The following is a 144,179-nucleotide window of genomic DNA, read 5'->3' as shown; positions in this document are numbered from 1 at the left end:
AGACTTAAACTCAAAATATCTGTATTCATATAGGTAAATAAGTACACTTATGAATCTTAAATCTAATTCTTTTTGTTTTATTGTCATTAAGCAGTAAGTTATTTACATTTAACCAGTTAACTAGACGAGAGATAGAATTGTTTACATCGTTCAGAAATACGTTTTTCCTATTCACTTTAAATAGAAGTGAAGTGTCATCAGCAAACAATACCATCTCATGAACTTCGTTGACAAAGAATGGAAGGTCGTTTATGCGTCTTAGCACATGCTAATGAATGTCAAAAAAGTTTACAAAATTCATGAAAAGCAAGATTACGCCATAACTACCAGGAGGGCTTGTTCTGAAAACAACGGACAAGAAACTCTGCCACTTTTACAGACATTTTTATGACTAGTCAGCCACGGTGTGACGTTGGCAGAAAAGTGTCAGTTTTTAAAGAAATCGTGCCCGGTACGTAAGTGAGGCATTGGCTTGAGACAGAATCACTTCGACTGTCGTCAAGTCGTGACCCACTAGATCAGCTACGACTTTGTAATAAATGGAATAACATTAGGTCACGTGACGTTGTCTGTATCTGTTTATGCCTTGGTATCTAGAAGTACTAATTTAGAATATACTATACATACAGATTATTTTAGCTATAATATATATTGGCATTAGGTATTGCATTCGTAGGGTGGGTACATTATATCAGCTAAATCTAGGAAAATTCAATGAGATCATTTTAAGAATGTATTGGGGCGAAATACGCGCGCAGGTTATGTAGTTGAGTGAAATGTTTGAAAGAGCAATGTTTATGAACATTTGGTGTCATCTTTTTTCATCAGGCGTGAAATTTTCTGTTTCGTCAAACATTTTTCTACTTGAAGATTAAACATAAAATTATTTATAATAACATACATTTTATTATAATGTAAAGAATAATTACATATAATTAGCTACTATTTGCCCAGAATAATTAGATTGAAGGGGACTATTTTAGTAAATGTAAACTTATTTATTAATTCATATTAATAAATAAATAAGTTCATAATTGCACACAAATTTTACATAAATAGCACAATGCAATCGAAAATAAAAACTAACTTACTTTCTCTGTCTATCTTTCTGAGTTGGGTAGAGTAGTTAATTAGGTAGCTAAGTAACTAAGTAGGTAGTTAGATAATAGAGGGATGTTCCGAGAAACAAATATGTATATAAGATGTACGAGTTTGAGAAGATGTATTTGTTTCTTAAGTAATGTACTTACTAACGAGATATTGTTTAAATTAAAATATTTAATTTTGTTCACGTACTATAGCGTGCAGACCACCCTCGTGGTGATGTTTACATTGAGTTCTGTGCACGTGTCCCGTACCAGGGAACAATGCGCCGGATTCCCTGTTTCGCTCGGGCCCGGAGTTAGGGAATACGGCGTGGCGTCAGTATTCAGTACTCAGTCGTGAGAGTTGCTTTGCTTCGGACGTGTGCTGCTCACTGAAGCGTAGTGGTATTCATACTTCGCTCATGTTAACTTCCATCAAGCGTGAATTTCAGAGTTTAAAATTGATGTCTCCGTGTAATTCACGAGGTTATTATGTTGCTCTAAGTGTCAACTTTACGCCATTGAATTAACATTAGTTCATAACATGTAAGGTAAGTGTTTTTAGCTAAATCATTCACCAAGTTATTTAGTCAGAAACGCTATTTAGTATATTGAACTGTTCCAATCATTAATTTAAGTACCTACAGGTAATAAAGTCACTTTTGAACGTGTTACTAGAATATCGTGTGATATGTGCTACGGAGGTTGTTTTCGTTTACTTCACACTTTTCGCACACAATTAAATATTATTTATAATTAAATATATTAACAATAAACTTCAACAAGTTGGGGCAATCGGCGGCCTTAGAGACTAAGAGATCTCTTCCAGGCAACCCTGATACTTCTTAATATATAAAGTAGCGTCCAATAACACCAGATGCCGAGCGGTGGCATTGAACTAGATTACACTGGCGGGAGGCATCAGCTCAGTCGTGGTCTCTTGCTTTCTTTACTTACATGCGTATCAGCAGTTTTAGAGCTTTAGTAGTCTATGTCTATGTCTAGTTCAGGACTGTCACACTAAGCGAGGGCCATGGCGTATTTAATTTTTTCGCATGCAGATTGTTTTTATTTGGTCATAATTCATGGGATATAATAAATATGTGTAAAAAGTAATTTATATTTGTAAAGCTATATTAAGCTAGATCGTATACTTATTGTTCTTTTACACATACACAGCCACATCGAACTTTTTTTTTCGGCAAATTCTACGGAAAAATAGGAAAAGTAGTTACGCGCTTTAACTTTGATTGCCTCGCTTCGTAACAATGACGCAAGACGTGCGGCCTGATAATACTTTACCTCCAATGATACCACCACTATGCTTGTGGTATCTTATAATTTAAGAATTTTGATATTTGGCTCACGCATGTCGAATTTTAATAATTTAAACATAATGTAGACTAGAATAAGAAGTCATTTATTTGCATACGAAACAAAACAATTACATAGCAAGGTACGAAAGTGTGGCCTAGTTTGTACCGGCGGCGCGGCGTTACTTACTTTCAATTGTCCCTACTATTTTTTTTTACATTATCATATTCTATAGCCTCTGTTAGATATAATATAGGAATGGTGAAATTTATTTAAAATCGATCTGGTAGTTTTAGCTTATACAATAGGAAACAACCAAGTTTTTTCCTCTTTATAATATTACCTAGTGCGGATTCAATTGTACATATTTTATGAACGTCATTTTAAAAATCAAATTTTGAAAGTGAAAGGCAATTCCGTATTGCCTACCTAGTGCTTGGCGAAGGAGATTTCAAAGATTTATTGCATAAACAATGTTACGAGTTTGAGAGCATGTACTTCGGTAAGTACTGTAGTCACTAAACTGAACCGTATAACGATGAAAGCTGTTGGGAAATCGTGATTTTCGTCCTAACTTTTGTCTAAATTTAGTTTATCGTTGTTATTCAATTCAAATAGAATTAAGTAAATATGTACTGAATTTAAAATTGTCAGAAGCGTAGTTATAGGATCTTGACAATATAATTGCAATTAATGAAGTTTGATTATCTTGTATTAACTTACAAATTACAGTAAGTGGGCTTTCACACATGATGAATTGTGTATGTCAAAATTCTACAAGTGGTGGTCGCCACATTATCAACACCTCGCACCACGTGACTTAATAAACATGTGGGGTCGATGCTGCTGATAACGTCGACGACTTCCCACAACTAGAGAGTATTAAATAATGTTCAAAGATAAATATACAGTTATCTTTATGACTGGACTGGTGCTGAGTTTCTGGAGGCGCATAGCCTTAATAACCAATGTAGCAAAACGTATACGGGTAATAATAGGTCTTTCCTTTGCAGGTGATCAGCTCTCCGGACTGCGATGTTGCTGTGGATAGCGCTGCTATTGGCCGCGTTGTCGCAGCCTGCCGGTTAGTGCTTTCTATTTACTTTTTTATGATTGCATACTTTCATGCTAAGAGTATCCAACTATACACGAAATATATAAGTATACTTACACGAAACAGATTTTGTAGTTAAAAGGGATTTTTATCTTTTAAAATGATCTTAATGTTAAGCGATGTTGTTTTCCTTCTCACCACCTTCCTTCTCGGGTCGGAGCCTCTATCGTAAGGTTTTAAAGATCGTAAGATATATAGGGGTATATCTTCTATTGAACTCATAGAAAAGCTACAATGATGGATGTGAGTCCCGCGGATGTCACGTGTTGCCGCTATTTATGTGCGCATGGCTAGTGGCGAGCGTCAACCTCGCGGTCCACATTACGAATAATATTATCTTGAAATCTCTATGCGTTGAAAGTTTGCAAATATTTGCTGGCGCCAGAGAAATACTGCTAATGATTTCATCATATTGTAAACGAGACTCAGGCCCAAAACGTCGGTCGAGCCCAGAGTCTGAGGTATCAGGTAGTGAAACATGCACCTTCCGCCTTCGTTCTAACTCAATTATTGACAAAGTAGAGCACTTTTCAATCGTCTTATATAAATAGGCACTGTGCGTGGAGAGAGATGCCAACAAACACTTTACAATTATATTATACTCGATACTATGAGTGCCGTCAAGCCAATTACTCGTTATAGCTATGTTAGTATAGTATTATTATAAGCACTCGATAAGCATTCCACAAAGAGATAAATCCGTTATATGTTTTTCGTATTACAACGACCAAAGACCATCGTGTGATCGTGATTTCAGCTGCAGGAAGTAAATTTGAATTTAACTTTCGTTTCAAGTTTCAATTCTTTTAATTTTGTTAAGTAAAACCGTTTTGGTTTTATGTTAATTTTGGAAAATAAAAATTTTCCTTTCATTTTCACAGAAGATGAAAGGAAAAAAAAATGATTGAATTGTATTGTTATTAGTCCCTAGTCATGTCGTATACAAAACAATACAATAACAAACTCACAATTTACTAAACATCTTCTATTTGTACTCAGTATAAACCTTTGCTAACAAATTTGGTAGCCGTCATTAGTGCATATTATGTTTCAAATTGTTCGCAAAATAGCGATAATGCCGTAACCCCCCGATCAAATCAAATCAAATCAAACTTGAACTCTATACTATTACACTCTAACTATACACTTATGAACTCAATCGATCAATTTGTCATTTCTGAATATCGTGTGCTTATATCTTAAAATAAATTTATTTTGAAGGGGCGGGTGTGACATTTTAGTGAAGAGAGTCAAAACGTACTAAACGTATCAAGAAGGTTAATTTCTATTCTGGTCGAGACACGTGCCGCTACGATCGAGTGTAAGGGTCGGGGGCGAGGGGGGACGGCATTCACGGCGAGCTTCCGTTCGATTTCATCGCAAAAATAGATATATCCGCCCAAATGAAATCATTTGGCACGCGAGTGGGGAATGTCATTATAAGTGAAGAAATATTTTTATTGCGGACCGCGAAGTGTAGTTCCTGAGCGGGTGAGTCAGCACCAGATGGTCGCTTCATCCGGCGATCCGACCGATAAATACCGCCGCCTCTTACAAGAGCTCGCCGTTTGCATCGATTTGTCACCAGTCCATCTCTTAGGCTAAAACACCGTTTAGTACCTCGTCGACTCGTCGCGGCTTTAATGCACGGCGTCAAGAGTAAACAAACGCCGCGCGGCGAATTACGATTGACGCTTTGATTGATGTGCGCTTTGTTCGCGTCTCCATCTCCACACGATGTCATCATCGCTTTTCGGTGTATGGATTGTGGATACTACAATATTCAACGAGTAACAAGCTGCATTTAATTTGCCCAAGAGTGCAACTTGCCCTAGTTGTTTTCTTTAGTGCAGTGTATATTAAGCTCGTCACGAAAGTAGATATGCACAAATATTAATCATGGGCTATAACTTTTTGCTCATAGTAAATAATCAAGTGTGCGTGCGGCGCCACGGTAGAGGGTAAACAATTTTAATGGATTCCTTTAATCTTTTTAGAGCTTCTGGAAGCAAAGTTGTTTACATCACCACAGGCCGGGCCTTTCGTAGTCTACGAACAAGTTGACGTGACCTTCACTCGTTTCATAGTTTTTTCTTAGAAGTTAACTGTTTCATTTCAGAGATTGGTTAGTTTTATTACTACATCTAATTGTGTCCCTTTTATTAGTTTACTAAGCCAATGCCGTATAATCTTACTGAATAGACCCCTAATAGTAACGACCAATCACATACTTATTCGTTTTGTTAGTTAAGATTATTTAAACGAAAGCAGCGTTTAATAAAATTTGCATAACAATAAAGTATTATGAATAATATGACGAGCACAAACAAACGAAAGGGCGAAATTCCACGCCTGACTCAACCAGTTTTGAAATTTAGGGTTTACATTTCACCAACAATTTAAAAGTTTTAGCAACCCAAGACCCGTATCAAAGCTCTTGTTACATCGGATGCTGCGGGTGGTGACTCAAGAGAGCTGCTATTGATTTACATGAACTGACGACCCACGATGTCTAACAGTTAAGACTCATGCGTACAGGCGCGTGTCGTAATTGTTAAATCTATTGCAATGTGTAAAAACATAATGAGTGGCGTTCTAGAAGAACCTACAGATCGTTTGTTAGATTTACATCCAGTAACATAGGAAAAGGTACCTATTTTCCAATTCCGTTTGACACCAGATAGTTTTGTTTTATAATGCAGGGCTTAAATTACAGACGGCGGCGCCAGATCGGGGCCGGCTTTCGACGGCACGCAGCAGACGACGGTTATCGCGCGCGCCGGTGGTAGCGTGGAACTACACTGTCGCGTACTGCGGCTCGCTGATCGCGCTGTAAGTGCGATAGTGTGTAAAAACCTGATCTAAAAGTTATATATATATAGGTATTATAAAATTCTTCAACTTTTCTTTCATATCTCTCTCATCGTTGAGGCAGCATTTGTAAAAATGATTGGGCTCGACCGTTTCTTCTCCCACTTAAAACTATATTTTTCGGATAATATGTATGTATAGTGGTTTACTTCTGGTAAAATTATTTTAAAAATCAATTCAGCGGTTCCAAATATGACCCCCTACAATCTCAAATAACAATAATTAACATGCTTACCAGTTTCCTACTTTTTTGTTATTGCTGATTTACAAAAACCTGGAACTTCTTCCTTCCTTCTCCTGCTTAGGTCGGATTTCTCACAGACAGATCTGTGTCAGTCAGTAAATTTTTGCCGCAATGGAGTAAATTATTGCCTGTAAGTGGCTCTGATTTACCTAACTTATTTTTTCAGCTTTTTCCCTTCCATCGTAGATAGTCTGGAGTGCTAAAGTAAAGTAAAGAGTTTACTTTAGCACTCCAGACTCCTTAAATAATCGTAGGTTTCGTGGGTTCGCTCGAGTGATCTACAGATCCTTACGCACGCCGGAGCCGTTTTTACGGCCGATACTCGCGTCTCCTGCGCTGCAGCCTCTCAAGAAGACCCACGCGGCACCGTCCACTCGCTACGGATAGAGGCGCTCCGAGCCAGCGATTCTGGCCGTTACGAGTGTCAAATTAACACTGAGCCTAAAATGAGTCTCTTCTTCAACCTTACTGTAATCGGTTTGTGTCACCTGCTTTTATATTATATCATTAGAGGAATCATCTGAAAGGTGAAAGTGAGACGTTCCTATGTTGCAGAGTGGGACCTGCCAGTGGTGGCCGTGTCGGTGCTGAGCGGCTCAGTGCGGCGGGCGGAGTTGGGCGGCACGGCGATACTATCGTGTGAGGCACGCTACGAGCCTTCCGCCGCACTGGCCGCGTTGCCTGCCGCCGCTCTCGCTGCCCTACCGCCGCTAACGTTGCATTGGGAGCATAACGGCGAAGCTCTCAATCCACAGGTAATGCAAACAAACAAATTGTTCCAGTGTTTTAGCTTCATTGAGTATATTTATTTTTTTATAATAATTTACCAATTGAGTGCAGAGTGCGCGAGGCGGCATCTCACTAGAGACAGAACGATGGGAGACACGCCTAGAGTCACGGCTGACTCTGGCGGCGTTAGTGGCGAAGGATGCGGGTCGCTACGAGTGCGCTGCACCCGCCGACGGCGCGACAATCTTGCTACGGCTCTATCGTCGGGAGGGGGACGATCGAGACGATGATATTATAGGTATTTTCCTTATTTATAGTATAATAATGCAGTATCATTATAATAGGACGAATGCAAACATTTGGCTAAATGTTACAGACGGTGAGATGGAGATGCAGCGAGATGAACCCGAGCCACGCCTCAGTTCCGCTCCGTCGCTCACCGCGTTTCTGAAACTCCTCACAATAGGCACATTTATTGCCTTCGGTTCATGACGAATATTTGTGATAATGTTGTTTGTAAATATTGTACATATCTACGATGGAAATAATACATGTATGAATGAAACATATTTTTCTTTTAATTGAGATGGTTGATACCATTTCTAAAACCACATAAATGAAAAAAAAACTCTCGTTGCTTAACACTGAGGTGAATCTGAAATGAACTAAAGCAGTGGTATGAAAGGTCTTTTTAACTTTATATGTGAGAGACGGCAGCTGCATTTGATCAATGTAGTGTTAAAATTGACATCAAGATTATTATGAATTATGAGAGGGTGAAGCTAAGAATCCTATCTATGGGTTTGCAAGCTGCCATAGCTCCACTATATATACCATAAATCGTTAATTTATCTATATTAGACTTTGTTACCATTGTTATTTTGTTAACGCGTGAATCGCGTCAGTTATGTCAGCGCTCGGGCAATGTTCAATAAAAGTATACTTAGAAAATACTACCGATCAGTACCTATTTTGCTCCTGAAAAGTCAGTAAAACTAGTTCATAAGATCATGCGATCTGTAAGAAAAATAATGGTATCAGCAATCCGCAATCCGCAATCCGCATTTTATTCTTCAAATAGCGAGCTCAAAATAGTAAAGGAACGCTAAAATCGGCTCAGAGCTATTCGTGGACGGACGCGTGCCTACTCCCGGTACGAACGCATACTACTAGTGAAACCATCTTAATCAATTTATATCCATAGTTTTACTTCCTCAATACTAATTTTAATTTCTGTAAAACTAATTCACATAGTATAGTACTTCTTCAATAAACATTAAAGCAGAACTTTATTTATCATTATTTTACTAATGACGTACGTACGTGATAATGACCATGAATATATGAGACTACAGAGAGTTGCACTTCAATGAATATACTTTAAATCATAAAATTAGAAACAAATTATTTTCAGAAGTGGTAAGTGGCGCGATCTCGTAAAGCTCATACAAAACAAGCAAATCACAACCGCGAAGAGGTTCGACTTTGTGTGTTTTGCTTTGCTAGTATAACCCAATAATCAGAGGTGGCGCTTATATATGAAATAAATTAGCAACGGTAATTATTCGACAACTAAATCCCGCCTGGCTGGCTGAGCGGCACCTGGCCGCGAATGCTGCCAAGACCCAGGCTTTGGCTGGCGACAGCTCCCGCCACCGCTCCAGCTACAAGGGGTCGAGGTCCAGTGGTGCCCCAAAGCAACCTTAATAGGCGTCACACTAGGCCAAGGCCTCACAATGCGCCACCACACCGCTGCAGCGACGGGCCGCGCAAAGGTGGATGCCGCCAGACTACGCCCGGTGCTGCAGTCATCGCTGCCAACAAAGCGCAAACTGGCGCTTTAAAAACTATACATCCGACCTCACCTTACGTACGTGGCGCGATACGTAAGGAATTCCACTATCTAACGAGACCTCAAACAGGAGAGCCCTGATGTCTTCATCAGCGCGCTGGCGAGACGCATGTTTGAGCGTGCGGACGCCTCCGGCTTCCAGCACCTCCAGAATCTCACCCCGCTCCACACCAGGCCTCCCGTCCACCGCCGAGCCTTCCCGCGCGAGCTAGTGCGCGCGGAGGACTCAGATACCTAAGGAAGTTGCTACTCACTCTTCACCCCCACTAACACACAACAACAAGTGCTGCGTAAGCGAAGACGCTCCACAGCACTTACAAGGCCCAGGGCCGCTCCAGGCCCGCCCCAACGACCGCCCTTGAGTTGACCGCGTTGAGCGGGGCGCGAAACTGATACCCCTCGCAAGCCCACGGGCGTAACGGGGCTCTCGGCGCCACCCACGGGTGCAGCGCGGAAGACAGCAGAGACACTCGACAACTTAAACATACTATGAACTTTCTTAAAATATCCATCCAATTCTGATATTAATCACAATACTTAATAGCTATGTTTTATTATATATAATTATTTAATAAAAAAAAAACATATATTTTAAAGTTTCATAGAAGACTTACATCTTTAAACGATTTCGTAAAATTTTTATAGAAGCTATCATAGTGTTTACAAAATTTAAATTAAATAATTATAGTTTTACAAATCGTTTCACTTATAAATAAGACGGGTTACACAAATACCTACCTAAATCGAAGTTATTTATTTCTTTATTTCAGACATACACACACAAGTTAATTCTTGATTTAAACCCCTTTGCAAAAGATATAACAAAACAACTTATAACACGAAAATAATAAGTAACTTAAATATAAAAATAAATTCCTTTACATCGTACAAATTCAGTTAACACAAGTTTTTAACTGTGGAATAAATTTATTGTGAAACGAAGAACAAATTTTCATACAACTTGAATGAACGAAATCTAAATACCGCTGAGATCACGTGGAAACATAAACGAGCAAATTTTTTCGACGTCATGGTATGGATAAGTTGTGGGTTGTCAATATGCTCACAATATAAAAATCAAACAAATAAATGGCCGACTATATTATCCATTTTCTTCTACTGGCAAAACAACCGGCTGGCGCAAACCAACATGAAATTCCTTAATTCTTTTATAGTCATTATTTTATGGTTTCTGTTATAATAACCTACGCAAAACACTGACGGACTTGGAGAAATTCATTTGAATACCTTATATTATAATAGTCCGTCGTTAACTTGTTATAGTTTGAGCGATTAGTGTGCTCTCTAATGTCGAGGTATCACCGAAACGCGTCACGTGTGCCTAATTAGCAGCTGCCTCTTTGTGGCAATAATTGAAGCAATCAGAACCTTAATACATTTCATTTGATCCTTCGAGATATGGCTAGCATAAGTCAAGCCCGGATGTTGAAGAAAACATTTCCTACAAAGATCGAGAACAATTTCATAATATTGTAAGATTCTTTTCATTTTTCTCGTATTTGCAACTGACTTTCAAGATATTGGGTGTGACCACAATATTTTCGTCTACACAGTCGTTGTGAACTTGTTTGTGGAAAGTTATTGTTAAGGTTACACCGTGACGATTGCTGTAAGCGTGCAGTGATTGTTGGGTTTCAAGAAAAGGTGCTAAAAATATTTTGAAGCATTGAGCAGCCGAAATACTTCGGACAATGTCATTTGGGTGAGGCTTATAAGTCATTTTTAATGCTTGATAATTTTAAACATAGCTTACGCATAGAAAATATAGTATTATGTATGTTGTTCGTCATTCCAATATCTAGGTAATGGGTCGAGACTATTGAGGCTTTTAATGAAATTTCTCATGACTATGATGAATGATTAACAATGCTCTTCCTAACGCAACCATCAATTATACAAGTAATTGTAGATGCACCCGATGGGCAGTCTGGTGGGCGACGTGGGCAGCGTGGGTAGCGACCCAACCCACCATGCCACCCATCGAGAAGATGCATCAACAGTGGTGGTTGAGCCAAACCACGATGTCGCCCCTCCTAGATGACGGCCAGCAAATTCCGGATCCACAGCAAGATACGCCCGATTTTCGCGCCGAAGAGCCTCTCTGGGTAGCGTATAAGCTGCATATGCGCGAGAGAAATCGTCCTTACCGTTTATCGCCGCACCGCAAGAAGGTTGGCGCACTTCCATCTTGGGTAATCTTGATGTCGACTAATGTTTAATTCTCTCTTAGTTTTCTTCTTAGTCAATAAGTAAAAGCTTTTGTTTAAGGATTATGCAGACAACATGGGTTGCACATGCTGCACAGTATACAAGCGCTTGACGCCGCTGGCCACGTGCGCCGTGATCACGACGCGCCATTTCTTGACGACGGCTTCTTCCGTGGAGCTTGTGCTTCGTGGCCACCGGGGCCAGCGTTCGCTCGAAAATGTACTAGGCGTGTGGTACGACCATAACATGTATGTTCAAAACAGCTCCTTCTACATGTCAATCGCGCGTGTTCACTACCACCCAGAGGTGAGTACACTGATGCCTTTCAAGAAATTGTAATTGTAATGACATAAATCATACCATGTAAAATTTTAACATCTAAGTCTACCATTTTTATTTTTGCCAACACATACAGTTTCAGCGTCCAGAGAATGTGAACCGGTCTCACCCGCTACCGGTGACGTTTGACCTTGCGGTGCTGGCGTCTACCTATAATGTGTACGGGTGGTACCTATGGAAGAGCAGCACGCGAATTTGCCCGCGTGCATCGTCGAGCTGGACACAGCAGGCATCACCTACACCTATTCGAGGACACCCGCGACGCGAGATTCAATACTGCGTGGGTTACCAGTTCATGTGGTCCTACAACCGCGTGCCCACTCCTTTTCACAAATACTTTGTCCGTACTGAAGAATACGGACCGTGTGCGAAAAAGGAATGGGGCTGGTTCATCTGCATCGAGGGCCACCAGTGGGCAAAGCACGGTATGGATTCCGGTAGTACGCTTTTTCGCACTCACGATGGCTATGACAAGCGTTACGACGGGCTGGTGGGCATGCTCGCAGTATCCATGCGGCTCCGAGAGCCCACCATCAACCTTTACTATACAGTACTGGACTGCCACTTCGTATTAGACTTTCTATACCTAGCCTACATGGGCCGGTTACCCTACGAGTTCCTAGACTACCGCTTCGAGGATACTCAGTGGGGCGCGCCTCGTCCGCACCCCTGGGCTTGGATACGCCATGACTATACTTTGGGGGAGCAGCACCTATACGAAATGCCCTGGTGGTGAATAGGATTTGTATCATTTAAAATTAGTTAAACTGAGACAGATTTGTACGTATTGCAGTCTTTATCTGACTATGAACCCAGGGTTGCAATGTTGCAAATGATTTAGGCAACTAAATCATTCGATATCCTTTTGATATAAGATATAATTATATTTTAATAAAAAAATATTTTGTCAAAATCACACACATTATTAATCATTTTTATTCATTCAATAAAAATGATTATGAGGATTTATTAAATGTTATTTAAATATTTTATTTTTACCATATCGAAAACGCCTTTTAAAATGGACTGTTTTCGCGTTTCATAGTCACTGAGTCATAATGGTAAAGCTACGTCTCATGTATTGTTATGAATCGAGCAAAAAACGGTCAAGATATTAATGTGACAAATCCAAACACGAAGTTTTACTACATAAGTATATATGTAATATTAGATATGAAACATGGGCTCTGTAATAAATAAATCAAGAAGAGATTAATTATTTATTTATACGTTCTAAAACAATGTGTATGCCTAAAAACAAACGACATGACATCACAAATTTAACACACATACATCAATTATATTAGAACATAAGAAACGTAATCTATCAAAGGAGAAAATTAAAACAAAGAAACAACAAAAAAATGAATAATGAAAACTAAAATTAATTATAAATAATATAAAAAAAAGATAAAACATAAAATAATAATAATAATAATAACCTAAACTAAATGAAAACTTAAACTCATTAAGAGCATGATAAACAAGGTTTTGGTAAACTGGCAGACTGTTGTTAATAAACACATCAATCTTCTTCTATTTTCTATTTTATATATATATATAATGAAAATGGTCTTCGTTTGAGGCTCAATCACGCCTAAACCACTGATCGTATCGACATGAAACTTTTTCCTAGATGGTTTATGGCTATTTATTTCTAACGTTCCTTCATTTTTTATTGCTGTTTTACTTTTATGAACATTTATCCCGCTAATTGCAAGCGTTTTCTCTTGATTCTTTTGTTTTCATGGATTTCAACGGAGTTTACTAAACTAATAATGTTCTTTTACATTCAGCTAAGAATCTACTTACAAACTTCCACGCATCCACCCACCAACTCCCACGCACCCCTGCACACCCACTCTCATTTTTTGATAAAAATAAAATGCCGTATCTATGATCGAGTATCACTTGAGAACGGCTGGACCGATTGGGTTAATTTTTTTTTATTGTCTTCAGAATTGTCAGGAGAATGTTTATATGTAAGAAAATTTTAAAAAAATCTGCTAAAACGTTAAAAATTTCGATGATAATCGAAGTATTCCAATTTCTATAGTTACTCATCACGAAATCTCGGGAACTATAGGACTTAGAAATGTTAAAGTTGGTAGGAATATTACTTTCGTTATGTAGAGGTCAACTAAAAACGGATTTTAAGAAATTCATCCCCCAAAGGGGATTGCGGGGGCGTTAACGTTTTTAAACTATAGCTCCTATAAATTCCAAATTTGGTAGGAATCTTCTGTAAGAGATGTAGAAATAGTTTATGAACGAATTTTACGGTAGCTCACCCCACAGGGGGTTGCGAGGGTGGTTTAACAATGAAAAATTTTATTTTTTAAGCCGTAGCTCCTACAGACTCCAAATTTAGCTAGAGTCGTCTATATGTGATGCAGAAATGATTTAAGAGCGGATTATACAACAAAAACCACCGCCGAAAAAGATTGCGGTAGTGGGTGTTAAAATGTGAAATTTCTATTTCCAAACTGTAACCTCTATAGACTTTAAATTTGGTAGTAATCTTTTATTTGTCATGCAGAAATCATCTCAAATAGGATTTTACGAAATTCTATTTCCAATAGGGATTGCGGGGGTGGGTGTGAGAATAATAAATTTATGTTTCCAAACTGTAACTTCTACAGACTCCAAATGATTATTTTTTTACTGTTTAAATAGAAAAGGTTAAAGTCAATTGTTTTTTATTTTTTATTAAATTAATTTCATTTCTTTTTATATAACCTAATTAATTTTATGATAAAACGTCAGTTCATAAGCGGTTGAGAAGTGAAATAAAAATGTCAGACAGAGAAAGTATTGAAAGTTTATGTTTGTGTGCTGACTATGTGTTTGGTTCTAAAAACTGGTCTCATGAGATAAATCTTATATATAAAATTCTCGTGTCGCGGTGTTTGTGGTTAAACTCCTACGAAACGGCTTTCCCGATTCTCATGAAATTTTGTGTGCATATTGGGTAGGTCTGAAAATCGAAATATTTTTCATCCCCCTAAATGTTAAGGGTTATCCACCCCGAAATTATTTTTTTCAATTTTAGATATTTTTTTATATTTTTTTATGATACAGCATTAGTAAATACATATAACCCTGAATTGTCAACCCTTTACAATCAACCCCCTATTTTAATTTGATTTCTTTGATTCTTTATTTTTGATATTTAGATAACTAGCAAGAATTGTAATTTAAAATATATTCTCTACATTAATAAATATTGATTTATTACCCTACATAGATCATTATTTTGAACACTTATAGTAGATAATTATTTTTATTGACCTAAAAAAATGTTTCTTATAAATAATATACATGGCAAAACAACGTTTGCCGGGTCAGCTAGTATTTTTATATACATAATATGATAGTAATCAAGTTGTAAAAGTCAGATAGCCGATAGGCTATCTCGCTCTTACAACTTGATTCAGTGAATACACTGGACCATTCAAAGAAGCAGAACAGACTTTTAGTTCGTGTAACTCAGAATTACAAACAGGATTACAAAGAAAGCAAACATTTGTAAGAAGATTAGTGTGAATTTTAAAGATATATATTTTATTCAAATAAACTAAATCAATGAAGTCACGTCGGAGTTAAAATGTATCATCTAACATGAAATTGTCCAAACAAGCCTCGTACGTTTGCAATACACAACGCAAGTGTAGACGATTGCAAAGCTTTCTTTTCTAAAATTAAGTGCATTTTAATGCGGTGACCAGATTACTGTAGCATACTCTAAAATACTAACCACAAGTCATTTGTAAAGAGTAAATCTACTTTGTACTTTAGTATAGGATGAAGAGGACCTTAACACAAAATCTAGCATTTTATTAGCCTTGTTGGCAACTGTTTGCCATTACTTATTGTTTTCTTTCCATCAAGAATAATCAGTACAGTATCAGTACTTATTGAACACCCCACGTATGAGTGCACCCACTATTTGTCAGTTACACTGTTTTCCTCTGGATTTTATCTCTAATAATTTGTGACTGCGTTTCAGTAATTTATTATGTTATTAAAATAAAATACGTACCAAAGTCCTAAATCGTTATTTTAAACTGAGTGTTAAATAAATAAATTTTAGGTTGTTTCACAAATAACGGACACAAACAAATTCTCCCGGCCTCGCTTTGTGCACTAAATAACAAACACTAACAGTTGATACAGGGGACGATATTTTTTCCTGATTGGGACTACACTTGGACAAGACGGGAGGCGGGAGGTTACGGCTGACGTCACTTCCTTTGTAATCTGTAAACAAAGAGAACACATTTATGATTATAATATTAATATTCAGACAGAGTAAGCTACATTTAAACGCATTTAGGTGTTAAGTAATGAGATTCTCCAGAGCAAGCTGGATGAAAGTTAATAGGCTCCTTAAAGCATTAATAGCTAATTTTTTTTAAAGAAAGGCATAGCGAACTCAGCCTTTAATGTCGCACATATCCGATAGCTACAACTGCTGACACGTTGTTATGCTGACGAGGCAATGTGGAGCCCATAAATGTCCAGATTGCTGCCCTGACTCACGCCTGACCTAGTGTAGTATGATTTGGACTGACATCCGTTGTACTCTACATACTGATTATTATCAAGACCCTTTATATAATTAGCAAAGTTGGAAAGTATCGATTACGATAATTTCCAACTTCGATAACAGTATGTCCACGACGTCAACCGCCTTTCTATAATCAAAGTATGCAGCATCTACCTGCAATCCGGCAGCCATAATAGGGGTTATAAAATTAATTGAATTGATATTTTTGTAATTGCGATTAAATACCTTCCAAGTGCAAATATTTAACGAATTGCATAATTCTAAAGTTGGGGATTGGAACTTAACCGATGACTGGCTCTCTGTAACTTTAATTAAACCAATTTCTACTGACATCCCTCTATAGATACCTTCGAAGATCAGCCTGTCCGACATCGGGCGAGGCTCGACCTCATTACTTAGACCTTACCTCGCAACGTTAACTTGGCTAGGTGTTAACTGTTGCGTCTCAAACAGATCTGAAATTGACTATAATAACACCAACTTTCACGTGAATATTGCTGCCCTCTGATTAAAGGCAAATCTGTTAGTTTATTATTATAACCTTCATAAGGTTAAAAAAAATTGTAAATACTCTATACTTGGAAATAAGTAATACCTTTATATTGAAAACAAATTTGCTGTCGTTCGTGGTTCTGGGTTGTCAATTAGCGCTTTCTCATTCAAAATAAATTGTACTTATCCGCTGGTGGATAAGTGATAAATAAGACGTTGTTAAGTGTAAGCTGTGCAGGAGATCCATATCAACGATTCGAATTATTGAGGTTAAGCGTATAAAACGAACATACATGTGTGTCGCACGGACATCTATCGGCACATTGGCTGATTTATATCGTAGATAAGCCGCGCACGGAATCTCCTTACGGCGAGAAACATATTCCATTTACACAAGACGCTGTCACAATCTTTAGACAACCCACCGCTATGCTATTTACAAGAATAAAAGTTCTTTAATACAAAACAAATACCAGGAATTACTTTTTTCTTCTAAAAATCGAAAAATTATAAAAAAATTGCTCTATTTCTATGTCTTTTAAGAATTCTATACCATTTTGAAACGTATAGAACAAGAGCCCGTGAGTGCCAGACCTTCGGATATAAATAAAAAAAAAACATTTGTGCAATTCACACATGGTAGAAGTGAAACCTTCAAAAACAAATATAAATTAATCATTTTCCACTATCTAAATGTGTGTGTTCTTTAAAAACAGTATATTTTAATTATACATTTTAATTTATAAGTTTAATATAAATCTTTAATTTGACAAAAACTAAAACAACGAAAGTTTGAAATTCGATCAAAAAAAAAGCGGCAGTAAATAGAGGCTGTATAATGCCTCCTATCTCATTTTCTCCCACGTTAAATCATATGATGAATTGATGTTTCTGTCTCTCTTTACCGCTGCATCCGGTTTGAAATCACGACGATTCGAAAGAAGTTTATCTATCTCATTTTCTCCCACGTTAAATCATATGAATTAATGTTTCTGTCTCTTTTTACTGTCGCTTTTTCGTTGCATCCGGTTTGAAATCACAACGATTCTAAAGAAGTTTCACTTCAAAAGCTGAAAATGTTTCTATGTGTGTCCCTAGTACAGGTAAGAATTATCCCCACCCATGAAGCCGAGCAGCAGTGGCTTTAACAGGTAACGGGTAACAGTATAAAGAACGATAATTTATTTTGAGGTTTCTATGTAAGTTTTGAAATTTAACTGTCATACTTGCTTCGACAGATGTTTCCATAAAAATAATACCTATATGGAAGTGAATTGAATGAAATAACTCGAAAATCATAAGTTACTATAATAATATAACGAAGAACCAGGTGACGGCTATTTTTGCAGTATTTACCTATAACACAGAATCCTTATGAAGGTTTACGTATTAATTACCTGAGTGGTTGCCTAGAAGAGATAGCTCGAAAACGAAAAAGAAGGCCGCCAGTCGCCCTTCTTTTCATGTAATTATGTTGATTTTTTATATATTGTAATGTAACGAAGTGTTAATAAATAAATTAATAATTATTCTATACTTAGGTAATACACGGAATAATCGTTGAAGAAGTCGCAAAAGAATTTGGTAAAATACAAGAGGGAGCTGGTTTAATATGAAAACATTATTAATTGAGGAATTATGACCTGCCTGATTAATAAAATGATATGAATATTAATGAAGTATTTCCGAACCAATTCGACTTAGGGCCCTTCAGGAAAAGAGCGAACAAATTCTTAAAAGGCCGGCAACGCACCCACTTAACATCAGGTGAGCCTCCTGCCCGTTTGCCCCCTGTGCTATACAAAAAAATATATATAGTTTGTGCAATTATTTGTACACTGTAACACCGAAATCTTCAAAGAATCAAAGCTGTTGATCTATAGAATGCTCTAAACTCGACATCTACAGCGAATTTATTGGCTCGTTATTTCGATGTCATGGTACGAATAAGCGATGCAGTTCAGTTGTAGGTTGTCAATAGGCTCGCAATAAGAGCTCGTAGTACTAATCACCTGCACTAATCACTAATCAAAGTGAATACATACAGGCCTTTATTTCAGAGACCTTGTGGACATTTTATTACGCTCCAGCCCAAGCCCAAGCCTTAATTAAAGTAATAATAATAAAGTAACAGAGTTATTAAATACATTTTCACTTGGTAGTAGTTTTGGCTTGTGAAAACTTGTAGTATGCATTGCCGGCCATTAAACACGTGGAACGCTATTTTCTCGGAGGCTCCGAAGTCTAATCAAGCTCAATCATTGTTATACAACGTTTGTTAACTCATTTTAACAAAAGGTTTACGGCATAGATACAATTTATATTAGCACTAAAACGTCGACTTATTAAAACTAAGCGAGAATTATTAAATATAACACACATTACACTGTATGTGTTTTGTTGGATAGTGAACATGAATTACAATAACTCCGCAGTGCTGTGGAGCTAATCGCAATCATCTCTGTGTCATAGCGAGTTGTTATAACTTATCGGAGTTTAGTACAACTCACAATGAGATTGGAAACTCCCCGTCGTGTGGTTCGAACTCGATTTCAGATCAGATCTGGGTTACACTATCCGCTATCTCAGCGCTTCACCGACGATATTAAAACCCGCTTCATGACTCAAGATCTGATTAAATACTTAAATCGTAAAACATTAATTTAATACATACGTGTATTAAAGTTTTTTCTCCTCTGATATATCGATGTTTCGCAAACGTGAATTACCAATTGCAAAAATACTATTTAGTCCAGCCATAAGTTCCGTTACAAATGAAAATGCAAATGCCATTTCATTTTTTGATATAAATTTTAATATTATTAAAGATAAAATAAATTTATATATATTTAAAGTTTATATTTATTTATAAATCTATACTAATATTATAAAGAGGAAAGGTTTGATTTTTTGTTTGTTTGTTTGTATGAATTGAATAGGCTCCGAAACTACTTGGCAGATTTGAAAAATTCTTTCACTGTTGGAAAGCTACATCATTCCTGAGTGACATAGGCTATATTTCATTTTCAAAAAAATAGACATCCTTACTAAAATTACGATAACATTAACATTTGTTTATTATTTGATACAATTCTAACAGATGGCGCTGAGTTAAAGGTAGTAGTTTGGCAAGACGACGTTTGCCAGGTCAGCTAGTTTATTATAAAATATATTCTGTTTGAAATAGTGCCTTGTGACCAGGCGCAGAATCCTGCTGGAACGTCCACGGTATATTTTGAAAAATTGTATTACTGATAGGTTTCACAACATGATCCAGGATTGTATTGTGATACACATTTCCAGAATTTTTCACTCGTTTTTCACAAAAATGTAGTTTTATGACTTTTCTTCGTGTTTTCTTGAAATGTGTAAAACCTAGGTTAATAAAAGACGATACTGTAATAAACGTGTTCAAAATATTTAAAATGTTGAAAAAAAAAAAAGTTTGTATGTAACAATATTTATGGCTAGACTAGTTATAATTGTTAATGTATGAGGCATGTCAGACCTGTTATGGACTTGACAGTACCGTAATGGCAGAAGTATGTCCACAAGCCGTAGAGAAGATAGCGCACGTTATTTAGATATGGTAATGCTATGTTCACGTTTGCCAACTCTAAGTAAGGGGTATAATACATTAATTTATTATTATTATATTATTATTATTATTATAGTATGCGTAATATCGTTGAACAAAATCAAAACATTGACTAATCAAAATTAAAAAAAAATTACAATAAAAGTAATTGATAAGAGATTTTACACGCAACGACCTAATGAACCTATATTATTTTATACGTATTGTACATTTAGTACCTTGGGAACCCTAAGAAATGCAGAAAGCAGTGAATTATTTAAGTGATTCTGTGTCGAGTGCTGAAGAGTGCTAATTTATGAAGATATTATATGAGTGCACCGTAGCCGTGTTATACGGTTCCTGTGAGTTGACAGCACAGCGCAGCTCGTAAAGGAAAAACTTACTTTGTGAATGCAATCCCATAATTTAGCGCTTTATTAACCTATACTCTACTCTAACTTTTAAAAAATCCTATCATAGAAACATGTGTAATCAGTAACGGTTTGCTTCTTATCTGGAGTCTGACTTACAGTCATATATACGAGAGCTATAACTGAGGGGCTGGAGTATTGTCGGTGCACCTGGTCTACATCATTTCATGTGTTCATGACCGTCCTAAATAAACAGCCGAATGCTGACGTAACACTTGTGGTTGTCTACACATACAGGGTTAGAAACTGAGAGTCCCATTTCTGCCGCACGAAAACAAAATTGGAAACATATCGAGATATCGAATACAATCAATCATTGCGATGGCTCTGAGACCCAAACTAAACCATATTATATCGAACCATTATGATTATTGCTATGTGTCGCTGACTTTGCATGTACTGAGAGTTATGCCTAAAATGATATGAAAGTAAGTTCATTTGTTTTATAATATATGTATATTATATTATTACTTTACATTGAAATTATTATAACACACAGCTTTTAGAACTAAATAAGAATGAAACTTAATATGAGCACAAAGCGGAGCAAAAGCTCTCGAGCTATCGAGAGTGGGCTTCGGTCAGCAAGTAGATAACCATAAAACTATGACGCGGTTCATAATATTGGGGACTGCGCGGACCGAAACGCCGTTATCGGCGTAATCGTCCGGTGTACAATCCTCGTTATACGATTGGGCAATTGCGGGACGGTCCCTCGTCGTAATTAAACGACCGCTTCCACATGTCACGTTGACTGATCACTTTTATTAATACAAAACGTCAATTTTGCAAATTAAATTTGTGCAAAGGACTCGCTATCGTGTCTCTAAATCACGGCTCCCGAATTAATTAAAATTCGGTTAATAAAAACAGTAAATTGTCGCCACATCGCGGTGGGGCCCTATTATTGGAGAACACGTTTCGTTTTAATAAAGTAATTTAGAAAAAGAGCGATTTGTATCAAACTGAGAAGGGTTGTTCGGGTATCGACGCCTTTGAATTTTCGTTTGCGCTCTCGTGAAACAATGATACTTAGATGCGTCCTTAGCTTTAATAAATTATACAAATGTCATGCAATTTTATTAGTATTTTTGATACATTTAATAGCTAATGCTAGCGAGATTTCAGCATTGAAGCATTGAAGCGGTTCCATAAATACGATTCGCTTCAGGACTAGCTTCAGGTCATTTTGGCGCGCATTCTAAATCGTCACGAGACCATCAAAACTTTTCGCCGGCCGGACCGCGCCTGTCATGATTCTAAATTCCTGAATCAAACATATTCCTTTTGTTAGGTATTCCTACTACTACTAAAATATGTAAGATAAAGGTAGTAATAGTCTTAGGAGCAGAGATAAATCAGGTAAATTTTTTAACCAAAGCACTTTTACTTTCATGTAACTGCAAACATAAATAGATTTTATGACCGTGAATATTATATCTTATTACGAATATCTGCGTCTTTGCATAAGTTTTACCTTTGATTTCCGATCACTTTCAAACTATGAAGTTAGTAGGAAACTCTCGTACATGTTAGGCAAAAAGCAATCTAACTAAGAAACTGCAAATAGTTAGATTTTAAGGACGAGATTTAACTATGGACATAATATACAGGTTTAATTCAGATAATCATAAATAACTAATTTTATTACATTTTAATTTACAATTACGTTACGGGAACGTTGCATAAGGCTGTGGTGACCGAAAGTTAAGATGTATTTTTTAATTCTCATCAATTTTCTTTATAGCCATGCCAGTGAACGCGCCATTCAGTCTACGTTATGAGTAAATTACGCTAATTCTGAGAGTTTCTAATCTAAGAAGTAATACTTAGAATTCAGACAAACAATCTTTAGCTAACTGTTAGGTGGTTTAAAAGGAAAAGTATTAAGTTTTCGTTGCACAATCCCATGGATTGTATCATATTTTTTAACTGTAAATTCACATCCGAACATTTAGCTACCATCTAAAGTCTTAGTCTATGTAGTGACGTTTTGTGTAGAAGGAGTTTGGAGACCAACAAACGTGGAGTAAAACTATTTTGTGAGTTGAGCGCAGTAGTCGCGATTTATTTTCCTCCGACTTTCTGCTTTGCAACAATTTATTGCGCACCGTAATTTAAATTTCCCCACTCAACTTGTTTTCATATTATCCAACAGAGGAATAAATTAGAGTAAGGCCTCCCCCTTCACCCCGCGCCTCGCCCTTCGCGTGAGTCGAGCCTTTGTTTTATCTCTTCATTTAGATTTTGTTGTGCGATTTTTCTTTAGATAACTTCTAGTTAATTATTCAGATTTCATTTCTTGACTTCGTTCATCTGAGTTAGTAAAACATCTAGTTTTGAAGGACAACGTTTCGTCATCTAATTAAACAGGAATAAATTTACTTGATTTAAAAGAGCATAATTTAAAATGGTCATGTTTAAATTAAAAACAATAACTTGTATTTATCCTTCACTATAATTACATTGGTTGAACGTAAATAAAAACATACTTAATACAAAATCAGAAAGTCACCTTTAACTTTTATCTAATTTCGTTTTTTTGTTTAATAATGGCGACCATTATCGAGCCAAAAATTTAGTGAAATACATCACATTAGTTTTGCCCAGAGCTGTTACTACTGCAATTTTATTAAATATTTTATATTTTACGAGTTAAACAAATTTTCCGCGAATAGATATATAGAGGCGAGAACACTACGCTTTGCATCAGCGCTCCACATAATATTCTAATTACCACGAATGAAATAAATACCAAAAGCTAAACTAAACTAGACACTATTGCATTTATATTAGTAAGAACATAAAATACGTTATTAATTACTTTAAAAAAGATTACATGAAATTAGATAAAACTAACATTGGTTAAAATATTGGTTACTAGCTGACCTGGCAAACGTCGTCTTGCCAAACTACTACCTTTAACTCAGCGCCATCTGTTAGAATTGTATCAAATAATAAACAAATGTTAATGTTATCGTAATTTTAGTAAGGATGCCTATTTTTTTGAAAATGAAATATAGCCTATGTCACTCAGGAATGATGTAGCTTTCCAACAGTGAAAGAATTTTTCAAATCTGCCAAGTAGTTTCGGAGCCTATTCAATTGATACAAACAAACAAACAAAAAATCAAACCTTTCCTCTTTATAATATTAGTATAGAAAAAAACTGATTTTTCCTTGAATATATAAAATGACTGACCATCATCAGTATCATATAAATAATGTTTAGTATTTTAATGGTTCGGTATTTACTGTTTGTAACGTAAGAATACGTCTTAGAGTCTTCGTATAAAGTTTATTGTATTGGGTTGGTTCGAGAGAACGTAGTGACTCTATGCTGAAGGTATTCGATCATTACACCTTGGCTGGCTATTATGACGAAACTGACGGTCTCTTCCATGTGCCTTGTTTTTACATTTCCCGGTTAAGAGTGAAGCCATTTTTCATCCACAGTTATGAATTATAAAAACAGAAATAGCTTTGTAGAATTCTGTCTCGTTAACTCTGCGAATCACAAAGCATGCTGGGCACCCTGCGCTTGACCTCATTAATGGAAATTCTTCCTGTTGAAGTCAGCACACTAACACGCAGCCGTAGAATTAGAACATTAGGGGCACTTTCTCCGACTATGCAGTAATGTTCTTCTGTTGATTTGCAAGCTTCGTAGTAAAATAAATTAAGCCTAGAAATTTTTTAACATCGCCGACTAAATGTTTACCATTTTTTAAGAACACGTTTCGAAACGACGCCAACAATTAATGCATTATCACGCGTTATCGCTATTTATTGGACCAGCTTCGCATGATGGACCTCTGCTGAATCACTTCGCAGTTTGAGCTGTTAAAATATCACGATATATCATTTAGCAGGAGCGATTATCTTGAAGTGTCATCAAAGTTAACATGCACACAATCAGTGCATGGCCATTACCCGAGTGCGGCGCAGGCAGATATAAGCCTTACTACCTGGAAATAAGAGTTGCGATCGCATGATACTAAAATCGTTTATCAACGACAATTTGCGCTGCTCGAGGGCCGATGATGGCGCGCTCAGGAACTGCGATGACGCGAATGAAAATGAATGGTGGTGATTTTTAATTCCTCCCGTGTTACAGACAAGCCGCACGCCATAACACCACGGTGTTATATTTACAGGCTGAACTTATATTAATAGACCTGGAAAATTTACTCTCTATGTACGAGGAAACATCCACTTTCTCATAATTTGATGCATTTGCATTTATCATTTTACATGATTTGTAAAACGTTCTTTGATATTATATAAAGTGCATAATATATTACAGTAGCTTCTAATGTAAAAGCAGATAAGCAGAGAGGCTCATAATATAGGGTTGGTTGATTTGAGTTTTCATATGAATATGCTTTCCGTCAATAGTGAGGAATTCTGAATGCGTTCATTACTTCAGCAAGCTGTTAAATAGTCAGAAACGTTTGCCGTAATGCCCCTCCGCTTACCTCTTCCATCTTTCATCCGTCTGGCTTTTATTATTGTGTACAACAGCTGCGTGAAATAACGAAAGTGCTTGAAATATATTTCGATATAGCTTTAAGCAGTGGTATTAAACATTACGGTTCGGAAATTATTCAAACTGTAAATTGATGTCGATTCCTCTGTTTCCTATGTTCCTCAAGAAAACTATTTCACTTATATTCTTGACAAGATCATATCCATCCCAACAAATAAGTTTCTTTTATAACTTAATGCTGAAGGTTCCATGAAATGAAATGTCATTTCGATAGAATCTATTTTACTCGATTATAAAATCCAGTACAGCACGATTCTAATCTTCAGGAAATCCCACATTCCGGTTTCTTCACGTTCGTGGTTCAGTGCAGGTCAGGTGAACGGTCAAGATTCCTCTCCCGGGGATTGGGGGGAGTAAAAGGGAGGCGGAGACCACATTGAGATGAGTAACGAGCGACCACTTGAAGTTTGGTATTTTTTTTGCCTCAGGCCCGCCTTCAGTGCTTTCGACTTATCAACCTATTACTGTTGAGAAGTAAAATGTATTTATTTAAACAAAAATTGGCTTAGTAAAACAATTGTCGTGAGTGTAACTCCAACTCACAGGATCTTACGCAAATCAGAACAAAAATAATATTGGACTAACATTTCCCTCGGCTGTATGCAATGTATAACCTATTATTAACCGAGTAATAAGTGTGCATTGTTTAGTGTACACAAGCAATGTACACGATGCACCGGTAATTAATTAATGAGTTGTTCTCGTAACGGCCAGTGGTACTAATCAGGACGCAGCAGGTGGTGGGGGGAGTAGAGGGCGGGGGGAGGAAGGTCAGATTGGTCTCCGATGTGATCAGCTGATAGGCGGAGTTATGGAAATGAGCGCACAATAATTGCTTCACTAAATTTACAACCTGATAGTGGACTTTAAACACAGTTAGCGTGATATTAGTTTTAGATCAATTGCTAGATAACGACTATTAAAATGAAACGTGATATACTGTTGGTACAAGTTGTGCTGGGGTAGCTATTGATAAACATCGTATGCTTAAATAGATCAGAGATTGATTATACGATATATTTAATAAGTTTTTGTATGCAGACTTTAGATAACTCTTTGATTCTCCAAAGGAATGAGAGCCTATGTATTATGGCGTTGAGTGGCTTTAGTGACAGCAAAATTACTACTCGCCGTCCTCAAGCAACATTTTATTTACATTTTATTATAAATAATTTTCAACATTTGCATGAAGATGTCTAAGAAGTCTCTCTCATATTCTCGAAATCAATACTAACTAGAGGTTTATGATGTATATTATGATAGAATAGGTTTTAAGATGAAATAGTAAACTTTGAGATGAAGTAGTATTTAGCTCTTCCGGCGGCTATTTTGTTTAGCTTATTGCTAAACTGAATAACAAAATAACTGAAAACCAATTTTACAATAATATACATGCAGAGCTGGTATATTATCATTCGACACTCGATTTAATTGTCTAAAGGATATCAGTTATTGCACCAGAGAGAGATTGAAGAAAGTGTAAGGATGGGCGTTGGAGAGAAATGAATAAATGTATCTGGTTAGTTTGATCTGTTATGTGTGTTATGTGCTTGTTGTTGAGTTGGTTTGACTGAGAAGATGATATTCATGTGAAGTGAAAAGCTGAACTCGGAGTGATCATAAATCGGTCTTATCACAATTCCTCTAAAGTATTTTTAAAAATAATAAAATACATGGGCTGTATCCTTTGAGCCCTGACATGGTCGAGCAATAACTTCCAACTGGAGCTATTTTGTACCTACTTTTTACATCCAGCCCTGCTCAACACTCGGTCATCGTTACTACTAACGTCAGTAACTCTACAACAACGTTATTTATTATTTATGCAAAAAGTGACTATTTCCTTCGATTTTATAATTCTGTTTAGTCAGGTTTTCTCTACATCTTCGTATCAGTTTGACGTAATTTAACATTACATAAAAAAGTTATTTCATTCACATGTAAATAAAGATATAAAAATGTACGTTTGAGAAATCATGTAGAATGTAATCGTATTCTATAATAATCTAACAGCAGATACGGCTGTTATATGCTCGCTACGAGCGTAGCGGACGCGTATGAGCTACAACGCGCTACGAGGACAATAATGTGTCGCGGGTTACAAAGATTTACAATAGCAAGCGGCGGGACCTGGGAAAAAAATAAACGTCCTGGGAGCGCGCAGAGGAGACACGACCTAATTTACACTCACACCTAAACTACTTCATATTTTGTTATAAACCGAGATTAAACGATAAAGATATATACAAATAATTTTACTCTCTATTATTTGCTTGGTTATTTATTAGGGTGGTTTTTGTTTAAGTTTGAAACTGTAGTCGGGTTTTGTTGAACTAAAATTATATTAGGTTTTAAATATTGTTACTATGATTTGTTTAATTGTACTGGAAATCGATAATTAAATATTTTTACGCGTCACAAGAAAAGTATCATTAAAAATTCAAAGCGTTGCTATGCCAATATTATTTATTTACAAGCTAATACAAATTTGCATAGAACTAAAGAGTGCCGAAACCCAAACGATAATAAATTGAGAAGCGACGATCTACAAAAGCAATTAAAAATAAACCCACATCACCGTTGAGGTAGGTCACCTGCCGAATGACGTAGACGGGGAGAGTCAGGGAAACGAGAAACAATTTCATCTTTTCATCAGTATTGTAAGTAATTACTACCGAAATGAATGACTGGATTTCTTTATACCAATCCTTGTTGTCACAACAAAGTTGTTTTCAGCATTCAGTAGTGGTAAGTCTCTCAATATTACGGGAATTGTATTATTGTTATCTGTGTTATTTCGACAAGATTATCGCAATAATGAAGCAGGGAGCGGGTTGGGGCCTCTTGGCGAGCGTCTCGAGCCGCAGCGGACTAATCGCGAGGATTAACTCGGTGAGCGCCTTCGAACGGGAATTTGCAAGTACTTTGCACTTTACTTGAGAATATTTAAATTCTTCAGGTGTTTGTTGGGTCCGTTCTTTGGAACTTCTTAATCCGTAATCGACTACGTCTCACTAGGATTGTTTAGTGAATATATGCAATGTATAATAATTGACAACAATACGAATCACGTATATGCGATTCATTTAATGGAGGCTTTATTGTGTCCGTTGGATCCCTCATTACCGAAGGTCGCTATAATTATCCTCGAGGCGGAAGCAGATTGCCCTTTCAACCTGTAATGAGATTAACCACCGCCTTTATACCGAGATCGACACGTGACGCGTCACAGACGCCTGCTGACCTATATTATACCTAGCGCCGGCATCTTTGCCTCTTATTACTTTTTCAATGAGCTTCTAACAAATTTAATATATCACTTGTAACGTGTGTACAAGGCGTTGTAGGTAGGTAGCGTGGCAAGTATTTATGTTTTAGGTTTTTTACCGAAGGTGGGCACACACATGTGTGTTCTCATGTCGATATTTTTTACATATAATATAGTAATATATCTATCAATAATATTACATATGAATTTAAAAAGATTATTTGCGTTGAAGAATTTTGTCATTAAGTTTAATATTTTGTTTGTATACCTACTGTATATAATTGGTTAATATTTAGTAAACCAGCACTGAAGATGCCACTAAAATGCTGTGTACAGATGTTATTGGACTTTAGGTTTTCAAATGTTGTTGAGTGTGTAATAACTGTAGGTTGTTGATAATATTGGAGTTTGATCAATCTGTTTTCTGTTTTTGTACTAAATAGTAAAAATAAAATAAAATACATAATATTTACATTTTTTGAATTTGACAAAAAAATAAATAGAAAAACAAATGTTTTTCAAATGGCATATATAATACAATTTATATATTAACCATCTGAGTATGACTGAGGACAAAAAGGTCCGAAAATCCATCCAATCTAAACGTTCTCGAAAGAGCGACGACATTATGCCGAGGCACGGCTCGCTTCCATTCTTAGTGATTTAATTTCCTCCAATATTACAAATATATTTTATTATATTTTGAAAGGAATATAATAAAATATATTTGTAGGCTATCTAAAGTCTTTAAAGGTTGTCTAAAGGCTCTTATGGCTCTCTAATCGCTCTGCCTGCCTTCAAAAATGGAGGAAATACTCGCTTTGCTTAATCGCTAAAATAATGCAAAAATTGTATATATTATTCGTGAAACGAAAGGTACATCGGTACTGCAAACGAAATCGTCTTTTCGGAATACATACTATTCTGAAACGAAAGTATTGTAATGCAGTGGTCAACAAATATAATTAATTAGCAGCTAATCGGCTTAGCATGGAGTGTTTATTCATTTTGGGTACACCTTCAACCATCCAAAATGGCACCATAATATATTTAATTTATTAATATACATATAAAAAATATTCGCTTTAGCATTGAAAAGCTGACACGACACTAAATATTCTACTGAATAAAGCTTTAGCTTTTTTAGTAGTAATTACAAATAATAGTTTCAACTTCTCGAATAGCTCATGTGTTTGTTTCATTTATTTTTAGAGCATTTTTTTGCAAACTTTAAAGTTCGTTATTGTGGGTGTTTCAAGAAATTAATATGATCTGCGTCGGTCTACCCGCATATTGGGTCACTTTTCCGACTAAGTGTCGGACACTTAACGAACGAGACGTTGATACAAACACATGCGCGATGGATAATGATGGATGGGAAATCACTTCCTTGTGATTATTTACATCTTTACGTTGCGGTCTGTTTTATACATTCAGTATATCACTCGAGTACCTACTTAAAATCGCTCACGGGAGATCAAATATTTCCCACGATTTAACTAAAACCTTTTTAACAGTTTTAAATCATGTTCATTAATAGACTTGGTTACAACCATGTAGTTACCAAGAAATAAATAAATAAATAAATAAGAAATTAGTATCTTCAATATTATGTGGAAGTTTTGAAATATTTATTCTAGGTTAGTCGAAACGCTGAAAATGGGTTTGTTTATTTTAAGAGGGTTGACATATTGAGATAAGGATTCTATTTCATGTCCGCGATGTAATTCTTTACAATGTTGGGCCTGAGTTTAATAAATATTTCAGGAATAGACTAAAAGCTTGAAAAAAAATATTTTAAAATAATAATATTTAAATATATTTTTATGTTTGTTCAATATAAATGTTTATCTTTATAGTTTAAAATCTAATTGTTAGTAAATAAGGTAGATAAAATATGACATTTCTCAGTCAAATTTTAAGCTACATTGATCTGGCGTACTTAACACATATACATGGGTCTTGAAGGAGCCAATCCACAATTTTTTTTGCTTCATGAGGTTATAAGTTTGTCCTACAATTACGGAAATAACAGAAATATGCAAAATCAAGCAAAGTGCAGGTTGCGGGTTGAGAAAGACAATTTGGCTATAACACGGGAGAGCTGGTCATCCATTATTCATATAAATCCGGTGCTTGTTTGCAAGCGATACCATACGCCACCGACTCTTCGTTTCCCAATCCTTAGTTGGACAAACATATATTGTTGCTTCGCACTGTCCTTGTCTGTTTGTTATATATACTATGATTTTTTAGTATCTTAGAAGATATAAGTTGAGTTGTGTTAACTACAATTCATTAGAAGAATAGAAAAAGAGCCTGCCCCGCTTTAAGATCTGGCCAAAAGGAATCAGCGATTACGTAACGAAGAACCGGACTCGTTGGACGGATTTTGTTTTTAAACCCGAAGAGCATTGATGAGATTTAAAGCAAATAAAAGGTCTATTTAAGAAACAGGTCGCATCGTGTACATTACTTGTGTCCTGGGACGCGGGGCAAAGAGCGCGGGGCGAGGGGGAGAGGGGGAGAGGGGGGGGGGGAGGGAAGCCAACCAATAGCGATTAAATTTCGAATCTTGCTCCGCAGCGCTTTTAAGGTAGCTTTTTAGGAAAACAAAACAAGCGTATTTTAAATAAAACTAAAAGTCTACGTTGGTGTATTTATATTATAATGATTTGAATATTAAATACAAATTTTTAATTTTAATATTAAAAAATATAACCACACCACATTAATTATAATTATTAATATATACTGCTCAAAACAATTAGCGGAACAAAACTTTAAAGTAGAACTAAACTTTTTACTTAAGGTTTTAATTATTACTGGCTACTAGATAATGTTAAGGCATTGTCGAAGCAAATAAAAAACAAAAGAGCATCGGCGTTTTGGTTAGTAGTCCTATAATAAAGTGGCAGTGTGTCTAGAAACACCTAAAAACAAAGTGACGTCTTTGAATTTTCATTACTTTCTAATCACAGAAAACACATTTTAAGTAGTTTTTTTCAATCTTTTGAGTATTAATAGAAATTGAAGTGAGCCTATTGAGTATTGTTATTCATTGAAGCGAGTGAGTTTAGGTCATAACCCCAGGTGTGACTGAATTGCATGTCTCCAGAGCTATCGCTTTGCTTGAAGAGGGTCGAACTATGCGTTATGTAGGAAATGATCTAGGAGTAGCCCCTTCTGTTTTCAGACTTTGGAAGCGATACCGTGAGACGGGAGAATACTCACGAAGGCGTGGTCAAGGTGGAAAGAGAAAAACTACACGTTTGCAAGATCGCTACATCGTCAAATGTGCTTTACGTAACCGCACCACAACTGCAAGAGATCTAAAAAATACACTAAGGACGGCTACTGGTGTAGAAATTTCCGACCAGACGGTAAGAAATAGATTGTTGGAAGCCAATTTGAGATCACGCCGACCAGTTCGGGCTGTGCCTCTAACAATTCAACATAGACAAGCTCGCCGACAGTTCGCGCAAAATCACGCTAATTGGCAACTTCGACATTGGAGGTCAGTGCTTTTTACTGACGAATCACGATTCCGTCTAACACGTTGCGATAGTCGTCTCCGTGTTTACAGACGCCCAGGCGAGCGATACAGTGCAGCAGCAGTCCAGGAATATGACAAATTTGGATGTGGCTCTGTGAGGGTTTGGGGCGGAGTTAGTTTGGACGAGCGCACAGATCTCGTCGTTGTTCCCGGGCGCTTGTGTGCTCAAACTTACATTGAAAATGTGCTCGAAGATCATGTTTGGCCCGCAGCATATGGTATGGGCCCAGATTTTCTTTTAATGCAAGATAATGCCAGGCCGCATACTGCAGCCATCACGTCAGATTATTTACGACAGCAGGAAATCCGTGTAATGGAGTGGCCTTCCATGAGCCCTGACCTAAATCCAATCGAACACATTTGGGACTTGCTTGACAGGCGCATCCGGAAGCGTCCGATTGCACCTCAAACACTGCAGCAGCTCACTGAAGCGTTGATTGAAGAATTGGAGCGAATTCCACAAGAAGATATTTGGAGGATCATACGAAGCATGCCGCGTCGTTGTCAAGCCGTGATTAGGGCTCATGGAGACCACACACGTTACTGAAAGTCACTAAAGACGATTATTCAAACGATATAAGAATATTTCTTTGATGGACCTTTTTTATCACCAATTAGTTTTTCGTCTACAATGCACATTTTAATTTTTTTTTAATAAAAAAAAATACAAATTGAATTTTTTATTAATTGTAGTAATTAACAAATTAACAAGGTAAAAAATAGCGTACTTTAAGTTAATTTAAATCTAATTTTAGTTTATGCAATAGAAAGGAGAAAAATCTTGTTCCGCTAATTGTTTTGAGCAGTATATTTAAACGTCACTAATTTTAGAGTTTAAGTGTGATATTAGCTCTTATCAAGTCTGTGATGAATTTTGAAATGTTACAAGTAATTTATCTGCAGCGGCTCAGGTTACCTGAATCCGGTACGATTCAGTTGGGTGTAGCCTCGATTCAGCTTCCCTCACTTCCTTCCGGATTTATGTCTCTCACTCAGATCTTGAAACGAGCGGTTTACCTTAGTTGTCTTTTATTGCAAACTCCTTAACAATTTACATGAACTGAGAGAACGTCTTAGTAAATTATAATTGCAATGTAAATTATACTGTTCTAAAACCAGAACAAATTATTCTGTATAGTCGAGTATCTTAGCATTTTACCACGTAGAAATAACAATATTAATTGTATTGCTCATTTGAGCATTACAGATGTCGTAAGCGAAGCGGAAACTAAATGGCGACACCTCGCAAGGGACCAAGCAGCCACTCCCTCCAATAATCGTGGATATAAGATCATAAAACGACCACCGAGCAGCTACCCCTGAACTTGCGAGGGGTTGTACCTTATAAGCCAGGCTGTTGATGTACTCAGAGGGCCGGGGAAGTTCTTTACTTTTTTGATGTAACAATTTGTCAAGGGGAAGCAACGATAACCAACAAGTTTGAACCCTTATTTTGCTTCAAGTATCGTTGTTCGTGTAAAAGGCTAGCTCGGGGAAGGTCATGCTATACTGGATAGCAGTTTCAATATTGTATCAAATATTCCGAAACGGTATCGTATTATGAGGAAGATAGAAATGCTATCGAAGATATGGCGCTAAAATGTTAATTGCTGTTATTGGGAGGTGTGCCCGTCCCGTGGCCCGTGGCCAACGTTGATGAGATAAGAAGTTAAGTAACTGCGACATTAGTTCCAGTAAGGTCTTTATTAGCGAGCTATTTATTTTAGGTATTATTGGATTAACTAATACATTTGTCAGATGCGTTAATCTCACACTACTTTCCTGTTTGTATAGAAATTAATATAAATGAAATAGGATAAAAGCGAATCGAAAGTAAGTGAGTAATAACGTGGGGAAGGCTGTGCGGTCGGTGCGGTCCCGCGGGACAGTCATCTCGTTATCAGCCGATAGTTTATTATCAGGACGCAACCCACTGATAATCTGATCATTGCCACTTAATTAGAAATATATTTTATACCTTCTCAAAACAACACACATAGTAAACAATTTCTTTATTTGTGATTTTGCAAAATGAATCGTAGGCGACAAGAAGACCAATAGTTGTGATCTCTGAACTTCAGCGATTACGTTGAAATCAGTTGCGAAAAGAGGCCTAACTCGAAATTAATGATCCAAACTCACCAACTATCCGAAATAAAAAGTGCCAGTAATGCGGGAGGCAAGAATTGTAGGTGAAACCGGCTCAGGGGCAAAGAAGAAACAACTTTCTATCTACAACTATTTATTTATTGTACCCGGCGGCTTTCCGACTTCAATCTTGAGGCGGCTATCACCTGTATTTTGAAGACAGTAGGGACGCAAATCGCTCGCATAACGCAAAACCTCAACTTGCCGACTCTCAGCTTTCCCCAAAGTTAGCTCAAAACACAAATAAACATATTTCGCCGAATAAAGGTAGCGTCGTTAACGCGCGCTGATTCTCTATAAATATTCATTGTTTAATGAAACTTTCTCCTTCTTTCCAACTCAAACGGTAACTAGTACTTGTTAAAAGTCATTCTTGAATTCTTAATCATTTATTTCGATTAGATAATTGAATACGAAAGTTGGAATGCTCAAGTTACGCCCGAGTCCAATAATAACTCAACAATCTCAGATTGAAAACAATCTAATTTTAGACCGTGACAGACGATCGATCTCCTATCTGCATCCCAATAACCAAACCCTACGGAGACAATCCATTATTGTCGACGGATAGAATGCAATCTCTTCGCTCTTTACACATATTTGATAATCAATCTAAAGCAATTCAAGTAAATAACACCATACAAATAATATTAAAATATACATGTCTATGTTTAAAAAATATCAAATAGCTTTTTAATTAAGTATTTAAAACACTGGTGTAAGTTAAAATCTTAAGATAGGATATTGGCACAGTTGAACTGTCATTTTCATATAAAGGCCTATCCACATACACCGATCCGTCGATTGGTTGGCAGATGGATCTATCAAAAATGGTTTGAGACAAATAATGAAATGCGCAAAGTAAATTTTGCAATATTCCTAGTCCAGCCATATCGTCACTTAAAAAATGAATGTGCATTTTTTAAAATGAAGTATGTAATGTAATAATATTATATTTTATACCTACACTACACATTTATTAAAGTCTCAGCAAAAATAAAAGCCTTTAATCTGTTTGGATACCAATGTATGGATTTACTAGGCACTATTTCCAAGGGAAATTTCGCCACTGCTTACTCCTAAGATTGCTTCAGAGACTCGATGTCGCCGTGTCGTTTAAAGCAGACCTTGTCCTCTAAAACTGACCATAATTTGAAGTCTGAGCTACGTTTTGTGATTTCGAGGGGGGCAGACACTTGAATTTAATTGAACCAAGCACTTAAATATCATGATTCGTAAATAATAAAGGTCCCAGTACTCCAGGTTTTGTTTTTTTTTAAAGCGGAAAGCAGCGTTTCCTACGGGGAGGTCGAGAAACGAGGAATTTTTAAATAACAACATCAACATCATTAATAAAAGACAATACTATAACATATTCTTTTAGGGTGTTACTGGAGAAGGATACTGAACTTCAGCAAATTAGGATGATTAAACATAAATTTAGAACCCACACATGAAACATTTTTCGCGAGCTATTAATTTTGCAATCAGTATTATTTTAAATATGAAACATAATATTGTATGTCTGATACGCAGTGATTAAGTATCAAAAGTGCCCACTTAAATCTTATACCTGAGAACGAAGAAATAGCGCAGAGCTGTCACAGCCAGAGGCATCGCATCGTTTGCGGGTTTTTGTGAGACGCTTCAGGTACCAAATAAATGTGTCTCTAGTTAGTATTACTTATAATAATTCACGGATTCCGAAACGAATTTTTGGTTGATATGCTCTATGGGCTGGGGCCCATTGAATGACTCAAAGTTTCAGATACAAAACAAAAGGTAAGTCTAGTTTATTTTAATAGATTTTATAACTCTTCCATTTATGTGCTGTGCTTTCAGTTACGTACACAAGTTTTAATTAATGTAGCAGAAGATGGGTTATCGACTTTTTAGCTTAAACAAAACACGGACTTAGAGCACGTGCACAATTTGACATTTGAAAACGTATTTTAATAAAGATACGATAGGTAAACAGATAGCATTGCCCCTCCCGAACAGATGGACTGTGAGCGAGAAATGGCATACACCTGGCTGTCATCAAATTCAAGTCAAACTCCGGGGCAACAAGAATTTTGTAGGTATCATAATATTTTATATTTATTGTCTGAGCACTGTTACTTTGTGATGAACCAAGCTATTTAAGTCTTAATCTTAAGTGTTTTTTATGCTTAAATAATAATTTTCATTAGCAATGTAATTAAAGATTCCAATCATTATTTATATCAATTTATAAGAAGCTTTAAACAGTTGTAATACTAAGGAGATGCAGCATTACGTGCACCTGCGGTAGACTCTGCGAGCGACGGGCAGGCCTAATGCAATCCCCCCACTACTGCAAACACCATGCATCTGAGCCACCTCGGATTGACTCTTATTTTCCTCTTTTGCCTTTCCCTGCTTCTCTTTCCGTCTCTAGGGCACCACTCTGTTACGTATTAGATATTGTATTAATATAAGTTTAAAAATACAAAATAATTTAAAAAAATAATCTCAATCAACGAAGAAATCTACTCAATTCAAGTGTTATTAATAGAAATTTAGAATAATATTAATATAATTACTCTAATGAAAATATGCATCAACGATTTGAGTAAACTAATATTTAAGACAAGAAAATGGCGCAAATAATAATATTTTTTTAATATTAGAGACCATCTTTACATATTCCTTGGTTAATATAACTGAATATAAAGTTAATAAAAGCGCGTCCGCGAAACCAATGAAGAATGGAGCCCAGCGGCGCGAGGTGCTTGGGTCTAGACAGACATAAAGTAGTTAGGTGTTCGCAACGTTACATACCGTGAGCGAAATTTCGCCACAATGCTCTAGTTACTACTAAGACACTGAATTGAATATTAAACTTGGTGCTTTTGCTCTTCTGTGCTTCGTAAGCAACCTAGGATTCTGTAATGCTTTAAATAAAGACTAAAACATTAAAAAAAAATATTGTACAATACGTTAAATAATCGTAGGATTTTGGAGTCGATTCTGGAATTTGAATGAATTTATTTATGATACTCATGTCCTCCACATCCACAGCAGTCCAATAAAAACATTATCGTAGCCACACGAACAAAGTCATTGAATTACAAAGATGTCATGTCCGAGTTTCTGAACTTCTTTAGAAGTAAGTTATTGCGAGAAGTGTCAAAGAGTCACCAAGTTTTCCACCTGCGGGATTTAGTGTTCGCCAGAGGTAGCCTCTGGCTGGTCATTGGAAGTCATTAGTGCCAGCGGTAAAGCAAAATGTTATATTTATCTGGTATGATTTATATATATATGTAAATATATACTTTAATAAAAATAATCAAAGTACACTAAAAAGTATTAAATAAAAAATACCTACAAAGAGAATGAAATGTATTAGACAATAACCTACCTTCCTTTCTTCGGGTGAATTCCTTAAAATCCCTGTGTCCTTATGTAGGTGCTATTCTCGTTGGTCTGACTGCTTGTCTTAAATTTATTTCAATAATAATAATAACAGCGTAACGTAATTTAAACGCAGCGAATGTAACTTTCTACTAGTGACAGCTAGTAAATGTAGTTATTGTAAAGTTTGCTAACAACATTTGAGAGAGCGCCGCGTCTTCTCATCAAATACATACATCATCGGAGACCGGTATCGAAATGTGTTCAAAGTCGGCGAGACATTCGTCTTACCGATGACACCTCATCTCTACTCTAGATTTATATCATCCCGCTTTTTCCAATGTGTTTTATTCTTATCTAATCTACGGATATCTTATTCGTAAAAAAAATGACAAATAATAAACACAGTATTGAGATCATAAAAAAATTCAATGTGAGGTATAACTTGCCTGTCAATTAAATTAGATTAATGAAATAGACAACCAAATAAATACAACTAATTAAAACTATCAAAATCATTGAAATTTTTTTTTAATAATATTTAAATACCTACAAAAAATCGTTTTAAGGTGGCTAAGCCAAACGAACGTTGGCATGATTGATAATGAAAAATATAAGGGTTTTTTGAATAAAATCATTTTCAAATAATTCCCAGATGTTACCTCGTAGAGTACATCCATCACTCCAATCGAAATTAAAAACTCAGTGAAGAGCGAGTAATTACCTGATTGTACTGTTTGTTGTAAGTCGACGGATCGATATCGTACTGATTCAGCAGTATAATTATCGGTGTACCTGAAATCTTCAATAATTATCTAATTATATCATTTTAAACGCGAAATCACGATGCACTGGTGTTATGACCACTGCATTTCTGGAAAATATGTTTTCTTTGACTAGATTAGATGTCGCAATAAACAAAGGTAACAAAAAGTAATAATCATTGTTAAAATGTTGAAACTGCGTAACCACAATGTTTAAAATGTTTCATATAAATATAGTATTCTATCAGTTCTGTTGGGGAAACATCTGATTTGAAAATTAATAAGATAATTAAATAAATAAATAGATTGCAATTAAATAAAGATTTTAATAAAAATAAAAGTAACAAACTTAATAAATGCATTTATTGGCGCCGTGCTCCGCAAAAGTCGTGACAATAATATAATTAACTGAAACATTTATTATTTAATAATATTATACAGATTATAGGTTTGTTTGTTGAGTTAAACTAGCTATCGAAAGAACTACCTTACGTATGGAACCTATATATAGTATGGTATTAATGTATTTTAAGGTTAAATTTTTATGTGATAATAAATTTTGTTCTAAAATAATGCATTATTTGTGATGGCCTTTTTTATAACCGAGATATTAATTTTTATCTAAATAAACGCAGGAAACAGCTAGTATTTCATTTATTTCTTAATGTAGAGTAAATTCCGATATGTTGAGTGAAAACAGCTGTGTTTTTACATTAAAATTTCTCTTAGTTCCTGTATTGGTGTGTGTCTGGGAGAAAGCTTATCATCATTATACCAGGCCTCTCGTGTTGACGAAAAATGGTTGGGTGCGAGGTTTGCACTCCTCGGATGGTGACTATGACATGTTTTTCGGAATACCGTATGGGAAAGTTAGAACAGATAATCCTTTCGGGGTAAGTCATACTTGTATAATAATACTAATACGAGTACATAATGCAATAAGTGCGTCATGCAATATTTGAATTAATACTAAATAATTTTTCGTTTAACTAATGATGTCAATTTTATCAAGACCAGTCCATCAGTATCGTGTACGAATAATAATCTGAAAATCAAATATAGAAATATATATTAATAAAATATTTTAATTATTAAATTTTAAGGTTAGTTATTAGCTATATTAGAATGAATATATGTACAATTTGTTTAAATTAATAAAATAGAATTAAATAAAACCATATGTTAAATAATGATATGTGAAGATTATGTGTTAAAAAAACATATCGATATTATATAATAAATATTATAATATACCTACAAATGTACTGCAATCGTCTGAAGTCTTGTAGAAATTTTGCTTTTTACAGGTAGCAGATCCGTATACAGTATACGATGGAATTTTTGAAGCCACTGATAATGGTAAAAATTGTCCTCAATATGACGATTTATCAAATAGTTTAGGTGGTACATTAGATTGCCTCAACCTGAATATTTATGTACCACGAGGGGGAGAAAAACTTCCAGTTATGGTTTATATCTTTGGAGGCAGGTTCATGTTCGGCTTTGCCGGGAAATTCGTCAACAACACTCTCTATGGACCGCAACATCTAGTGCGGTACGGTGTGATCTATGTAGTCTTTAATTATAGACTTGGCCCATATGGCTTTTTGTGCCCTGGGACGAGAGAAGTGCCCGGAAATACCGGGTTAAAGGATCAGACACTTGCGATTCGTTGGATAAAAGATAACATAGAATATTTTGGCGGTGACGTAAATAAGATCACGCTTTTTGGACACAGTAGTGGAGCCATATCGGTGGACCACCAAGTTCACTCTCAGCCATACGAACTATTCCAACGAGTCATATTACAGAGCGGAACATCATTATACCCATATAGTGTCTTACCTGTCAATAATACTCTACCCTCAATTATCGCTCGAAAGTTAGGATATGTAACCGATGACGTAGATGAAGCCCTCAAATTTCTAGCAAAGAAGAATCCCATAGATGTGGTTAAGGCATCAGTCAGTATTCAATATCAATATACTCCATGTCTCGAGCCCAAGTTTGAAGGAGTGGAAAACATAATTACGGATTATTCGCTGAATACAGTGCCTAAAGTTAAGAACAGACGATTTTTAATTGGACACACAAAAGATGAATATAACTTCGTTTATGCCAAATATCCTGATACCTACTTCGATGCATACGACATGTTTGAGGAGTTTTTGTCTAAAGCGTTTCATTTAAATGAAACGGAAATGGAGATTAGTGTAGCTGAAGTAAAGAGATTCTACAAAGTTGATAAAGTAAGCTCGCAACTCAGAGAAAATATTGTGAATTTCACTTCGGACATTGTTTTTAGTTACCCACTACTTAGACAAATGGAGAGATTTTTGAACTACGGTTCTGATGAGGTAATTCACTTAGTAATTACATACAATGATATAATTAATAAATGTTACCTTAAAATGAAGGAAGAAACCAAAATTTTATTTTCTAGATCTACTACTATGTTTTTACATATTATGGAGGAAGAAACTTGCACCAAATTATTAATAATCTAAACACTGGAGGCGCCATGCACGCAGACGAGGTCGGGTACATCTACCAGTCCACTGTGCTCGGAGATACCTCCTCAGACGACCAGCTTATGATTGACCGAATTACTACACTATGGACCAACTTCGCTAAGTATGGGTCAGTTCGCATTAATTTTCAACTTCTTATTTTGGCAGTCAATCCCCACTCCCCCACGTTTTTTATCCGAGTGTTTACTTACATTTCAATTCAGACTTTTCACTCGAATTTACTGTTTTAGTGATCCCACGCCTTCTGCAACTGGCCTTCTTCCTGAGAAATGGTATCCAATATCGAGGGACAGTAGACGATATCTTCAAATAGATCGACAGACCAAAATGGAGACTGAGCTAGTTTCAAGAATTAGTTTTTGGAAACGTTTCTATGAGAAATATTCAACGCGAATTAGGTATTAATTGGGAAAAATTACTCAAATATAACAATATCATTTGTGACAATTAAATTCTGAAAGAAAGTTAGGTTTTGAAGAACTAAAAAGATAATTGAATTATATGAAATAACACAATATGTAATATGGTTTAAAGTAAACGTGTACTAGGCTCGTCCCCTACGTGGCAGATAATTGTAAATTATTCAAATTGCAAGTCTGCGCTGCATTCCTACGAGTGAGTCAAGAGCCGTGAAATGAACGACAGCCCTCTACCGTGTGATAATCATTTTATTTATCCTTGGGGAAGATTACTGTACCCCATACAATCGAAAATTTAGATATTTAAATCTCAAAGTCAGCAATCGGCAAACCTAAGGATTTGCATAAACAAAGAAGTTCCAGTAAAACAAATTGGGAATAGTTCTACTCTGGTTTCAGTTAAAGACGAACGTTTAGCCTTGTTAATGAAGTATTTTAAATAAATGTGCAGAATAATAATAAAAAAAAATCAAATACAATAATAAGGAATTATTGAAAAGGTTTACACAGATAGATCGCATACAGAGCAAAAGGTTGCAGCATAATTTATGCTGTAATTAAATAACATAGCTATGTCAGCGAGGCCTCTATGTGGTGAGGTGCCAGAGGCTCCCTCGCGCCTGTCATAAATATCGATAAACGTTTGGAATGCGGCTTCGATTCCCGGTAACGTGATAAAATATTCATTAGTCGCGTGACGTCCTGCCCTCAGTTCAATTTCATGTCTCAATTTGACGGGCAGACGGACGGGATGAACGTATCTATACGTATACGTATTTTCAATGTGCATTTACGTCTGAAATGTGTCTGGACTGAAATTGTTTTACATTATCTTCTTATCTTGTATTGAGACATTAGTTTGTTCAAGGGAAATTGAAACTTAACTTTATTCGTTTATATAAAATATTATTCTAGATGCACTACTAATTCATTACACGATAAATAAAGATAAACATTATTCTCGCTGATAAATATATTGATATTATATATTGGTAACATTAGTAGTTACAAGTCTTATTAGGTAGCCTGTTATGTTCGTAGTCTAATAAGTGTTTTTTTTATTGAAACCCTCATATTCATCATTTGTCACAGTTTTTCAGAAGGTAGATTGTATGTGATTGAATTATCTAGATAATACATAGAATCTAGGTAATATTAACCAGGTAAGTCTTTCACAATGCAACAGATTTTGAAGGGTACAGTACCTTTTATGCTATACAATTGATGTAATACTGAGGATTGAGAATATATTTTAGCGAATGACGTTTTCTTGCGCAATAAATTGGGTCCCAATGGTCTCTATGAGCCATACGCAATATACTTCCCCAATTAAATACAGACTGATTTAGATTTTTAATTAAATACATTTTCTGAGACAAAGTAATTAAAATCTAAAATAATTAATTAATCAGATTCATTATTAAAAGCCAATTAAGAAAAATAAAAGTTGAAGCTATTTTAAGAATGTCGTTTCGTTCGTAGCCGAGGTTAAAGCCAGAGATTAAAACTGGGCAGGCGGAGTTGGATTATGCAGTAGTTATTAAATAACTTCGCTCAGAACAACTTTGACTATTACAACTACACGTCCCGATACTGTTTAAACTATCTTAAAACGAACCCCCTAGGCTTCATTTTGCTATTTATGTTGTATATTATTCTGTCGTAAAATGTAGAAAAAAAGACTTGTCTTAAAATATACGATATAATATTATTAACGAAATATATAAAAAAGTGCCATGTAATTTTTCAATTATGTTTAAAAATCAAACTAATTGATAAGTATTTTGTACATCTTTGAGTCAAATCAATATTTTCACTATTGTTACGACATTGCATACTATGAATGATATTATACATTCATTAAGAATTTCTGCCGTGCAATATGTAACTTTGCAGACGTGTTGGTATTGAATAAATGTTAATAAATTGCCCGTACGGCATGTGTGGTCGAGTGGCTCCTAGAGTGTGGACAGCTGCGCTTTACATGCCAGCTGCTTTAAAGCTACACAAATATTATTGACTCTGCGATTTGTCCGCATCTCCTACACATATCTATCCTAATATTGTGTAGAGGTAAAGTTTGTCAAGTTTCAGATGGAACCAATTTCGAAAATGAGAGATGTATGATCATGTTCTACATAAAAGTTTGATATTACCTACAAAAATATATTATCCTTATGTAACTTTTATAATATAAAAAAAAACCTTCGCCAGATCAATATCGTGGATAAAGCCCAATTACACCGCTATGTAGTATATTACGACTAATATAATATGCGACATCTAACAATAAAAGAGTAAATAATATAATATGTTTAAAACAGAGTCGATGACAGGTGATCGAACCTGCAACTAGTTAACATGTAACCAGTACGGGTACAAACACAAAGAGCTGTGTGAGAGGTCATCTTGTCGCCGATATTAAATAACTTTGAACCGGACCGCAGGCGCAACTTTATTTATCGCTGTTTAATTCAGGAGAAACTCCTAAAATCAGAATAATGCATTCAAGCTATTCGAGAGCTTTTCGGGGAATTAATTTGATTTACTTTTGTTAAGTGTAAAGTTTTGTTAACTTCTCTACTAACATTGGACCAGAGACGGCTGTTACATTGTTTTCTACAAAAAATATCGGATTTGAATTTTTAAAATGAACCATTAGAAGGAAAAAAATTTCGTCGGCCCTTTAGTTTGTGAATTTACTACGTTTGACAGCAGCGATGGCCACAATTACGAGTAACATAGGTGCACGACTGGAATACTAATTTTGCTGGTTGGCTGTAAAAGTTTGAAATAGGTATAGTCTAGACGAGAGAACTGTCGGCAGTGGTGAGACAAAAACTAAACGTTGCACACCTGCCCCCAAACTCCGCTCAGCGACATCTACATATTCATGTGCTGAAGTTAATAATGCACTTTATGGCAGGTGGGATTAACGAGCTCCTCCTATTCTAAGAAATTATAATATTACTCAAATCTCTGTTCTTTTATATCGATTCAAGTATTTCGTTTATTTAAACAAGTATTTCAACAGATGGTATTTAAAAATCCTTATTGGCTTTTTACATCAACTGCATTTTACGTATCGAAAGTCTAGTTTAGGTAAACAAAGTGTTGAAAAAAATCAGTAAAGCTTCTTTTCTTTCTCTTATTTAGCAATTGTGAAGTTAAAAGAGAGCACAACAAACAAGCTTTTCACTATGTTTTTCTAAATGTTTACTTACCGGACAAAATATAATTTTAATCTAAGCCAAAGTGCAGAATACATTGTAGTCAGTCAATTGCATGAGAACTTCTTGCCTCTCATCTTCATTTCATATCATCGCCACTAATAAACATTCTTGTTTTCTTTTGATTTTTAAATTAAATAATTCGAATATATTGATGGTGGGCAAAACAAGCTTGAACGTCTAATGTTAATAAAGTCTGGTTTGATGTGTAACATTTTGGCTAACTCACATTGGGTTTCAATTACAATGGATTTAAAAATAAATGGATGAATTCACTTTCAATTGAAGGCTGTATGGCGTAGTAAAAGAGAATGGCGCCGAACACGTACGGGTTGCCTTTAAACACGTCGGGTTAGACGCACTATTACGTGACACATGAACAATTTTTAGAACAGCTTATACTTGTACTGGTGTTTATTAGTAATATAGTATTATTCGACTTTTGGTCCAAATAAGAGGCAATTGTAAATATATTAATAAAAAAGCAGTAAATATAAATGAAGCATCTATGAAAAATTCTTCAAACACAGCAACATTAAATAAAGGTTTTGCTCAGATGTAAATACTAACTTCTGGGTTGCTGCTATTTTCTCACTACTACATTTCTTAGTTTTCTAATAAACATTAGTATTAAAGGAAGCAAAGGCTTTTATTTCATGTAATAGCTAATTGAGTGACTGTTAAATAAATTAGTTAACAATTGAAGTGCCTCATGCGGCTCTTGCAAATCTTGCTGAAGGATTTGGTTTAGATACCGTATCAAATGCTCTTCACATATCAAAGAATACAATTCTGATCACTCTCTAAAATAATATCTAGTTATCATGTAACTCGTACGAATGAGTCATCTCCTTAATTAATAGAACCCTAAACATTCTAATAAATGATATTCATTCCAATATTCTTGCTTTAAAATAGGTATTTCACAACGACAAAGAAGTGATTTGACAAATACTTGTATATATCAAAAGTTTAAAAAATATAAGCATTAAAATAATGACTCTTTTTTTATATTCGAGGTGGAAATGCATTTGCGCATCCTCTGCCCTAAAAAGTTGCATGGGTATGTGGGACTCGACCCACACCAAAATCTCTGCTATTCAGAGACCAAAACCCACTAAAAACAACTCGACGAATTCCTACAAAGCCGCTTTACAGAGAATCTGGGGTCGATATCGTATTTTACCGGTACCTCAACGGGATATTACACTCAAAAACCTTCGGTGCAATATACACTACATATTATAGTATGAAATGGGCATATATTCTCCTATATTTACTCCCCGTCTTCTACCCCTAGGATTCGTCCTAAAGCGCTCTCTTTCTCGTTCTGCTGACTCCTTCTGTTGTAGCATTACATGCTCACAGAAGGATACCACTGCATTCCATACCTCGTCACTGCCGAGCATTTTATGTACAACACAATGCAAAGCAAGGTTTAAACCCACCCCAGAACAAAGATTATGACCTAACTGAGACCACTGTGGACAATTCTCCAACGTATGCTCTGCAGTGTCATCATTTGCGCTACAGTCCAAGCATCTAGTTGTTTGTTCCCGCCGCACGATGTCATGCAGGTATCGCGCAAAACGTCCATGTCCTGTAAATACCTGCACAAGACGAAGGTAAGGGTACTACTTCTTCTATTTGCCCAGTCACTAAGTACTGGACGAATAACCTCCACCGTTTTACGCCCCGCTATTAGATCACCTAAGTCTTGGTACCATTTCTGCATAGTAACTGTTCGCGCTAAACGTCTCAAATTCTCGACTTCCCCAACACCAGGGTAAATACCTTCAGCCCTCAGCTCCATCCGGTAATTGTATACTATACACATATGTAAAACTAATACACAAGCAGCTGTAAAAGACACTGTTCAGTAACAACAAATAATCCTTCTTGCTACAACTCTTTTCGGCCTGCTTAGAAGGATTTTATTGCTTATTGTAAGGGAGTCTCGCCACATTGGGGCTCCGTAAAGTGCCATGCTAGAAATGACACACAGTACAGCCTCCAACACCGTTCGTCAGGTCCTCCTATATTTGGAAGCAGAGGACTCAGTGCCCCTGCTACACCAACCGTTCACGAACAAAGGGCTTTAAAATTATCCTCAAACTTCCACCTACCATCAAGAATGAGACCTAAATACTTCATGTAAAGACCCACCGACGCTCTAACTTCATTAACAATAACTGATGCCCTTGTAGGTACCTCTTGGCCCGTGAAACAAAGCGCGTAAATCTTTTTAAGAGCACCCTTAAGTCCTGGTAGGCCAATCCTATCTACTACTAAAGAAGTCCCAACTTCTACAGACGTACCACTTCCTGGAAGTCTCTGCCTTGCGCTACATTAAGGGCGCGCTGCATAGCAAACATTTTTAACTTAGGTAGCAACGTACATGCATCAAGCATCCAATCGTATCCTATGTAAGGAACCCCGCACGTAACCGGCCACCGAATCAGCTGTCCTAACTCATTTACATACAGAATCTTACGATCTTCTAAATAACTTCTAACAAGATACTGAAGATAGAGGGGCATCCTATAGAAACGGAGAGCCTCCATTATGATTGTAAACGGCAAGCTTTTAAAAGCATTGGAAATATCCAGGGAAACTGCCAAATCCTTACCTCGCCTATGGATAGCCTCCATAGCAAAATCTTTCATAGCGCCAATCGCTTCTATTGTTGACCGTCCAACTCTAAATGCATACTGAGCGTCTGATAAGTCTGGACCAACTTCAGATATATGTAGTCTTAAGCGCTATACTATTATCCTTTTTAACAGCTTACCCACCTCATTAAGTAAAACTATTGGGCGGTATGCTGATGAAATGTCTTGCGGATGCCTAGGCTTGCGCAATAAACATAGACTACCCTCCTTTCATAGTTGCGGAAATTGTGCAGTAAGAAAACAAATATTAAATGATTCCCGAATTTCACACTTTAGATATTCAACAGCAATTGCCAATACACGGCCGTGTATACCGTCTGGACATGCTTTTTTATACGATCGACTGCATCTGAGAATTCAACATCACTAACCAAGGGAATCTCTCCTTCTATTACCGGTCTCATATCAGATGTCATGCGAGGAAGAACAATGTTGGGAATAAAATAATGACCTAGCAATATGCATGCATTTTTAATGTTACAGCGAGTCTACAGGGCTTAGGTAATTTAAAATTTTTTTCAATGATAATATGTGATTAAGGTAATATATAAAATATAATTAGAAATATAGATGCCCGTTATTGAATAATTATTAACTTTTTTCTCCTTTAAATTTAAAACATCACACATTAAACGGTCCCCGATTATATTTACCTCAGTGAAACGAATAAACGTTCACAATAGACGTGACCTCCAATAAAACCTATAAAATGTATATCTCGATCCAGGAGAGAGAATACGTAATGAGCATTAGGAACAAAAGCGCGAGAGAAGGCCGATAGCCGAATAGGTGTGAATTAGAGAGGCCATGATCCATTTTAAACTTTACAACTAAACAATAACGTCCAATAGACTTCAAACGAAAGTCTTGAATGCTTCAGTAAAATAAACCTTATTGTTATTATGAGTTGTAGTAAAATATTATTTCCAGTCTACATACAGAATCTAAGATAAGCAGCTTCTACGGCGTAGCGCGACTCCGTATCCTGCTACACCATAAGACATCTACACAAGACTTGTAGTAAGAGCATCGTATAATGTCAAATTAATGAAAAATTTCGATATAGTCTTAAATTTGAAGATATGTAGTTCGAATAAGTCGGCTGATTTTGTATGTCTTATTTGTATTGATAATGTTTAATACGTACTAGAATAAAGGCGTTGCCTCTTTCATGTAGGAGTAAATAGAGTCGTGTTTAAACGGTGAAACTTGTGAAGAAAATAAAAAGGTTACTTACGGCGTGGAGGGGCCGGAATGATGTGTGAAAATAAGAAAAAAAGCGCTTTGAACGACGAAATCGTTTGATGTTCAAGAGTGTTGAGATGAGAAAGAAATTCTTAGGGATCTACCTTTGCGGGAATTTACATAAGCATTCGATTCAAAACGTTATAAATTAGGTGTCGATGGTAACCGCGGCACGAGGCGGGTATTACTCAGGCTAACTGCGTCGTTTGCACCCCCCCCTCTACCCTCCCCCATACCTCCGGGGCATCCGACACACGCCGGTAACTAATCACCGAGACTTAGGACTTGAGGTGATCATTGAGGACCATTCGCAGGGATATCTCGCCGAGCACGAGTGATGCGGATGGCGATGCCAGATAATGCCACTAATTTACCTAATTGTATGTAGCCCAAGGGATGTCACAGTTATGTCAGTGGCTTTGTTTTAAATAATTCGTTGTTTTCCGGAATATTTATATTAAATAAGTACATTTTTATTTAAAGAATAACTAAATGGGCCAGTAAGGCGATACCTTTCCAAAATAATCTTTTTTACTAACGTTTATTCTATGTTATATGTAAAATAAATAGAACCTGCGAGCCAGATGAGCCAAAGTTACACAATGCTGCGTCATTTACGTTCGATATCAATATCTAAAATAAAAATAATATTAGAATAATGTCAGATAAGGGTCTGATTTGATATTTTAATGTGTAGAATAAAAGGCAAGGGGCGCGGGGCTGGCCGGGTCGAGGCGTGCGCAGGCAGCAGTCCGCTCGCTCGCGCCGCGCCGGCCACCCGTAGCCCGCCCGAACCCCAACATTATCAACACGAGTCCGCGCTATCAGTGGATTGTGCAAGTGATACTGACTTCACGCGTGATACAAGTGTTAACTGAGTGTTGTGGGTGACAGCAATTAGAACTCAGCGGCGATTCTTTAGCAGTTTACAACCCTCGATTCGCTCGGTGAGTGCACTTGAGTTTGACGTGTGAGTGCTCTCATGGGAAAACTCTAATAGCTAAAATAATGATGTTTACGTAAGTCTAGCCCATTCAATTTAATATAGTTTTCATTTAATAATAATATATTTTAAAGCACTTATGTTTAAAAGGTTATCAAATCTTTGTGAACGTTATAATTTTGTTTAAATGCAGAGGGCTAAAATATTTCAAAAGCTCTGTTATATTAAGTTTCCCGTTCTCACTCACTTGGCAACAACTTAATTTTCCGACGGCATTAATTGCGGAAGCCGTTTCACAATGAGTAAAGATTTATGATGGGAAACTATAGAATATATTTAAATATATTTTAGTTTTTGACATTATTTTAACTAACTACTTAGTACTTTTTAATACCTGCCTGAATTTAAGAAAATGGTTTTACTATCTATAATTAAGTGTTGTTTATTTTATACATGTTATACACAGTATATAATATGAGTACATAATATAATATAAGGTTCGTAATTTTCTCTGACTTTCTTTATTTTAAAAGTAAAACAAAATATTATTATTTTTTCTCTAAATATTACTTTACTCGCTTTGTCGAAATGAAATAATTTTATTTTTTAATAATTGATAAAATGTTTGATAAGAATTTAAAGTGTCAATTGATAAAAATACTTTACGACGATTTTATAGTTTGTTTGTTCAAAAAACGTTGGTATTTAAATAAACAAAGTTGGTAATATGTAAATATGTATCGTAATTAATGTACGTTTATAGGTAAGGAAGATGTATTTCTTTCAATCTTTTGAAGTTACGGAAACTAAAGTGAATCTCGTTTTGCTTGCTGTATTAAAAAGCAATATATATATTCAAGATAGTATAACAAACGGTAAAACTCATGATCAAGCAAAGTGGTAAATCGACGACTGCATAGGATTATCTACCACTGAGTATTCTATGCGTAAAAAAAATTCATTCTTAATATTTATTATTTAATTTATTATTTATTATTATAAATTTTTCAGTTTTTTGACACGAACAGTCCGTCAATTTCTCATATACTCATAACAAAATTGATCAAACAGGTTTTCGGTCAGGGTTGTATTGATGTTGATCCTCTTTATAATAAACACCTTTAAACAGAATATAAGGTGAACTCGCTGTTAAAATGTTCACTGCAAAGCTCATCAAATATTGAGAAGCGCACTAAAGTTGTGTTTATGTAAATCATAACTCACATGTTAACACGAGTATATGAATTCTTTTCAAATTTACCTCCACAATTATCACTCACCAACCAAATAACATACATTAAATATTCAATTGACCATATTTAAAAAAGACAATTAAATGGACCCAATGCACCAGCGAGCCAAGGCCGCAGTGAAGAAGGAAACCCCATTTTCTAGGCTTCAATACAATAGAGGTTGACCGCATGTAACTATAGTTTTATGAATCTACATACTTTGCGTTTAGTATTAGAAATGAAAAGAGGAGTGGTAACCCTATATTATGTAGTCCATAAGTAGTAATGCAAGAAAGTCTCGAGTTCACGTCTTGTCCCTCGGGAAGTGAGGAGAGAATGATAGAGTATGGGCTCTGATTGAAGTCGAGGCTACGACGTGAAATCTTTTATCAATATTCGAAGAGATAATCGCTTTTCCTTATAATAAAATAACACGATAAATCTACGTTTTTTTTTACAATCTATATAAGAAAAATCTAATGATGGTGTAAAAGAAGGATCTTAATTTCTATATACATATATAAAATTCTCGTGTCACAATGATCGTTCCCAATGAGTTACAAAATTAACGAAATTCGCATAATCCGCCATATATAATAAAAATAAAGCCTTTATTGTTGTAACAAGTTTAACACAGAGTAGTTTCGTGTGCCTAAAATTAATTTACTTGACTACTATCTAAAAAAACACATTTTGACTATTAACTAGAGTTTAACTAATATACTAACAGTTTTAATATCTATTGATTATCGGCAAACGGTAGTTCGGTTTCAACTTGTCGTTCGACAAAGGCCTCCTCTAAAGCTCTCCAGTCGTTCCTCATTTTTGCAGTGCGAGTTCATGTTGAACCCGCTATTTTCTTAACGTCATCCTCCCATCTCTTAGCCTTCAGGCTAAGAGATGGGAGGATGGAATGGAATTCATTCCATTATGTCTCTTTCCGTATCCATCGTTTTCTTTTTAGTGTGATTATTGACGTTGACATTATTTTTAACCTTTAGAGGGTCATGCATATAGGATGCACATGCATATATATAGGCATGCAAATGTTATCTTTTTTTAAAATGTCGTATTTAATACACACAATAAAAGGCAAGTCAAGTTAGGTATTTAAAATCTGTGTAAAACTTACAATTTAGATATTAGTTCACGCTATAAAAATATATACAACCCCTAATTTTCACCTCTCTACAATCAAACGCTTTGTTTTATTATTGTACTCTTTATTGAACTTAAAAATGTTTCCTAGATGTAATATACATGCCAAAACAACGTTTGGCGGGTCAGCTAGTATTTCTATAAAATTTTATTCCGATAAGAGTAAGTCTTACATTACATTATTACAGATAAAAGTAAATGGAAATACTTAAGAATACTTTAAAGGAAAATAATTACAACTGTGACAGACAATTAAAAACATTGTAACTGCTTAAAAAACCTACACCGTAATTGATTGTAATTTACACGCATAAGCTTCTGGGGGGAGTTACATATTATTCGTCATTTAAACAAAGCCTAGGTATTATATAGTATATAGATTCTAAAATTTACTAAATTAAGGTTAGAGTTAATCGTAGTGTGAATGACGCACTGCCTTATCTCTCAGTTATCTCCTGTAAAATCCGACTCCGTGCAAAGATAGGCTTTAACCGTATTCCGTTAAATTACTCGTATAATGTGAGAGGCGGCTGGTTTCCGAGCCAGTGGGCCGGCAACGAGGATATGCCCCGATGAAGATGACAGCAGTACTTGCTACTTAGGCGTCTACATCTATTGAAATTTAAGTGATGCTACTTAGAAGGTGCTTCATTAGCTTTTACGATAGTTTGTCGATATTTATGTTCGAGCTGTCTAGAGCTAATTATATGTTGTATATATATAGCCCCGAAAATATTCAGTTAAAAATATGTATAAGGGAGATTTAAATCTGCAATATAAGTGTAAAATAACAGTTGAATATTGTGTTTCGAATTATGGCTAGTTGCATAAAGACTACTTCAGCTTTGAACTTGAATTTGATTGAGTTGTATGAAATGATATTTCGATCGCAATTCCTGTCCCGCGACGGCCACTCTATCGACTATGAAATATGGCAGTCTGTTTGTGATTTACGGCCAACCCGAGTGAAAAATGACCCCTCTATTGTACGTACCTAGGCCTTGCTTACAAAAGAATACCTTTTATTCAAATCGAATCGAGAATTGATGGTTTCTTTTTGTCGTGTGCTTTGTAGCAGTCGTAGATTTTTATACGAATCATAATCTTTAAGATTATTTGTATCAAATCTAAAAATATCATTGTGGATTTACTTTGAGATAAAATAAAGAATAGTTTCAGGAAAAGGTCAAATAATGTGTCTTCGGGTTGTCTTACGTGTCTTTAATGCGACACTTAAGCCATCATCATCATCTAAAAGCAATTTATAGTTTAGCATTTACGACTTTGGCTATATTATGTGAATGGTGTGAGTTCAGCGGATATTTTACTTCGTATACGTACTAGTCTGTCTGTTCTGACCATAATTCATACTGGCACGCCTCTCTGGCTCCATAAATTACCGAGGGTTACTTCGATAGAATATCGACACCGGACGTGACTACAATGCTGGAGAGCCGCAACTTTTGAGGGCCGCAACTCTCGCAACTATAGATAAACTTTGTACACATACCCACTGATTGTTGATCTCTTCTTAACCTATGATATATCTATTAACATATTTTTATCGAAATGTACAGCTAGCTAGAGTAGACGTGTTTGCATATTATTGTAATTTCCGGTTCTAATGCAGGTATCGTGTGCGGCGGCCGGTAACCAGACGCACAGTAGTGAGGACAGCTTCCGTCCAATTAGACGTGCTTTGTCTTCGCTCTGCGGCCGCGTGTAATGACTCCCAGCTTGTGTCGTCCCTCGCTTTGTGCCTCTGTGTCAATATTAAAGTCGATGTCATTGTGTTCATATAGAACTTGTTAGCTCATGCGTTAAGGCTTCAATAGAAGGGCTCAGTATTTTGCCACGCAGATGTCTAATTTCACAATCCATTTACGAGTGAAGCTGATTTATGAAGGCAGGTGAAACTTTGTCCCACTTGAAACCTGGCTATACCTCAGGGACACTGGATGTTTTTAGGATTTGTATATTTTCCCCTTAGATAAACATAGGCGAGACAAAGCCTAATGCGAGTAATAGCAATTTTTTTAAAGTAATTTAAAGGAAATAAAGAAATAGTATGTGTAAGTCATGGTTCAGTGAGATTGTATATTTTAGATTCCTAATATAAAAGGAGAATGAAAAAGGCCTTAAACCGTGTTTGGTTAAGATATACCAAACTAAAGTTAGTCTACTGGAAGAGATTTAGAAAAATAATTAAATAGCTTAAAAGATAATGCAGTAGAGTGTTAATTGGTTTGTACGTAATGATAATTCGGTATTATTCTTTATCTGAAGGCAACTTGACTGTCAAAACACATGACTGTTGAATGAATACTTAGTTCTATTTGAAATATGTATATAACCAAAGTTACACAGAATTCAGCCTTACCAAATAGGTATGGGCTGAGCTGACGGGCACGTAAAGTATGCCGGCGTGATTCCGGAGATGAGATGCCGGAAACCAAATTTCCGTATTTGCTCAAAGGCTCTGTGCAATTTCGCTGTCCTTTTGATTTTGTTATTGCTTATTTTTTTGTTCCAATGCCTTTTTGAACAGGTTTGTCTCATCAATGGTCTGTAGATAGAACAATCTTTCTGAGAGTTTCTTTTCTTTCAATTACTCGATTTACTGTTCCATTTTATTATTATACATAAACTTTTAGTTTAGGAATGGATAAAATAAAGCATTTTTATGGCATCGTTGCTTTTGATTAACTAACACTTATCAAGCATTACGATAAATAAACGTACACAACGCCGCCACCAATCACCCGAGTACATATTCATTCATTTGTATCGGTCTTGAAATGACCGTCAATTCCTGATGTAAAATGTGATAATTTTATTAAAAAAAATAAAATACGTTTAATTTGGAACATAAGATTATCATGGTATCACTTATTCCTCGTCATTAAATTCGAGCCTGTTGGCATCCCTACTCATCGGCAAAGAAGACAATATTGGCGATAGAGAGAAGAGGCCTAGTGTGTAAAATTGCCATTCTTCTTTCGCAATTAAAATAATTCTGTACTGCGAAAAAAGTTGTATAATTATTACTATCTTAATGAAATCCTAAATTTAGTTTAACGAAAGTTAACACGATATTATAAAACTGTTAGGCGGAACGAAGTTAGCCGGGTCAGCTAGTATTGAATATAAGTTTCATGTTAATTCGTCAAATTTAGCCATTAGATATAGATAATTTTCCTATTCGTATTTGACTTTTAGAAGAAACATTTTTAATATCGCAGATGGAACCGGTGTGATTAAAAATATGTAAACTAGTAATCACTTATGGCACAAAATGAAATCGGTCAGCCGCCATGAAAAATTTAAAACATAAACCAACGCTTTTGCTATTGGAAATTTGTGAATAGGAAATATACTTTTCAGGAAATATAAAATAAATTTTCCATCTATGAGAGGAACACGGGTGACCTGTTTCAAATGTTTGTATTATAGTTTTAAAAGGCAGAAATAATTCTTATTACTCACGTAATACTGAGCTTAATTGGAGTGTAAATTTGCGTTGTGTTTACACTTTAAAAGACTCGCTCATTTATAATATATACAACATATTAGACAAAATTAATTAAAATACAATTGCTTAGAAAACTCTAATTTTTAGGATTCAGACTGTCATTTTTTGTCTCATAAACATTATTAACGGCTCTTTTTCGGGCCAACTGACATTTGGTAGCCTTCCAGCAAAATTTCTAACCCCCAAAGTGTAGGTGGTTTTGAAACTTCATTATATACGGTTGTATTTTAATGAGATGTTTCGGTTTCAGAAAAAAAAGATTCAGTTACTGTGTTTAAGTTTCGAGTTTATGGTCAAAGGCGAATGAATAACAAAACATCGTTTGGGGCAATGACGTGGCTCGAGAAGCACAGACCAACTTTAGCACTATTTGCATTTTGGAACTAATTGCACAAATGCGCAGCTAATACTAATATGGATGGATTCAGTACTGCTTCAAGCGCGAGCTAAATGTCAAATAATAAGTAATTTCATAAAGATTTCTGTCGTACACGTTCGTTTCACTATTTTAATTATTCGAGTAATTTAAAGATTAACAGTGATTTTATTCTCATGAAAAGTTTTTCATTACTGTTTAAGAGGATTTTGTTATATTCGTGTTTTCAAACTAAAACGAAGCCAAATTCTGTAAAGAGATGTAAAACGACGGATTAAATAACAATTTACGTGGTTGTAATATCACATATAATAGTGGCTTTTCATATCCAATTAGCCCCATCTGGCTGATTTTGGGATATCTCAATCGAAGTAACAAATGATAACTTGAGGAATTCTCTAAGAAAGTCCCGATTAGGCCAATACAAATGGTGCCATTTCTATCAAGAAACCCTTCGGGAGCTAATGAAAGCGTTTTTAGCACAAATCCTTTCTTAGACACTTTATTTTACGAGTCTGATTTTTTAAGGTTTAACTGCCGAAGCGTTGTAATACGATTTTGAGGTTACGGAAACTTTGATTTTATTTTCATTTAATTTTCACAAGCGGTAACCACGATTAGATAGTTTTTTTTTACTTTTCTAAACTTTGAATCCCGTACTTTTAATTATTTATGTTTTATCTATTACTGTAATATGGAATACTACAGATACGCCACACAATTATGGAGAGGTCAGTAGAAAGTAATCAATGAAATATTCTTGTTGTTTGAGTGCCATCAAAGAGAATATCAAGATGAGCGGAATAGAGATGCCACTTTCTACTAAAATTTGAAGCACAATTTTGTGTTATGGCCAAATCAGAAAAGTCTGAATTATAACATACCTAAACAATATAATTTGAAAGAAAAATATGAATATGACAAATTTTAATTTGGTCAGATTTCATACTGCACGATGAATATTCAGAAAAATGTTTTATAAAGCGACCCTTTGCTATTTGAAGAGTTTTGAAAGTATTTTTTTTAATTGGCAAAAACTAATTATATAAATAAATAAATATAACACATACAACACAGCTGCTTTAATTTTTTTCTATTTGAAATGAATTTAATTATAAAATTTGCAATTTTTCATACTGGGGCGGGAATTGTTTTGGAGACAAGTGTTTTTTGGCTGAAACGCTTCACATGCCCCTATTTCTTTCGTACCACATCTTATGAATATAGTTTTTAAGATACATTTTTGATGGTATATAAAAGTGGATGTAAAGTTAATTTTCTATGACCGACGACAACCTCTTTCGCTTCAACAACTTACAAATTAGTTATGTCAGAATTGAAAAAAAACATTCTGTAACATGTTTACGAACGGGGCGGGTAATAAGTCAAAACTTTTTTGTTATTTCCTTCAGCGGTGTTGAAATCGGCACATTTGCTAAAGTGTCCCACTAACTTTTTCCATATGAACTTCGCTTCACTGGAACTAACTTTTATAGATCCTCGCTTTGGGGACGCACAGCCCTACGGTATGCGGATTTCTATTTATGACGCTGTACCATAAATAAGAAAAAGAAAAATATTATTATCGTCATGGTATTTTTTTATAGAACGGGGCAAACGGGCAGGAGGCTAAAATGATGCTATGTGATACGGCCGCCGATGGACACCCTTAATGCCAGAGGGCTCATTGTCAATTTGGCATTTTTTAAGTCAAATTGATTCGGAAATAATTTAGTCACTTTACGGACATATGATTTTTCTGTGTAACACATCAGTAATACACGCTAAAGCAGAAATTTGTCCTAAATTCCTTAATACTAGACCGAGGGCGGGCCGAGCTGAGTTGTAGAGAATTTATATCAAGCCCCAGTTACAAATCTTCGGTAAGCCACACTCGAAACAGTTCACTTTGTTGCGAATTTCATTGGATTTACGTTTATTAAGGCGTACCTCGTGTTAAGAGAGCGAGGATCGCAATGGGCTACGAACTCGCGCAACGCGCGCTCTTTTATAATTTCTCAATATTTAACAGAAAATATTAGACATACATATACATAGAAGTTAATCTTATTTTTTTAGAAAATAAAAACACTTATTTTATACAAACTATAATTCATGTACATTTAATACTGCCACTTTTATATATAAATTGAAAGAATATTTAGGACAACAACTTTTTTAACATAATATTCGTCTTTATTACTTCAGCTGGAAAAGGTTGTTGTGCATTTGCTATGATTTTCAATGAGCTAGCAATAATATAGCAATAGTTAGCTTAAATTATATAAGTACTTATATCTGTATAGTAGAGTGGGCGTTATCAGCCTAAGCACGCGAATGCATACTGGGACAATATGTACAGATACTGTTATCGAGATGCTCACAGCTAATCGGCATTTGATTAAGTTTGGACATACCAAATCAATTACACTATATCAGTCCTTGCCCAATTATTAAATGTTATGTGGAAGTATTCATTTTCAAACAAATAAACAGTATTAAAATACAGCAGTAAGGTGTGTAGAGTAGATGTATTAATTATAAACATATTTCAATTGTGATTCGATATACAAGAGTGCTCATTAACAAACTTTCGTAATAGTTGGAAAACCATTTCTTTTTAATTCGTAAAACTCAAACAATTCATAGTTAATTTAAAAAGGCATGGTAATAGTAGATCATGGTCTCTTACAACTATTTATTAATAAGCTATATAGAGATAGAGAGAGAGAGATACTCAAAAACATCTTATGTAATATTCAGAGCCTAAAATAAAATCATTCCTATCCTTCAACCGTTAAAAGTTCAAGACGTTTAAGTCACTAACAAAAAATATCTGGGACTATCTGGGACAGAATATATACATATTTAAAGTGCTGCAGAACTTTCATATATCACACATAATTACCAAACTAAAATCACTTATACACAATTGTATTCCTCAATCCGTACGTCATTTAATTTATAATTGTTTAGTCAAGCCACATTTTATGTATCTAATTGAAATATGGGGTAGCATGTAAAAACCAAATTTCTAACTTACAAACACTACAAAATAAATTTATAAAAGGATTATTTAGATACTATTTTTTAACACAGACCATAGAATCTACCAAGGAACCAAAATTATGACGATTAAACAACTATATGTTTATATCACCTGTATCTTAATTAAAAAAATTCTATAAGTCTTTAATTAAAAAAAATAAGTCGTTTCATTAAAAAAAATCAAATACACAACTAACTACACGCAATTCTCGTCGAGCGAGTTTGCTTATCTTGCCGAAGCCGCGTACAAATTATTTGAAGAAATCTATTAGGGTATGCAATTATGTAATCAATTACCATCTCAAATTCGCAATATTGGTACGTTTGACAAATTCAAAAAGGCAGTAAAGATGCATGTTAGAATGAACATAGTTGACTAAAATTAAGACGGCTAATGGCGACGTGTATCTCGCTCGTATATAATATATACATATTAATATTAAGTTTCTCATGTAAATAAAATATTTTTTTGTAATGAGAAATAAAGTTCTTTAAACATTATAGAGAAACAAAAACGTCAACATTTAGAACCGTAAGAATTAAAGGCGTTGTTGAGAAAACAAACCCGATAAAATATTATAATCCATAGTTTGGTACGTGAACATACCAAAAACAATTATTTAGTATAAGACTGATAATAATTTGTGTTCTGTGACAGTTGACTGCTAATAAGAGTATTACAAATTTAGCGTCAAAATATCTTCACAAAGGTCATAAACAACAGAACAAAACAACGTTAGAAGCGGTTGTGTAGCGGGTTATTTATCGCTGTCGGCCCACTCGCATCCTTCCGCGACTTTTGTCTATGCTCTTAAATTATGTAAACAAGTACACGCTAACTTTAATAGGTTTTGTTGGATTCGACTTCGTGATCTTTTTTCACTTTCGAGTAATTGAAAAGATTCAAACGAGGTAAAGTCATTTAATATTGAATTGGAATCGTGGAAATTATTTGATACATTAATAATTCAATAATTATTCATGTTTTATATGTGTTCCATAAAAACACGTAAATTACCCATTAAATTCATTAGTAATTCAATATCTCACTTGGTTTTTCCTCCTTTCCATTCCGATCGCAACATTTCCAGTCCCACTGATTGTAAAACGATAAATTGACTTTGAAACGAACAATCCTACGTAAGTTAATTTATAAATGTACGCGACTTGCCTGGATGCCGTTTAATTAAATTATTGTCCTTTCAACCGTTATCTTTAAATTGGTAACTGTACTTTAGTGTAGTAAAAACAGACTTTACAAGTCTAAAGAATCGAAATTAATTGGTAAACAATAAATGTATAAATATTAAATTTACATAGGCATTGGAAATTGGCAAACAAATAACAAAAGTTTAGACAAAAAATATTATCAATATACAAAATATAAGATCAAGGCAAATAGAGGAATGTGGTAAATCTGTAGCACAGTTAAGATAATTCGCTAGTTTACAATAATCTAAATATAAGTGTTTAAACATCTATATTAATTGTAATCAGAATATATGATCAAGGAATGTTGTATTCTAGAAGTAGCTCCATATAAATTGAACGCCAGTTTACCGAAATTGCAAATGTAAACAATGCGATATTCGAATGTTCATACAATTTTATATATACCCTATGATTTTTCACATCTGTCAACGTATTGTATGGTGAAAGGCTCACTATTAACGTATCACAAAGTAATTAATGAAGAAGATTGATTACGTGTAGAATCGTGCGTGCGACGTAACAGAGTAACGACGAAGCATAGCGGCCGTTAGCTCATCGTTATTGATAGCTTCACGGTTACAAAGGCTTTGTTTTCATAATTACACTGATATGGCGTACATATCATCATTATTAAACTTGTATTCTGTTAAATAATTATGTTTTACAAATATTAAATGAGGAAACAACGTGGTACGTTTATGCGTGTGTGTAAAATGTAATACCTAGATTACACTGAAAATGTTTAGAAAAAGAAAAACGGCTTGATGTAGAAAGTTGCCAATACTTTTATCGTTTTTCGAATCTCCGTTCCTCTCTACACCTCGTCGCATTCGATGGAACCAAAAGCAGTGGGCCCATTCTTGCTTATCTCTCTCTTCTATAGCATTTTTGTACGCTATCATCGCATCATCAGGGGTCGTAAAGCAAATACCTCGAATTTTATATAAGTAAATATATATTAGCCGATCCTCGAAAGGAAACACCCACTGAGCTGATAGTCATAGTCTTTTGGTTTCGGGTTCGTTTCAACATATCCAGCTTTTATGACCTGAGACGATATGAATATAGCATTTGAGTTACCGCCGTTGAACTTATCTAACATTTGGCGATACCAGTTCATGCAAAGATGTTTCTCGTCGTCGGTTAAAGTATAGGGAATCCATTTAGTGCACAGCTTCCTGACACCTAAATGTTCGTGTAATATTTTTTTAACTTGACTCATAACAATGCCTAGGCTTGCTCGTACTTAACTCTCGCTTATCTTCCTCTATCATGCGTCGCACAGCACTGATTTTATCGTCAATAGTGGCTGTTAAAGGACGCCTATCACGCCGGTCATCGTTGCCATTGCTACCTCTGCGATTAAACCCGTTTAAACAATAAATTGTGGCACAAGAAGGGCCTTCATTCAGAAATCGTAATCGCAGTTAATGTCATAGCTTTGTTGTTGAGTATACCCACAACATTTGAACCATATGGATGTATTTCTTACACAGTTTTTATGACTGGTAGCAACTAAACGTGGGCTACTCATATAATTTCAACTAAATGAATCTGCGTCAGATACATATTGTGTTCGCGAGGGAATAATTACGTCGGCTGTAAATAATCGAGCGCGGTGGAGTCGACGAGTCACACACGATCGCAGAAAATTACTTTTGTGATACTTTTTGACAGCTAATTGACATCGCTCATTTGAACCATCGAAACGTCTTTTAGGCATGTGTGAGAATTACATAAGTGGTGTTAAAAATATAAATATCAATAGACAAAATATGAGTTTAGGTTAAGTCCTTGACAGGGAAAATCGGCCAAAAACCGACTTTGAAATCGGAATAAAACAGATTAAATAGATAGCGGCATCTGTCAGTTGGCGCATTTGTGTAAAGTTTAAAAAGTGGTCGATCAAAAGGCGAGTCACGTAGCGCGAATACATCACGTGGCGCAGATGACACGACGCGGCTCGGGATTTGGCTAAATTAGTCTTTAAACCGATTCTATTTGTTAGTTTAAAGCTATGTACGGTGATTGTATTTTCCTTATACCATTGAGTTTTCTATGATACGCTCAATATGTAAAATAGTTTTTTTCTGTATTGATATAGATATTATAATATACAATACAAATGCTTGCTAATATTGTTGCATATTAAATAAAAATAAGTAGATTCACATCATTTATTCTAACAAAACTACCTGTATTTGTTGTTACGTTGACTGTGATAAATTTGTAACATGTGATCTCAAACGAAATAGTTTGTTGTATTTAATATTATTTGTATAAATTTTAATACCAATTTTTCAATGAAAAACTTATAATAAATTAAACATTTTGGGTTTTGTGTGGTAACATCGGGTTTTTAACCCTCACTAATTGCTTCATCGTTTCGCGATTACAATCTCGAGTGTGGATAATGCGGCCATTAATGTATGTAGCAAGGAAATTACACTCGACTCGCCACCTTATTTATTCATACCTTTTGCCTCAAACATCCATATATTTGTGGGAACACCATTGAATATGTTAAATGAGATTGCATTTTTAATTTTAATATATGGTAAAATTTCGTTGAGGAATTTATCAGATGTTTTTAATCATCGGTTTCTATGTACGAGATGCACACCAAAATAATAATAGATTTTGAGCAACATTTAATTTTTAAATGGATAATATAACACTTTCTAGCTTTTGCCCATTAGGGTACAAATGCAAGCGAAACTGACATACAAACTGTATGAACCAGTCAGTTTCTCTAGGTTGTGGCCATTATTAACGGTCCTTCCTCAGGAATCTGCGGCCCAGCGGATACATTAATATCTTTCTCAATTCCGCTATAGAACACACACGTTGTAAATTAAGTAATTACTAGTATGTTTCTTTTTATCACGGCAGTTAACACAAATTTACAGAAAGAGTTCAGTTCAGTTATACTGATTTATTTAATGAATAAGGAACTGGAATTTTGCCTAACATAGTTTATAGGGTGATTAAGTTTTGAATTTGTGCTATTATGAAATAAAAAAAGATTGTATTGTTGTTTAAATAACCATATATAAATTTTCGTTATCCACTAATAAATCATGCATTCCCGTATAATAACAAATTGCTCTAACACAATAAAACATTTGCATGCTGAACAACTCAAAATAAACGCAACAGTGAATAACTGAAAAGCATTGGAGCATTTTCATAATTTAATACCGAAAATGTATGAAAATAACGAAATAATAGAGGAAAGGGTCACAACACAATGTAATCAGGAGAATCGCGGTAATTATTGGGTAAATAAGTCGTTACATATTCACGTAGTTATCATATCTGCTGCGACCATTAGTGATATAGGTGAGGGCGTTGAAACCACTCGTAGATAAGGGCCGCGTGGGTTAGGGGAGAGGCGGAGGCGGTTTTTAAGGAAGATACTTCGTTTACAAACAGGTAAGACTTTGGTTCTAACTCAATTATTCTTCATTGCTGGCTGTAACTTATCTATAAAAGTATACTGACTCGAACCGACGCTAACCAAGTATAAATCGACAGCTCAACCTCCAACATAAGATTAAAAGTCTGTTTAATCGCTCGAGACTCGCGCCTCGAAGTGAAAACATGGATTTTAGCGATATCAAACGGTGGGTGGCAATTAGGTTAGTTTGCGAGCGGTCTATTGCCAAATGATCTGCGAGTTACGAGTGGCGACCGACTGCGTAACGACAATGTAATGCTGGCATATTTATCGGGGTTGCCGCGCAAATGTTAACTTTATCTGCTTCACCGTTTCGGTGTAATGAAAAATAAATTATGTGTAGTGTGTGCAAAACAACGCCGCTGCTAATTGTTAATAGGTTCGCTTCCGTTGTGTAATGTTAACTCTTGTGGCGGACCAGATTGTTTGTTATTCCTCTGAGTTATGAGCAGTGTTCGGATATGGCCGAAAAGTGTCTTTTCATTCATAGGAAATATTTCGTCTTTATATACAAATGTCAGGAATTAAAAAGATGTGAGACGTAAAGCATTAATTATAAGTAGATTTCAATTGTATGCGTGATAAATTTATTTAGTGTGTATGTACATAAGTACATGCTTTAGCCATTAAGGTAACGAAGTGCCAAGTTTTACAACTCTAATTACTTAGCTTCAAATAAACTTTCCTCAAAATTTCTTTCAACTCGATCCGTCGGGAAAATCGCATTATTTTTGTTGCTCAAAAACATTCTCCTGGACAAATTTTTAATTTCGTTCCCAAGTTTATTTACGGAAATTCAAAATTAACATAAAAGGCGCCCGTAGTTCCCTCTAAATATTGTTGAAAATTGTAAGAACAACAGTGCAACGAGGAAACGTTCTGAGGTGAAGGGTCTTATTCATAGGCAACTAATTGTTTACTACTGAAAAAAATTTTTTTGGGTAATAAGAAAATCATCCTAAAATCGTATTTGTAAACAAAAGCTTGCTATTGTGAAGTAATGTTAAATAATAGTAATTGAATAAGTTTCTCAATAATCAAGTCGGTAGCTAGGGCAGATTAGTGTTAGTTAGAGACATTGTGAATATAAATACTACTTAGTAATACTTTTTAGAATATGAAACAATTGCGAGTAAATTATGTGAAACCATTATTAACTTAAATAATTTAAAAAAAATAATAATAATAATTTAATTTCTAAATGTTTAAATCAGGTATCATATTTATAATCGGGAGCTGATATCGGTGTGCGATGCTTCCTTAAAACAGGTATCAACATTACATATTATAATAAAATAAACTAATGTGTTTATTATCATTCTGCCGAATTTACGTGAAAATCGTTAATGACTAGTACTTTAAACATGAATCGTGCCCAATATCTCCCAAAATATTCAAGTTATGTGATAATAGCTGTGTGCAGATAGCCCCATTACGGGACCCGCGCTGTAGAGGTGTGTCGGCGATATTAACGCGACAAACAATCGAGGATTAGGTATTTGAAATTAATAACCTCCGGGGAATTACAACCGAATTCCATTCACGACATCTCCCAATTCGGTTTCATATGGCATTATCATTGATTTGTTCCATTTATTGGACGCCTCCGTCAGGACCGGTTGCGCACGCCGCGGCCGACCTACAATTTTCACAAAGTGATCACATAAACAGTCTATTAACATTTATTTCGTTTTATGACAATTAATTATTTCCGCGTAGTTTTTCGATACTTAATTATTTGTAGTGAATACAATTTATTCGTGACATTTCGTTATTTCCAACCAACAATATTAGAAACAAAATTCAATGTTGAAAGTTAATCATGACAAAGGCTTGCGTCACAGGCAGATGGTTCGCGTTAATTGTCCCGGCCAGGGTGGGGCCGGGGCATGGGGCAGAGGGGGCTAATACCACTCGCACGAGACATGTATTACTCGGGAGTGACTAGTGAGGACCGTAATGACGGGATTTACATTTGTTGCTGGGACTTTGTCCTCTTTTAACAACATTTAACATTCTATTAAGTTTTTACTGAAGTATAAGCAATACGTTTAATAGTAAGGAAATATATATTTTTTAATTAGCTAGTTTCACAAAAATATTTCTTTGACTGAGCTGGGAACGTCGGTCTACACAAGTTGTGGGACGAGGTAGAAGTCGTAAAAATATTATTGTTTCAAGTTTCATATATCTATCTATAGTATATTATAATCTTTTAAAGTGATTTAAAATTACACTTCCTAAAGTAAATCTTATAAGATCTTATACAGACTTCAGGGTATCAGAAGTTATTGAATAAACTTATTGCGCAAGCTTTGAGATCGTTTCCCGGATTTATTTCTGAGGGATAAGGTTAATTAAGATTTCCAGTAACGCAAGGTTGTAAAAGCATTTGTCGTACTGTCGTTCCTGCAAACCAATGACAAGGTCAACAAAGAAACATAAATATAATTTCTAATGTTTCTCTCTGGTTCAAGTGGTGACGTCACTGTCGCCAATTAATTACTTTATGACGTGACGTCGAGGTTCTTGTATTTTAATACTAAATTGAAAAAACCCCAATTAATAAAAATATTGTCTGGCAGAGTATTATAAAGGCTATGTTGTTTGGGATCTCATTTAATTTAAGGGCCCAAATTAGGATAACGTAATGTTCTTCCTTCTTGAGATTTTTAATAAAATTTTGTTCCTCCGACCCCTCTTAACTTGCCTTAGTTACGAACTTTGAATAATATTTAAAGAAAAATTATCTTTTATATTTTTTTACATTAAATTCCCTGTGAAATTGCCTAGATGTTAATTTTAAAATACATATCATGTGTCTCACATAGTGACTCCCCAGTCTTTTCCCGGTGGAAATTAAAAAGTTAATTTTAATCACTCTGTAAGATACATTTTCAGTGGAATTTTTGTTAAACACTGATATTCACAATGAGGTGTTAAATTATTTGATACTCCTGGATGCCCACACGTAACATTTGTACCACAGTATTATTTCAAAGTTAAAGGGTGTGCTTTATTTGACTCCTTCCTTGTCAGAGCTATACATATACTCAATATAGGTGCTTTAGGGCAGAGTAGCGGAACAAAGAAGGTGCTAGTAATATAAGCATTACTTACATAAAAATGTAAATGTGAATTTTGCTTTTAAAATTATTCTCAATCTTTATGAAGCTTTAAGCTATTATTTTTGTCTGTATAAGGTATAAAATAGAGCGAAAACTTGATTTAATTACCCTCCGTCACCTCATAAAGCTCAGGAAAAAGTTCGACTACAGGTGCTCGCGGGGACTATAAATTGGGCTTTGTATGCGGGACAGACTATAAACTGTGCACAAATATAGTTTGAAACTTGAAATTTTCTTTGTATAAAATACGTCGGTTACCTTTATACAATCATTAAAATACATTTCTTAACAAACTGTTTATATAGGTATACAGTAAGTATCTAACAAAAGCGTCACGAGTATATCAGCAAATTTTCACACCACCAAAAATATGAAACTATAAACACTTTCTTTGGTAAAATACAAAACTTCGAATAAAACCATTCATGTAGAATGTAAATAAAATATTTGCGTAACCATTATCTTGACGTGACATTTACCACAAAAATCTTCATGCGTGTAATAAATCAGATCTCATTAATTCAGTAAATAAATATGTTTTTATTCAATTTCGTACTTTATTGCGTTGAATTTTACGTCACTTTCCCGTGAGTGTATCGTTCCTATCGCATAAGTATGTACTTGGGGCACAGCTGTGTTTACGGCTAAAATTAACGTTTTCTTCGAAATGCTAAGTTCTAAAGCCATAACTTCCTACAACATTTAGTTTTTTTTAATTATTTCCATATTTCTAACATTTTTCGTCTTTAAAAATAAAATATATATGATTAATAACATTTTGTGTGGTTGGATCCGTGAACTTTTACTTAAAACAATGTAATATCTTTAGCTATGTTTAAATTAATTAATATAAAATAAAATAAAATTAATTAATATTAATTTAATATATGTTTAAATTAATCCGTAAATTAGATCCTGGTACATTGCTATGATGATCATAATCGACTTTCAACACACGAGATACAAGCCGTACAACTGCTTAGTATGCGAGATTTCATTTCAGACAAACATTTCATTGGCAGTCAATAAAATATCTAGACTGTTTCAATGAGGGTTTTAATTAGAAGCTCGTGTTCATTAGGGAGAGCTGAATGAGACTGTGTTACGGGACTTATCCTTCACTTCTCTGTATTTCATTTCTTAAACTCATGTTCCTCTATTTCGATGACATAACAAATTTCTTTGTCAATAAAATCTTGTTTCAAATAAATTTTATATGTACTTCTTGATTATTTCACAGTGCAATATTTTTTGAGATTATAATGTGATGCTACTTAATTAAAACGTAAAAAACTTATTCGCAAATTAGTTTGGGCAATTGGTATTGTTGGTAAATAAAATATGTGACACTAAATTAAGTCTCAACACATAACTTGGCCAGATTATGAGAAGCGAAGGAAGGGTCATATTTCTCAAATTCAAGTTTAGGTTAAAATCTAAATACTACTTATAATACACAATTTGGTATTATGACGCAGCTGAATAAAGTGTAGTTGTCTCTATAATTATTTTATCTATCAGGTTTATTTGTGTGGAACAGTGTTTAACTTGAATACATTTATTTAGCGTATTTGGAGGAAGTTTAGAGATTGAAAATCCCCGTGCAGTACGTAGAATTTCCAAATAAATTCAATATATTTGCTCATGTTTAATCGAATGTAACTGAACCAACAATATGCTTGTGTAGATCTGGCATAATATTATATACAGTACGCCTCATGGGACATAAAATGTAGCAAATATTGCTTAGAAAATGCTATTTTCTACTCTCTGTTTAAACACATACGAGTCACAATCGGGCGAATTCATCTCGCACCCTCAGGCCTAAACTGCGATACATCACACTTTACTTATTCTACAAGCATCGTCTAATGGATTTGCAGATTACTACTTGTAGAGTTTAACTCGATAATATTATAATCCTATTTAAAATACAACTTCATATTATTTTTTGATAAACACATATTGAAATGTATAAAAATATTTAATTAACTTCATAAACTAGTTATTTATTAATGTTGCTTAAATAAAATTTACAACCCCTTTTCAGCCATTCGCAAAACTCCTAGAAGGGCTAATAACAGTTGCATAGACACACATACCATGCAATTTTGTCTTAAATTTCCGAGTCGAAACAAAACTGAGGTTTACCCGAGGACAATATTGCATCCAGCTTTGTCGCTCGCAGGAATTCGTTCAGTCAGTGACTCAGTGTGCACAACATAAACACGTTCACTAAGAGTTTGCTTTCAAAAAAATTATACACATGTCCTTTAATAAAGCTTCATTAATAATTATAGACTTACTGTCTTTGATTAAAGCCAGTTTTGATGTTGCCTACGAGGGAATGTTGTTATTTAATCCATACTGTATTTTTCATGCCTATAAATATAATCAAAATCTAATTTCTCTGTAAGTTATCCAAGTCTGTACTTCGGTTAAATAATTTGTACATAATATGGTCTTTAAAGACTGGAAATTACAATGTTAATATATTTTTGAAGTAATACTATATGTATATAATTATATATATATATATATATATAATCATAATCGAAGTGTAGTAGCTTTTATAGTATCGAATTGAAATATGATTATTGTATATGTGTAACACTAGATCTATCAATCACCCGTAATTTGACGTAACAAAAAGGAGTGACGAGGGCGGAGGCATTTTGTTGATGGAAACAAAAACATTGCTTCAATGTAGCGACAACCCTGTTGTGACGCGTTTAGAATAACTCGCAAAACTTGCTAATATAAGAGAACTTTAACCTAATTCAATTGGAAATAAATGGAATGAAATACAAATTAAGTTTACCCCATAAACTAATAATAATCTCATCATCTCGGACACTTGAGCTCTCTCTTTCTAGTGTCTTAGCCTCAATCAGTGAACTTACATGTGTAGAATTTATTAAATTAGAAGATATAAATATTTTGAGTATTATTAAGATAAGGCTAACAAGGTCGTTTGTAAGTCAATCAATTTGTTTTAGTCATAGAGCGTGCGAATTTAACGAGACTTCGCACTGTTGCCTCTTATTGCGTATTTTCTCTCTTCATTATTTGAGACGGTTAGACATCCATTGAAATTTTCTTAATATTTTGTTTAACGAGTTTATTTTCGTTTTCTATATTTTTTTTCCATTTGAAGAGAGTGAATTAATTCTGTCAAAAAATACACAAATACAATTTAATGTCTATAGTAGTACCTCTTATTATTTTACTGTGATTTTATTATTATTATATTATGTCGCCAATATCAGGGCCCTTTGCGTCGCTCACTGCCTTCACAGAGATAACATCGAAGCCTTGGGGTCAGAAGTGTTAGGGAAGGGATACCATTACATGCCCCATTACCCCATACGCAATCTTAATTTGTAACAGTTGAGCCAAAATTAAATATCACATAAATTGTGTACATAGTAGTTATACATTGGCTTGGCATGGCAGTATATGTACGACAAAATGTATTAAATTGTATGCAATAAAAACAGAAATATATTCTTTGTAATAAGTTAGAATAATTAAAATAAATAAACTTAGTTGAAGAAAAAAGCAACAGTTTGTAAAATCAAAATGTAAAATTAAACTCTTTAAAAAACTCATAGGCGTAAAAACTTTTGCTTATTTACTAGCTAGCTAAACAACGTCAAGTAATAAATTTGGAATTATTATTGCTACATATTCCAACAAGCTTAAGGGAATGTTTTAATAAAACTATATTAAAAAATATACAACACGGGTCGGCATTTATTGGAAGAAAACACGTTTTCACGCGTGGTCGAGTTTTGTTGAAACCTCCTGTCGCACGGATTCACCCATCATTTTCACGCAACAACCTTCCTAACGCACAATGACGTCACACTTTTCTTGGAAAAATACCTGTCAATATTAATGCATTGATATAGAGACCTGGACTAAATAATTATTATACTGTTATTAAAGAATTTAGTTATTATAGGTTATTATAATAGCGATATTATATAATATGCCTATTGGACATCTGAAAGATTAAATTATGCAAAACACACATTATTATAAAAAAGAAAAAGTTATCGGTGTGACCACTCGCGAAGACCTCTTTATAATCGGTTTAAAAATGAGCTTTTTATCAGCTATTCACATTCTACTTTATACTTTTTATTTAAAAAGGGTTACAGTATTTTCTATTTTTTTACCAAATGAGTAATGCGATCTTACAAAGTTGTTATTTATTTCTATAGGCATTGAAATATTTGTTAGTATATGGTACTAAACCATTGTATAAATTATAATAAAATATTATCTTGGATTCTAAAAGAAGCAAAACAGATGATAATTGTAAGCCTCTCACGTTTGTAAATAATTTCCGAGTCAACGCTTAATTCCCAGCAAAATGGGGAAAATGGAGCGATACAAAAATGCAACCGGATATACTTAAGCCGGTTATAAAGAAGGATTAGCAGATGTACGCGGCTTCCAGGATTTTCTAGATTTCGCGAAAATTATACGGATACGAATTTAAAAAATAAAACCGGGCGATAATTTAGTGCGGCGGCTGCCAGCCTTAACGAACTCTGCCGCTCATAGATTTTCTTGTTTAACTCATGAAATAAATAAATATACTGCCCCACAATTATATTAATTATCCATTTCCAAATCACTCCCTTCTAATTATTATCAGTATGCAATAATGTCGAGTCTTAATTTAAATGAAGCGATGCGAGAAAGCGCTGCCGGATGATGGCGGCTGGCTTATCGCGACACATCAAAGGGAACATGAGATTAGAACTAAACACATCCTTTAGCTAAAATAATAATGGACTATGCCTAACTACATTATTATTTTAAGAACTAAGTATTACATTTATATAATACGAACACTTTTCCGTCTAAATCACTAGCACCGTGTTTTTATACCAAATCACCAAAAGCAAAATTAAATATCTTAATAGTGAAATCACAGTCGGAACGATGCCCGGACTTCGAAAACTAGCTTTATTTCCTCTATAATTCTCGGCTAAGATTAAAGTTTTAAACATTTCGGCGTCTGGAGCGTCTTAATTCAGCTCTTTCATAAGGTGTGATTTAGTGAGCCCGAGCACTATTTATCACAGAGCTGCGTCTACTTGGGTTCCGGAGAAGCCGCCCAATGACTGGTCCCCTTAATTAGTATGCACGCGGTTATACTACTAGAACTAAGACGTCGTTAAATGTTTGTTCTTGGCTCCCAAAAAGTGCCCGCGATTTTCAACATTTGTCAGTCCTTGAGTCGTTTTATTGCGTTGTTTATTTCAATATCAACGCTCTATTGTGTTTTCGGTAATTAAGCCCGTGTTTTTGCGGAAGATAAATATATCACCCAATTTAAGGGAATTAGACAACGAATCGTTTAATTTGTATTTGTATTAATTAGTTGTATTAATCAGTAGTCTCTTTACAGAAATGCGAGAAACCACCGTCTACTTGATTTATTAAAACTTGCTTCAAATTATATTATAAAAACTGAAAATGTTAAGAAGATATTATTTAAAGAGGAAAAATAAAACTCAGACAGGGTGGATAATTATGAAAGATAAAGACGCTCCGCCGCGGCCGTTTTGTCATTACGTAACACTTAGCTGAGTTTAGAGTTTCATTTAATCTTAATATCAGGCTCAAGGACCAAAGTTTGAGGTGTTTTTTTTATTTATTGACTGTGTGTCTAACAATAATAACTTATAACTCTTAATAATAAAGGAAATTGGGACATATAAAAAATATTCCTGAAACCGCATTAATATAATAACAATACTCTGTGCCCGTGATTCGTGTAACTCTTCACAATTACCGTAACCGATGGGTTTCACTCTACACTGTTGTGTTTATTACACTATACGCGGTGTACACTATATCTTCACACCTCTAAACTGAAATGTACTGCCAACACCCGAGCTTGCGGTAATTTCCTTAGAAATATTTTTATGAGATCCGAGGAAAATGCTTAAATTCACACGAGGATGCCGTATCTTTACTTGCATTGTTAAACGTAAAATTTTCGGTACCAGCTGAATTAAATTATATGGCAAAATGCATTACGGTACTTCATACTTTTCAAAATAAACTTACAGTTTAGTATTTAATTACTCTTTTTGCGCCATTTCTATGAGACCGCTTTCAGCTAAATCGCACTTAAAATATGTATTAAAGATATATTCCGAGGTGAAAGCATTAAATTAACACCTTCTTTCGCCTCCGTATTTTTTATTTGCGAATCATTTGGTAATCTCGTTGTATTCTGCGTTCATTGCAATTCAGCGGTTGCACAATTTACATCTTTACTAATAAGTACTTTATTTTAAAATTCAATTCACGCCGATACATTTATCTACTCAATAATGATTATTATAGTTCACGGCAATTTATAGTTCGAGTATTCGTTATGTGAGCAGACTGATGAGAGGCGGCTATTAGCCGTGACAATATATTAATTATAATTACTGCCGTCTATGTCTCCTTGATAACAGACCTCTCCATCTCTCTCTCTTTAGTCGGCAGCTCATTTCTGAGCGTCGTGGTCAGCAACGAAACATTTAGCGCGGACTATCTGCTTCCACCGGTTTCTGTCCAGCGCTTCTCTTATAACATTGTATAGCTTTGAAGACGATGAGTCTTTCACTTGATCGGTCCATCTGGTTGGTGAACGGCCACGTGATCTTTTGCCTTCTGTGTTACCAACCACGATCAGCTTCTCCAAGTTCTCATCGCCTTTGCGCATTGTGTGGCCGAAATACGATACGATTCGCTGTAGGCATACGGTAGACAAGCGAGTTCGTATGCGAAGTTGGGTCAGGATTGATGTGTTGGTGCGCTTCGCAGTCCACGGTATTCTGAGCATTCGCCGCCAGCACCACATCTCAAAGGCATCGATTCTTTGTCGTTCTCGAGCCAGGATGGTCCACGTTTCTACTCCATACAGGAAGATAGGGAAAACCAGAGCCCGTATCAGTCTTATTTTAGTTTTGATGCCAATTCCTCTTTTCTTCCAGATGTTGCCTAAACGTGTCATGGCATCCTTAGCCATGCCGATTCGCCTTTTTATTTCGGGGACAGAGCTGCCGTCGTTGGAGATCTGGGATCCAAGATATATAAAGCGGTCTACGATATTAATTCCAGGAATGTTACAAGTGACACGTGGAAGCTTACTGGCTCGATCCACTAACATCAGTTTAGTTTTTGTTCTGTTCACTGCGAGGCCTATGTTTGTGCTTTCTAACTCGAGTCTTTGGAACAGTTCTTCCATATCTTCCATGGATGTTGCCAGAAGAACCGTGTCATCAGCATATCGTAGGTTTGCTATTCTCTTTCCGCCTACTGCAAAACCCTTCTCCCAATTTTCCATTGTCTTCCGAATAATGTACTCTCCATATATGTTAAATAGTGCGGGTGACAGAATGCAGCCCTGTCTCACACCTTTTTTTGTTTGGAACATATTGGAGTGGACCTCTCCATACGTTGGTCAATTACAATATTAATTGCTTTCAGCCAACCAATTTCAGCAATCATTCTGAAAGCAGCGTAAGAAATAGTCTCTTCACCTGTATGTACTGTATACTGGTGAAGAGAGTACATAGATGTATTCTTTGTCAAAATCTAGTGATAAACATTCCGCCGCCAACTTCTGAATTAGTTTCGAGCTAAACTAACATCTTTAAGACATTTACAAGAACCATCGCGTTAATATTCCACTATAATTTTACTTTTTCTGTAATAGTAATCTTAATATGCCATTTGTCTGTCTGATGTAGAGAATGGAAATGAAAAATGTATCATGTTTTCCACCGTATAACAAACGTATTTCAATCAAATGGCAACAAACGAACATAAAGCAATAAAAGGCACGTGTACCAAAAGCAACAGAACATTACCTGGCCATAACATTATCGGTGCCATAAACATCGTCGGACCGACGAACCTATAGCAAATGTTCCCAATTTATTTTATTGCTTTCGACATATCGGCACTAGCTAGCTTCGGCCTCATAGCATCGAAACCAGGGAAAATAGAAAGCTGCTTTGGAGCGCCTAAGGACGTGAAGACACTGAGGAGAGATTTCATTGACAAGCAAGCGAAAAAAGGAAATACAATAAAAAACTGTAAAAAGAATCGAACGTGGAATCCTCAGCACAACATCTGTTGGGTACGTACGTTAATTTCGCGAGATTACAAAGATGCTCTCCGGATTAGGGTCTTTGAAAAGAAATTTGAGGCCTCGAAGGATAAATTAAGGGAATTAATTACATTCCCCGCAGCGCGGCCCATTTATTTCGCTGACGAAACGTCGGATTGGTTTAGTTGTCCAATTATCTGGAATGGATTGAATTATAATTCTTGATTTAAAAGAATCAGTGTAGAATTGTCAGGCTGAATGAAAAATTAGTAAGATGAATTCTAATTATGATTAATTTTAATTGGTTTTAAAAAGAGAACCAGCTGGGGTACGTAATCGACCATCGCTCAAAAAAGGCAGTTCTCCTTCAGAATAAGAGAAACTTGTGGAATGCAAGCCGTTCGAGTGAAATTGTTAAAAAGTCTGAAGTGCTTACGTAATGGGCTGGTTCTTAGTTGAATGGAGCGAGATTAGTTGGGAACTGAAGTTGGGCCATAATCGGATTCGAACCGACGCTCTCTACTTAATCACTCAATAGATCTTTGCCTAATAAGCCTTTATATAAATGGAATTCTCCAGGCCTTGGGCTAATTAAATACCAACTCTTTGCTTGGTAATTTAATTGATTCTGAATGCTGACCAAAAGAAGACGTTTATAATCTCTATAATTTGTCAATAGAATAGTTGACCTTCCTTAGTGTTTTTTCAATGAGTCTGAGCTGTTTGAGCTGAGCTCATATATTGAAAAGAAATATTTTAAAGATAAAATTCTTAATTCAATTGCAGTATTTTATCTTAAGGAATCAGAAAAACAAAACATTTTACAGCGAAGCAATTGTAGTTATTAAGTTTGATGTCGTCGTAAATTTTATGCGCGTCGGGAATTGAATCTGCTCCGCTCTGTGACTGGCCTCAATGTCGTCACCTGCTTATGGCAGCTCAAATTCTTTCTATAATACATGTTTAATTAGATTAAGAATTCAGTTTAAAATGACGTATTCTATCTAAAATAGGGCATTTTGAAAATTATATTAAATTATTTATTCCACATTTGGCTTGTTTTTTTTCGTTCCTGTTAAATGGGTACCATTCCTTTATATTTATTTTTTTCTCATTATATTATGTCCCATTCATTTCTACTTTAGATATGTGTAGGTATGTTGTAAATAGTTGTGATATATTCGTATCCTTTTGTTGTGTCAAAATACAGTAATCTTTTCTCTAGTCCTTCAATGGAGTTTAAGGCGTTTTCTTGTCTTTTGTAATCTTACCGAGTGTGTTCGTAATTTGTCATATATTCACTTTATAAAGAATTCGATTAAATTTTTAAATACAGTTCAATAACAAATAGTTCGCTGTAGCTTTCTACAGCTAAATGTTGCAACACGGTTTATCGTGTTATTAGGAAACAAAACTAATTTGTCTACAAAACGTAAAGTTCTCCCTTTTTCAGTTTCTCATAAACTCCGAAATGATTACGAGTACAGTTCTGCTTCCTCCACGGGAATTTCTACAAGGCTTCACTTTCACCAATCCTTGGTGCACACACATGCACTGTTCTCACCTCTGGCCGAGAGCTCCCGAGTAGCTGTTTCCATTATCGCGCATCCACGATAATCTTCTGTAAGCTTACTTTTCACGTTCTATATTTATTAATATTATTTTATAAATTTACCCCAAAATACACATAAATTGTCCTACATTAGAATATTTTCATATAAAATAACCTTTAACTTTGCGCAAAAATGTATAACTCTCTTGTATATCACGCAATCACCGACGAAAGAGCAACTTTTAACTTGGCGTAAAAATTCGACTTGACTTCCGATTTTAATTCATGTGAGATGTGTGTTGGCATTTTCTGAATACGAAATGCCTACAATTATTGGGCGTAAGTGCTTCGAGTGTCGAATTTAGTTCCAACTGTAAACAATCTTAGTCGAGCGAGGCTTTTGTCGCGTTTATTGATTATCGGAATGGCAAATCGTAAAATGATTCCGTCATGACTGATTTGAGAGCGGAATCCATTGTGTTATTCTGAAAAGTGAGTCACCTCGGATAACCGGATATCTCGTTTGCCGAGCATATTCGGACTATTACAGAAGCTGCAATCGTAAGACACTAGACACTTGCATTTCCTGTTAACGCTTATTCAAGTTCCATCCAACACACACCAAAAGCAATTTATAATTAACAGGCGTTGGAAATTGCCATCGCGGTCATAAGCCAGCATGGAGAAGCGAAGCAATAATATAGTGCGGGAATGTATCAGCACGGTATCCCAGTTACAAGCTAGTCCCGGGTTCGGAACCGTGCCAAAGTGCGATTATAGTTCGTCGCCACTCGGTCTCTGCTACCACTTGGCACGGTGCAACAATTTTTTGCTTCCCCCAAATTTATTAAGTCCACAAAACAGAATTCACTTTGAAATGTGCAATTTTAGTCACCTCGGTTTATTGTCCTAAATAAGATATGGAGGCGACTGCTTACAGCTGATAAATACAACTTTGGAAACTTGGAAGTGAGAATCTTAACAGAAAATACTAATTTCACTATCCCAACTAAGTAGTTATGGCAAATGTGATTTTATAGATTACTAGCAGACTCGGCAAGCGTTGCTGTGGCTAAGGTTTTTAAAACTGTTCAAGGGAAACAGTAAGAGAACTTATGTGAAACGGTGATACTTTTAAAACAGCACCATCTGTTAGAATTGTATCAAATAATAAACAAATATTTGCAATAAAATAATATTATATATAATATTAAATATTTTCAGTACCACCGTTTTTTTTATTTAAAATTAATTGTTTTGAATGCGACTTGTTGAAACTTTGTAAATTTAAAGAAGAGCGAAGATTCCCTGTCACAGGTCTCTGACTTACTAGGGAGGCCTCAATCTGAATCCTATTTTGCATATTGCTAAACAAATAAAGAATTTTGTTTTGTTTTTTTTGTAATATTGCGGATATAATATTGAGATGTAAGCTATCCTATCTTTTAAGTTAAATCAAACTGCATACGGTGTGTAAATTTGATTGATATCGGTTTGGTAGTTTAGGAGTCCATCGCGGTCAAACAACGTGACACGTAATTTATATATATCAAGATTATCACGATTACTGCTTCTGTCAAGATGAATGTTATCGAAAAAAAAAACGAAAGAATAAATATTGCGCGTCAGTTCAACAGTTTTTGTAGGTATGAAATTTACCTTTCATATACAAAATACCTTCAGCGGCTTTGTACAATTTGGCCAACGTGTATCACGATAACTTATGAGAATTATTTATGCTGACGCCTGAATATTGCTCAAAGCATTAAACATAATAAGATAAATAAACATTAATAATAATAATGTTAACAATTGTGGTTAAGTAGTACGAGGTAAAGTGCAACAATAGAGAGTTCTAAACGGCAGTCGTCGGTCGTTACTGTAACGTAGGGAAGAACAAGGCCGTCACTTCTCGTAACTTCTTACATCACAGGCTTTGTACTGGGTTTGTACTTCACATCCCTCGCTACATTTCCTCCTGTTCTTTAATAGAAAATTAAGATATCGTTTGAATTAAATGAAGTTTCAGTGTGGTCATGCTTCCTTCAAAAGTGAATATTACGAAGACATTGCTATATTCAAATTCAAATTCGAAAATCAAATATTCATGTAGGTAACATAATGTACACTTGACTTATGAACGTCAAAAAAAGAGATATACATTAAATTTTTCTAAATTTACATTAACTGCCAGTTCTCAAATCAAGGACGTAGAACGGAAGAGAAGAACTATAAATAAATAAATAATAAACTCTCCGCCACTCTTTTTCATCGTCAAGTTTTTTTTAATTTTACACAACGTTTGTAAGAGATTTTCTAAGATTGTCATTATTGAATATGAATACAACATTGTCAAACATTTAAGTGATTTAATATCCAGTAATGAATTGAAAAATGAAGAAAACAAATTATTTATACATTCAGTTTTACGTAAAATCTAAGTTCTTTATGATGAAGTTTAATATACAATAATGGAAAAGCTCGGGACACGGTGGTACAACCGCATCTCTCAAGAAAGTACGAGAACTATATAATAAGACGTAAATATGCATATCAAGTGCCGTTTGTACTTCAAAGAGTAGAAAAGGCGAACCGGCAAGGAAGGTTTTCGAGAGGCACCTGCCTTCGTTATACCTAGTGCGGACCGCATTGTTTGCGCTATTAGTGTAATACAACAGTTTTAAGTAGTGTTAGTGCCGAGTTGCAGATTGTATCTGTTAATGTTTCTTGTTACTTGTTTCCGAGTGAACCGAACCAGCCTTAATCATGTTGTCGTGTGTTTCTGCTTATGTTTAATTTTATAACTTTACCACTCTACCCTTACTGTTTACTTTGAGTACTGTTAAAATAGTTGTACAATGTGTAATTATAATTATTAATAAAGGCTTCTGGTAAAAACATACAGATGAATGTAAATTTTCTTAATGAATTCTTGACTGACATTAATTATTTGAAAAAATGGTTTCTGAATTCATGGTTCATATTGTACAAAGCAGTAAACTACTATTTTCATATTATTTTTTATTTGTATAATTTATTTTGTTAACAGAAAATTCGAATTATTTGATCGTTTTAATTTTTTTCAAGAATCACTCTGATACCGTATCTGCACAGAGCTTCTAATAAATCACGTCCTAAGGCCATTACCATTCCGCACATTCGCCTGTTTCCGTTTCATTGACCAGTTCGCTTCGAAATCACGTCTTCGGAGTCACGACGCGATAAGACCACGTCACATCCTTTGAAAAATGCTCTGCCTCGCAACTATCACAACTAGACTTTATAACATTTTTTAGGTCTAAATTTTGTTTCTAATTATAACTTAGTAAAATCTTGGTGAATTAAGTTATACATTAATTAATCAATACTTTTTTTATTATAAGACATAGCTCTCTGCTATTGTAACAGCTATTAAAATAGTAAACTCGCCAGTTTGCACGATATTCCCTCTCGGCTCCACACTTCGCACTGAGCGATTTATGAAGCACTTCATCAATTATCGGCTGGTATCGCCAGTGACGTTAAAATTTTATGGTAACATTAAATAAAAGCGGCAAAGCGCAAAAGGCTGATGTCAATAATTTATTTTCGTTTCGTTTTTTGAAGGAAGGCCATTAGTGGTGAGTGCCTTTCTCTTTATCTCGTGTGGAGACATTTCATTTCTCTTAAATAAATCTTTTGATATGGGTAGTTCTTGCTTATGTATAATTTTTGTTTTCCATAATAAAATGCCTTCAACATTATGAGCTTAGGCTAACGTAAGCGTAGCTAGAATAAAAATTGATGATCAAAATACAGAATTGAAAGAAAAACACTTTTTTACGGATTATAGTTATGTATTATTGTATTTAAACTTATAATTATTTAAACATAATTTTAAATTTAACCGATGTTTCGCGTGCTTTATAGCGTGCGTGGCCACGGTGACTGAAACGTGGCACGTCGGTTAATATTTTATGTTTAAATAATTATAAGTTTAAATACAATAATACATAACTATAATCCGTAAAAAAGGGTATTGCTTTAAATTTGTAAAAGTTATATTAATAAAAGACAATACCAAAATACACAATTTATAAATTTTAATTATTCAGCTATTTACTATTAATCCTAAACGTGATATTATAAGTTTTATAAGTTCACATGAAGTGCGATAGCTGAAGCTTTGAGGATCTGAGAAATTCCTTAAGCAACTTAATACAATTTACGGGCAACTTGCTTGTTTTATATTGAGCTTAACGTTATCAAAGCCGTGCGCTAAATTTGTTTAAGCATCTCAGCGTCGGGGACTCGCGATCAAAGAGCTCATCGATTTTATTCCAGTTATATTGTCTATATACAAGTAGATGTAGATTAGAACTGTATTTCACGTTTACGGATTCGATAGAGATCCTGGACCTTGAAAAACTAACTGTTGCGAGATGGTGGTTGAGGGAGGGGCTACGTTACCTATGAAATATAGGGAGATGTTTAAGGGGGTTAGAAGGCATATGACGTATATTACACAAGAAATTTGTGGATAAGTTCGCAGTTTCTGTAGAATTCCACATCACTCGTAAAATGTTGAATTTCTCTTAAATACTGAGTTTTCCGCTCTCTGCATATTTCTTATATCGAAACTGGGCGGTGCGACGGGCTGAACGCAGCCCGTGAGTTGGGGGACAGGAGATAATTTAAACTTAAAAAATTCTATCAACTTGAAGATCCCATCTTTTTTTCTACTTCCCGAGACATAGAAAATGTATGGAGGATTTTTTTTAATGTTCATCTCTCCCAGACAAACACTCTTGGCCTAATAAATGACGCGAATGTTTTAAAACGACTCGTTTCACATCGGTTTTGTTAACTCCGCACCATTTAATACCACTTCGATACTCCCACGTGGGACAAATCGGGTATTCATTCATTTCATTCATTATATTTAATTTTTAATTATTATAAGATTAAAATTCAACAACCTCTAAAAGCGCCTGGATTTTATAAATAATTTCCACCCCGATATCATTGTTTTTGCTGATGTTTGTATATTAAGTTGTATAAAAGATGGAAGCCAGGGGCCGCTTCCAAACGCTTCATCACGGTTTTCGACATCTGCTGTTGTAGTCTCCCTTGGGCAGAGTGCCTGGTGAACCCCGATCTTTAGGGTGTATGAAGGGCTAAGGTGTTTTAGTAGGCGAGGTATCACCGGTATACCTCTGAATACCTGAGGGGTTTGAGTGTAGATCCAGCCCCACAGTGACCGCATCAAGTTCAACATCAACGGCGCGGCCTGCGTAAACGCTGTTTTACCTCATTAAAAATATATATAAAAAAAGCCGTTTGTAAGGAAAGCAAATTTCCTGGAAGCAAAATTGCACACCCAATACCGTAGCTTATCACCGTTTAGAAGGACTGTTTTTTAAGATCCTCGACTTGCCGGCCTTTCCTTTACTCGATTTTGTACCCTTACATAAACGTAAAAAAACGCTTGAAATAAAAGGCAATGAATTAATGAAATTTGGTAAACCAGCTCTATATATGCGTAGTATAAAAAAGTAAAATCCATTGCACTAAATTAATGTTTGAACCGATAATTAACAATTAATCACCCGAAATACACAATATTTTTAAATAATGAAACAATAGAATGTTTTATTAAAATATTTTAATAAACTAATACATTTTTTATTTCCCTACATATAACTGGAAAGAACATTTTTTGTGTTATAGAATAGAATAGAATATTAGAATTAATTAGAGTAATTATTGAAATGTAAATAATTTGACATCAAACGATTCGATTGTGCCGCTCCAGTGAAACAAAAACAAATTCCTAATTTTACTGAAGGTTATCGAGTAATAGGAGTTAGGCATTGGGCGATGATCTGGACAAGGGCAGACTTGAATAAAATATCGCTTTTTAAGGATTCAAATGGGCTTTCCTATTTGCTAATTTTATTTATCTCACTCTTCCCTATGTTCCAGCTGATATTCCGGGTCATAACATTTCTGTTGCTTGTTTCAGATGAGGAGTAGAACTGTGTCACAATCAATGGAATAAGTATGAACGAGTTGTCAAGTGGCGTAATAAAGAAAGGGCGATATGGGATGAGAGAGTGCAAGTGAGAGGCCACGATGGGGACAAAGATGCTGCTTTCGCTTTTGTTGCACTGCTTCTACGTGACTACGGCTTCGAGTCCCGGCACAGGTATGCTCTGCGTATCTTAATCAAGTGCTGTGCTGCAAGTCTGTGTGTGAATAAAAAGTTATATTACAAAGGAAATTTTATCGTAACACCCCTTGAGCTAAACACAGAGAGATGAATATCAATGTTGTCGCAAGATTTATTCATTCCCTGAAAAAGCACGAACATCGCAGGAATACACTTTATTTAAATTTCAAAGAATAAAAACGCTCGTGAACGTTACATAAGAAAACCTAATAAATACGATTCCCTCTACCCTTTAGCAGACAACCGCCGTTCATTTACAAAAACATACATAATACATCGTATTTCACTACCTAACACAATTCTTCATTCTGAATCACACTTAAATATTCCCTCTAAAACGTATCCGTTGAGATAAAAGAGGGAATATCTTATAACGGAGACCATTGCTCTTCCACTACGCCAAGACACATTTACAGACGAGAACAGTGATTTAATAGTACGTATGTAAATATGGGAATGTGTCGTCGTCGCTCGGCGTAGCTCTCGTGGTACGGGGGCGCTCAGAGCTTCCTTACTCTGGAATACATTTCAGCAAATAAGTTAGTGTCAAAGTTTCCGCGGTTTTGTTACAGCTGCGGTGCAAACATGATTCTAGCATCTAGGTCCTATCCAAGTAATTCAGTACTATAATTTATCAATAATTTAGTCCTATATTTCTTCATCAATTAACTTGAGACACAACCAGATGGATAAGTTGTCATAAAATGGATTTTAAAGGAATCTTTGTAAATAAATATTAAGTTACCTGCATTAGTAAATCCGCGTACTGCATCCAGGGAAAAATTCGTTTGAGTGAGCAGCGAGCCGGCTTTGGACGCAAATGGATCGGAAGCTCAGTGAATACTATGCGGCGAGAAATCAACTCCGTCATATCTTCATACATGTTTTTATTTGTCTAGATCTATTAAAGGTATATTATTTATGTAAAGGTAGTGAACCTGTAATCGTATTACTTTACTTTATCATTTACTTCATTGATGATCATCTTCATGAAATAAAACTAAATACGAGATGTCAAAAAGAAAATTATGGCATCCAATGGCGTTGACAATCTGAGGATTTAGGACTATATTGAAATTGGTACAAAGTTTTTTCCCTTAAAAATTTCGAAATTTCGTTAAGAAATTCTTATATATATAACTATAATATAAATAAAACATATAAAAGTTTTAAAATAAAATAAATCATACAAAAGGTAAATACATCAAACATTATATAATATATACAATACTGGTTCAATCACTGGATCGCCTTAATTGGTAGAAAAGTGAAACAAGTAACCGAGTAATGTTGTCAAGTAAAAAATCATCCCCAAAATCCATTAGACGAAAGTGTTTCAGCTTCAGGTAAAAACAAAAGGGTAGGAATCAGTGCGGGCCATCAAAGGGAATGATTACCGAGCGAAGCCGTTTTTGTTGAGTTTTTGTCGAGTGTATTAATGGAAGGTCTAAATGCTTTTGGAACTTTATGGGGTGGAACACCGGTGGTCGGAACGGGCTTGCGACTGCTAACAAAATAAGATTTTCTTTAAGAAATTTCTTCAGTACTGATGACATTTCAACAGTATACTTATACTAAGATTGACCTGCCTGAACTTTTATTCGCACTTATCTGAACGGTGGCGGTAAGGTCAGCGGTAATTCATATCGTAGTTCCGGTGACCCAGGGCGGCTTCTGACTCTAATCCTGATCGATTTGCCCCTACCTTGGCGTTTCAGTCTTGCTTACTCAATAAACTTGAGGCAACATCCTCAAACTTCTATTGGTATTTTAAATGGTTTTCGCTAGGGTTGAAACTTAAGGTAAAATGTGACGGTAAACTATCCGCGTAGTAATGGTAGTAGTGTAGGTTAGTGAATAAACGATGTTTATATAATACATGATATAAATTTGTATTCGTTGACTCTGCCTTATTAAAAAAAAATACATCGATGTCTAAATCAAGACTCGATAAACATAAACATAATATTTGAAATCCCCAAGAGATGAGCCCTACGCGGCAGTAGCTACATTCAGCTTAATTTGGGTCGAGCTACACAAATCATAAGGTTCAATTCCTTTTGTCTATTCGTAACTATCAGCAAATATCATACAATATTTTCATTCCACTTTCATCCTTAGGTCTCAGGACATAGAGGTGATAGCTTAACATAGTTTTTCGATCAATCTATGTTTGCGTTGGAGATTTTCGATTTAATAGATCGGGTGGCGAGAAGTTATTTGTATTTGGGTTGTTTGTATTAGTATTAATGCGAGCCGAGAGCTTCTATCGCCGAATACCACAATCTCCACTAGATTTTTGTTCCACTTAACATAATAAGTCACGTTAATTACTTATGATGGAGATTAATATGTTTAAATACATTTTATTTATACATACAATTTATTTATTTTCTTATTTATAAGTCATCTTACAGCTCATTAAAGAAATATATATTGAATACTTATAATTTTTCTTTTACTGCCAGTTCTCAAATCAAGGGTGTAGAACGGAAGAGAAGAACTGGCAATAAACTGTTTTTAATCGCCAAGTTTTTTTATTTTACACAACATTTGTATGTTCCATATGACATCTTAAGTATAATAAAATAAAATAAATTAAAAACAAAGATATGTCCTTTATCAGCAGGAGGCATGGTGAAATAGGAGCACGCACTTACATTCTCATGGGAACAACACGCAAATACATAATCGGAATAACTGACTTTCACTGCATAGTAGCACCCGTTCAATCGAATTTCCAATAAAATGAGTCAATGATAAATTCATTAGGAATTTTAGTTTTTTTTAAAGTTGTTTACATAAGGTTATAGAAAAACTATTATCATTTACGTCGTGATTTTCCCAGTATGTACCGGTTTCATTAATAGGGTTATCAATGCCAAAAACAAAATCACAATATTCGTAGAGTAAAAAACATGATGAGTATCAAGGTCGTTTCTGACGTACTAGGGCGTAGTACAAATGAACGACGAATTGGTGATGATCTGATGTTAAGTGAAACCGCCGCCCGAAGACACTCTCAGTACCAGACGGCTCACGAGTGCATTGCCGGCTTTTTACGAATTGTTACGACTCTTTTCTTGAAGTACCCTAAGTCGAATTGGTTCGGAAACACTTCGGCGTCTGCTGCACTCCACACAGTGATGGTGCGCAGCAAAAGCTGCGTCAAAAAACGCTCAGTTGTGGAATGACGTTCGATGATGAAATGTCAAATTATTAATATTTAGGCTACTGGATGTTTAAACAATGAAACAATTATTTACAAATTACCGACATTATATAAAATCATAGCAATAAGTAACTACCTACGTATATTGGTACTATAAAGTAGTTCAATAAAAAGTTATAGAAATTTTATTAGTTTTTTATTCAATTAAAAAAACTATGGCGTCAAAGACGTAGAGATTTTCGTCCTCTATGGGCAGGTAAAGTTATGCGCACACACGCGCGATGCCAGATATTTGGCAAAGGCTCACTTGTCGGTCGACATGATCGCAAATAAATCCCTCTAGGCCGCTTTGGATACATCCAGCTTCACTTTGAGTGCTTTATTTAAATGTAACCTGTTTGTAGTGCTTTATAAGCTCAGTGAACTGAACTGGAATGGTTCTCATCTGTGAAACATATTTTTATACTTAAACAAAATATTATTTGACGTTTATGCTCAAGATCGGTATATGATTTACTAAAGAACAACGAAACTGCTTATAGTTAGTATATTATTACGGGGTTCGCTTTTCCAGTGGTAGTAAAACATCATGAATTTAAATTAATTTTAGGATTTTAACGTAACCAAGTTTTTGGGTAACGTATCCGATACAAAGACACCTCAACATAGAGATAGGTTCTTACCCAAACGGTTATTGAGGACGTCGTTGCGACCATAACCGAAGTCTACGAGCGACTTAATTGAGAAATCGCCTTTGGACGCCTGAATATATTATAATACATAAAGCTTAAAAATATACTATACAGTATCTTGTGCTATAAAATATTCTAAAATTCTATATATAATACGAAAAAATAAAAGTTATACTTTATACGTTTGAAGCCCAAAGAAATAATTGCTAAGCTACAATGCATCATAACGCGTATTATCCATTGTAATAAAGACGAGGCTATTAGTATAGTAAAAGTTATATTTTTCAATAAATATAGGCCGGCTAAAAAGGAAAATGTTCGGGTAAAAAAAGTAACAAATAAACTCATGACAAGAAAAGGTCTTAGTATCTAGATAATCCGAAGCCAGACAATATATTCGAAAAAACTTACAAAGAATTTATTACAAATAATGTTTTATTTTTGTTTGAACAAATCTTTATTTGGTCAGAATAAGTTCTAAGGGACAAACTTTGAAGGACTCCGATCGATGAAAAGGCCCAACATTCTCGAGTCTCGCGGCTGATGCAATGCCATAATAATTGTTACATCTTGATTTAGCAGAGTCAAAGTTTTCAGACAGATTTGTTATCCATTTCATAATAACAGTCTAAAGTATATAATAGTGTAAATTAGCTTTAGACTTATATTAATTGATTGAGATTAAACATTTTCATAGAAATCAATCGTGAGAACTATTGTGCTTCGGCTTCGTCACATACAATTATTTTCTTGTGTATGAGATAACAACGGAAAATTAAAATGTATTAAAATATTACAAGAACGTAGAGATGGCATTGTTGAACATAACTGAGGAAATGTCGTAACGCCGAGTTCACATTATTACAGCAACAATGTTAAAACCTCCAGCAATGCAAATGGAATCACGTAAAGCTCGACTATTAGTAAAATATTCATTGTTAAACATCACTTTTAGTTTTCTCACTCCACACCCGAGTTTTCACTACATGACGTGTACATTATTTTCTGATTAATAAATCCAAAACTAAAGGCAATTTTAGTATATTTTTCAGTAGTAGTTTTCGCATAGTTTGGAATAAATCTTATTTATGCGAAAACTGAAATTCAGACTAAAATTCAGACCAGAAAGACGAAAGACTATCTTTCACCCCATCCAAATACATAGCTATCGGGAATCACCGTAGCAGATACCATTTATGTGTGACGACAGCCCACTGAGCGACGACCTTAAACGCTGTGCACATTTCTATGCAACCAGATAAGTTGGCAACGTCTCTATCTGCTAATGGAAAATTGCTTCTCATGAGAAGATAGCTATTTTATTATATTTTTATGTATGATAGCAATTATGATAGGGACGGCAATTTGCATGTAACATCTCAAATATTTAAAATCCGAAACATTGGAAAGCTTCTTTCAGTTACTACGAATTACAGTTTGCGAATATCTGAGTAATTTTAGGATCGATACCGTTATTAGAGAAGAGTATTATCCGATCTGAACAAGGTAGCGAATTGTCAGCCCTAAATACCTGTCTGAAAGTGATGAATAAAGAAATTTTGCACAGAAGCACATTGCCAGTCAGCTGACGGCTTCTCTACCACAAAAAGAAAAAAAATCATTAGTTCATTGACCCCCAATTATGGACCTGCTGCGGTGTATTTACCAATCAAATACACATTGAATTTATTCGAATCTCAAGTTTAAGCAGAAGGATTGAAGTTGCAATAAAGCTAACAAAAATTATATTGGACTTTTTATACTTTTGTATGTGAATTTCATTATTCCCTTTGATGACTTTAAATATATTTATATTGTTCTATGTTTGTCTTCCCTTAACAAGGAACGGACTAGGCAGTATGACAAGTTCAGTAGACAGGATAGTGTTCGGTAGTAACGATAAAAAGCCTTTGAATGCGCACCGGGTAAACAGTTTTGTATTTCCGATGCAGCGCCCGCATGTGTTCACAAGCACCTCCTCATTACGTCCTTTGTGAATGTTACGCTAGTTTACTTGAATTTCTTTGACGGAATTAATGTAGTTTCAAACGTAATTGGTAAACGCTAACAAGAAGCGTACTTTTAATAGCTTGGCTCGGAGACGACACAAACAGTTTGCATTCACTCGTCTAATGTATCTATATGTATGTTTTTATCGTATTAAACGTATATGTTTGTCAGTACAACACATGACCGAAAGATAAAACACCGGCAACATATCTCTAGGTAATATATTCATAGTAACAACAATTGTTTCGTGGAGCAATATTCGCTGAACATTGAATGCAAATGTCGCTCGCAAGCTGTCACTGTCGGCGTCCGTCTCCGCGACCCGAGGCCCGGGCAGGTTTGACACCGAACCAATTGTACTGTCATTTTAGGTGAGACCATGATCGCTGAAATCTGTCATAGCTTAGTGGTGGACGATGTGTTTAATTTGTAGAGAATCCGCTTCAATCAATTTTTTCAATTTCAATTTTTCTTCCTACAATAGAAAACTTATTAATATAAACATTAACCTAAAAACACAATGTAAACAAAACGAGAAAACATAAAATCTAAACCTTTTGATATATTATAAATGGTGTAATTCTTGTGAATTCAATAAGTGTACTTAATACCGACACATACAATATACATTCAGAGCGATCTCAACGCAGTGTAGCGTATTGGAACCAACTCATCATCAGCTATTGACTCAATCAAGTCTGCCTCTGTTACCACCACACTTGCGTTAAAGTTACCTTAAGTAAATTCGAAGATTTACTTGATATATTTATAACGTAAGTTTTGGTAGAATATATCAATTGATTTACTTTCATCCTTCTTTACTAACCTATGGTTATATCTTTGACACCACACCCAAACTCAAAATTATATATTTACTGGCCAATTTTCAGGTTGACAAATATAAAAGAAGCATAGTCTCTATCCGTTTTGTGATAATAAGGTGATGATTATATTTAGAAAGAGTCGTCTAAAAATGTATGCACATGAGTTTAGATGAGAGATGAGATTATTTAGATTTCAGATCAAAGTGTTTTTAAATAAAAATTAAGGAAAAAATGAAAGTTTACGAAACTTCCCCGAATATTTATGGCGATATCTTCAATATCGGTGTTTCTTTATAATCAACTTAGTTTTGAAATGAGTCTATTGTACGAGCCTAAGCCATCCTTATTAAGGCACTTTCACGAAAGTATAGTCCGAGAAGGTTATTTAGTGTTCTTCGTTAGCTATTTTGGGATTTTGCCAAAAGCTTAAGAAAACAACATTAGGTTGAATCTCAAAATGGTATTTATTTGTGGAACTCAAGTGTAATTAAAAAAATTACATAATCATAGGGAAGCATAATAACCGTTAAAGTAAACTTACATTTATTGTTTAGTGTATATTTACTAGCTGTTCTAGTCTGTTCTGTTACAAGTTAATGAAACAATTTAATAATTTCGTTTACTTGCAATTAAAGTAGTTAATACTTTAAATGTTCTCTTTAAGAATAGAAGAGGTAGGGCGGAATTTATCGTGGCTGCAGAGAAAATCGCATGCAGGAGAACTTCAAAAACGTTCATGACAAACAAATGAATTGCCAGAAAAACAGCTCTTATGTTATTTATTTATTTATTCACACTTCGTTGCTAGAAAGAAACACAAATAACACAATATATATAAATTACAAGGGATGCAACGGGCGGCCTTATAGCTAACAAGCGATCTCTTCCAGGCAACCTATCTTATCTTGACGTGTAACATAGAATATAGTCAACCTAGAAAAAAATACTTAAGCCTGCGGTAAATATTCAAAAGCGTCATTTCACTGAGCCTTTGAACCAACGTAGTAATTTTCCTACACTTGCCTTACATACGCTTGTCAAACATGATACTAACTGTTTTTAGAATAAGAATATATATTAAAACAAGTTATTTTCACGTTTAGTACTTCGTAAATAAAGTAGCAGTTTGTCAGTTTGCGCATTGAGGTCAGTATTATAGGTGTTAAATGAATTGAAAAAATACGTTACACAAATACGAGAGTTCACAAAACCTACAAATGCAGTATGTAAATAAGTATGATTTTTTTACGAAAAGTAATGGTTTATTTTTATTTTATTTGACACCTAATAAACGTCTGAAAGTGAATGAAGTAACATAGATGTGACACCGATTGAATGTATCATTTGCGAAATTCAGAACAGAAATTGGGTGACTCTCTTGGTTCTCGCAAAGCCAGCTGTCAGTTAAGTACAACACTAACCTGTCAGTGATAGCGCTGCGAGCGACACCGCGTCCGTCCCGTGATGCGAGCCACTGACAATTAAGGAATAAACGAAATGATTGGCGCCAACGACCTGACGGAGGCTCTTCGCGCTTTTATTGGCATATTCTGCCTTCATCACGTACCGTTTTAATAAGGCTTAACGGGGTTTTGTGGGTTTAAAGTTAAGCACCACTAATTTTTTCAACTTGAATTTACATTCTTTTGACTCATTCATGGATTGACACATAACGTTTATTCCAATGTAGTCCCTACTTTAATTACAAAAATTTTCTTTCTCGATTGGTTTTTTACTTGATTTTCTAACATTGGATTTATAATGGCGTTTTTATTTTTTTGGCAATTGTTCTGATATTCTAAACGAAATCACGCGTCGTCAAAAATACGTTTTCAATACAAAGAAAACACGCGTCAAAGTTAATTTGCGAATAAGGGTCGTTGATGTCCCAGCGACAATACTAATTGCATTCTAAACATAGCGAGTGGAGGGTTATTCTAACGTCACCGCTTTGTCGACTCGAGCGAGCGTCAGCACAGTGACGTTTATCGAAGATAAATTGTGTTTGTTCCAAAACAGTTTTATAAGACTTTAGATGTATGTTTAGTAATCATGTTAAATTTTTATTTATTTTTAAACATATCAAATTACAACTGTAATTAACTTTTTTCACTCTTGAATTGCTGACGTTAATAATGTTAATTCGATTGTATTTATTCATTTGTAAATACATAAAATATACGTAAAATACATCGCCAAGTATCGGTGATCATAATATACAGTTTTTAACAGATTTTTTAATTGATTACGATGGTGATGAACCACATTACATATTTTTTTATCATAAAAATATTGCTTTTGATACTCAATGAAAGCTGCAAAGCGGGAAACTCTGTACGAATCTTAATAATGTATATTTTTTTATATTCGATAGAATTATTTTCCAGATGTTAATTGACACAAAAATATACATGTTATGCATTATTCTATTTTTTTTTTAATTTAGAAACAAGAAGATATTAAAGTAGAATAATTTTTAGATATATATAATTAGTTTGTTTAGCCGTACTTTAGGTAGGCAAAATTAAATAATAGCTACTAATATCGAACAGAAATACCTAGGAAACGCAATAGTTGCCTTGATGTACTCAAAACATTCCTATTTCGTTTCTTAACTTTTAGCAGTAGATTTTGTGACTATTGATAAGATTACGAAGGAAAGAAGTAAATATTTGGAACAAAAGCAATCGTATTTATCGAAAGTATTCACAGAACAATACATTGTTGAGCGCCGATGCGAGCGTACTTAACGGGTAATCGGTCGAACAATGTAAAATACTGCAACCCATGGGGAATATTAACGTTTTTAATTGTGAGCTAAATAAGAGTTGTTAAAACGTGTCGGCCAGGTTTTCAAGATCAGGATCTCATATTTTAAGAGCAGTTGTGCGTTTTGGTACATACATATCTGCAAAATGACTTAACTCATATTCCCACAGAAACAAATATACAATATATGTATATCATAAGAACAGTATTGGTCTCTCATCTCTGAGGTCGTAGGTTTGATCCCTGGCTGTGTAGTAATTTACCTTTTGTCTATGTGCGCATTTAACTTTCGCTCGAACGGTAATCTACTTATTACATTGACAAATGATCATTAAACCTATATACCTGAAATGGTCGTAGAGCCATTGATTTTTTTAATTTAAAACATAAAGCTAATTTAATTGTAAATCTTTATTGAAGTTTTTATTATTTAAATTCTTGGGATTGTATACCACATGATTTTTTTTATCTTGAATTGAATGTTGTCCATGTCTTTCAAATATTTTTGTATTAATTATTTGAATGAATTAAATCATGGAATAAAATTCTAGAAATTTTTTATTGGAAAAGTGTCAGCAAATTGTGTGATATGAATACCTCAGAGCTACACGAGCTATACCGTTACATCAGCACAGAATGAAATCCAACTCCAAATGAACATTGAATTTATGTTTTTTTCTCTGTTTCCGACAAAATAAATGTTGTAGTTTTTAATGAAAGCTGAAAATAGCGCTTTCGACGCTATCGTAAGTCAACTCTGACGTGTACATTTCGTTTTGAAACGAATTTTTTAAACTGTTTTTTAAATAACAAATTAACACACGTTCATAATTATTATGTTCCAAGCATTAAGAATTAAAAAACAATAGCCATTTAAATTGGTATCAAAAGAATATGAGACCACATTTTAAATTTGATTTTAAAAAATCATACTAAGGAAGTACAATATGTCAAAGTCGGATCTGTCATTCTGTAGCGTAAGAGTAGAAAATCTAGCAACAAATAAATTTTACAAATAGTATAATTATGCATTACATTGTGAAACCCTCAATCATGAAATTACGCGCAGATGACGTTTACTCACTCAGTAACGCGTCCGGGATCCGCCGGATGGCGTAATTACGAAACTCTGTAACACCGGACATCACTATACTTGACCTGATAATATTATAATTTTACAAACCTCACCCAGATAGCCCTCGGGAGGCACTCCGGATGAAATTTAGTTTGTTTACGTACGTAAAGCGGGATGAAAATGTTTTATACCTAATTTAAGTAAGGGATTTGTTAAAGAAAAACACTTTTTTAACGGATTATAGATATGTATTATTATATTTAAACTTATAATTATTTGTACATAATTTTAAATTTAAACCGACGTTTCGCGTGCTTTACAGCGTGCGTGGTCACGGTGACTGAAGACAAAGGTGTTAAATGTCAAAAAGTAGTTAGTCAAAAGTTCCCCGGAGTTGGTATCGACATGGTCGATACCAACAGAAATAAATACAGATAACACAACATTTTCTGCAGCTGTAATACTTTTTGACATTTAACACCTTTGTCTTCAGTCACCGTGACCACGCACGCTGTAAAGCACGCGAAACGTCGGTTTAAATTTAAAATTATGTACAAATAATTATAAGTTTAAATATAATAATACATATCTATAATCCGTTAAAAAAGTGTTTTTCTTTAAATGTGTAAAAGTTATGTAAATAAAAGACAATACTAAGGGATTTGTTGGTCAATGACTATATGCATTGATATATAATTTTACTTGTTCCCCGAAAAAAATAAAAAAAGAAGTGGTAATTATGTGGCAGTTATAATAAAGCAACGATTTTCTGTTAAACTTAGTTTATACTGTACGTTTCGAGGCAAACGACAACAACCCCGAAAGATAAATGGCAGATAATATTTTAGAGAATTTAATCTTCCCTTGCACTAAAAGCAAGCTGTCTTCGAAATAAAACCGCATTGTGTGCTTCCTAACTTGTAATGAAAAATAACAATACCTGCATTTTTAGCAGACCTCTACAAAAGACTGGAAACGTAATTCAAAAATAGTAAAAGTAAAAATCTTTTGCAGGAGTATAATATTATGTAGAACGAAACATTAAATATTATAAGACTTTTCCTTGTTTTGTTGAAGGAAAGAAGTATAGTAAATATCTATTATATTATATTATATAATTCCTAATTAAACAGTCTTATAATGCTTATTGAAATTGGTATTAATTCAACTAGTGGAAAGACCATTGATAAACTTGATGATACTTGTTATGCTCAACCCTTTTCCCTGAATTAGTGACGAAGTTTTAAAAAAGCCTTCACTTAATTTCTGAAAATGTTAAAGAAAATTCATGCAAATAAGCCTCCAATCAAGGTGCACTTCACAGAGACGTCACAAAGCGGAGAAAAGCAAGAGATGAATGAATGAGAGGAGAGATCATAACTGGGGCGCGAACAAGCGAAGCCGGACAAAGGTGCGTTTGATTGAAAGCTCTATTCCAATTCTGAGATATCGGATTATACGAAACACTAGCTGTTTACCTTACCTATTTTGCAAATACATAATATATACTTGAAGAAAGTAAGACGAACGGTAGTTAGTTGTTTATATTTAAATGTTGGAGCCTGCTTTCCGAGTATAAGATGTATGTGGACTGTTTCCGCACTTAGACGCTCAATAGGTCCGTTTGACTGAGTATAAGAATAAAAATATTATATTCAGATGTAAGTATAAGCGTATGGTAAAAAGCAGGCAGCAATTACAAGTGCAATCATTTTAGGTAGTACGGTACAAAGCGTAGAGAGCAGTGAATGCGAATGAATGAGGCACAGAAACAAACTGGGGCGAAATCAAACACGGTCTGAAGAATCATTGAAAGCCTGCTGCTATTCGATTAACAGAACAAATCATATATTTTTTATGGAAAATTTTGTCGAAAATAAAACAAAATATGAACAAAACATATGTACTCTGTATTTTGCCACGAGCAAGGTGCAATTTAAACGTAAAAGAAAAAGTCGACGATCTAAAATATGAATGAAATATAGGTTTGACAATAATATTTCGAAACGTACAATAAAACGGTAAAATTTTAGTTAAAGTTTACACAAATAAACTCCGCCGCCGCGTCCGGTGTAGGTCACCAACTTACAACACAGTCGAACTTCAAATTGAACTAATAAAATTTAAACAGTCTGACTAGAGCCGCTGCACAAAATATTTCCATGTTATTTCATTGTTCTCGGAGCTTTCAACATTTTAACGCAATGATTTTTATATATAATATAGATAATAGTGTATTTAATTAGGAATATATAAATAATACAAATTATACAGAAAAACCACCACTATGCTAAATCGTTGATAGTGGTGATTTAAGTCGGTATTGTTTAATCGTTACCTTGAATTTAGAAAAGTGCCTAATTTTTAAAATATATGAATTATAATTTATGTAAAGTACGCCTGGTCCATATTAAATGCATCTCAAATACAACTCTCATTTGTTATTCCATTATGTGTAAAATTTACTGTTCATTAAAACTTGGCCACCGTCCACTGGGATAACTCGTGCGCTCATTATATAACTGATTCGAATTTGTAAATCGCGATTAATTAAAAGTTTCCTTAAGTATTTTCAACGGTGAGTGGTGAGCATCGTAGTTATAGTTTTTGAATAGCAACCTGGCTGGAACTTTAGCTACAATTCAAACGAAATTTATTGAGAGCAGCTTGTGAGCCCGCCTGCCAACTTGCGACTCTAATACCCAACTAGAGTAACTCCTCATTTCCTCAAACTTGTTCAGAATCTTATAACTTCACAACTTTTCGTATAATTAGTGATACATTTTTAAATTCGCAATATAAATAAGTGTTTATATTAATTAAACACTTATACGTAGTTTATAGTTATAATGAAACTATATATGATATAGTAAAACGATAAAGAAGCACCCTGCGAAACTATGATAATCTCAAGTTCGGTGTAGTTAAAGCAATATAATTTAAGTTGTTACGTTGAGACACGAGATATCCTTTCAAAGTCGAACTAATATAAGAGAGGTTCCCAAACAAATATCAACTGTGCAAGTCCAACATCAAACTTCAAATGACAAGCGTGACATTGTCTGGGTACGTCAGAGGACTGTAGCCCTTATGGCGATGGCTTAAAGGCGATCCCAGAGTGTAGGATATTACGTAGATGCGTAATTTGCATCAGCGTCGGAACTTGTCAGTGCTGAGCTCGGGATGTCTGCGTCGAAGTGTTTGAGAACCTTTTATCTTATGACATGCTTTCAAATTCGAGAAGTATGGAAGTATGTAATATGCAAATTATTATCGTAATTTAGTAAAACTACAATGCTTGTTGGCAGGTGAATGCTATGGGGGCCCAACGTTACTTAGAGAGAACTTCAATTATTTAGTATTTCCTATAATTTCATTACAAAGTTATTGGGCCAATAAAATTTCTTAAAAAAAATTTTTAAAAGGGAAAGAGGTTTTAATATAAAAACACGAAGCATGCGTTTATGTGGAAGCACTTAACAAAAATAATATTGTGAAAGTTAACATTGAAGCGCGAATAATTTAAAAATTCCTAAATGTAGGGAATCTCTGTGTCGAGTTGGCGTAACTGAATTATTTCAAAATGAAAATGGGAGGCGAAATTTAATTAAAAGATAATATGCTCGCAGATATTGTATATCATGAAGAATTTGCATCTCTTTATGCTTTCCGATATAATTAATGAATGCAGGTGTCAGGCAATTCCAAATTATTTATTGACGGCATTACATCGCACCGAATGCGTCCAAATTAATATTAACGATCCTTATCCATTAATCGGGGCATTAAAACATCGCGCCGAATCAAATCCCGTATGTTTTTCATCAAAATACGCACACTGTAAATGCATATATTTACGTAAATATCACATAATTAGTAACTAGGTGATTTTATGAAAATCACTCTACAAATCTTGATAGTAGTGCTTTACTTTGTTAGAAATTATAAATAATATTATGTACAATGTATTTGATTCTCCGATAATTCGTAGCGGCACACGCTACATGCTACGCAGACTGTTTTAGACCAATGTATTGTGAAACAAATCCCCGTTAAAAGCTTAAATGTGTTCTGAATCGATTCAAAATTATATCTAGTGAGTAGCTTGTGAACTTTAAACTCGCTGGGAAAACATATTAAAAATTAAAAAGAATGTTATGAATTCAGTTCATAATTGGTTCATGCAGCGCAACAATGTGAAATAATGAGAGGTAATATTCGAGCGAGTTGCGTCGGACATTATACGGCTTAACGGATTAAATATTTCGGTTGCAGTTAAAATTGTGCACGGCGCATACTGAAATGATGTTAATCATTGCAAATATGTATTTTAAATTTTAAATTTATAATACTAATATATTTAGTTAAAAATCTTTTTTGGTAAAATAGATAAATAATAAAATAATATACATTTTATGTTTATTATTTATCTCTTATCAAAACGTTATATTTCTTTAATAACTCTCAAGATCTAGGTTATTTAATTTGACCGGAAAGTGGTTCTACAATAGCAGTTTGTTAAATGAATTGATGGTGCTGTTTTAGGAGCTTACTAATAATAATTATTATTTTTAATTTATATAATCTTCTAAAGGAGGCCTGTGAATAGCACTGTAAATAGAAGAATAGTTTCCATTTTAGGAACACTCGACTCGGTAGTTATAAATTATATTAGTAATAATAAAATAATTTTAGTTATAGGGGGTATAGTGGATAATTTGAAATAACTCTTTAACTAAGCTTGGTTATTTAAAGTGTCATTTTAGGTCTAACTATTATTTCAACGTCAACACGTTCGTACAATCTAAGTCAGTTCCTAAGCACCGCTACCTACCTACCTTCCGCAGTTCACCGTTGTTTGTCGTTTGTTTCTCCATAATAACATATTATATCACAAAAATGGAAAGATATTAATGTCGTTTCGGAATAGATCTTTTAACCGTATTCAATGAGGTATTAGAATAGATCGAACTGTAATCAAAGCCTTCTTTCGAAAGAACTGTTCACGCCCTAATCGAGGGTAAAAGCTTTCACATTATTATTAATGTAACTTTCCTCCCTATTTCTTGAATTGTGATTTATAATAGTTAAAATGGCGGAAATGTGTCCAATTTTATCCTTTGACAATATATATGTATAATATGAATTTTTGGGGTGAAATAAAATTATGGCACTTAGACCTAGCGATTAGTTTTTATAAAAGGACTTGAAGGATTTTCCCTTCATCTATTTTGTCTTGGTTTTATTTTCCATTCTAAGCTTTTATGCTAAGAAATGAATTGCTCATTACCCTAGATAAACCCTTTATACATATAATGTGCTTTGTTTTTCATATCAGCGTTGGTAGTTAAGTAGATAAGTACTTTTAAGACCTATGTATTATGTAATACACATGCACAATCTACAAAGATCAATCATACCCATATAGTCATGAATATACAGTAAACGCGTATTATAATATAAGCTATTGAAAGTTCAGCAAATTCGATGGTATAAATGAAGTCGACATCCGTACGTTTGACCACCTCTCATTGGAAACTATTTAGGCCGATTCCCGGCAATCACACGAAAATACTTGAAATATATTTGGTTTCGTGATAATTTATACAATACGAATAATTTGCATACAAATGTTTGTGACATGACTTCATTGTGGAAAACCGTTATTTGTATGCGAACAACCGATGTCATTTATAACGCAATTTACTTTTATTTATGTAACAATAACAAACTAATTTATTTCATTATTTTTATCATTTATATTTATATTTTTTATAGTTTATTTTAATTTAAATATCAGTAAACCGTTTTCCATAAATAGGATTCTAATGATGTTTCATACTGAAATTTATTATCATATTTAACTGTGACCATAGAATTTTATATATTATCATACTTACACGAGTATACGTACTCGTATTGTCGTCACTCTTATTTACGTAGTTTTCAAATGACTCAAGATGCTCGAATACTTTAAATCGAATGTGAAGAAATAAATTAGAGAATCCCAGAATCGAATAGTGAGCTAAGGTTCAATTTGGTTAAAAACTTGATCGAGCTAGCTGAAAGCATCGATGTCGCTCGGCGATTGCTACCTTTAAAATCTCAGAAATAAATACTATAAGGCAAAGTAAATCTTCTTAAGTGCGCGAGGGTGTATGTGGAGGTAGGGGCCGAAGAGGGAGGGTAAGGTTCAAAGCCGGATTTGCCCCTCGACCCATGCTTGCAAGGTCCAATTGCACTTGCTTTGAAAATAAAAATACCTTCGCACATTTATGTAGGCTTAGTGGTCTTTAGAAAGTCTCGCACTGAACTTATGGCACTTAAGTTTTCTTTGACGGTTGACTTCGGATTTACGTCGTTTATTATATTTTTGTGCTTCGTATAACGTAGTTTTAAGTTATAATCATTACGAAATGTAAATAAAATGGATATTAAAAAAAACATAATTATAAAGCTCATTATTTAAATTATTTTAATTACCATTAACAATTAGAAAATATAAGTTTACCATTATATCTGTTGTAAGTAACTAAACTAAATAACAAACATAACTTAAACTTGATAACAATTTGAGTAAACTTAGAAATTGATATGAACACTATAATATACAGTTATATACCGACTTCGCATTCGCCTGCTACATATTTATGAAAGATGTCGGACAACGTAATTTATCTGCGCTACAAATATACAGAAGGGGTGAATCGATTTTAATTTAAATAAATTGTACCATGAAACGTAGATCGGGGTATGGGTCAGTTGATGTTATGGGCATCGGAAAGATTTTGTTTCATTGGCATTCCTCGAAAACTATTGAACAATTAAGAATAATTTAATTATGTAGAAAAACAAAGTAGAAGTTACAAATTCATGTACACTATACACATATGAAAACTAAACAATATCAATTAATTTTGGCAACAGTTTAGCCAAAGGAAGAAATATTAAAGGCATTTTGGGTTAAATCGATGTCCTGTGGCAATGAAATTATAGTCCGAACCGCGTTGACTTATTGAATCTCTAGTCAGAGTCGTGACCACGCACAGGAATGTGTTTTAAGGTAACATACGGTTGCTTCCGACAGGCATTAATGAGAACTGTCACAAAAATATTGTAAATACAATTATGCTATTAAATTTACAACATTTTTGGCTAATGCATAATGGCTATCAAGACCATTGAAATGTTCAATTATATTCGGTGAATCTCATCACGCAAGCAACGTTTCAAATTACTGAGGCAATAAGTAACTTATTTATGACATAATTGTGTAAGAATAGATTTTGTTTCATAACAACTATGTATGATATTGCGTATTTGCGTTAATTTAGTTACATCTTATTATCTTTTCCTGCTGATAATATATGAGTTGAGCTGCAGAAAATCCCGTAACCCTTCAAGCCCAAAACCATTTCCATTACATCGAAGCATGGGGTGGTCAAGATTTATATCAACATTAGTTTTCCGCACGTCTGTCCACTCGGAAGCATGTTAACTTATTCGCTCCAGGCGACAGCCTCCAGTTACTTACAATTTCCTCCTGCCCTCAACTTTATTTATGTGCCTTACAAAATAAATTTCGTGAAAGTGGTATTTGTGAGCGGGACATTCGGCAAGTTTTATCAGTGCCGCCTACGAGTACTATCTGCTTGTTTTCGAGCTCATTAGCCTTTAGTGCTGTAGTCGTGTCCAAATTTATGGAATGATAATGTATAACGCTTGTTGACATTTGAATTTCATACGTATTCTAAATGTAAAATACAACCAAATAATATATAAACCTGGTTCTAGTATAAAGTACCTAAATACATTGTTTCACAATATAAAAACCACAGCAGATCACAAAATTTATGACATTTCGCTTTTAAAATACACAAACAGCAAATATCTCATGAAGTCGAAGTAAATATAGATTCGCTGACATGGCTTCAGATCCTTATTAAATTGCTTTAGGAGTACTCTCCTCTCTCAAGCCATCTCTCAAAATGTCACGTGATTTCCTCCTTAAATATTCAACGGTATAGTTGTTTCTAGATGCGCCTTTATCGTGTTTCTAGGTTTATAAATTTGTTTCTTACATAATTCTTTAAACCTTTTCTAGTTTACAAGATAATGTATTTTCTAACCAAACTATTAGAATAGTTGTACGTAAGTAATATTAATTCAGCTGACACTGCAATAATCCTTTGTTAAAGAATATAACAAATGTTAGATTAGTTATTGTATCGTATAAAAATGGAAACATCGTGTTGATGTTTATTGTAATCCTGTGTTTGTTATCCATTAGCGAAGTCAGGCGAGCGTGTCCCCTAAACAATGAGTACGTCCCACCGGAGAATGAATGTACTCGTAACGCGAATTTTACGCGTTTTATTGTATCGTGTTATGGGGAGTGAAATTGTGAACAACGTGTCGTACAAGGAAAGAAAGGTTTTATGTAAAACTGCTGTTGATTCTTTATAACTTTTTCATTTGGATATTTCATGTACGTTATTCACATCGAAATATTATCAGCATAAAACTAACAATATTATTTTTATTAACTCTCGCTCTGAAATTGAATAAAGACGTTTGTTGTCAAAATGTTATTGAAATGGATTCGATAACATGATTGTTCTAAGGCTCGTATGGAATAAATGTCAATTTGTGTCAGCCATTTCATCAGAAATAGGACGCTACGTTGAATCGACCACCGCAACTGTATGCCTTCCAATTAACGTAGCAAGGTTGCTCTTCATACGTTGACGTACGCATCAATCGCTATTCTCGTTTAAACTAACCCTAATTGTATATTTTTATTGCTACTGTGTGCTCGAGTGATGGTCGGGTTTTATAAGAATAAACTATTTCCATTTTTCACTACAAATACTCTAGTTGTAGTAACATGTTTTGTAATTGCTATATAAAATACATTGTAAGTAAATCTTTGTGAAATGTAATAAACTTTTAAATTAACTTAAACTTCATAAATTGAATAGCTGAAATTGTCGCATTAACTTCTATATTGTTAAGAATACAAAGAGTCCTCACAAATAATTACTACAAGCTATTAGACTACCATATTGTATTTGACAAACGACATTATGTCGTTATAGGTCCTACACACTCAATGAGAGAGAGAAAAAGTACTAATGATTTAAGGCCTTTCATAAAAAAATCTTTAGTCTTTACAAAGCCGACAATCAAATCAATGCTGTCTCTTGCAATAAATGAGTGAAACGTGTTGGTTAACCATTAATTAATATTATTTGTGTATTCCTTTTAAATATGAACACAAAGAAGAGCCAGTAAAAGCGATGGCTGTCGCACCCGCGCCGCTTGTACGATGGCCCCGCCTTAATTCCTCCACAATAATTGTGTTTCAATGACCGCGCTACTCGTAGGAGCTATTGTGAGAGGGACAAAGGTAAATCACAAGAATTATCCCAGCTTTTAGATTTTTTCCCATTGTAAAAGGAAATCTGGTCTTCACAATGCTCTATTATTAAAAGCACTCGAGATTAACTTGACTCTCAGTTTTTAGAACAGGCAAGCTGACATGAAGGCAATCTAATGGTAATCTATTTTTTTTTTCATAAATAGAAGATAATATTGATAATATAAATTTTTATTTTATAGACATCAAAATTCTCTCCAAATCTATAAGATTTTTGATTTGGAGTAAATATTGTTATTCCTTTGCGTCGTACTTGAAACCGGCCTGTTTGACTTTAGGTTCGTTAATTTATCACTCGGGCAAATTTTGCTGTAATTCTGTAAGAAACTTGCTCAAACCAACTTTACCAATTAAACCGGCTTCGATTTATAATACTAGACGATTTTCCGCTCTAACCCTTTGAGAGTTGCAAGAAATTACGTCAGATAATACAAAATTGTATTCGTTTAAAATTTAACGGCAAATGAGGGATAACTTATAACGAATTATTTCACTTTTGTTGACTTTTAAATCTATTTCAAAGTTAAGTTATCAAAGTTTTATATATACTAAACCGTTTCAGTAAACATAAAGTTCAAACTAAAAACATGATATGAGGTACGCAAATCCGTAAATTTATGATAAAATGCCATACTCTCTCTATCTATCGTCTACACATGATGATTTTCAAAAACACGTTCCAGTTTTAGTATCCCCCATTATACAACACTTTAAATTTTGTGAATTAATTTTGTCTTCTGATAGAAACAAAGCACCACCACAAGCAGCATAAGACTAAATTCATATTAATATATAAACTATAACAATATATTTGTATGTTTTATAAGTCAATTTAAACGTCACTCGCCAATAAATATATTATTAAGTTTTCTTATTTCATATAGTTATTATCACTTTGCCAATAGTTGTTTGCATCTGTAACAGGAAGCGATAATTTCTTCCGTTCTATTTCATTATTTCGTGTACCGTCACAAAAAATACGAAAACGGGAAAAACATCTGGAAGGTGCGGATTTAGAGCGTAACGGCTAAAAAGAGGATTCCTATGCAAGACAAGGCTTTTCATTTAGTATAGTAGTTGAAATCATCCTGCTATTTACCCAAATTTAATACGAAGGGCAAGACCGGATTATGAAACTGGCCTCAGATTACCGTCCTAATGATATCGAATCTTGCTTCACAATTGTTTGATGATTTTTTTAATCGTTACTTTTTGACGCGGCCGCCGATGAAAACAATATAAACACGTGTTTATTTTTCTTTTCTCGTGATTTGATCAATTTTCCTAGTGCATTACATTATACTTATAAGTTTGAAGTTTAAAGAAGCTAATTTTATTATTTTTATTGATTTTCTACAGTATATTGTGATGACATTAGAAAAATTACATTAAATTTTATGCACACTAAACACGTACTTTAGTATTTGGAAATTCTTGTTCCCGCTGTGTACAGAAATACAGAATATTCCAGTTCAGAGTTCTTTACAAAGACGTCGAATACAGTCCTAACTAGCATTAAAGACAAAATAATAAGGCTCGTTGCCAAGCAACAGTTAATCTAGCGAGGGCCCTCCAACCTGTCCGTCCTTCACAACTGATGTTTCTATGAATTTTTCATTCATCGCCTCCTCCCTTCTTTGCGTTGCCTACTTCAGCTAATGAATGTCGTACTAATTTTGAACGTAGCGGCTTGAATATTAATGTGGAAGTCCTTGTGTAAGGTCGAGTTTAAAGATAAATAGTTTTGTCTGAATAACGCCTTTCTGAATGCTTATATCTTTAACTAGCTAGCTAGCTATCGATATTTACTAAGTACGATTACGAGTATTTAAATATCCCGAAGATTATTATTAACGAGAATAAATAAGGTTTTTTTACTATATAGTGTTCGAGACGTCAACTGATCAACGATTAGATCAATATTATATTTTGATTTATTCAATTAATCTATGCCAGCTACAAATAACATTTAAATTAATTGTAATTGTAGAAAATCTGTTGTAACGTGGCGGACGGTAAAACGATATTCAAATAGAAACAATTTTCTCTAGTATAACAATAACTCTTGGATCGCATCTGCAGGCCGCACTGTATCTAACATTGCTAATAAATTCACAATCGAGAACACCACTGAATTTAACAGGCACCCGCAACTCATGGATTTAAGAACGCAATCTAAGAATAACGTAAGGCAAATTTATGCTATATTGTGACATATATTCAATTATATGAAATAGCTTTATCTGACATCAGACTTCAGAAAAATAGCCTTACTCTTGCACTCGGGGTAAAGATAAACCGTGAAATAAACCCTTTAGGAGTCATGAAGATAAAGCCTATGTTTAAAAACGCAATACCTAAAATATTAGGTCACGGTTTTGTTGTTGTTATGTTTACTGAATGTGGTTAAAGCTTCACTAGTTTAGATTGGTGATTTCTTAAGAATCGCCACGCACAAAAGCAATATAATTGTATATTATTTGAAGTTTGAGTCGTTCCGGTCCCCTAATGAGATACTGACGAGCCTGCTGCCGGCACAACACTAAATCCTTATTTTTATCTTCAGCGACGTGATTGCGATTTTTCCTCTAGATTCCAATTTAAGATTTTTCAAATTCGCTTGACTGAGGTGATTCTCTTTGATTCTTCCTTAAGTTCTGTTGTTTTCTTTTTAATTCCAAAGTTTTGGTAAATCTTAATAAACATTTTTAATGTAGATAGAAAGCATAGGTTTAATACTAAATCATTTTCCTTAGTCGATACAGAGGACTTACAAAGAAGTAGTATTTATTCCAAATAAAAAAATAATGTACCATAATATTATAGATAAATATGACTCAATACAAGAAAACGCCTTAGTTGAATCTTTGAGCTCTCTTTTTTGTCGGTAAATTGATTTAATTATATTTGGTTACATTCCTTTTACCCAATAATAACAAAAAAATATATCTTCTAGAGTTTTTAGAGGACAAATCTTTGTTTTTTATTTATTTTATTATTCTTTATTACTCAAGATGACATATGGAACATGGTGAATTGGTTGGAACTCCTTACGAAGAGTTTATTGCCATATTGATGTTTTAAATATGTTAAATTTTAAGGAATCCAGATAAATGTCTGTATAGGGAGCAGATAACAGGCCAAAGGTTTTTGGGTTTTATTATTTCCATTCGCATTAAGTATGATTTTTTATAAAAATAGCTGTCTACTATACGATAATAAGGTTCTGTGTTTGAACCCCAGCTGTGCACTAAATTTCATTTATGTTTATTTAACCAATTAACTGACTTTAAAACGACAACGACTATCAGGCTTACCTAAAATACTAGCGACCTGCCCCGACTTCGCACAGGTGCAATGCTGATGAAAAGCAAGTTCTTATTAAGTATTGTTATTTTCCTCGCTAGAGAGCTCCGATTATAAACGCGTCCGATCGCTAGTATAGGAATTAGGAAGCACACGCCGCCTCTGACGCGCTATTTCATACAGGCAATTTTTAAATCTCTATCTCTTCGCAAATATTCATTTAAATCATATGCTGTAAAGGGCCATATAGATATATACTAAGCCAACAATGTATTTAATGGGATAAGGATCATTGCTGTATTGGTTAAATCGCATTGAAAGTTATCCATTATTGGTCGTAATACTTTTTACGACCAATGTTACAAAACCAATGTGACAAAAAAATGTTATTGTGAATAATCCATAAGAGATAGGCATATACCATTGCGGAGTTTCCTGTAGACCCTTTCCATGTGTACAATAATTAGTGCATTATTTTGATAAATCTCTTAGGATTCATCCTGCGTTTGCAACGTAAGCGGGAAAAAATATATTATTTAAGCCATTAGAAACCTCATAAATAACAGTATTTCTTCAATATTTAATGGAAATATATATATAAAAAAACGTGTTAAAGGTATTTTTAATTTCTTTAGAATTTCTTTCAGGAAACCTAAATACCTACTTAAGTTATAATAAAATCAAAATGCTGTGTAAAAATCTACCTGATTTCAATGATGGTGATATGAATCGCAGCCAAAAAACTTCTGTTACCTCTTCTCTTGCAAATCTTCTGCAAAGTATAAAGAAATACATTTATGTAAACTTTCAAGATATATTTATATGAAATAAATGTCAGTATTTTTCACGGAATAGTTGTTTTTCTGACCTCTGATGCAGTGCGGTGTATAAGAAACGTAGTAAATTCATATAAACTTATCTAAAGTCCGTGAAGCATCGAGGAGCGTTATAGTTACCGCGAGTTGCTGTACTTTGTAATACTTTCATATCTTTCACCTACTTCGTTGGAAACGTGTTTTGATTCGCAACTACTTCGGGAAATATTGCTATAGTTTAATAAATACTCATAACATTCGAGAGTTTAAACTCTTATCTTATTTGTACGGTTTGTTCTTCTTAACACTTTTACAATATGATGCTGTTTACTGAACCTGCAATTGTTGCGTAAAAGCACATGGTTGACATTGCTTAAGTGTTCTGTGCCAACTAAACACAATCACTATGTGTATTTATTAAATACAATTATTTTAAGTGACATTTTCGAAAGGTATTATGTACCTATACCATTTCAGTTTTTCCTTTTGTTGTTTATTCGAAGTTATAATAAAATGTTTAAATCAGGATTTTACATTCAGCACGAGCTGATAAACCAATACAAAACTGTGAGACTATTCAATGAATATTTCAGACGGCTCGCAGGTTAACGGCACGCGGCCTGACTTCATATCACCATAGTAATAAGTAAGTAGCTTGCTCAAGTAATTGGCCAATTCACACGAGTCTTTCTAAACAGTAAAAAATATCGATGGCTTTTTACAATATTAGTTTATGATGAAAATTACAGTAGGGTGGCATAAAAGTATTAATATTCGCTGACGTTCCAATCAAAAGAACATAAACTCAGTTGAAGCACAAACCAGTAAAGTCAACTGTTCATAAAACTATCAGAGAGTGGAGGTCTCATAAAACGCCTTATACCCATGCTTCAGATTAAGTTTAAATTGTCCCATCATATTCTGCTCAGCGGAATTATTTCCATCAACAAGTTTTGTTTGCTCATTTCGCACACATCGCGTTAAGTTTTATCTGCATTTGTTCAGCCATTCGATAGTTTATTAGGGCAAACTCTTTATGAAGGTGTAAAGTAGTAGTTGGTCCTTCAGTCGTAAAATTTACATTATGATAAAAATAGAATTGCCGGATTTCATAGATGCGTATATTTAAACTAATTTGGCTGGAGATATGCGTATATATCACATTCCTTAGTCTGACATTGTCTTTAACTCCATATAAAGTTATAAATACGTATAATACAAATTGATGGCGAGCTGATATTTCAGCAGCGTGTAATTTTATTATGTTTCGAATTAAGCCCTAATTCTCTGTGGCTTCCTTTCGACCTAGATCGAACCAATTTTCATCTAAAATACCACTTGATATAGACATGCTATCAACATAGCATGTAAGTGATTCCTAATTGTATTAGTATAAAAACCGTAGGCTCTAATCTTCAAATCTTAGCTGTTGCCTAACCTAATAAAGTTATTAAGACCTATTACTCAATATGAATATTTTATGAGTCTAACCTCTAAACGTCTAGGTCAAATATGTAGTTGAAAAGAATAAGAGGTTTCAAATTAAATACAGAATAAAACATATAGACTCGTTACATAAAGCCAATCGTTATGTTAGTAACAAACTATTGACGAGTAAAATTGAATAAAACGCTGTTGAAACGAAAATTTTTAACAGTAAAAATAATTTGAACAAAAATTTCAATGTACCTGAATTTCGAAAAGAGTGAAACCGCAACACGTAACAAAACGAAATATAAATAAAGTGGTAAAGTAAAAAAGTCGGTCTGCGTCAACGACGCATCGCGACGTGGCTCTCCCTCACCACCGCTGTTTTTTGCTTCACTTTTAGAACCAAATTGTTAAAAGAACCGAAATACTTTTTTCAATATTTTTTAAATTTGAATTGTAAACAAATGGATTTTCTAACCGAATAAAAAATAAAACTGTATGCACAGAAACGAAAATTCGATATACAAAGCGTTGGCAAGAATGTAATGTCAGTTTTAAAGCGCTATTACAAATGATATTTACGAGCTCTATAATGTGCTAGAAATTAGCGAACCTCCCTTCTACGCTATAATACACTTTATTATGATGGCCTCGTTCACTTTATATTTTTAAAGGCATTCATGCAAGATGCTTTAATTTTCGTAACTTAATATAATATCACTGGCGATGGGTAATTTAAGCCACGTCTCAAGTAAATTAGTGTATAGTTGTAGCATAATCAGGGTGTCAATATTTATGTAATTAAATGTGTACGTATGTGAGCGGAAATACAACATTGCAAGTATTTTACTGTTGTAATAATATCTCTGTATCCGTACAGTATCTGGTATCTAAAAAATTCGTAATTACAAATCCGAATTGTTTTGACGAACTTTGAATTTTAAACATTACATATATTATGCTTTATACACTAAATGAAAAAATAAAACAATGTATGCAGCATCATTTCTCAATTAAATGAATAGAAAATAAAAATTAAAAATTAAAAGAAAATCCCATAAAGTTTGAATATCCAAATAATAACAAAACAAGTCCTACAAGATAGGTAACACCTAAAAAGATATAATTTTCTGCACTAGATGCCATATTACATAGCTGCTTTTTTAAACATACTTGTACTGTTATTGTTAGAACGTAACATGTAATTTTTTTAAATAGATAATAGATAGTAATGCTCGCTAAAAGGTAAAATAGAGTGACCCGCCCAATCACTTATATTAACGGGGAGCCTCAGATCGAGTTGCAAAGTGTTCTCACTATATGTTGAGGGTACCTTCTGCCTCGCTAAAGATCTAGACAATTTTTGTCAATCTCGATGTATTAGGTAAAATTCAATAACTCAATTACTAATATTAAATATAAACAATAAACAATAATTAACCCCAACAAACGTGTTTAATCCTCATTTAGGATAGTTCAACGACCACAAACAATGCTGTATTGTTAAATCGTAATTTGATAGGACGCTGTCCGAAGTAGTACTTGAAAAGCCCACGTCAAGTACAGATTTGGATATTTATAAATTTGTGCAATTTTTTATCAATAGGTATTATTATAAAACGATTTAAGTGATATTTTTTAATTATACTACGAAATAAAACATATTCCCCAAAGTTGTAAATTACAGAGCGAGGGGTTTGAAGCCCACAAAAGTAGGTAGAAACCTAATTAATGTTGCCTTTGAATTTCTGAACACGAAATTCGCTATGTTAAGCTACGTTGGTATCATTTTAATTCGTAAAGTGTGAAACTTGAGGCTAAAACATAACGTAAATTGACTATTACATACACTTATGAGTAAAAACAAACGACCGGATAACCGATCCCTATAAACCAACAAACATGACATAAAATTCGTTTCTTCAATTATGGTATTAATTTCTATATGACGTACAAATGTGTCGCTGGCCAATTCGTCCTGAATTGCGTATAAAGGCTCGATTTCTTCGTAATAAAGAGCGCAGATGTCGGCCTCGGCAGATATTCTTGAATAAGTGCCGTCAAATTTGGGTCTGTCCTATTAAAAGTTGCCAAGATTATGGGTATTAGCTTCAGGGGTAAAATTTAACTTTTCCATAATACCTCCGAATATTTTTTCGCCTATTCATCGGACGTAAGGAGGGTTCAATGAGTTTCTTTGCAATATATTTCATAAATTTCTTGACTCTCTTAACTTTGACATTTTCTGTCTGAAAGCCTTGTAAAGTAAATGTTAACTATGTAATACATATAGTTTGGTTCGCTGCACTATTTTCGTTAGATATGAGAATTTGTCGTATTATTTGTATTTTATTGGTACTTCTATAGACATAATATTATGCTACGACTAAATAAATGCAAGTGAAAGCCAGTAAGCATATAAAAATAGTACATAATAAGATTTTACTTCGTCACTCATCAACCACCACCAGTTTTGAAATATTCTGTTTTATCTGATACAGCTCTAATATTATGACTGACCACTATAACTGCTATAAAACTAATTGCATTTGGATTAGTACACAAAACCGCAGCTAAACGAGTGTCGGTTTTCCTCATAATGACCGTTGGTTGGTAATATTAATATTTGAGGTTCTGGATTGACTCGGGTTGCACCTGGATATAATATGTAACTCTGTTTTTGTAGCATATAAAAAAAATCACCTATTTTAGAGAGAGATTTTAAGAAACAGAGAGATTTTTTAATTTAAAAAGTACGAACTATTCACTAATTGAATGATACTATTCAAGCTCCCTGATGAGTCCGCGAGTAAAATGATAAAACTTCGATAGCTCGAAACTCTCTTTAATCAATATTTTAACAGACAATATATAGCTTACAAATATACACTTTGTTAGCGCGTTTTAACTTGCAGCTAGCGCCATCTAGTTACACTATATGTATTTAACATTCCGCCCACCAACGTTATTTAACGTTCTTCTTAATATTTACCGCCCACCATGAGGTCAAGGGGGTATGAAAAGTAAACTAAAATTTTTAAACTGCTATTGGCAAAACACAAAGTTTGGATGTTGCTCTTTTGAGAAGCACTCCCTTACACTTCAATGTTACGACTCTAGTAATGTTATCCAAGCCAGGATGCTTCATAACTATTCTACCTAATAACCATCGTGATGGTGGAAGATTATCCTCCTTAACAAGAACTACATCTCCTATTTGAGGTTCCGGGGTAAGTTTTGACCATTTGTAACGTTGTAGACAATAAGTTAAATACTCGTTTGACCAACGACGCCAAAAATGTTGCATCATTCTCTGCGTCAATTGCCACCGCTTAAGTGTGCTGATGTTACTTTGCTCATAACTAGCTTCAGGGATAACTACAAGTGGTTCTCCAATTAGGAAGTGCCCTGGAGTGAGTGGCGATGGGTCTGTAGTGTCTCCAGGTAAGATCGACAATGGTCTTGAATTGAGGCATGCCTCGATTTGCGACAAAACTGTGGTCATCTCCTCAAAAGTAAGGGTCGAGTCACCCACGATTCGCTTTAAATGAAATTTAGTTGACTTCACCCCTGCCTCCCATAAACCTCCGAAATTAGGGGCATTAGGGGGAATGAAGTGCCAAGTAACATTTTGATTACCAAGCCATTCGCGAATGTCAGTGGCTACAGAAGAATTAACAACTATGTGTTTCAATTCTTTAGATGCTCCTACAAAGTTTGTTCCGTTGTCGCTCCAAATATCGCTTACGTGACCTCTCCGAGCAACAAACCGCTTAAAAGCTGCTATGAAACTGTCAGCAGTGAGATCGCTAACTACTTCTAAGTGGATGGCCTTAGTGACCATACACACAAAAAGACTGATATAACCTTTATAGCTTTTGTTTCCGCGACCTTTGGACATTCGTATATTAATTGGGCCAGCAAAATCTACACCACTGTTAAGAAATGCTCGCGCTGGCATAACTCTTGCAGATGGTAATTGGCCCATTAATTGATTTTTTGTTGATGCGTTATATCGAGTACAAGTCACGCATTTATGTACATGTCTTTTTACTAAGCCTTTAGCACCAATAATCCAGTACTTCGTGCGTAAGAAGTTCAACATTAACAACGGGCCACCATGTAATGTTCGTTTATGTGCATCATCAACGATTAAATTGGTAAAATTGCTCTTGTATGGAAGGATAATAGGTTGTTTGGTATCGTCGGGAAGGTGAGCTTTGTTAATTCTGCCCTGTGCTCTTATAATTCCTTTATCATCTTGATAACAGTTCAGTCGTTTCAGTTGAGTATTTTCCACTTCAAGCTCCCTTCTCTGACATTCCTTTATACACAGCTCAAGAGCTTCATTAAGCTCTGCGGAAGTTAAATATGACTCAAACTTATGCAGCTTTTGGTTGACCTCCTTGATTTTTAAGAATCTTCGGCAGAATGCGAGGACACGAATCATCCTCTGAAGGGACGAAAATCTATTCCAAATTGGAACATCTATTGCAGTATCCATTACAAGGTGAGTTTTAATAGTTCGTTCCTCTAAATCAGTAGATATAGATTTTGGCCGTGTATATTCTATATAGTCATTTTGTAACCAACATGGGCCATGTAGCCATAAACTATTTTCAGCAAGTTCTAGAGGTGCACATCCTCTGGACGCGACATCAGCGGGATTGTGTTGAGTTTGAACATGAGCCCATTGCGTATTGTCTAATTTTGACAATATATCTGATGTTCTATTGCCTATAAATGTTGTCCAATTACTTGGATGCTTACTCAACCAAGCCAGGACAACCGTTGAATCAGTCCATCCGTGAACATTCTTGTTCTCTATACTTAACACCTTGGCTATTTCAGTTAAAAGCTTTCCTAGTAAAACTGCACCTAATAACTCCATCCGAGGTATTGAAACCTGTTTCACTGGTGCTACTTTGGTCTTAGCAGCTACAAGATGTGTTTCAATTTTACCATCTTCAGTAATGCACCTGAGATAAACCGCTGCAGCATACGCTACAGAAGATGCATCACAGAAACCGTGTAATTCTTTAAAACTGACAATTTTACTTCCTATCCACCTTGGTATTATAACCTTGCTGACATCATTGAGCTCAGAACGGTAAGTAAGCCACTGTGCCAACAAATCATCTGGTAATGCCTCGTCCCAATCTATACCAGCTAACCATAGTTTTTGTATCATTAACTTAGCTGAAACGATACAAGGTGACAGCCATCCTAACGGATCATAAAGTCGGGCAATGTCTGAAATAACCTTACGTTTTGTATAAACATCATGCAGAAGAGGAAGTTGAACTGAGTAATAAAAGGAGTCCGATTCCTTGTCCCAGGTAAGTCCTAATATCTTTACAATTTCGTCTATTTTAAATTCAATCTTCCCGTCCTGATTTCCTCCGTCATCCACCACCCTTGCTGCCAAGTCCTTGTTATTAGTAACCCATTTTTGTAGTTCAAACCCTCCCTTCCTAAGTATATTATTCATTTCCTTATATATACTAACTCCTTCTTCTACTGTTTCGCAACCAGTCAATAAATCATCTACATAAAAATCTGTTTTTATTTTTTCAGCTACACCGGGGTATTCTTTGTATTCATCAATGGCGAGTTGTTGCAGCGTCTTCACAGCTAAGTAAGGAGCACAAGCTGTGCCAAACGTAACTCTTAGTAATCTGTAATCTTTCATTTCAGATTCTTCATCTTCTCTCCAGACAAGTCGTTGAAAATCTGCATCAGCGTCAGTAACGACTACCTGCCGATACATTTTTACAATGTCCGCACTCAGACAAATGGGATGCATTCGCCATCTCATTATAATGTGACGTAAATCCTGCTGGAGCTTGGGACCCACCATCAATGTTTGATTCAGAGATATTCCGTTTGTTCCTTTACAAGATGCGTCAAATACGACTCTGACCTTAGTCGTGGTCTTATCTTCACGTACGACGCCGTGATGTGGTAGATATACACTTTCTAATGGGTCTTTATCTTTTACAGTAACATGTTCCATATGACCAAGATCGAGGTATTCTTGCATGACTGCGGAATAACGTGCCTTAAACTCAGGATTTTTCTTGAATCTCTGTTCAAGAAGACGGAATCTTTTAATTGCAATATCTCGAGATCTTCCATATTTACATTGAGGGTCTGTTTCCTTGAAAGGTAGACGAACAACGTATCGTCCGGTTTCGCTTCGTTGTGTTGTTTTTGCATAAAACTCCTCACACATAATCTCCTCCTCGGAGAGAATTTTAGTATTGTCGGAATCAGTATCAAGTTGCCAAAACCGCTTTAATAACTCATTATCATCAACCTGAGTTTGAGTATGCATACTATGTATCACGTTATGATGACACTGCGTTTGTGCTTCAATTTCCTCATTAACTAAGTTAGTGGGACCAGATAAAACCCAACCTAAAGCAGTGAATTGAGCCGTCAATCCACCGTTTGGATCCCGAACTAACCCGACCTTGATGACATCACCGTAGACATCAGCACCCAATAAAATGTCTATTTTAGAAGGTGTGCTATAATGAGGATCAGCCAAATTTAAAGAAGATAATTGAGGCCAATCTGCCTTCTGAATCTTTGTTGAAGGAAGCAAGCTTGTGATAGTTCGCAGTACATGGGCTTGTACTTTGATTTCGAAATTGTGATCATGATTTGATTGAACCAATACTTCAACTTTGTATTTAGAAGCCAATACACCCTTATCACCACCCAGTCCAGAAATAATGCTCTTATTTAATGTCTTTCTTAACCCAAGAAGCTGTACTGCCGATTCTGTTATGAAAGAAGCCTGCGAGCCTTGATCGAGTAATGCTCGCAAGAGGTAAAATTGACCATTCTTCGCTTGAACCTTAATCACAGCTGTTGCTAGCAGGACCTCTTTCGGAGCAATCTGTTGCATAAAGTGTGTAGAGATATTTGAAATTGAAGGCAAGTTTTGGACTGGTGTTTCGTTTATTGATATTTTGGAATCAGAGACCATACCTACACCCGGATTCAAATTAATTGTTGAATGTACTTTTTGTTTAGGAGGATGAAGCAAAGAATGATGGTTGTTACGACAAACTCTACACTTTGACGAACGACACGCTATAGCTAAATGACTACTTCCTAAACAATTGAAACAAAGATTACTAGATCTTATAAAATTATGACGGCCTTCATAATCCATTTTACAAAATTCCTTACAATTAACAATTTTATGATCTGATTTATTACAGTATGCACATACATTTAACGTTGAATTCGACACCACATGATGTACCTTGTTTGTATTTGTGATCCTTTTCGTACTTTTAGTATCCAAAAATTCAAGAGATCTAAAACGTGCTTCTAAAAATTGTTTAAATTCTAATATTGTTGGTAGATCATTCGATGTACAAATTCTTTGTTCCCACAACTTTCGGGATTCCGTATCAATTTTCTTTGTTAGAATATAAATAACAATAGTGTCCCAATGTTCAACATGTAATCCTAAATTTTTTAAACCCTGTAAAGTATCATTTGTAGTATCAAATATCGACTTTATTGCTTTGCACGATTCATGCACAATAGCTGATTGATTCAATAACCGATCCAATAAACAATTCACCAAGTATTTCTTATTGTTAAATCTATCATTTAATAAAGTCCAGGACTGATCATAATTAGCTGCAGACAAAGTAACATGTCGCAATATCTGTTCTGCTTCTCCAGTAAGAAGCCCCTTTAAATAGTGAAATTTTTCTATTTTATCTAAAGATGTATTGTTATGAATTAAGGATTCGAATAAGTCTTTAAAGGTTTGCCAATCTGAATAATTTCCCGAAAATACAGGTATACTAATTTTAGGTAATCTTAAATTTGATTCACCTTTACAAGACTGATTATTCATACAAGAATTATCTTTAACATTGTCAGGGTCAGGCAACACATCTAATAAACTTAGTTTATAATTTAAGTATGTGTCCTCCAACTCTTCATATACATTTAAATATTCTTCTTCAATTGTGCTATCAAAATTTTCTAAAATCCTGTTATGATTATTAGTTACTATTTTCCAATCACTTTCTAACAATTCTAATTTCGTTTTAATATAGGAAACTTTAGCTAGTCTATCTTTTGGAGATTTTCGAAAATTTTGATAAGCACGTTTTAATGTTTCTTTATAACCAATTTGACTTCTAATAAGAGATGCCATAATTTAATAACTAACACTAAACCAAATTTACAAAATAATACCTGATACGTCCCCTAGTCTTAGGAAAACGTTACCGACTTATGTTCCGCCGCTCCTCGTTGCTGGTTGGCTACTCTTACTCCTCACGATGCCCGTAGAAGATTGGATACAACGCACAGTTGGAGGGGAATCACTTATATCCTTGGTACACTATGGTCACTAACGTTCCTTTGCCACACTAATACACTTGCCGTGTGGGGAAAATCACTAATGACTTTTGGTACACCACTAATTCACTTTGATACACTCTTCTCTGAAGCCACGCCTCCTTGGCGTGCTATTAGTTGACGACGGCTGCTTCCTATTGGCTGTTCTTAGTACTGAGTTAGCGCGCTATTAGCTGGTGACAACTGCCTGCGCCTCCTACTGGTGCTTCTAACCACGCCCTGCTGCCGTTGACTGGCTGATGATTACTCCCTGCGCCTCCGAATGGTGCTTCTAGCCACGCCCTGCTGGCGTGTCTAGCTGATGATGACTGCCTGCACCTCCAAAGACTGCTTCTAGCCACGCCCTGCTGGCGCGTCTAGCTGATGATGACTGTCTGCGCCTCCGAAGACTGCTTCTAGCGACGCCCTGCTGGCGTGCCTAGCTGATGATGACTGCCTGCGCCTCCGAAGACTGCTTTGCTGCTCCTCTTTACCACGCCTTCCACTCGCGGATTGTTACACTTCACTACACTTTCACTTTTCTTCTCGGTTGGTAAAGTGCGCGGGCACTTCCTTAACCAACCGGTCGTAACCCACGCCCGGGTCACGACGATGCACTTTCAGGGCGATCCACCTCTGGTTTCCAGTGCAATGGGATAGATCGCGGTCTATCCGGCTCGAAAGGGCCAATGAATGATACTATTCAAGCTCCCTGATGAGTCCGCGAGTAAAATGATAAAACTTCGATAGCTCGAAACTCTCTTTAATCAATATTTTAACAGACAATATATAGCTTACAAATATACACTTTGTTAGCGCGTTTTAACTTGCAGCTAGCGCCATCTAGTTACACTATATGTATTTAACACTAATATTAGTGTTACTTAAAGTAATTTTCAATTTTGAGGTAGGTAGCGTTTCGTCAGAATTTAATTCCTCTACCAAAACCAAAAAATATTAATTCACGCTCGCCCACACCACACAAATTTTTTGTATGGTTTGTTATCTGGAAAGTAGTCGCTTTATTTTAATATCTGGAATGAGTTTTTCTTCGGATCTGTTTACACAACTCGACCCTTTTTAAGGGTTAATTGTGAGTCTCTGTTTGTTCGTGTTTCACTTGTTTAGACTCGACTCGTGTCTAGACCGGTATCACGGCATTCTCGATTACGTTTTAATTAAGTACTTAATGTATTAAGTTAATACGCTCCCAAAGATTTAGGTAGTGTAAAACCTTATTCGTATTATTTTTAGATTTACTTAGGATAATGAATTATCGAAAACAAAACAATAGGTATACATAATACTGCAATCAGAAATGGTTGTCAGACATGAAGACGCCGCTCCGTAATCTGCACAAAACAGAGCATCAAATTGATAATCGTAGCGCTACAGTGACAATAATATCCTCTAAATGCGTCGTAAAAATTGAAATAAAATGTTTATTTGGAAAGTTTCTCGATTACTGAGCAGCCACACGCCGCCGAACAACGACACTGGCCATTCGCGTAGATTATCTTTGTACTGGAAAGTAGCTTTGTGGGTTGTCATTTAGTCATTTATTCTAACTGTACACATGTAACTTAATTTACACTTATGAACGTCAAAAAAAAGTAATATACATTAAATGCTTCTAATTTTACATTTACTGCCAGATCTCAAATCAAGGGCGAAGAACGGAAGAGAAGAACTGAACTGAGAACCAATCGCCAAGTTTTTTCTTTTACACAATGTTTGTAAGGAGCTGCAACCATTAACCATGTTTCATATGACATTTTGAGTAATAAAGAATAATAAAATAAATTAAAAACAAAGATCTGTCCTCTATCAGCAGGAGGCATGGTGAAATAGGAGCACGCACTTAGATACTCGTGGGAACAACATGCAAATACGTACTATAAACAACTAATATCACCGCACGAATTCAAGTACGACCAGTCACCACAAGTAGCACCCGTTCACGAGTATGACGCATGGCCAGCCATCGGCCCCCTCGCCATTTTTAGGGAGAGAGACTACCCGACGCATGGACGCCACCACAAGCAATGACATTTAAGTGAGCATGACGATCCTTGAACTGTGGACTTGGCTACACAAGAAAATAGTAATACTATTTATACTGAAATAATTTTATACCACATTAATCACGGTTGAAACATGTTATGAGCATTTTATTAAAAAAATATTTTATCTTGAATTAATTTATGCTATGAATTGTGAGATAATTTTATTTTCTGAGAGCGAAAAGAAAACGCGAAATTTAAATGCTGCCGTTTTTCCTAATGATACTTACAAAATAATTGCTCTCAGAGATAAAAACAAATCAGTGTATAACAAGTGCTAACGAGCTACCGTTAAAGTGCAAAACATAAAATTCATCGAAGTGCCTGGAGTTAGCGAAAAAACTTGTCGAAAGTTGTAGTCGGGTAAACTTGACTAATGATTGTTGCATTAACAAGTTTATTGTTAAAAAGATTAAATTTCCGTTTATTCCATACACTGCCGTACACTTAATATAAAACAATATGGAATTATTATTCAGATTTAGTATGTCGAATGGTTGTTCAATTCACAATTTTTAAGCTGAAAATCTTTAAGCATTTTAGCGAAGCAATTATTATTAATATTATTTTGTGTAAAAAACATTGTTACGACTATATTAATTGTGATCTAATAGGTAGGAGTCGCCGAGTAATTTCTAAGGAATAATATAAATTAAGTAACAAGTAATAGATTGAGAGCAAAGCCAGGCTTAATCGATTACGACAAGTTTATCTGGCTTAATTTCGGCTCATGAGATCGGCATTATGTTTGCGCTAAGCCTAGCCGTTATTAATTAAGTCTATTATGCTAAACCTCATGACGCATGTACGGCTTTTCATTGTTTTAATGTGAAATAATTTGCTTTACGATCGCGTGTTACGAATTACAATTGCTTTCAAAATGAAAATATCAAAAATAATAACCAATATTCATTGAAATAAATTTCACGAAAATGATAAAGAATTATTTTTCATACACTATTTATTTGTAATACTTTTGATTTTGAAATCAATTGTAATTTTATAACTGTAAACGTAACGAAAACCCTTACGATACCCTTAACAGAAATGCTTTTAACGTGCAATTAGTTCCATTGAAATAAGCTGTATTTGAGAATTTTTGTGTTAGTCACCGCACTCGCTAGCTATTTCGTAAAATGACGAGGTAATCGCGTCAGAAGCGATAAGTGGCGGCCCATTAGTTGTTAATGGTGCTCAAATTAAGTTACACAACTTCAGAGGGGTGTTTCACTTTCAACTTATTTGCGAAGTGTGATGTCTCTAATTGCCTGTTTTTCATTTTAATACAATCGAATGTATTGTTTGGTAATCCAGTATTAATTCACTTCATTCAAAGACGCATCGTATTGCATTGCTCGAGATTCGGTTCGATTGTTGTTCGAGAATTCGAAAGTATTAGTCGACAACATCTCGACAGGTGGTCGACAGATATTAGAGAACTGGTTCATCGTAATTCGTAGACAGCGTAGCGATGTTTTTTAAGATTATTGTAAATATATTTTCCCATCTTTGGCTTTCTATAACCGCTTTTTGTCTGCTAATATGAAATCTATTTAGACTAAGTTAAACTATCGCTTACCTAAACTACAGCACAATAATAATAGTAATAATAATAGTTGGCGAAACTTAGACTACGTTTGGTCCCGACCGCACCGGAAACTCCAGAGTCGAGTTTAAATGAACTTGTCGCGAAGTTAATCACACCTCGGCCCCTGTCCGAACTATAAACAAGGGGCATCTTTATGGCCAATAAAGGCCCTAAATGGTTTTTTATCTAGTTATTTTGTTTGTTTCGTGCCGTTTGTCACTCGAATCGTCGGATAAATGGCGATACGGCTTGTTAGCGATTATAGGTATGGATACTATATGTTTGAATTACTTCCTTTGAAATGAATTAGAGATGATAACCATATGTCTTTATTTACGTTATTATATAAGTATTATTTTAAATGCAATAACACATACACAATACATCATAATTCCTGAAGTCATCATCACTTTTTTACGCAAATCGTAATAATATTAAAATTTTTGATGTTTTAATGTTTCCTTTTAATAAACCCGTGATTAATATCAAATAAAGACCCGGTCGATGTATTATTAGTATACGACATCACTAATTGCTTGTAATAAGTCACTATTACTTTTATCCAACAGCCAGTATGAGTCTGCGTCGTTTATTGCTTTTACACCAGTGACATGACACGTTTAGGCTCCCAAGCGCAAATTGCAATTAAATTTCAAAGGCTTTACAATAAATCACCGAAGCATAAATATCAGGGGTTGCACTCAAACAGATTAACAGATATGAAATCACTCGATCCTCAATGGCTACCGAAGAGCCATTAGGCAAGATTTATAGTAGTTGAGAGCGAGCCAGGGCCATTGTCCGACTTGAAGACACTTTTGTAAGCACTTCCGTGCGTAATGTACGTTGAAAATTGGCGAAATTATTATCGCTTTAAGAATAATTGCGCCCGATTTAGGGAAACAAGTTTTATTACGCGTAAGCATTGTAAAAGTATTTGCAATAATGATTTCTAATTATATACATCTGTTTTGTGGGAAATTGACATCACAACTGCATTCATTTCACGCTCCTAATTATTTTCCCAAACCGGAAAAGGGTTTGCAATCCGATTTTATTTGTTCGACTCAAACTAGGATCACAACCTAAACTTTTAACTATTGGTTAGCCTGCACGAAGTAAACAACTTTTATATTTAAATGTAGTGAACCGATAAGAGCTCATGTCGTTAAAAACATGTTTTGCAGTGGTTTCAGTGTTAGCAATTCTTGCCACCGAACATCGCAGTGGGGCCACCGTGTGGTGTATTACGGCCGTAACTCAAGTTATTACTACATAGTTTACGACTCGTCTCGGATCATACTCGGCTTTATTACATAACCTCTAAGGATTAATTTGTTGCCTGATTCGAATGAATCTGAGCGCGTTTTAGAGGCGTACTTAATCCCATTACCGGCCTATGAAAATGGAAATAGTTTATAACTCTGAATTTATATAAGTTTGCCTGAGGTCCTATTCTATGTGTAACTTGATACGGGAGCTTAAAAACCTAACAAACTTTCCATATAAATTAATGTACCCTTTGATATTCGAATTCCTAGATATAACGTAAGACGTACGATATACGTGTATTTGCGAGTCTCTTTAATGTTAAATATTATTTGCGAGGGTTTAAGTCGTGTGTGATGTAAATCCAGCTCCAAAAAGGCGGACTCTAATTGAATTCCACATATTTTATTTCATAAAAGATACCTGACTCGTGTGGGATTTTTTATGCTACATTTAAATTCCACTTTGACGCAATTACGTTTTAATTTCCCTTTACCCAAATAACATCGTTCTCCGAAATAACGTTTCCAATTGATGTAACCTGACATCACAAACGTTAAAATTATATCTAAAGAACAAATTTCATTTATTACATCAATTTCAAATCAGCTAAGTTAAAACTTCCAAAGCCAGCTTATTAATAAAGTAAATCACGTAAAATACGTCTATATGCAGATTCGTAGCTCCATCTTCCAGACGCTCAATAAGTCTGGTGTCAAAGTAAACATTCCACTATCGCCAGTGAAATTGGTTTTTTCCTCAGAATAATCTGAAGATTGCCCGTGGAAGAACCTTTATTGCCTCAACCCTCACTTCAAGTGCATTATAGTGGTTGGAACGAATTCTTCCCGTCAAATAATATCTGAAGTATGTTTATCACTTTGAGACCTCTTTGATAAGTAATACCGACTAATTAATATTTATATTAATATATAGAGTTGAATGTTTATTTTCGATTCGAAGTTTATTCTCTTTTGAAATTATTTTCAGTTATGATCAAATTCAACATAAAATCCTATGCTTTTGAATGCTGAATATCTGGTCTGAGCCAAATATTCATTTCCTTATTCTGTCACAACAAAACGTTCAAGAAAATGGTAAAAATCCAGGCACGCGATTCACGCTCGGCGGTGCGGGCGCAGGATGCGGGTCACGTAGAGACGCGGACAACACCGCATATTTATTTATATATTTATTTCTCCTACAATGTGTCGCGTCGCGGCCTGAATTCAGATTAATTCTTCAAAAAGTGCCATTTGCAAATCGTTACAAAACACTAAGCTCAACATTCCTGCTTTTTTACATGAACACAACTTTCAGTTTATTCTTTGAGAATTCCACTTGACAAATTAAATACTTATTTGCCTTGTAACGTTTTCGTACGTTGACTATTATGATACTAAATTGTTATCTTTTATGCCTCTTTAAGATTCTGATACTGTATATGATAGTAGTTTATGCATATCTTACATATACGCCACTACGTCGACTTAAAGCAAGAAATTTCAAAGTACATTCGTCTATGTCGGATAATTTTTTGGAATGTGGCAACACGCGAGGTTCGGAAGCCGGAACTGGTGACATTCTGGACAGTTGTACAACTGTATAATACATACTGGAACACGACACAAATGTTTGCACACAAATACCTCCAGCGAGCCTTAAACAATATGCTTCCAAGCCTTGTCCTTTTTTGGTTCGGATCGTGGAACTAAATTCTTCAAAGCTTCAATAAATACATAAGGAAAACAGTGTCATTATATAACAAAATAGGAAATAAATTAAATTGGCTACCAATATAAGAGGGTAATAACTTTTGGAACATAATATACTGTCGAATATTGGAAGCCAGTCTTTGTTGTGATATTCATGAACATACAAGAGTATATGGTTTCAAAAGAATCTCTTTATGATCAGGACAACGATTAATTTCAACGTTTAATTATTGTGAATCAATGTTCGAACAACAAAGAAATTTTTGTTGTTTTTTTACACTGAATAAAGCTAATCTAACATCGGTTGAAAAGAAAATTTGGTTGACTCGCCACTCGAACCCACATTTTTGGTCGTTCAATTTCGTGTCGTTAAAATATGTGAAAATTATAAAATATAGGCATGGCAATAGTAGTATGATTATTAACAAGTCTCTGAGATTGGTGGATTTCCTTTATCCGGTTCGGTGTGACGTCATGTTTCCGGTGAGTGATAGCAGTATGAAAATGTCACCTTTTTCTACACAATGCTGTATTGTAGATCATTTGTGTAACTTTGGTTCGCGGAATTGTAACCAAATTAAAGCCAAATTCAACATGGTGGAGAAGTAATCATTTCCATTAACGTTACATTGGTATTTATACCAAATTAAATTAATTTTATACTTCGATATAATGGATTTAAAAAAAATCACAGTCATATTAACAGATTAAGATTGGCGCAGAGAACAGAATATTAATGATGTTTATCAAAGATCTCGTTAATATGTATTGGATTGTGAATACGACCTTATCTGACCTCTTCTATAAACCCTTTACAAGTTCAGAAGAAGTTCAGTTGAAAGACATGATTTCTAAATTTAATATTGGCTTATAATTTAAATTTATTTTATTATAAATTAAGAGGATACTTATTAATTAAAATATTAATAAAGATTAAAAATAGCTCTAATTTTAATAAATTAATCAATGAAATATTTGAATTACTAAACTTACGTAGGTACATGCATCAGGCATACACAATTGATAAAAATAAAGTTCGCGCGGTAATAAAATATCTCTGCTTAAAGAAATATTCACATTTATTTACTACGTAGCTGCTTGCAAGACTTGAGAACCAATAAAAGGTTAAACACTACCATTCGGGTTCCAAATAAGTATCAGAGCCGCTGGCTTTTTGACTCGCAGAAACAAACAAGACTGAAAATTTTACAAACCTATTTGTTTTCTTTACAACAAGGTCCTGACCGAGTATCAGATTGATTCATATATCTGCTTGAAATGTGGCTTCACCATTATAACCGGGAATCATAAAAATAGCCAATAGCTTAGAAGAGACCGTCATCTTCAACTCCAAACAAATTTAAACCGATTGCTCATTAGATTACATTAGCCTAGTCCGGCAAGGGGTGGTAATGATCGAATAAATAAATTAATTAATTAATACCTTAATCATGGAATCAGTATAACGGGGATTCATTATGAAGAATGAATAAAAAGATAATAGCGACATACATAACATAATTGTTTTAATTGAACACCCCTAGTGTATAGAGAGTCGTAGTTCCTAGCTTAAACAAGTTTCTTTTTAACCTTTTATGATAAAAGACTATAATATAATATATTATTTATTAATGAATTGTTGTTCTTTCTCAGGTCTAGGGGTTCTGTCAGCGCTGAGCAGCGTAGAGAGAACAGAGAGGCCCTACTTTGACGATGTGTCTCCGAGGAATGTATCGGCAGTGGTTGGCGAATCGGCGGTGCTACGATGTCGTGCAAAACACATAGGAAATAGAACTGTTAGTATATGTATACAATATAATATAGACTTTAATTCATATTCCACTCAATGTAAGTGATAATATGTTACACACTAGTTTCCTGTGCTTCTATTTCCATACAAGTTTCTTATTAAAATATTTCCATAACTATGTTTCTTTAGTATTGGTTTAGAAATAGAAACGAATTATTTATTAGTCTGTCAAAAGGAATACAATATTTATGAAATATTAAAAAAGTGATCTTGTATAATTTATATCTTTTAATGTGATGAGTTGGTGCAGGGCCTGTGAAGGAGATGCCTTTGGCAGGCAGTAAATTGCGAACAAGATAATACTATTTACCTTTAAGCGAACAACAGATTTGGATTTTAATCACTCGAATCTATATAAGTTCGTAACGTTTTATGATCGGTCGTTCATCTCGTTTATCGATTAGGATTATATTCACGTTACAAATATTGGAACTTGTAAAACGTGTCTTCGAAACTTCTAGCAGATAATGATAAATGATAATGTTGCGAATTCAAATGTTGAATGTTCTCAAGTCACCTTCAGTGTAATTCTAAATGGAAAGCTCCGTTACCGCCTTTGCATCTAAAACTACTTACTTTACAATGTACTTCGAGTTTCCATCAAATCTTATCAGATACAGTCCAACAATTCTCGGAAAGCTCTATTATTTCAAACCAACTAAAAGCCATGAATATATGTTGTAAATGTAGATGGCTCTAAGTTGGCTCTGAATTAGGTGTTGCAATTTTTTTTGTAAAATAATATTTATTATGGTATTGCCACTGTCGAGGAAGACATTACAAGATCAATCGTAAGGTACAAAAGAAGATTTAAGCAACACGTCAACCCCCTCGCTTCGGGCCTCTTGGAAACAACAGACTGTGTGTATCGGCTGAAAAGGGTGTCCAATTTACATCACAAAGTTTTGTTCCTAATTGTAACACAAGACCACAAGATTAATAAGAACAAATCATTCAACATAAATTTGAGGCCTAAGGCGCATTAATGTAGAAGGGGGTTTAGCAAATATAATCTTTTTAATAAAAAAAATGTGAAAGTAGTATCCGAACATCTTAATTAAACTTTACAAAGTTACAACGAAAATAACGAAACTTCAAAGCCTTGACACCTTAAGATAATATTTTCTTGGCCACGAAAACTTTTCGCTATTATTTAAATTGAAATATAGGATTTAAATCCTCACAAAGCGAAATTAAGCTTGATGTTATTTATTTATTATCCCTATTTTATTTACTTTGTAGGATCGCGTTAAAAGTTTTTACAATAATTGTAACCAAAAATAATCATTCTGGAGATATATAACAATGTTTGATTACTTTTTACTAATTCTAATTAAAAACAGTTTTAAGGGATGATTAATAATCACAATATTTCAGTTATATCACAGACAATTCTTTCATCTTCGAGGGTTCCGACAAAAAAATGTCACAAGAAACCCCGTCAGTCGCCAGCATCGCGTCAGAATCCCTTTCAAGAACTCGTCAAGCCCTTTTCTTATCTCCACCTGCAGACTACAATATCATTTTTCACTGTCGATCCTTCCCCGCTCCGCTGACCGCCATATTAATGGCGAAGGGATCAACACCCCTATAATATCACCCTGACGGCTCGAATATTACTATACAGTGTTATAGATTGAACCGTGACGCAAAAGGAAAATAGCTAGTTATACGAAATGGCTAGGAACGGACAACTGAAGTAGATTACGTTTCACCAGCCTCTAAAGATTGGATCATTTTTCCAAATAAAGCACAATATTTTTCTGTGATTATCTTTTTTTTTTCTTCCTCGTTCACTTAGTATAAAATGAAAATTCTTTTTATTTTATAAAATTATCACTGTTTAATCTACTGAAACGTAATATTTATTCTCATTCATTATTGAAATTTTTGAAAGAGATCTAAGTATTTATTCTTCAAATACACACTCAAAACTAGCTAGGCCTCAGTTTTATAATTTTAAAAGCTGTAAAGTTTCCGTCTTTTCGCTTAAATACGGCTCAGCCCATACTAATTACATACAAAACAAAAACCTAACAAAGGACTGAATTTATTTTCGTAATTTCTCCAAGGCTTCGGATTAAAAATATAATTTGGCGTTTATTGTTGTAATTTTAATCAAAGGGCGCGTCTTAAATCTTTTAAGTGGATTTGTAAGAAATGTTTGATATAATTCCTTATGCTCTAATTAAAAATATCTCTTCAGCTTTTCTTGTTGCGTTAATTAAAGTTTTTTAAATTAACATCAACACTTCATGGCCGTCATGTGCAATTACGTCAAGTTTTAGAAAAAATAAATTTGTAGTGAAGTATCTTTCAATTTGTATATTCTTATATTTAATTCAGCTTGCTTAAATCATTATATATGTGTCAATATGAAAATAAAACATTTTGATATTATACTCTTAAAGAAATATTTGAAAAGAATCGAATCAAATATTGAATGTAATGTTATATAAAACACATTCATTCGTTTTAATATTGTTTGTATTGGTTTCATAAACAATGCCGAGTTGGCCCTAACGACACAAAGGTGCCTTATGCGTATAACGATCGCTAACACTGTCATAATGTTTCTTAGGTCTCATGGATGCGGAAGCGTGACCTGCATATTCTGACCTCTCACATCTTCACCTACACTGGAGATGCAAGGTTCAGTGTTCTACATCCAGAACCCTCAGACGACTGGGACCTGAAGATTGACTACGTCCAGCCCCGAGATGCGGGCGTCTACGAGTGTCAAATCAACACTGAGCCTAAAATTAATATGGCCGTTATGCTTAGCGTTGAAGGTACTACATATTTATTTAGATTTATCCAATTAGTATTTATGTATTTGGTACTTTTAAATAAAACAATTTATTTCAATGATATAATTCAAAAAAATTGATATTAAAAATGTTATGGTGCTAAAGCTATAGCTTTAGCACCATAACATTTTTAAGTTTTTTAAGTTTTTTGGTAGGGGAGCCCACGATGCTAAATGGGGATTTACTCGAGCGTCGTGGAGACCTATTGGGTTGCAAAGCTTAGATGATAAGAAGAAAAAAATGTTATATGATATATACCTTTTCATCGGTGGGGAAAGCGGCTATAGATGTTTAAATATGTAAAAAAAAACTGTTGCATGGACATACTCGAGCGCGTCAGATATTGATAGCATCAATGTCCTACGTATTTTTAATAATGTACGTATGTTAATCTGATCATTTGCATGATGGGGGTGGTTGTACGTAAGGGTTAAAAATGAAAAAAAAAAAATTTAATCGAGCGCGTCAGGTTTTCTAAGGGGGTGTTAAGTGCACCAAAACAAAAACTCTCATTCAATAATCTGACGATTTCGATCTGACGCAAACTCGCAGCCATTATTATAATGTGCAAAAAAAAATTGCCATTTTGAAATACTCGAGCGCGTCAGATTAAGATATATATGGTTCAGATTTATATTCTAAACGTACTGTCTCATAATCTGACGATTATCTAGAGGGATTTGCCTGATCTGACAAAAAAAATATTAGAAAAACGGTTCACCCTAAAGGCCATCCCTGCAATTCCATTCCTGGGCGCTTAAAATTGTACTTATGAGCTTGCTGAGTTCAAATAAATAATATTTCTATGCGTTTGAGTTCTCCCAGCTCGAAAGTCTGATAGAAGTTTCATAGAACACTATTTTTGAAATTTTCAAAGCCCAATAACTTTTGAATGGATCAAGCAATTTTCCCGCGGTTGACGGCGATCGACGCATTTTTAAGCTCTAATTATTTAATTTCATCAAAAACGATAATCCGATATGAAATGTCGAAGTTATGTGATAGAAACACTTTTTTCGGTTTTCTTTCGTTCACGATATCTCTCGAACGAATCAACCGATTTTGACCAGTTTGGTGGCGATCGACGTCGTTTTTCAAGATTAAAGGTGGATTAGTTTTTTGAAGTTGATGGATAAAGCCGTTTAAAAGTTATTGCAAAAAAACACTTTCAAAAAAACAAATTGTTATTTTTTTATATTTTTCAAAATTTCTCAAAATCTATCGGTCCGAATCGGTTCAAATTCACATGAAATCTAATTTTGAGGGAAACGCGGAGAAGGAAATGTAGGCATCACGCAGCTGCACGCGTTTATCGCACGAACTTTATTGACGAAATTTTGTTATTTCGGCTTGCGAAAATCGTCAGATTATATATTTTTTAATATACTTGAATTATTTCATTCAAAATAAAAAAAAAATTAGCTACGCTCGAGAATGTCAAGATGACGTTTTTTTTTACAACTTTGCTGCCCTCCCCTCTCTTTACGTCACTCTCAAATTGTCAGATTAGTGGAATATACACTTTTTAGGATGTGATTAACTCACACTACCTTAATCTGACGCGCGAGAGAATGTCTGATGATCAATTTTTTTTTACTAATCTGATCCTGTATCCTTCACGGGCGGCCTTATATATGGGCCTCATATTTGGTGGAGGTACTTAACCGGGTACAAGGTATCCCCCTGTATATTAATCTGCCGCGCTTGAGTAAATCCCGAAATCCCCTCTTGGGCTCCCCTACTATAGAGTTTAGCTATAGTGGAAGAGATCGATCGAAAGCGATAAGGCCATCAGTTGCCCTCGTTTTCATTTAATTATGAATATCAATTGTATTTATTATATTTCTGCAACAAAGTGTAAAAAAAGAGTAAAAATATCATATATTTCCACATATCTAATATAATTCCGTAATAATAAAATCTGGAGTAAATGATGATATCTGTATAGTCGAGGTAATATATGAAAGTCAAAGATAGCAGAAGTTGGGATGAGCGTATTGGGCACGTAGCGTACGTGATATCGCTTCGAGTTAATGGCCACCGGTAACGGCTATATCCATGCCCTCTCTGTTATGTTCACACGTTTATTAAATAAATACAAACTAATATTCAATTATAACTGCTTTCATCGTCGTTATTAACACCAACCAAAACATATTTGCGTGAGAATGTATTTGTTTATTTTTATATATAAATTCTAAAACCATGTGTAAAATACAAGATAAGTAGTTAGAGAGAGATAACCTATTCACTATTCGATAAGCCTATGATTGCTATTACGATTATGATGCATTAATAAAACCCGCACTTTAGTGATATCAAACTAGCATGCAAGTATAGAATTATAATTAAAACTAATTATTTAAGGTATAAAAATATTCTATGAACATTGCATTATTAAATTTTTCATACTAATTAGGCATTAAAGTAAATGCGGTTATGTCCTTAGCATTTGAAGAAAGCAATTGCAGTGAGAAATACAGTAAGAGAGAGTTGTGCGGAGAGAAAAGTAATCAAAGCGTCTTCTGAATGCGAGAGGCCTGCAAGTAAATAATATGAAAAGTGGGTTAGATGTAATCTGGCATTCATCTCTCGTCATATTAGGGGGAGGCTAATGCCATGATACAAACTACGAGCCATTACTCTAAGTCCTGTATCATGCTGGGCCCACGCCAACGCGCGTACTCATGATGTATGACCGAATATGTTGCTCATTCTTTAAATCCTTTGTATCTTGATGTTCTAACGAAACGTACATTTGTTATTGAAACAATAAATGACCACTGGAAACGGCTAAAAGCTTCCGCAAAGCAATTTCTAGAGCGCAGATAGGGAAATGGCAAAGAGAATTGAACTGGAATGAATAGGAAATGGACGGACCCAGACTATCACTGAAAAAAGTATAACTCTCAACGGTAACGCAATCTATGAGCAAACTGAGCCAATAAATACTGATGAAAACCAACGATCATACAATTATGATCGTTGGTTTTCATCAGTATTTATATTTGAAGCCAATGCTTCAAATCATAACTACCTTACAACTAGAGAGAGATTTCCTTAATAAAATATCGGATTTTTTCTATGGCAATTTGCTTTCAGAATATAAGTACCGATCGAAAAATTAAACAGACAGGTCAAGATTTCGAAGTCCAGTTTACGTTATGTCATTTCTACTGTAAACACTAGGTGCATTATACGATTTGTGGTTCGAACAGAAAAACCTAATATTATACATTGGACCCAAAATGTACGTATACTACTAAACTGAATTTTCGCAATTACTGAAGTGTGATATTCGTATTTTGATAAAAGCATTTGAAGTGGCAAATAATAATGATCAAAGATCACAGCAGTTTAAAATTAAAGAGAGTCGGCGCGAAGCTTCAGATTGTGCTTGAATAATTAAACAGTCGCTTCGAAGTTGAGAGTAAAAATTAATTGGTCTTTAAAGTGACTAACCTAAAGGGTTTATTTCGTCGTTTTATGTCAAATACAGAGCGTCTAAGTGTCAGATTAGAAAGACGCAACACAATTTAGCGATATATTAACTTTGATAACTCTCAATTGCGGTATGTAGTGGGACGTATAGTGGAGTATACATAACACGCGTAACTTTATCAACGAACCACAGGTTCACTAATGGCATTAGAAAGTTGAAAAGCGATCCTTTTACCCCGCATCGGGCGATTGATGAGTCGCTAAAAGAGTTTTGTTTCAAAATAATTTCACTGAAACGTCGAGGAAATAACATAGTTTTTATATTCGTCATTTGTTACACAACCGCAATTTGTAAACCGAGCCGCACGCCAGCGCTCAACATAATACATCAAGCGCTTCTCAAATTCTGTTCCCGGCCAATTACAGCGCTTGTTACGCTGAAAAATAACCGACCTCGCCTAAATGTGCATATATTTCATACGATATAAAAGTTATGAGTTACATTACATGTCATTATTCTGCTCTTTATCACGTATCATCAAATACCCCGCTTTCACATTAGTTTACTAACGAATATTTAACGTTATTACTATAATTTTTCCGTGAAATTACAAATTGCTAGTATACATAGTTAAAATACGTAAGTCTTACCACATGCTTTCTAACTACTTTTGCACTGCTTGTTTCCCTGCCTTATGCTGTTATATTGTGCATTGCAGATGAGTCCTTCACCCCCGCGCCCCAGCCTCCGCCCCGATCCTCAGGTATTCCTCATTCCTATTTACAATACAAAAGTGAATCCCAAACAGTCATATTAACTTACATAAACCTAGAGAAAGAACTTGTAAACGATTTCTCGATGGTGTCGAAAGATTGTGAAAAGAATTCACTAAAGAAATAGAATAGGTACTTCTTTATGGTTAATCGTAATTCACTGTTTACGATTTAAAGTAACAGCAATTTAATTTTTCTCTTTTAACACTGTTTGGGTTTCACTTCGTTGCTATTTCGATATTGTTGATCACTACGATGCATGAATTCCTCTTTTAATTTAAAGCATTGTTTGTTTGGTGAGATAAATTTAATATGATAGAATATAATATAATTTCGATATGTGTCTCAATTAAATTCAGTTTTTCTATGAAATACGTAACACAAAATATTGATAACCAAAGTCAAAGAACGTACGTAAGGACATTACGCATAATAGTATTTAAATTGCGAACAGCTATCTTTGAAAAGATGATGAGTCGTTTGATGTTTATACATTTGAAAGAACACGTTTAGAAAGATTATTATCGTTGCCTTTGAATTAATATCAAAATAAATGTAATGACGTTCTATAACATTATTTACTATATTAAGAGACTCATAACTACTAAATATTTATTTATTTAAAACTCATGAAAGTATTCCTATTAGCTAAATAATTAATCACTTATCAAAATTTTTAATTTGTATGTTCCATGATTAGCTGCTGCGGCCACTATTTGGGGATCGCAAGACGTGTACGTAAAGAAAGGCAGCACGATATCGTTGACCTGCTCCGTCAATGTCCACTCCTCGCCTCCCTCCAGCGCTTCAGTGCTGTGGTAGGTATACTCCAGCATCAGTACCGTTACTTTAGATTCAAAATATTTCTTAATTAATTTTAGCCAAAATATTAAATCTACGAACAAAGGAGCCATTAATCACCGTTATTTATAATTATTGTCTGACATTTTGCTATGATAAAATAAGGTTAATTCAGAATAAGAAAAGCTTTCCTACTTCTGATTAAATTCGATAAGCCACTCCCAGAGGATTGCAAAGATAATTTATCTAAGCCAATTTGTATTTATAAAGCTCTCTGAAAACCTTCACGACAGGATAATAACCCGGTAAAGTTCTGTTAAAATATTTATGAATTTTCTGATAACATCTGAAAGGGGGCAGGCGATTTTTCAAAGACGTTGTCAAGCTCATTTCAGCGGGCTGGGCTCTAGGGAGTAGATGGAATATCTGCTTACTGTTACAGATTAACAACTGAATTATTTTAAATATTTTAATCGGCAGACTAACATATGCACCATGTGTTAAGTTTACGCGAGTACCATATGTTTAAATAAAACTTCTTTAACAGAGAATAACTGTTTTTATTCATAAATATATTTGGTGTATTTGTAGGTACCACGGCAATGCTGTGGTGGACTTTGATTCACCTCGAGGAGGAATTAGCTTGGAGACAGAAAAGACGGAAGGCGGTACTACTAGCAAGCTACTAGTCACCAAGGCTGCGCTGACAGATTCTGGAAACTATACCTGTGTTCCTAATAATGCGCACCCGGCTTCTGTTTCCGTTCATGTACTCAACGGTATGTAAAGTTCTATAGAACAGTTCTTAGCCATAGTCTCCTCATCGTGTCTCCTAATTGTAGTTGCCTGGAACAATCCGCGTGAGAGCGCGATTGCTCCTCGAATTGTTTAAGTAACATGATTCGCATACAAAATATCAAACACAACTCGAATTTCAGAGCGAGGAAATCGGTTATCACTCATTTCTAAGTTAAAAGAAAAAACTTATACACAGAACAGTCTAAGTCTTGTACACATGAACCCAGATTAAATTAAAATACAGAGAATATTTAATTTTTTATTGTATTATTATATTATTAGGAATCCTTTTTGAAAAGAAATCAATCAATGTTAATGAGTTGTACTTAAGCTTAAACCAAATCACCCACGTAATAAACAATCTATCATAACGAAAATAGTAATAATTCAGTTCAATACGTTAAGCCCATATTATCATGCGAAATTGTATTGTATCTGTTTTCCATTAACACGTCCATATTTGTTTCGGTATTATTATAATTGTTCTATTACATTTGTATGCGCTAAAGCAATAAGGCTTATTAGTTTAATTACTGTCATTATTTCTGGATAATTAAGTTGATATAATTTGTGATGATTATATATGAAAATATTGTTTCTTTATTTATATTAAATTGTATAACTGTATGTGAAATTCACTTATTTTTGACTGTACACGATTAGATTTTAAATACCACTTTAATGTTGTTGTTTTTTTTTGTATTGACTTATGTATCACTTCGTTTTTTTGTTAAATAATGCTAATATTGATATAAATGTTTGAATAAACGTGAATATCTTTAACAGGCGAGCATCCGGCCGCAATGCAGACGAGTAACCGAGCCACATACCTAACATCTCAGCTAAGTTGTGCTCTCTTCACGTATCTACTCTCCTCGATGGCTGGCAGATGATCACCTTTCCCACTCATGATTTGAGATGGAAATTTTTGTTACATGAACTTAACTCGCACTAAGAATATTTTTAAAATGTGAAATTCTTTATACATTGTTAGCTGTTAAAATAATGCATGAAATGAAAATAAATGTTTTAATTTAATTATTGTCCAGTCCAAATTCTAGATAAATATGATGCATACAAAAAGACGCGTAAAATATCGTAGCAGAGAAATAAAATACAATAAAGTGCGCTTTTGCTTCCACTGAATTTATGAACTGAAACGGCCATTCAGAGAACTCTTTATTTCGGTATAAATGCAACCTGAAATAGACAACAATAATAAGTTTATCAATTGATTGGATTTATACTTATAATTACAGCAAATATAATCTAATTTATCTTTGAGTAATTTGTTTTCTGCCCATTGAGTCGTGTGATCTTTAGAAACAAACAAAAATTTCGTCTCAAATAACGTGATTTAATTGGATTATTTATTTGAAATACGGTAGAACAATAAATCTAAGAACTCCTTCGACATATGTATAGCATTGATATTCTCCTAAAATCTGGTTCTTTATATTGTTTAATAAACAACGAAATTACTCTTAAGCCAGGCAGTGCTGCAGTACAATTATTATTAAATCATATGTTTTTTCGCTCTTTTCTATTTGAATTAGTCAATGGCTAATTATGAGAAGATGATATTGTTATATATAGCTTAATGTTTCACACGTGATTACAAAGAACTAACTAAGGAAATCCTCAATTATTCTTTAACATTTAAATTTGTTTGTATTTAGAAAGATTTTTGAAATCACGTAATCAATATAGCTATATTATAAGCCTAACCGATAAATCAACACATTATGAATGCTTATAAAGTCCTAATTTATTAATTACTCTAAGTACTGAAAATATGTGATATTATTTTACGATATTATCGAAACCAATGTTTGCAGATTATGTAAGACGTTATAACGTACCCACTACATGAAAACGGTGAAGTTTAACCTTAAACAAAGGCAAACTGCACGACTTAGGACAAATCTTTACGAAATATATTAAAATTAGACTAATATAATACAAATAGTATTATTGTTAGATGTTAAGTAAGTGTAAAAAAACGCCATTTTACGGGTTCAATGTAAAAATATTATTTCGTAAAGATAGCTTCCTTCTTCAATTTACATTCCATTACGAATAATTTGTAAATGGCCAGGATGTAAATAAAATAAATACGTAAATAAGACTAATGCGTTGTAAATAGTTATTGTGTAAATAAAATTATTATCAGTTAGTAGTTGCAGTTGAGATGTTTACGTTGTTCTTAGAACATAATTTACTAGGTGAATGAGAGGGAGATCTCTTCTCGACTACCTTTGAGGTAAATTTTAGGTAATTTATCAACTCCAATCAATGACCGCTTAAAACAGGACTGTGATTAAAAACTGGGTAAGTTCGCTGTCATATTCGGAAGTTTAAAACGCGGAATTTAAAACACAAAGTACGAAAGAAAGAAAAAAAATTCCGCCAGTCAAGCTGCACTTGCACCGTGACGTCGGCCATTGTCTCTCGTAAATAAAGACAAGAGACAAAAGATCAACAATGTGCCAGTTTTGCAAAGATTTCTCATTAATACTGAGGTACAGATGCGGCTCTTGTTAGAGGCTTTTTAAGGAAAAACTACTACTACTCCAGGGGTGGCCACTTTTTCTATAAAAAAGGTAGGTACCTATCGGAAACTCAGAATATAACAAAATCGCTGTTAGCTTATCATTGAATTTCTAACAAGAGATCTCCCTAATATAATTAGAAAATAAAGACAAATAAATTAAATGATTATTAAAATTCTATCGACTGTTTTCATAAATTAATCTTTTAACCATTCTGTTAACATAATGTAGTTTTAAATTACGCTTCAATCATCGCTTTCAAAATGGCAATTGACAGTCACATAAAAAAGTATTACCTTTTTAGTAGTTACTAGTTTTAATTTAAAGAAAAATCGCTAAGATTTTGACACAAACTGAGCGAAGCGTAATTTTAAACATGTCTAAACTCCTCTTTCCATAAATTCTTGTAAAGTAAAATAACTAATATAGTTGTAGATGGTCGTAACTAGCTATGTTCCTTAGTAGCAGTTATATACGGGCTAATTTGTACGTATGTACGTTTTTAAGAGAATGTTACTCATCGGAATATTAATTTTCTTTTGTATTTTGTAAATATCGTAATGAGGACAGGAGTATTATTAATAAACATTTGAAATAATTATTTTATCTTTTTTATTCACCTTCGATTCCGTGTTTAAATTACTACTACTGACAACTAACATATAAACTTAGTGTTTAGCACTCATCAAGCACACAACATTGTTACTACTCACTACAAAATACGTCGGATCAATTTAGGTAATAGAGATTCTATAGTCATGATTATTAACCCTCGAATAATTAATAAAATAATTTTTAGAACTAGCAATGTATAAGCCATATGACGTGGTTTAATAACTAATAAGTTTTATAGATATTTAAATGACTATTTGTAGGGGAACATAATTTCTGCGTTCAATGTGTACGAGCGCCACTGGCACTTCAAATCAAATAAGAGAAACATTGTCGGTGATGACGTTACATTTTAACGCGAAAAACGAAAATTGTTTCGTAAATCCGTTGATAGCCCCAAGATAAGCGTTCGCGGGCTGCAGATTTTCGAGGTCATTAAGTTGGCATACTGTTTATGGCAACTAGGCTCAACCCGTGACTTTACTTACATTATATATAGATTAAGGGCTCTGATTTAAGTAATTGTAAGTATTAATTCTTAATCGTGAAAGATCGTGCTTGTATTAGACAGTATGTGTATGTGTATCTAAGCTCTATTTCTTTTTTCTCTTGCTCTTAGCTCTAAACAGGTTGTAAGAAATACGTTCATTACTCAAGCTATTGTATTTTACATTCAAGCTTACTTATTTATTTATTAGTAACTCCTAATACATGCTTTATTTTTTGAATCTTATTGCATTACCTATACTTATTTTTTAAACGGTCAATTCACTTTTTAATGTAAAATAAGTAATTTAAACCTTTGAAACTTAAAAACTACTATATTACTAATCAATAACGTTTGACGTTGAATAGGACTGCTGTTTGATTCTGGAGTCACATCGATTCTGGAGTCGCGGAACGAGTGCTCGAAATGTCACGAAACTTGTTAATCACAAATTCGGGTTGCTATTCAACCCGAATCAAAATTAAATGCCTCATGCCTACAAACAAATTTATTCATTATCTTAAACAATGTATCTGCAGGTTGCTTTTGTTAAAATTCTGGTCGTGCTTTCTCTTTATTCTACTATTCTCCTTGTCCTTTTTGCGAGTGTTTCCCTGCTTTGTCGGTTATGATTGCCATTCCTTAATTTATCCTGATGATATATACAGAGACACCAAGGACCAGATCATATCAATAGTCCTCATCAACTATTCGTTAGTGTCTTCCAAGTCACGAATGAAACATTTAAAACTCTATAAAACTGTCATCCACTCAGCGCCTGATCAGGCTGCTATAAAAATGGAATCATCTCTGTCGCATAGAACATAAAGATTAGTATCGCATGCGACGGATAATAGTCCAATCACGATGCCTTTATCGCAACTATAAGGGGAACATTAAATATGTATGTAACAATACGGCTTTCGTTGATGTTGCTGATCGTAGTACCAAATGCCAATAAAATGTAATTCTTGGTATATTTTGTTATATTTATTATAAAACTCTGAGCTAAATCAATTAAAAAACCAGATGGGTGTGACAAATACTACATTGCCCCAGTGGTTTAGTGTTTAAGAAGTTTATCTAATGCCTTATTTAAATCCAAGACGATATAAGAGGACATCAGCCGATGAGAGTTATGAGCATCTAATCCAGGTGCACCTTTTAGGTTTATTGGTCTACATGACCGGTTTCAATATGTATTTGACACTAACATTCATATTTATTTACCATCGCACATGGGTCATTACATACCTATCTAATGCCTCGTGTATTTTTTCACAACCCTATGATCGTGTCGCAGTTAAAAGATAGTTTCGCGACCCGTAAGTGAAAATATCGAGGAGTAACTTTATATTAATGTCCTATAGCAATACTTCACGAAACTAAAATTGGATAGGAAGACCACATAATGTATCGTCTATACATCTATTCACTCGCCAGCCATTTCGTACCGCAACCGATTCAATTTGATGCAAATTGTATGTACAATTATTAGGTATATTCCAATTTTACGACTTAGTATAATACTAACGCGCGTTAAGTGATTTTTAACCATCATCTGATACCTGTAGGATAAAGGATTGATAATAGTAATTAAGTGCAAAAATTATTTCCTGTTACCTGACCATCAGCTGCGAACTGAACGAACTGACTCATAGGTATTTATTTACCTAATGCAGCCATAAGTTATGTAACAAAAAAGGCATTTGTTAAAATAAAGTATTTAATGTAATATTATTAATTAGGGTTGACGTCTGGGATAGAAGAATACCAGTATTTAGCTCTGTTCTTCAATCGAATTTTTTTTTTCATCAGTGAAGAAGATATTTCTGTGGTTTTCACCTGCATCGCGACAGCAGTACGCGGCCGCCCCGTCCTTTTCTGGTCTTTGAGAGACGAAGTGTTGTTGCATCTGTTGATAGTACGATATACGTACATACGCCTATACCGATACCAATCTTTTTTTCTTTCATAACCAATTATTATAGTATATTGTAATTTTATAATGAACACGAAAAAATATGTGAAATGGCGCAAAATCGAAAGAACTCTTTAAAAATAATGTACTTAAGATTTTAATGTAATGTATGTTTTTATGGCCAGACTAGCTATATTGAAGCTGTTTAATAATTTATTGATACTATAACTACATTTTAATTTTTTTTTTACCCTTTTCAATTTCATTGCAATGCAATTTGGAATAAATAGTCAAATGACACCTCTAATAGGTACTTCGTTATTATGCCTTAACAACTTTGTTTACGAAGTTATTAGGTTTATGGGATTTTCGTGTGCTTCAGCACTATTAGACGTGCCGAAATGGTACAATAATCACGGTAATCACTGGTTATTAGGCACATTATCCAACTTCTATCGTTAACTTTTGTATCGTGTACGAGGTGAATGCAGATTTGTGACCCAAAAGCCAACTAGCTGGCTCACGTTTTGAATATTCAGAGGTAGAGTATGTTATTAGATCAAGAATACAACATAAATTACAGAGTAAAACAAGCTATTTTTTTATTTGCCACTGTGGCAAAATATATAAGCAAATATTGAAACAGGACAAACGGGCGAGTTTACTGGACCAGTGTTTTAACTAAATACGTACGATTATTTAATCAATTCAATCTATATTCATTTTTATTATTGTACAGTACAGGCTAGTGAAGTAATTGAGGCTTAATTAGGGCATTGAGGAAAGGTTTTATTAGCAAAGTCACCAAAAGCAACGGCTCTTCTATTCTCCTTGATTCTCTTGAATGGAAAAAGTAGCAAACATTATTAAAAATTTATGAATTTAACTTTTGGCCGATAGCGTCCGTGCCTCGCCACCCTTTGATGGACCGCTCTTGAATTTCATATCGCTAACTTTATGATGGATCTTTTTGAACTTCATCCCACGAGACCAAGATAAAGTAGAAAGTATCACTTTAAATAATTACCGCGACACAACTTTTGTTTGTGTGTCTAATGGTGAATTTGCAGGAAAACAATGTCTTTTTTTCATTACCGTTTTTGTAATATTCAATAATTATTTTGACTTTATATTCAACAATGACACATAAATCCCTGACTAGTTTTGTTCCATTTCTATGAGTATACCTACGAGAGATGTATATTGTGGCATTTGTCGCGTTTGAGGTGTTAGTTTTAACTCTTCCGCGCATCACGCTCTGATTATCGCCACAAACGGAACTAGGCCGCCGCGAGCTGGTTTTGCTAATGAAAATCTTAAATATCGTGACCTAAGAGGCTGGAATACTAAAAACACACTTTAAAAGCGAATTTTAAGTTTTCCTTAATATTTATTATGCATGAGTTAGCTATTATTTTTGAGGGTTATAAGACGCACACACTTACTTGAATGATTACTGTATAGTTAAATTATTGCTTTTCAACAATAACACGCGCTTTGTTAAGGATTCCTGTAAATTTTGTGTAACGTCCAGAGAGAGAAAACAAGTCAAGAGACTCAGCAGAGTTTCTTTCAATTGTTCATTAATTTTACATTATCTATTCAAAACCTTATTTCTTAGTTAGAAGTAAAATTTAAAAGAATCCAAAAAGGCTTACCAACTTATTTTATGAAGTCTTGAATCTTAGTACAAACTGCCATATTTAAAAAAAAAACTACATTTTACGTTACATTCACGACATCATATCTTATCTGACTCTTGTGGGGAAATATTAAAATACACGTATATTATGCCACTTTATTATCTAATCCAATGTCCGTATAAATTTGATGGCAATTTGTTTATCCCTTTATTGTAGAAGTCTGCCAGATAGGAGGCGATAAAGTTAGTGAAAGCGTTTTGGACTGCCTCTCGGTTGTTGAATGTTTTTCCACTTGAAAAGTTCATTAAAAATATAGAAATTGTTGTCGGTAGTCCCGGTAATACAGTACGTGGCGGAAAGCTATCCGCTATGTACCTCTTGTTTCTTTGGATCGCGTTTTTCAAGACCGCGCTCCAACACTTTGAGGAACCAGCTTTCTCACTGAAGTATTTCCGAACCAATTCGACTTAGGGTCCTTCAAGATAAGAGCGAACCAATTCCTCAAAGGCCGGTAACGCACTCGCGTGCCCTCTGGCAATGAGAGTATCCATGCGTCTCCTGCCCGTTTAGGCAGGCATAGATCCGCTTTCACAATTGCTTTCAATTCATTTTGTCGACAGTGGTTACCGTGAATTCCGACCGCGTTATATGCACAGCGGTATTTCGTACATTCATATATGAAAATTATATGGATTTTCAGTTTATCCATAGCTCCAAACACTACAACAATTTCACAAAAACCAAAAATTAAAAATACTTAATTTGATACTTTCAAATCAATTAAAATGGATTTCAAAGTCAATCTATCATCCAAGTACATAGGAAAATGATCTCCACAGTAATCTAGAAAAGCTTGAGCCAACTCAAACACAAAGTTGTCATAATTGACATCACGTCATGCCCTGCAGTAAAATAATAATGGCCATAAACGGATGATGATTTATTAAAGCGTGTCACCGAGTTGTAACAGGCTCGTATGTCGTAAATATTTTATTCAACTCGTACAAAGAGTACGGCTAGTTGTAATAAACTTTTTATTGCTACTACTAATGGTGATTTCAGTAGACGTGACAAAGTGAATCGGACTCGACTAGGTAACGCTTATTACCTTACTCTTTCAAACTATTATTGCTATTAGTTTTTTTTTATATTGAAAGCGACGACGTAATACTTTAAACACCTTGCAGTAATCAGTAACTGTTAGCGGCCTTTAGTTAAAACCTTCCTATTGCTATACTTAAACAAAACGCAAAGATCAAAAAATATTTAAGACAGCGCAACAATTGTTTCGACGGGGTTTTTAATACCTGAGGATCGTTAGCGTACGTTAAACATTCGTAATAGGTATTAGATCACTGACATCCGTAATTCATGGCGTTTAAACAAACGCAGCCATTAATCGCGTGGAGAGCACTCACGTAACAATAAAAGACTAGTTTCTAGTACATAAATCAACTGGTCCATACATCACTGCTTAATGGTTCTGTAATCTTTGTGAAGACGTGTCTCTTTATTTTGCGTTCTATGCTTCCAATGAGGTGGCAGCTTTGTGTGGACGCTTCTTTAAACCACCACAGTAACTCACACGTTCCACAGCTTTTTTATTTTGGGTGTGTTAAAATTCTTATGGCGCGAACCGTAGAAGGTTCAGAGTTAAGATCGAGTTAGACTTACGTTTTTAATTGTCAGTTTCAAATTTAAAAAGTGATCTTACTCTTCAGCCATAGTACAGTATGTAACCTTTAAACCTACGAGTAGAAAGATTTGTAAACGTACTATTAATATCACATTTTATGAATCCTTAGCCAATTATCTTTGTTCTTGTGAAACCCACTGCGTGCAAAAAAGTTTTTCTCTTATAATTAGTCGAAGTTTTAATAAAATACTTATAAAGTGGATTCATGAAAGACAAATTTACTTAGTGAAGAGAAATTTTGTGTAAGCTAAGTGTTTCTAGGGGCGAGGTCAGTAAATTAAGTGGATTTGAATGAAACGTTACCCGTACCGTTAGTTTGTACGAGTATTAAGTTGAGAGGATAACGCTATTTCGCGCTGCTACGCCGAATAGTTGAGCTTTGGATCTTAGTCACTGATTCACTTTTGATTTACACTGGGACCTTTTTGTTTTCCTTAAGTTCTATGTTTACATTTTGTATTTCATCGATTTACCACAATCATATATTTAGCGGTTTCCTAAAATTATGGTATCTTAATTTTGTTTTAATATAAGACCAATAACAAGAATAATTATAATTGAATATGAAACTGAATGGAGCAAATAGGACTCCGTTTAGGTTCCAAAAGAATGAATATGTGACGGAACGAGTAAAGACACAACTAAAGAACAAGGACAGCATCTAAATAATAGTGCAGGATTACACGTGGAGAACGGATGGTAGAAAGTAAAGGAGCGGTAACTGACAATGAACGATAGGAACACTGTTGTCTATGGACGAGGAGGACGGAAGAGACAGAGAAAGGGACAGGGACCGATTGTTGACAAAGCGACTAACGATAACATGAACAATGTCTCGAAAGCACGACGTAATTTTTAACAAAAACCGGATCTGCGGATAAATCATTAAAATAATTATGTCATAAATCAGTTTGTAGCATCAGCCATTTACTTTCAACATTAGAGTCTACTTTTTAAAGGCTTCTGCTTGGTGCTTGGTAGAACAAACCAGCAATATTGTATTTATTATTCTTTTAAAATTGTTTAATGTGCGGTGAGCACTTCAAGACACTGTTTATTCATTGGTTATATAAGTGCCGGTATGATGTAGCCTGGCTAGATTTAGTGAAAGCACTAAATCAAGATTCATGCTTTTAAAGGAGGCTTGAGGAATATGAAACTTTTGGCAAATTATCATCTAAAGCATCCCTGATCAATTTTTCACAACATCTTTGATATATCCATGTAAAAAAGATATGATCTGATTCATTGTATGGTAAGTAGGAATACAAAACGTAGTTATTTTGTTTTCAATACATCGATAGTCTTATGTATTGATGCAAAAAATTATAACCGGCCTGATCTGTAATTTTATCTTTTTTTAAGAAATATTTTATGTAGTTTAATTGATTTAACTACATATTGGAAACGAAAATGTTTACAATACCAAATTATCACAAACCTTTCAGAGTTTTCCGAAGGTTGAAGTAAGAACATAACATTTTATATTTAAGTCTACCCAGACTAAGTTTAAAAAGAATGGGTTTCGATTTCGTTTTCGTTTACATTTCGATTACTAAAAAAAATAACCCATATAAGAGACACCGTAATATATATATATTTATTTATAGATTAGATGTAGATAGAACTCCATAAGATATGAATATAAAGCGAACGAAAGAGATAATAATAACTGTTCCATGTGGAAACAATCTTTT

General features: G+C 34.6%; 3 protein-coding genes across 7 annotated transcripts; all 3 read left to right on the top strand.

The window, feature by feature from the left end:
- The first annotated feature begins 1,400 nt into the window (after positions 1–1,400).
- Positions 1,401–7,922, top strand: LOC111003642 (zwei Ig domain protein zig-8). 2 transcript variants are annotated; one of them, XM_022274271.2, is made up of 7 exons: positions 1,406–1,636; positions 3,413–3,483; positions 6,230–6,345; positions 6,883–7,105; positions 7,184–7,383; positions 7,469–7,655; positions 7,734–7,922. In XM_022274271.2, exons 2-7 carry the CDS (start codon positions 3,435–3,437, stop codon positions 7,847–7,849), a joined length of 891 nt encoding a protein of 296 aa, XP_022129963.2. In that variant the 5' UTR covers positions 1,406–1,636; positions 3,413–3,434; the 3' UTR covers positions 7,850–7,922. The 2 variants fall into 2 exon arrangements, with proteins under 2 accessions (XP_045484377.1, XP_022129963.2); XM_045628421.1 differs by lacking the exon at positions 7,734–7,922 and having other exon boundaries at positions 1,401–1,636; positions 7,464–7,591.
- Positions 7,923–39,198: 31,276 nt separating this feature from the next.
- LOC111003533 (bile salt-activated lipase-like) lies at positions 39,199–42,429 on the top strand. 2 transcript variants are annotated; one of them, XM_045628474.1, is made up of 4 exons: positions 39,199–39,400; positions 39,815–40,864; positions 40,951–41,141; positions 41,269–42,429. In XM_045628474.1, exons 1-4 carry the CDS (start codon positions 39,350–39,352, stop codon positions 41,441–41,443), a joined length of 1,467 nt encoding a protein of 488 aa, XP_045484430.1. In that variant the 5' UTR covers positions 39,199–39,349; the 3' UTR covers positions 41,444–42,429. The 2 variants fall into 2 exon arrangements, with proteins under 2 accessions (XP_045484430.1, XP_045484429.1); XM_045628473.1 differs by having other exon boundaries at positions 40,951–41,147.
- Positions 42,430–49,365: 6,936 nt separating this feature from the next.
- On the top strand, positions 49,366–136,697 carry LOC111003635 (T-lymphocyte activation antigen CD86). Of its 3 annotated transcripts, none has more exons than XM_022274263.2 (8): positions 49,366–49,551; positions 82,384–82,566; positions 124,791–124,933; positions 127,529–127,739; positions 131,918–131,962; positions 132,673–132,790; positions 133,365–133,552; positions 134,358–136,697. In XM_022274263.2, exons 2-8 carry the CDS (start codon positions 82,494–82,496, stop codon positions 134,462–134,464), a joined length of 885 nt encoding a protein of 294 aa, XP_022129955.1. In that variant the 5' UTR covers positions 49,366–49,551; positions 82,384–82,493; the 3' UTR covers positions 134,465–136,697. The 3 variants fall into 3 exon arrangements, with proteins under 3 accessions (XP_022129955.1, XP_045484220.1, XP_022129956.1); XM_045628264.1 differs by having other exon boundaries at positions 49,366–49,623; XM_022274264.2 differs by lacking the exon at positions 131,918–131,962.
- Positions 136,698–144,179: the final 7,482 nt, after the last annotated feature.

Source organism: Pieris rapae, chromosome 5 (genome assembly GCF_905147795.1).
Source record: "Pieris rapae chromosome 5, ilPieRapa1.1, whole genome shotgun sequence".
Classification (NCBI taxonomy): Eukaryota; Metazoa; Arthropoda; class Insecta; order Lepidoptera; family Pieridae; genus Pieris; species Pieris rapae.
Note: the sequence above shows the minus strand (reverse complement) of the source record. Positions and strands in the feature narration are given on the sequence as shown.

What these genes read in the sequence shown, in the direction of transcription:
- LOC111003642 (XM_022274271.2), top strand. Translation starts at nt 3,435, where the DNA reads ATGTTGCTGTGGATAGCGCTGCTATTGGCCGCGTTGTCGCAGCCTGCC. An exon ending in GCGAAGCTCTCAATCCACAG is followed by an intron (nt 7,384 to 7,468) that starts GTAATGCAAACA and finishes AATTGAGTGCAG; the next exon opens with AGTGCGCGAGGCGGCATCTC. An exon ending in TCGAGACGATGATATTATAG is followed by an intron (nt 7,656 to 7,733) that starts GTATTTTCCTTA and finishes TAAATGTTACAG; the next exon opens with ACGGTGAGATGGAGATGCAG.
- LOC111003533 (XM_045628473.1), top strand. Translation starts at nt 39,350, where the DNA reads ATGTTTTTCGGAATACCGTATGGGAAAGTTAGAACAGATAATCCTTTC. An exon ending in GAACAGATAATCCTTTCGGG is followed by an intron (nt 39,401 to 39,814) that starts GTAAGTCATACT and finishes TGCTTTTTACAG; the next exon opens with GTAGCAGATCCGTATACAGT. An exon ending in ACCAACTTCGCTAAGTATGG is followed by an intron (nt 41,148 to 41,268) that starts GTCAGTTCGCAT and finishes TTACTGTTTTAG; the next exon opens with TGATCCCACGCCTTCTGCAA.
- LOC111003635 (XM_022274263.2), top strand. Translation starts at nt 82,494, where the DNA reads ATGGGGACAAAGATGCTGCTTTCGCTTTTGTTGCACTGCTTCTACGTG. An exon ending in AACACATAGGAAATAGAACT is followed by an intron (nt 124,934 to 127,528) that starts GTTAGTATATGT and finishes AATGTTTCTTAG; the next exon opens with GTCTCATGGATGCGGAAGCG. An exon ending in TCCAGCGCTTCAGTGCTGTG is followed by an intron (nt 132,791 to 133,364) that starts GTAGGTATACTC and finishes GTGTATTTGTAG; the next exon opens with GTACCACGGCAATGCTGTGG.